Genomic DNA, 144,179 nt, shown 5'->3' with positions numbered 1-144,179 from the left:
GCATTCCATATGGGTGCTGGTTCGAGTTCTGGCAGCTCCAATTCCAATCCAGCTCTGTGCTAATGTGCCTGGGAAAGTAGTGGAAGATGGCCCAAATCCTTGGGCTCTTGTATCCACATTAGAGACTGGCAAGAAGCTTCTGGCTTTTGGCATCAGACTAGCGCCATTTCAGCAGCTGTGGCTATTCGGGGAGCGAACCAGCAGATGGAATCTCTCTATATCTCTTCTTTCTCTGTAAATCCAGCTTTCAAATGAAAATAAATAAATATTTCTTAAATGTCTGGACTGGCTGCTTCATTATTAGGAGGAAAGCAGCAAGGAATAAGACAAGGTATGGGGTGCTGGTGACGGTGCCAGTTTTGCTGAATGCGGAAAGGCCATTTTTTTGTCCTCTGGGCATGCGTCCTAGAGCAGGCAGGTGCCAGAGTGTCCATCACTGAATCCCCACTTCAGGTCGACTTCACCGGCACCAATAGATGTTCAACTCTAGTCAACATGAATAATGAAAATGCTTCAGGCAGCTTAAGCGCAGAGTACCTACTTGGCATTGTCAATCATATTACTTTTGTTTTTACTTCTTTTCCCCCTTCCCTTGGAAGTTCAAAGGGACTTTGGCTTAAAAGTATATAATTACGAGATTTCGCGTGTGAGAGCTTTTGTCCATGGTGTAATCATTTGGGATCTATTCAGGGGTTAAGTAGAGGAGCTGCCTTTTCTTTTTTTTTTTAAGAGTTATTTATTTATTTATTTAAAGAGTTATTTATTTTTATTGCAAAGTCAGATATACAGAGAGGAGGAGACACAGAGAGGAAGATCTGCTGTCTGATGATTCACTCCCCAGGTGACCACAATGGCCGGTGCTGTGCTAATCTGAAGCCAGGAGCCAGGAACTTCTTTCCGGGTCTCCCACGCGGGTGCAGGGTCCCAAGGCTTTGAGCCATCCTCGACTGCTTTCCCAGGCCACAAGCAGGGAGCTGGATGGGGAGTGGAGCTGCTGGGATTAGAACCGGCGTCCATATGGGATCCTGGTGCATTCAAGGAGAGGACCTTAGTCACTCGGCTGTCGTGCTGGGCCCCAGGACCTGGCTGTTCTTACCATCTGCTTAGCCCTGCCTCCTTCTTAAGGTGGAGCCTACTAGGTATGAATAAGGTATTGCATCAGTGAATAAATGTTACTGTGCATAGTAGATATAGATTTTGATTCATGTATTCATTCACTCTTGTTCCTGTTGAACAGCCTATGAAACAGCCATGACAAAGTAGACAGATAATTACAGGAAAGACTCAGGTGTTATACTAGAAGGCATGCCCACAGTGCTGCAGGAGAGCAGAGAGGGTAACTGTAAAACTGCATTTCAGACAGAAGGGACAGTATGACCTTGTGACCATGGCACACCACCTATTGTCAGGAAGGAAGAGCCAACACTGCATTATTTGCACCCTCGCCTTCCAATGCTATTTCCTGGAACTACTATTGTGGTTGCGTGAAGCAATTTCGTTTTGGACGCATGACCTCTGGTCATGATGTACAAAGAGGACAGATAGGCAATAATGAGCCATAGGCGAGCTGAAAATGCTGACTTAACCCATGGGGCAAAGAGACTATAGATACATGAAAGACGATTGACTGTGACAATCAACCAGTATTAGGACGAAAAGCAAATCAGCTCCCTGAAACAGATAGTGGAGGCCTGTTAATAGGCTCTTCTGTTCAGCAAGGACCTTCTTTCGATCTTCCGTTTTCCTGCCTACCTCTCTAACCTGTTTCCTGCTGTGTACTTTAGGACAAGTTGCCTTTCCCCTCCCCGATCAGGCATCAGCCACTGTTTGGGCCTGAGTAAAGTGTCAGATTAGACACCCAGGACACAGAGGGCCTCGCACTTGGTTCTTGATTTCACAGTTGGAAAAAACCTAAATATTCAAAGGCAGAAGTACAGTTGGAATAATCTTTGGTATGCCTGAAAAAGATATGACTTTGCAATCCTTAAGTTCTCCTTGTATGTGAAGAAAATAATTCAGAAGGAAATGCACAGGGGGAAATCCACCCAATCTGATGATAAACAATAAAAGCACACCAAAATAATCTTAGCGTCTATGAGAATGAAGAAGCCTGAGAACGATTCAGACATTTTGTAAACAGGCAACCTTGAGCTAGTCATTAAGTCGCTCTGAGCCGGTTTCCGATACACAAGAATGGAATAATAATAGTAGCTACTTGCATGGGGTCCCAGGGTTGATTAAATCAGGGAGTTGATATAAAATAACTGGTGCTGTGCTAGCTCCTAGTCAGTGGTCAGCAAATGCCACCTGCTCTTACTGTACCATGCTAACAAAAAGCAAACACATGTCAACTATGGGCATGGAAACTGAATAATGATGTTATAGCTGAGAAATATGACTGCGGCTGATTTTTATTTCTTTCCTTATACTTTTCTATTTCCTCTATAATGTCTACAGTGGCGATGGCTTACCTTTATAATAAGAAAAAAAAACATTTTTAACAATTATAATTTTTAAAAAGTTAAATATTTCCAGGCTGTTTTTAAAAATCAATTATTTCACATTTTAAAATTAGAAGCACTAGAATTTATTCAATTGTAGCATACATTATCATGTCATTTAAACTGCCTGCTCAGAGGCCGGTGTTCAGCTCAGCTGTCGCTCTGCTTCCATCTCGTGGCAGTGTGTCTGGGGTTTGATACCCACCTCCGGCTCCTGGCTCCGGCTTCCTCCCTCTGTGGACCTGGCATCCACGAGGAAGACATTATAACGTGCCAGGATTTTGCCTTTGACCTCACCCCACATGGTTCTTGCAGGTATTTGGGACGTGAATCATCAGGTAAAAGATTTTTTCTCTCTCTCTCAATCTTTCCCCTTCCCTCCTCTTTCTCACCCCCTACCTTACAAAAACCATCGAAACAATTTTTTTTCCCCAAAAACATGTTTTGTATCATGATCTGGTGCACATACTTGTAAGTAATCAGTCTTGAACAGATAACTGCTGTAAGACATCGGGGGCATAGAGTAAATAAAACAGAAACTGCCGCCCTGAGGGCGCTGGCGGGACCCGCCGTGACACAGGTCGTGCCCTTGCACTGCTGCTGAGTGTGTCCTGAGCTGCAGGGTCTTGCCTGCCTCCCACTGCTTGTCAACCCTCTTTCGTCCTCACACTCTAGTGTCTTCATTCAACCCTACCCCGGCCCCCATGGCCTGGCTGTCTTTAAACCGGCCATGTGGCCTCCCCGACTTTGCACTATTCTTTCTGTCTGGCAGGCTCCTGAAGTGCCTATTTCTGGGGATCCCTATGGGGAACCTCCTTGGCTCCCCTTTAGAGACTTCTAACCCCTGATAAGCTATACACCGTTCCTTGCCACCTCCAAGAACAGTCTCTATTGTACAAAGTTATCTTGTTTATTATGTGTCTTTCTCCAGACATCTCACTCCCTAAGAAACTGCATTTAGTAACTGATATTGCAAACCGAAATAAAGGTTTCACAAAAGAACACTTATCTTACTATGATGTAATTGCTCTGACAGTTTCTTACAAATACTGGTCTTACGCCTCTAGACGGATCTCATGATCCACTCATGGATAGTGACCCGCACTCTAAGTTATATTGCTTTGATGTGCACTGACTGTGTATCTTGTCCTTTTTGCTTCATAGTATGTTGCATGTGTGGATGGGCCTATCTGTTGAGCTGGATGGGAAGCGGGGCCGCCGGGACTAGAACCGGTGCCCATATGGGATCCCAGCGCATTCAAGGAGAGAACTTTAGCCACTAGGTCACCGCGCCGGGCCCTCTGTTTACTCTGTTCCATTCTGAGCGTCCCACCAGGCAAAGAGGAGTCAGGGCTGTCTTACTGCTGCTTCTTGCACCTGCCACATGACTATAGCAAATCCACGTCACGTGCAAGCAGAAGTGAACGGGAGTGGGAACTGTAAGCAGGAGTTAACCACCAGATAACAAGCAGAAATGCAGACGGAAGCAGACTGACCCGTGGGAGCAAAAACTGAATTCCAGTTCTAACTACAGACATTCCATTACACACTTACTTTTGTGGTAAGCCTTTGTATTTTGAGACTAACGCTAACTAAATAGCACATGATCAATCAGAGTAAACCATTCAAATACTTCAGTAAGTAAACCTTACAAAGGTGCTCCTGGAGAAGCGGAGGAATGAACTTTGTAGTCCAGAGTTAAGGGAGCGAGGACGGCTGTTTGCTTTTGTCAAGCCTCAGGTCCCTCGGCCACTCTGCCAACTTCTGCTCTGTGCAAATGTGACTTAGTCACACGTGAAGCGCTCTTCCCTCTTGACTAACAGGAGGAAGGACAGTCTGGGGGATATCAGGAAGATGCTTTCAAGGGCAAGTTGAACTCGCCGAGTCATCGTTCTCTCTTTGCTGTCCCCACTTGGAGGAGGTTTAGGTGCAACAGGCCCGGTCCCTGCGCACACCCAGTCTTGCTGTTTCCCCTGCTAGTGCATGTCATTGCTCCAGGACTCCTTTTGTGTTAAAAAAAAAAAAAAATGCCCTCTGAGTTTCAAGTTTGAGCAGTTTGCTGGGCCAGTTTAACCAGACTCGACATTGCAGATGGGGATGAAAACCAACTCCACTGGGAAATAGAGTGTGTGTTGTGGTGTCTTCGCTTCTCACATCTGTGAAAATATTCAAACACCCAGATAGCACAGATAACTGTGATTTAGCCTGGGAAAGTAGGAGACTGTTCTTCAGGAAAGTTTGGGTCGAGGTGGTTGTTATGGTATAGCAGACCAAGCTACTGCTTGGATCATCACATCCAAGTCAAATACTTTTGTATACGGTGCTTGAATTGTTGATTTTTTAAAAAATACAGGGTAGCATATACAGCCTAGTATGTACAGCCATCCACGTGGCTCTCCTCTCTGTGTAATTCTGACTTTCAAATAAATACATAAATCTTAAAAAGCTTATTCTGCAAGTAAGTTTAATTCTACTGAACCAAAGTGAAGCAAGCAATGCATTTAATTAATTTAGTGTATAGAGGCTTGTTATACCCTGTGCATGTTTAGGCTAAATTAGGGAAACATGTTTTAATCTAACCCAATATTGAATATTTCTTTCAGTTAATTTTATTTAACCTAATTACCAGAAATATTACAGAAGCAATAAAGCTTTTAATGAGATGTTTCATAAGAAGGGGAATTGTGCCTTTTAATCCTTCAAATAGCCAGTTTATTTCGTTATTTCATTTATAATGAAAGTAAACTATCTCTGAAATTTTATAAAGCTCTATGTTAAAGTAAGGTTCTCTATCCTTGTCATTTTATAACGTCTTTTTGGGGGGCACTCAAGAATTTCACAACTATCTTATGGTATGTGTTTATAATGACATCTCCTAAATAGACAAGCAGATGAGCCAAAAGATTCAAACTAGATTCTCCATGACTCGGACAGTCCTCAAATAATTTTCAGGAAAATTATTTAAACATAAACTTCTGAGGGTGGGCATTGGTGGAGCTGCAGGTTGTGCCCCAATTTAGGATGCCAACATTCCACTTTGGAGTGGCACTTGTAGCCCCAGCTCCCTGCTAGTTCAAGCACGAGGACGTTGGTAGCCTGTGTGTGCACACCCTCACGTGCACTTTCTCCCTATCTAACCTATCAAACAAATAGAAAAGCAAGTTTTAGACACACAAAGTTTGGGGGCAGGCACTGTACAGCGGGTTAAGTCACCATGTGGGCACCCTCTTTCCATCTCAGAGTGTCCAGTGTAAGTCCCGGTTACTCCATTTCCAATCCAACCCCTGCCAATGTGCCTGAGAAGCAGCAGGTGACGACTCGAATGCATGAGTTCCTGCTGCCCGGGGAGACCAGGATGGAGTTCTCGGCTCACGGCTTTGGTCTGGCGCAGTGCTGGCTATTGCAAACATGTGGAGGGTGACCCAGCAAATGGAAGCTCTCCTTTTCTCCACCTCCCTCACTTTTTCTTTTTCTATAACTTTACCTGTCAAATATACAAGTACGTTTTATTTTATTTATTTGAAAGTTACAATTACAGAGAGGGAGAGACTGAGAGGGAGGTCTTCCATCTGCTGATGCACTTTCCAAACAGCTGCAACAGCTGGAGCTAGACGACTTCGAAGACGGGAGTTGTGAGTTTTTCCTAGGCTCCTAGGTAGGTGCAGGAGCCTGAGCACTTGGGTCATCTCTCAGTGCTTCTCCAGGTGCATTATTAGGGAGCTTGATAGGAAGTGGAGCCACCAGAACTCTAAACGGTATCCACCTGGAATACCAGTGCCATAGGAGACTTCATCCACTATGCTACGGCGCTGGCCCCTAAAATAAGTCTTTGAAATAAAACAACACAAAAATTTTAAACTCTAAGAGCATCATACAGAAATGAAATCACATGGCTATTTTTCCAAGAGTTCTCAACAGTAGGTTCTTTGAGATAAAATTTTGGGCATTCAGATACAAAAAAAACATGCCTACCATACAAAACGCACTCCTTGCCTTTAACCCAGTGCTATTATCGCTTGCATTTCTGATCATCTTGGAGACAAGGAGTAGTCATCCAAGTCACATTGGAAGTCCTACACCGAGACTCTGGTTTCCTTCCCAGACAGAACATAAACAAGCCAGCAGCTTTCTGGTAATTCTGCCATTACCACCTCAGTCTCCTTTCTTAGAAGATGTGCCTGTAAAAACAATCTAACCAGAAGTGCTGTGACAAAAGGCAGAAGTACAACATTAGTAAATGCCATATACCAAGGATATCTGACCACAGAGTTTGCAATGTCCCTTCATTTACTGATGAAGTGTATTGTGAGAACACAGGCCAGAAACACAGAATCAGTATTTTGTATACAATTCAGAATTTTTATACAACTTGGCGCTTCTGTATATCCCCAAATAGCTTGGTCCCAGATAAGGTTGTTTTCTATTTCATGGTTTGCTCTCAGGTTTGTGTTAGTAAAAGACTACATTTCAGGTAGCCCACTACTTTTATTATTTTTCCCCTCAGTAACTCCTTCAAAGTAGTGTGTTCTGAAAGATAGGCCAACCACATTTATCTAATCATTACATATCTTATAAATAAATACATTATAGATATATATACACATATGTGTGTCACACTGCAACCTGTGAATGAAATCACTATGTGTTAATTATTAAAAGACATATATATAAATAAATAAGTATGATTTTCAGATTTTTAACATTATTTTTTCAACGGCAGAGAAACAGACCTTGGATCTGCAGGGTCACTCCCCAGATGCCTGAAATGGGGCAGGGCAGGATAAAGCTAAAAACCAGAACGGCAACCCAGGCATCTGTCCAGAGTTCTTAGCACTGTTTTCCAGGGTCTGCAAGAACAGGAAGCTGGAGCCAGGAGCCACAGCCAAACACAGAACCCAGGCACCCTGCTGTGGGGCTTGACAACCTTCACAGGTGGTTCAGCCATTAGCTTAATCACCTTCCTTGAGTGTGATATTGCAAATGAGTCATAAGCAGAAAGAAAAAAAAAAAAACCTTTTATTGAAGTGTACTGGAAAAAATATGTGAACACAGGTGATCTGTTACTCTGGCAGTGTTCTCGCACACCTTAAGGGCAATGGGAATTGTGTGTCAAGCAAACAGCAGATATTCATCAAATTCCTGGTTGTCTGGTTACACTTCTTAATAATGAAAAATAGAAATACTGGTTCTTTTAGGTAGTGTGTGTTCTGCTCATATAAATTTATATTGAGGTTACTAACGACATTCTGGGACATCGCCAGAAGAATGTTTGCAGTTTAGGGTAAAGCAAGATCTTGAGGAATCCAGAAAACTGGGATTAGCTGCAGGAAACACCCAGCAGCCCTCTTTAGCAAGGCATCTTACTGCGTGCTCACGGCACATTCCCTGAGAATACCTGCGCTATCTCCATCTTTATCATCACGCCTTTCACAGGCTCCAATAAAGAACTTGCTAGGGACCCTTCTTGATCACCTCATAAGGTTTTCTTGCAGTGGCACGTGAGACAGACCTGCAGCAACAAGGAAAGTGTAATTTGCTAAGCACCTATTTAAGTTTCTGCTTAATGAATCAGTTCCCAAATCCAAGCAAATGATTCCGTTAATTTGAAGGCAGCTGATATGGTTCAACAAATTGTTCTGGATTAAAAGTGCCGCACGTATCTTTTTCTCCCCACGGACACCATTCTACCCTGCAAGGCAATTCAAGAATCTTTTCTAATGCAACTATAATTCTATTCTGGGCCTTTGATGGATTACAGAACAGAGGGCTGACTGATCAGTGAAACAAGCATGGACGACCTACAGGGCGACCTAAGATGCATACAACGCAAGTGCTGGCAGCAGACGAGAGCTAACTGAGAGAAGCCCTTATTTTGAAAAGAGCGTGTGACTATGTTGAGATTAAAAGAGGAATACTGTGGGATTGGACTTGCAGCCGAATTTGACATTCTCCCACATGACAAGGTTAAAAACAACAAAGAATTTCCAGATGCATCATCCTACTCACTGACAAACATAACCCAGGAGAACACGTTAGTATCTTTTCAAAGTTGATATCTGGTCCTTATAGCATCTGATCTCCTTTTACAATCAATTCAATTAAGCCAAGAAGTTTGTTAGCATTCTATCAAGCTTGTCCAAATTGAAGTTTAATTATATCAAATTTGTCCCTATTGTAAATCAAATTATAGCCAATAGCCCAAGGGGAAAAATGAATGTGACATTTGGGGACTAAGCCAATGTCTACTTGGATTAAATAAGATGTGTCACAAATCAGCGTGAGAATATATGGAAGAAGGTCTATTCCAGGAACTGTATAAGATTAGAATGATTCTCCTTCTAATAGACCCTTTTGGATTTTAAAATATATACGACTATGCTGTCTATTCCAAAAGGGAAATGGACTTTTTGTGTGTGTGCGTGAAGCAGAGTGTCAGAACACTCCCTTCCTTCAGTCAATGCCCACGTGCCCTCAACAGCGGCAGCTTGGTCCAGGCTGGGAACTGGGAGCCGGGAACTCTGCTCAGGTCTCTCCCATGGTAGCAAGAACCCAGTTCTCTGAGGCACCTAACACCTCCTGCCTCTCAGGTCTGCACTGGTGAGGAGTCTGAGTCCGGAGCAGAGGCTGCTGTTGAACCCAGGTTCTCTGATGGTGGACATGGGCATTGGAACGAGTAGCTTAGTCATCAGGCAGTCTACTTCTGTCCCAGGGGGTGACATTATTAAAAATTAAAATTAACGTGTACAATGAAATATTATAGTCAGGTAACAACATGATCTATTGATGAAGTCCTATTCTTAAAACAGTAAAACAGTATTTTTAAAACACTAATGCCATCCTAGCCCTCAGGCTTGTGAGCTGAGCAACCAGAAATAACTCATCTAATCAAGTATTTATTGGAGACAAATACACACCAAAAAAGCCAAATCAAAAATTACATTTCATTGTGTGCCATCACACACTATTTAATACAGTCATTAGTGGTTCCGAAATTCAAAAAGGGCAAATTGGAGTACAGAGGAAACTAACACTAAATTCCTTTTTGCTTTTGAGTCTGGAGGCTTTTACTGATCCTAGGACCAGCTTACATACAGCAGCCGTATGAATTATTCAGTGCAACCTATTTTAGACCCAACATTTAGAAATATCTTCAACTGAATGTATTATTACTATGGGTGGGATTAAAATGATCGACTCAACTCTGACGGCAAAGGGACAGATGGCTTTGACTTATGATGGGACTATGTCCCTGTCACACTCACTGTAAGTGGAAACCATGGTAAGTCAAAGATGGAATCACTACCCCTACTCTATGGAACTCTTAGCTTAGCAACACAATGTGGGTAGGGCATACTCAGTTTATGGTCATAACTGAATGGCTGTGTTTATTTTTATTATTTTTATTTTGCTGCTGCTCAGCACTGAAGAGAGGATCATACCTCAGATCCCTATTATGGGAAAATATCAGACGTCAAATGTCTAAGTAAGGTTGTTCTGATCTGGGTTGCTGGTGTTGCAAGCGGCAGCTTAACCCACCACACTATGCTGTCAGCATATTTTATATGGAATGTATATTGTTTTCTCATCATCATCAAACTGAAAACTCTAAATCAAAGCATCAAAAGCCAGATAACTCTTGCAGAATTATTTCTGATTAAAGGTAGCATCATCAAGAGGTCTGATACACACATGAAACCACAGACAGGGGAGATGCAGGTGTAAATAAGCGGTGGAAGAACACAGTGACAATGGTGCTTCCCTAGTCCACAGCTGAGACCCTGGCTCCAGCTCCGTACTAATGCTGAGACCCTGGCTCCAGCTCCGTACTAATGCTGAGACCCTGGCTCCAGCTCCGTACTAATGCTGAGACCCTGGCTCCAGCTCCGTACTAATGCTGAGACCCTGGCTCCAGCTCCACACTAATGCTGAGACCCTGGCTCCAGCTCCACACTAATGCTGAGACCCTGGCTCCAGCTCCGTACAAATGCTGAGACCCTGGCTCCAGCTCCATACTAATGCTGAGACCCTGGCTCCAGCTCCGTACAAATGCTGAGACCCTGGCTCCAGCTCCACACTAATGCTGAGACCCTGGCTCCAGCTCCATACTAATGCTGAGACCCTGGCTCCAGCTCCGTACTAATGCTGAGACCCTGGCTCCAGCTCCATACTAATGCAGCTCCCTGCCCGCCCTGCCCTCCCTTTCTTCTGTGCATCTTCCTTTCAATAAGGGGTTACCTCAGGCAACGGGATCCCTCGGAGCAGTCTTCTGGACAAACACAAAATCAACAAAAAGCACCTGACTAATAAAGCGTCAATGCCATAAACAGAATGCTGGACACACAAGACAACGATTGCATTTTGATCTGGTCCCATTCCACTGACCTGAATCCCAGGTTGCTGTGGCAACATGCCTGGCCCACCTCAAATAGACAGTACGGATGAAGGGATGTAGTAAGAGAAAGAGCACTCAATAAACGCTCCATCATAAGTATACTCATGGGTAAATGCAGGCTTGCCTGCCCTTGGGAATTAATGGCAATTTGGGGGAGAGGGGATAAAAGCATTTGTTAATTTGTTAAGATAATTTTTGATCATTTATCTCTTTAAATGGATAGATGGTGATCCTTTAAAATTTGTAGAGAGATTGTAACACACAACTTCTCTTTTGCTTTTTCATGCCTTCCAGGAAGAGCAGTTGCAAAAGTGTGCTCTCCTCACTACACTTTATTTGAGCTAATATTAAAGTTAATTTTCATCTACTTAGGATAATCAGCTCTCAGCACAATAAACTGGAAAAAGTAAGACAAATCAGATAAATTGGGTAGCTAAAATTTGACTAGACGAACCCCATAGAGAAGATAACCAAATTTCAACCTACATGCAAGGCATTTAGCTCCAGGAAGACATGTCCTGTTCTTTTCCTGCTAGTCTTAGAAATGTTTCCACAAGTCCTCTGCGTTTCCCCAGCATCTAACCTAATGCTATCCAAATCTGCTCATAACCAAATCGTATCCAGAAGGGCATACAGGCTCTTGTGTTGGTACAAACAGCCCCTCTCAGGACAATTGACCTGAGCTGGCAAGTTGAAGCAGAGCAGAGCCGTGGAGCAGCTGTGTTCATGGAGCAACGGTGGCCTGCAGAGGCACAGGGGTGGCAGTGCTCAGAGAAGAACAGTGGAGCAGCTGTGTGTTGATGGAGGGACATGGGCTCCCAGAGCCACTGGGGTGGCAGTGTCCAGACAAGAATTTTGTTTCGATTATTTTTTAAAATAATGATTACATGGTTGATCAGGGTAGGAAGAATTGAAGTTTAGGAAAAATTGAGTGAATTCATTGCTTCCAAGTTTGCTATTTCTTCTTGTTGTTCCTGGGGGAAGGGGAGAGACAAAGGGGAAAATAACTCATGACTTTCCACACGTTCCAGCACCCAGGGATGAGCAACCACCACCTCACATCAGAGTCTCAGTGTGTACACATTCTGAGGGTTCTGGCCAAGTGGCCTGGATAGTTCTGAAATGCTGCCGACTTTACTGCCCTGAGCATAATGTCACCCTCTCACTGTCCACTGGCTCTGTTCACCAAGATTTTTTGATGTCATTGTTTGCCCAGGGTAGTTGTCCAGTTATTTCTGTTCTTCTTCTGCTACAGCACCAAATGTGCCGCCACACTCCGCTTTTACAACAGGGCCTGTGTCCATTGCTTCACCTTCTTCACTAAGTAGGGCATGTTCTTGCAGGTGAGGCCAAGCACCCGGGACAGGTGTCCCAGCATCACCTAATCCCCAACCCCTGGGGCTCAAAAACCCAGCACCCACCTCGCAGGTGGGCTCCAGGACCCAGGTCAGGCAACCTGAGCCCCGCCAGATCCCCTACCCCTGAGGCTCAAGAACCTGGTAACCACCTAGTAGGAGGGCCTTGGGACCTGGGCCAGGAGACTCAAGCCCCGCCAGAATTCCCAACCACCAGGATTCACAAAACCAACACCCACCTAAAAGGTGGGCCCCAGGATCTGGGCCAAGTAACCCACACCCCACCGGTTCCCCAGTCCCGGGGCTCAGGAACCCACCCCTCACCACAAAGTTGGGTCCCATGACCCTAGCCAAGTTCCCCGAGCTTTTCTTGTTGTTTCTACCAAAACTCTGATGGTTAAAATCGTCCTCATGAATTCCAGGGCTGACAGTCTGGTTCCAGGGCCTGCCCACTGTCCTGGAATCCCTTTGCCTGATAGAGGCTAATGAGCCCATCATGACGATGAATCAGTCCTGTGTCCTGCTCAGTGTGAGTCACAGCAAAGTGCCTGAGCACAGCCAGGAATCCATCAGTGTTACGCCACCGCCTCCGCTCCTTTGTTGCTCTTCCTCTGGGGGAGTTAAATTTTCTGTGCAAACTCGGTAGTGGATCGGATAGGAAGACCTTGCTCTTTCTGTGGCCTAGGGACCTGCACTAGTCACTCCCAGCTCAGCTGTGGGCATGAGGGCTCAAGCTGCTTGTGGGGCAGCCTAAGGATCTCTGTTCAGGGATAGACAAGCACTTTTTCAGGGAAAATAGACTTCCTTCTCTAGTCGTGAAAGAACAGCTGCTGCCCTATCACTCTTCCCCAGCCTGTAACCTAGGCCAGGTTCACCTTGGGGATGACGCCTTAACGCCCGAGTGGAGGGAACATTATAAATACAAAATATTAACTACACTTATTTATCTTCAAGCTCATTAACATTAACTAGAGAGATTTCAGTGAGGTGACCTAAGTTAGCCTTTATTTAATGCTTTAAATTTTATTAGTCTTATTTACAAACATTTGCAATATCATTGCCATTCATTAATTGCAATAATAGAGTCATAGAACGGCAAACTTCCTTGTTTAAAGTCACACAGCAATGATCTTAGGGTTTTAATGATCTGGGATTGATTTAAAATTAGGTAAAAGTGAATAAGTAAACAAAGTGACATGGCAGTAGCATTTTGTACAATCATGAAGATCCCATTTGGGACGCCTGCACTCTGCAACCAAGCATGGCCCCACTCCGGATTCCAGCACCCTGCTCATTTACAGCCTGAGTGGCACAAGTAGTTGGGTCGCTGACATCCATGTAAATGATCCGGTTCCTGGCTTTATCCTAGACTGGCTCCTGCTGCTGTGGGCCTAGGGGGCGGGAACGAGAAGATGCAAGATTGGGTCCTTCTCTCTCTCGTAAATAAAAGAAGCAATTCAGAGTTAAAGTTACACAGCATGCCGGCAGGAAGGATTTCTAGCTCAGGCTTCTCTGACGGTGCCAACGACAGGCTGAAGGGCTGTGAGCCGCAGCTGGACACCAGGCACTGCGCTGGTCACCGAGGTGCATGTTCAGGCCTCACAGCAATCCTGTTGCTAGGTGTTAGCATCATTATTTATGCTTTACAAGTCAGAACTGGTCCTTCACACAAATCCAATCCTTAGCCCAAGATTGCACATTTATCTAAAGCTTCGGGAATTGGAGGACACACGCAGAATAGTCCCCTCCTCCAAAATATAAAGCAGATGGCTTCGGATTGGCTCAGCTCCAGCCATTGCGGTCACCTGGGGAGTGAACCATCGGCCTGAAGATCTTCCTCTCTGTTTCTCCTCATCTCTGTATATCCGTCTTTCCAATAAAATAAATAAATCTTTAAAAAAAATACTATATAATAGTAACTAGAGGGCCTGGTGCAACAGCTCAATTGGTTAATCCTTCCCCTTCAAGTACTGGGATCCCATATGGATACCAAACCGTGTCCGGGTTTCTTCACTTCCTGTCCAGCTCCCTGCTTGCGGCCTGGGAAAGCAGTCGAGGACAGCCCAAAGTCCTGGGACCCTGAACCCATGTGGGAGACCTGGAAGAAGCTCCTAGCTTCTGGTTTCAGATAAGCTCAGTTCTTGGTTTTACAACCATTCAGGGAGTGAACAAGTAGATGGAAGATTTTTCTTTCTGTCCTTCCTTCTCTCTGTAAATCTACCTTTCTAATAAAAATAAATAAATCTTTAAATAAAAACAATAACTGGAACATTTGGATGAAAGTATGAAACACTGTTTTTAGGTTATGAAAAGGTACTACAGGACTCGCATTGTGGTACGCCTGGTTCAGCAGCCACCTCCAATGCTGAATTCCATGTTTGAGTGCCTGTTGCAGTCCTGGCTGCTCCACTTCCAATCTAGTTCCACGCTAATGTGCCTGGGAAGGCAGCTCAAGATAACCAAAGCAGTTGTGTCCCTGCTGCCCATGTGAGAACGCTGGATGGAGTTCTTGGCTGCTGGCTTCTGCCTGGCCCAGACATGGCTGCCACGGTCCTTAGGAACGGCTGGCTCTTCTATTCTGTCTTACTCTCTCACTCTCTCTGCAACTCTGCCTTTCAAACAAATACAAACACATCTTTATAAAAAGTCACCGCAAAAACAAACAATACAACGCCTGTGTGAACAGACACACAAATGTCTATTTATTATTCAAACATAAAGATACTGGCATGCCTGTAAATATTCTATCGGAACATGCCTGTTTTCCAAGAGAATGGCATCTGTCTAATAGTAGATGTACTGGCATGAATGTTTACTTATCCAAAACAAGGTTTTTAGAGATTTGCAACTAGGTAGTGGTGGGAGAAAGCCCACAAACAGAACTGGCTATGTGACATGATTCTTTCCTTATGGTTAGGCCTTAGGGCAGTTAGGAAAGAAGCCAGACAGGCAGAATCCAGGTATGTTTGCCATAGTGAGAGCAGGACCTTCTCCCATAAAGCATTTCATTTAGCATCCAAGAATCGTTATTTTACCAGATCATTCCCTTCTCTAACTCTCCTCACGTACCTCCCACAATGAATGAGCCTTCTCTTCCTTTTCGCTGTCTCTAAGCCACATGAGGTGTGTTCAGATCTTGGCACAGGCCGTTTCACTCTCTTGGTCTGAGCCACTGTCACAGACAAGGCTTGTTTTCATGGAAAGCCCTTCCTCAGCCTCATCTTCTGAAGACTTAACTTCAGTGACACCCTGCACTGCAAAACTATTCCCGACGAAGCTGAGACTTTCTCTGCTTAAGAACGATGCCTGGAAGTAGTGCTGCGGTGCAGTGGTGTAAGCCAGCATTGCAACACTGGCATCCTGTGTCTGAGCATCGGTGCCAGCTGCTCCACTTCCTAGGCAGCTCCCTGCTAAGGCGCCTGGGAAGGCGGTGTGACGGCCCAAGTGCCAGGCCTCTGTCGCTCGCAGAGAGCTCCTGGCTCCTAACTTAAATCTAGCCCAGCTTGGCCAGCTGCGGAGCGTGTCTTCCTCTCTCTGTCACTCTGTCTTTCAAACAAGACGAAGAACTGGCCTTTCACTCCACTGTCTCCCGTTTGTCCTGCCGTTTCTTCACGTTGGGCTGCGTGTGTTCCTTCCGGCCTTCACTTCCTGACGTGACCCTCCCACTCGGCCGGATGGCTGGCTCCATGAATGCAGCCATTCTCCAACACTTGTCTGAAACTTTCCAAATTTGTGCTTTTTCTTAGGCATTGCGAGTGCTGAGGTCTCAGTTGAGTGCCAAAGCATTTCCTTTACCATTTTATGAGCTTTCCTGTTCTATAATAGTTTCCTCCCACGGTTCTGGGTGTCCTCAACTGCCTTCCCAGGTCACAATCAGGGAGCTGGATGGGAAGCAGGCTGCCGGGATTAGAACCAGCAGCCATATGGGATCCCAAGGCAAGGATTTTAGCTGCTAGGCTACCGCGCTGGGCCCTAACTATGCATTCTTAATTGAGCTGCCGGGATTAAGAGTCCTTCCTTGTCTCCAAAGCACTTCAACTTCCTGGACTAGTCCATAAGCTTGTCTGCTGTATCTGCAAGCATCAGGGCTCCTGTCTAGCTAAAAAGCTCTAGCAAGCAGCAAGTTATTCTTCCAATTGTCTTAAAATCTAGGATAGAACTGAGAGGGTTTTTGTTGTTGTTTTAAATTTATTTACAATGCATGCTGTTTGGGAGTGTTCTGATTCCATCTTAAAAATTTGACTTACAAAACAAACAAGATCACATTGTTGTTTTGCAAAAGTATTTTAAAATACACATATGCAAACAACAGGTATTTCACAAGCAGATTAGACAGTTTCTTATTCTCCAGGAAAGGGTAGAAAACTAGCAGAGTTTAAAGCCCTGCAGTAATGAGAAGACTTGTGCTAAGATCTCTCAGTCTTCTGTGTGTCCACTGGTTCACTTCCCCAGTGGCCACAACAGCCAGAGCTGAGCTGATCTGAAACCAGGAGCCAGAAGCCTCTTCCACTCTCCCGGTCGGCCCAAAGCCTTGAGACCCTGCAAACACATGAGAAGAGGTTCCAGGCTCCTGGCTTCAGATCGGCTCAGCTCCGGCCGTTGCAGTCACTTGGGAAATGAATCAATGGACAGAAGATCTTCCTCTCTGTGTGTTTGCCTTTCCAATAAAAATAAACAAACGTTTTTAAAAAATAAAATTCCAGGGTCCGGCGCGGTGGCGCAGTGGTTAAGGTCCTCGCCTTGCATGCCCCAGGATCCTATATGGGCGCCGGTTCTAATCCCGGCAGCCCCACTTCCCTTCCAGCTCCCTGCCTGTGACCCGGGAAAGCAGTCGAGGATGGCCCAAAGCTTTGGGACCCTGCACCCACGTGAGAGACCCAGAAGAGGCTCCTGGCTGCGGATTGGCATAGCATCGGCCATTGCGCTCATTTGGGGAGTGAATCATCGGATGGAAGATCTTCCTTTCTCTGTCTCTCCTCTCTGTATATCCGCCTTTCCAATAAAAAAAATAAAATAAATCTTTAAAAAAATAAAATAAAATAAAATTCCAGTAGTTAGTGTAGTTAAAACTGTTAAAACCGGAATGTAAACAATAGCCTAATCTTGAGTTAGTAAAGATGAGAAAGAAACCAGTGTGGTGTCTTTTCTCTTTGGGAGAAACCAAAAGTGTACAAAAGATATTCTGTGAGTCTGCAAACTTCTGCTGAGGCATCACTTTCACAACAGATGCTGCGGTCACACTCTACATGAAAAGTAGTCTCTTCTGAGAAGGAAGGGAGGAAGGGAGGAAGGGAGGAAGGGAGGAAGGAAGGAAGGAAGGAAGGAAGGAAGGAAGGAAGGAAGGAAGGAAGGAAGGGATTAAGGAAGGAGGTAGGGAGGGAGGGAGGGAAGGAAGGAGGGAAAGGAGAAGGGGAAGGGATTAAGGGAGGAAGGGAGGGAAGGAAGGAGGGAAGGAGTGAGTGAGTTAAGGGAGGAAGGGAGGGAGGGAAGCAAGGAGGGAGGGAGGGAGGCAGGAAGCTAGCTGCCCCCAAGCCCTAGCCTTAGCTAACCCGTCTGACCAGCGTGCCCCTAGGCTCCTGGCCCCCAGGCATCCGTCTAGCTCTGAATTCCATGCAGAGTTAGCTACTGATAAAGTAATTGTTACTCCTGGCAAAGTCCACAAAGTCCAGAGATAAAGCTCCTCACACCTACCCTGAAGTTTTATTTTCAAACACAACCCTTCACATCTCAACTCTCACTCCTCAGTTTCTGAGCTTTACCTGAGTTTAAATGCAATTGGCTCACTCCCGATGTCCCATTAGCCATCATTTTGTGGTTTGTTATACTTCTCCTGGTGACTGGTGCAAGAGCGGTTCACTACCACAGGCATTTCAGTGTCTTCTGCCTTGCATTTCATCCGAAGCCAGCCAGTCACTCCCTCAGCTTTTTTTAAAGCTAAACTTTTGCCAAGTGACCCACTTCTGATCTTTAAGATATGGTAGTTTTCTGGGTGGCTTTCTAGAAAGAATTTTTTCCTCTCTGACAAAGTAAAAGTAGAAACTCATCAGAAAGTCCTTTCTTTCCTACCCTTTCCCTATATTGTTAAGTGAGCCTAAGAGAATGGACCCTGGAGTGGTGTCGGGTGGCTGCCCTCCATCCGGGGTGCTGAGGCCTTTGGGAGGCTGGGTGTGGCTTCTCTCCTTGTCTCTCCCCTTCCCCCAGATTCAGGAAGGGAAGAAAGAGAATGTGGAAATGGTGATCTCACCCACCTTCCGGTAGCCCTTGACCCTAATCACCTTAATCAACTTTGTAAAAATCATCAAAAATTAAAAAAAATGCTAATTTTAAAAAGAATAAACAACACCTGAAAGTTTTTAAACAATAAAAAAATAACCCAGCAAAATTGACTTTTCTGAGGACAATCTGTGTCCACAACAGATGAGCTATTGTTCATCTTGCAACAATCGTTAATGTATAACATGACTACATGTCTTTACTGTTCAAGAGTATTGATGACATAGTGTGTTGTGTACAGCCTGACACTGCAAAAAAAAAGGCAATAATTTAAAGATCTTGATTGGCATGTTTTCATTTCTATTTTCCTGTAACATTTTTTAAAAAGATTTATTTATTTTTATTGCAAAGTCAGATATACAGAGAGGAGAGACAGAGAGGAAGATCTTCCGTCCAATGATTCACTCCCTAAGTGACTGCAACAGCTGGTGCTGTGTCGCGCCCACGTGTCTTATTGTCCCGCAATAAGACGCAGACGCGAGTGAAGCCTTCTGCGGTAAAGTTTATTGCGCGCACAAAGATGAGGAAGAGGAAGGGGGGCGGACCCCGGCAGTCTTTCTGCTCTTATGTGCTGACTGGCCCCGCCTCCGCCGATGATAGGTCAGCGTCATGATCACGCAGGGTCCTGGGCGACCGGATTCGTCAGTCCCCAGTGTTCACGCGCCGGCCACGCCGCAGCTCACTGCGCATGCGCTAGGCTACGTGACACGCACGAAGGTGTGGCTTCTCCGGCCGGCGCCATTTTAGGCACAGCATGTGGCCAGTGCATACAGATGCGGCTTGCAACATCTCTCCCCTTCTTACACAATAGAAAAAATAAGCTGGTATGGGCCTGTCTTAGGTTGTAGACTCAAGGCGCACGATCCGTCATAGGGAGGCTGCGTAGCTTGACGTAGTCCCTGTCTTAGACCGATAATTGTCTGGGTCTATCTTACCCGTCATGGGCTACAACCGCGGTGGTTGTAAAGAGCAATGTCTCGACAAGGCAGTTATAAGAGTGACTACCCTCTCGCGTGCAATGGATAAGTCCTGCGAGGTGCAAGGGCTAGTCGGGTGCATCATGCTCGAACTCAGTGCAATGCCATAATGGCCTGAGGTGCAGGAGCCATGATGTCCATGCTCTTAACTAAACCCGTTGAAGCATGCTCAACCATACCATGGGGGAGTCACCATACTGCATGGCTAGTAGGGCTTGATGTATTGCCACACGATCTCGCTGAGCGCGGTGTCTCAGATGACACAGGCAAAAAAGGCATAAGGCACAGCCTGCACACAAGAGCAGAATCAGCACAACCACTCCCACCCATTCCTTAATATGGGAAGTGATGTTCCAAATCCAAGTGGCCAGGGTTTCAGCAACAACAGGATCCACCCGTGTAGAATTAATCTGGACAATGGCAATTCACAACTCAGACTGTGGAATATCAAATTCTCTCGTCCAATTTCCTAAAAGATAAGAAGAAAGCTGGCAAGAAAGATTAGCAGCCGTTGAAACATTCTGAAAAGGAATGGAAGTAACACATAAACCTTGACACTGAAATTCTCAGGAAATGCTTGAAAACAAAGCGTGTCCTGTAGGGGGAATAAAAAATTACTCACATTCTCCTTAATATCATCATAAGGGAGAAAAGGCAAATCCAAAGAAGAAAAAATCAAGGAAACACTCGGGCTGAGTGGGCGGCCGGTAAGGGTCGTGGAAAAACACTCAAAACTCCTCATCGTGGCTCAGCAATCACGGTCCTCACAAGCGCCATACAGACCATTAGTTGCACCATCAGCCGTGTTTGCACTGGGCGGGGCACCATTGTCCTGTGGGATTGTAGGAGGAGTTTCTGATTGCGGGGTTGCATGAATCTTCCCCAAGTCAGATCCTGGTGTAAGCACTCCAGCGGTTGCAGAAACGTCAGAAGGCGGTGATGGACAGGAACGAGTCAATCGAGCTGGAACCCAAACCGGAACTGGGGCGTCCTGTGGAAACACACAAATGGCTCCTCGAGCCTGCCTAATAACTGGGTCTGGGCCCTTCCATTTGGACTCCAGAACATCCTTCCACTTGACCCAAGATTGCTCTTGCGCCGTGTTAAGGGAATGACGATCTGCAGCACTAAGGCCTTGCTCATCCAGCTGTAAAAAATTGATGGTGAAGAGAGCCAGGGCTAGGGTGGCCCGAGGGCTCTGACTGGCGAGGCCAAGTGATTCCCAGGTGGTTTTTTGTTTTTGTAACAATTCCTTAATAGAGCGATGAGCACGTTCGATTATCCCCTGACCTTGTGGATTATAAGGGATGCCAGTCACTAATTTGACGCCCATCTTCATGCAAAAATCACGAAATTTGGCTGAAGTATAGGCGGGACCATTATCAGTCTTAATACATTCAGGTTTACCCCACTCGGCCCATGCCTCCAAGCAGTGTTGGATTACCTGCGGGGCAGATGGCTTCACAGCAGGAGGAGCCATTAGTGTAATGGCTCCAGAGCCCTGAGGCCATGGGCCAAGCGTGGCCGGCGCAGTAGCACCGCCATTCTCTTTCTTCTCCTTTTCTGATCCTCCTCTGTTTCCTGCGGGTTGTTTGCGTCCTAAGCGCCTATCCCGCTTGTACCCTTCCTCCGCGTCGGACGTCTCCGAACTTGATGAGGAAGATACTGCTTTCAATTTCACCTCTATTTTTTGCTTCAAACCGGTTCTCCTCTCCCGCTCTGTTTCTGAGAGACTATCCTGGGCAGACTGAAGGGCTTTGTCACTCTCTCTGACCGCTCCCTTACGGAGGGCATAAACCCTCTGCAAAAATTTCACCAGAGAGATCCGTGCGCCCATGTCTATAACCAGAAGCGGTGGTTCCTATACCTCCGATTTATGCTCCTAGTCACCCGAAAGTTCTCCCTCTCAGAGCTCCTTACCTGTCTTTTGGCCGCAGTTCTGACTTCCACCCGTTCGAAACGGGAGGCCCCCTCCAGGTCCCGGGTTCCCGGCACCAGTTGTCGCGCCCACGTGTCTTATTGTCCCGCAATAAGACGCAGACGCGAGTGAAGCCTTCTGCGGTAAAGTTTATTGCGCGCACAAAGATGAGGAAGAGGAAGGGGGCGGACCCCGGCAGTCTTTCTGCTCTTATGTGCTGACTGGCCCCGCCTCCGCCGATGATAGGTCAGCGTCATGATCACGCAGGGTCCTGGGCGACCGGATTCGTCAGTCCCCAGTGTTCACGCGCCGGCCACGCCGCAGCTCACTGCGCATGCGCTAGGCTACGTGACACGCACGAAGGTGTGGCTTCTCCGGCCGGCGCCATTTTAGGCACAGCATGTGGCCAGTGCATACAGATGCGGCTTGCAACAGTGCTGTGCCTATCCGAAGTGAGGAGCCAGGACCTCTTCCGGGTCTCCCACATGGGCACAGGGTCCCAAAGCCGTGGGCCGTCCTTGACTGCTTTCCCAGGCCACAAGCAGGGAGCTGGATGGGAAGTGGGGCCACAGGGATTAGAACCAGTGTCCATATGGGATCCTGGCACGTTCAAGGCAAGGACTTTAACTGCTAGGCCACGCTGCCAGGCCCAGAGATTGGTTTTTATGAACAAAGAAGGGTTGAAAAAAAGCAGAACCAAAACAAAAACTCAGATTGACTGTTTTACTCTGTCTATGGCCATACCACCCTGAATGCACCAGATCTTGCCCCCGATCTTGTCTGATCTCAGAAGCTAAGCAGGGTCGGGCCTGGTTAGTACTTGGATGGGAGACTATTTCACTGTTGCTTTCCTTGTAACACGAAGACAGGCAGACAGAGCAGTGGCGACGTAAGTGGTTGACTCAGGCGATTTGAGGTTACCTTTCTCTGTGTAAGAATGTACGTGAAGGGGCATGGCATTACCTTGCTGATTTAAACTGGCAAGTTTGGAAAATATAGCTGCTAGTACTCTTGATTTTTCATGTCAGATAACTGTTTAATCCCATGTAAGCTGAACGCAGGCCTGGGATGACTCCAAATGGAGCCTGTTGGGTCCAGTATAGGAGATGAGTTTAAAAAAAGGGGGTGCTATAATTTTTACTTAGCAACATGAGTCACTTTAGTATTATTTGCATATTGTGAAAGTATATATATATTTTTTTTCAAAAGATTTATTTTTTAATTAGAAAGTCAGATATACAGAGAGGAGGAGAGACAGAGGGGAAGAACTTCTGTCTGATGATTCACTCCCCAAGTGAGCACCATGGCCAGAGCTGAGTCGACCTGAAATGGAGCCAGGAGCTTGATCTGGGTCTCCCTCGCGGGTGCAGGGCCCCAAGACTTTGGGCCATCCTCGACTGCTTTCCCAGGCCACAAGCAGGGAGCTGGATGGGAAGCAGAGCTGCCGGGATTAGAACCAGTGCCCATATGGAATCCTGGAGCATGCAAGTTGAGAACTTTGGCCACCAGGCTACTGCATTGGGCCCTGTAATAGTATATTTATTTTGTTTACATATATTGATTGGTAAATGTCCCTTGTTATCCTTGCAATGACTGGTAGGGAGTTCAGCAGGTTGTGTGGGAAAGTCTGCAGCAATCTCATATTTCAGTAAGAAAGGAAGGGAGGTACATCTGCATCACTGCTAACACTATGCAGACCTTATTAAGGGGAGCCATTAGTAGAGATTGCCACTCCCATGTAAATGTGGCTTTCACACTCCATACTTCCAAAAACTTTATTCAACCTCTTGCATTTACTGCTCTTCAAAAGCCAGTTTTCTTACAACTTGCATACTGTCATATTTCTACTTTGAAAAGGATCGACTTGCGACTTTGCACAAAGGTTGAAGGACACAAAGCTTTTTACTCTACCTCCCTCCTCCCTAGCACTCTTTCATTTCCAAGTCCAACACCTTCGTCTTTCCTAATCCTCCCAGTATTTCCTCCAGGACTCCTGCACTATCCCAACCGGTGTATGAAGCTGGTTCCCAGGCAGGCACTTGCAAAGGAGGGACAGGCAGTAGGGTGTGACACAGTAGGTTAGCTCAGCAACGTGGTTAGACAGTAAGAAGGCTGGGCAGGGCAAGGTTCCTGACGCAGAGCGAGGCAGCAGGACTTGGCATGCTTAAGGGACTGGGCAGGCTTTAAAGTGTTCCTGAAAGGTAGCAATTAAGGCCAGGGAAGCAGGCTAATGAGGCTGTTTGGGACGGTAGTCCACGGCCACCGCTGCAGAGGACTGTCCTCCGGTTGCAGCCTAGGAAGCTATTCAGGCGCCGTCTGTGGTCCTCGGTGTGCTCCAGCCAGCACCTCTCCCTACACAGCATTTTAGATGTGAGGGCAATTATAAAACTTTGTGTTTTTTTTTTTAAATTTTTAAAATGTCTCATTTATTTTTATTACAATGTCAGATATACAGAGAGGAGGAGAGACAGAGAGGAAGAGCTTCCATCCGATCATTTACTTCTAAAGTGGCCACAAAGGCCAGAATTGAGCTGATCCAAAGCCAGGAGCCAGGAGCTTCTTCTGAATCTCCCAAGCCAGTGCAGGGTCCCAAAGCTTTGGGCCGTCCTCAACTGTTTCCCAGGCCACAAGCAGGGAGCTGGATGGGAAGGAGCCCACTGGGATTAGAACTGGTGCCCATGTGGGATCTCAGCACGTTCAAGGCAAGGACTTTAGCTGCTAGGCTACCTCGCCAGGCCCAAAACTTCTTAATTTCTAAAAACCAATCCGACACAAGGTTTTCAATTAAAAATGAGTTGAACCGAATAAAAAGGAAGAGCCTTTATGTTCACTTAAGGTCAAAATTCACTTCAAGGGAAGGCTTGAGGAGTGAGTTCCTTTTTCTTTTTCGGGACCTGACTTGAGAGAATTATTGTTTACAGTTATTTTTGCCAAGCAATCAATGCCTCTTTATAATCTAATCCAATATCAATATCCTACACTTTTCTGAAGTGCATTCCTGAAGGTCAAAGTGACTTCCTCACCAAAACAAAAACAAACAAACAAACAAACAAAAAACAAAAACAAAGAAAGAAAGAGAGAAAGAAAAAGAAAAGGGTGACTTCCCCGGGACGGGCATGATGGCTCTAATGCTAAATCCTCATCTTGAGCCAGGCGCAGTGGGGCAGCGGTTAAGGTCCTCGCCTTGCACGCCCTGGAATCCCATATGGGCGACGGTTCTAATCCCGGCAGTCCCGCTTCCCATCCAGCTCCCTGCCTGTGGCCCAGGAAAGCTGTTGAGGATGGCCCAAGGCTTTGAGACTCGGCACTTGTGTGGGAGATCCGGAAGAGGCTCCTGGCTGCGGATTGGCATAGCATCGGCCGTTGCGCTCACTTGGGGAGTGAGTCATTGGACGGAAGATCTTCCTCTCTGTCTCTCCTCTCTGTATATCCACCTTTCCAATAAAAATAAAATAAATCTTTAAAAAAAAAAAAACAAATCCTCATCTTGCAAGCGCCAGGATCCTATATGAATGTTGGTTCATATCCCAGCAGCTCTACTTCCCATCCAGCTCCCTGCTTGTGGCTGGGGAAGCCTCAGAGGATGGCCCAAGGCCTTGGGACCCTGCACCCGCGTGGGAGACCAGGAGGAAACTCCTGGCTTTGGATTCGTTCAGCTCTGGCCATTTGGCCATTTGAGGGAGGAGTGAACCAGTGGATGGAAAATCTTTCTTTCCGGTCTCTCATTCTCTCCATAAATATGATATGCCTTTCCAATAAAAATCAAACAAATACCTCTTTTTTAAAAATGACTTCCTCAATTTCTGTATCCAATGTTTCCTCTTGATCTTTACTTCTCTTACCCTCCCCATAAGCATATCACCACTTAGCCCACCCCTAGCGTCTAAGCAACTTAAAAGAATTCAGATATCATTTTTAAAAATGCTGATTTATATGTACTTGTTTACTTAAGAGGAAGAGGAAGCGAGAGAGGAGGGCTAGGTCAAGCCAGAGCCCTTAGCCCTCTGCAGATCCTCCCCATGGGTAGCAGTGACTCCTTCACTTGATCTGTCATCTTCTGCACAAAGACGGAAGTTAGACCGGAAGAAGAGTAGCCAGGACTTAAAATGACCCTCCACCTGATATACAATACAGGTGTCCCAAGCAATGGCTTCACAAACTGGGTCCCCAAACTGGTCCCAAAATACATGCCTAAATATCTCCTATGATTTCTCAATGCCTTTCCCATGCACTGGACCCAAAAGGAGTGGACCCAGACCACAACTCATGACTAAGTGACAGTTCTTAGCTTTCTTCACCTCTCCACTGGAAATCACCTTTTTCCCTAAAATTAAGCTCTTGACCCTTGATAGATACTTCTTTGTTTTGGTTTTGTAACACTACGTGGGTGAACAAAGTAGTCAGAAAGAGTCAGGGAACTAAGGGTTCTTACCACTCAGCCCACTTGCACCTCCCAGATCCCATCAGCTCCACGCCAGTTCAAGCAGGCTGAAGCCAGGAGCCCTGAACTCCATGCAGGCCTCTCACGTCCCTGCAAAGGTCTCAGCGCTCGGAACGCCTCCCGCTCCCCATCCAAGTTCAGCAGCAGGAAGCTGCGTCAAGCCAGCACTTCAATATGGGCTGTCAGTTTGGCACAGCTGTGGCTCCACTGCCTGCTGCACCATCCCACTGGCTCCTCATGAGTGGTGCGCCTCCACTTCTACTTTTTTGAAACAGACAGTTCAGACTTTTCTTCTTTTTCAGGAGGAAAATTTTTTGAAAAAATTTCTATTGAGATTTTGAAAAATTATACTGAAGATCCAGGGAGAATCCTAAGCAAAGACATGGGTCATGCCCACTTGGAACTGCATTATAACTCACAGAAAATTACAAACACTCAAAAGTACCCTTTTAGATATTTTTCAACATTTAATTTTGGAAAAATATAAGCTCTGTGATTGAGACATTTCCATATAACAAAACGGCATTTCTTTCATCGCCCACAAGCTCCTAAGATTCAGAAAGCAAAAGACCTCAATTATTGAAAGTGTGTTATTATTTCAGATGTGCTTTAATGAAAGCAGAATTTATAAACTGTAGCTCTTTCTTTAAGGGCACTTTTGATCTAAGACCTATAATCAAAGGCTTTTCCGGGGTCCCGAGTGGACCCAGGGACAGGTTTTGTGATCTGTTGAATTTCTAGCAATTTCAGTTACAGAATTAAGAATGTTCAGAAGGCCACCTACAAAAACTTCCTTTTTGAGTCTTTTGCGATAGCGTAGTGGTTAGGGTCCTCACCTTGCACATGCCAGGATCCCATATGGACCCCGGTTCTAATTGCAGCAACCCCACTTCCCATCCAGCTCCCTGCTTGTGGCCTGGGAAAGCAGTAAAGAGAGGATGGCCCAAAGCCTTGGGAGACTGCACCTGTGTGGAAGACCCCGAAGAGCTCCTGGCTCCTGGCTCAGCTCCAGCTGCTGTGGTCACTTGGGGAGTGAATCATCGGACTGAAGATCTTGCTCTCTGTCTCTCCTCCTCTCTGTATATCTGCCTTTCCAATAAAAATGAGTAAATCTTTTTTTTAAAAAAAAACTTCCTTCTTAAAAAACCATTTTTTTCTTCCTTTACTGAATAGAAAATGAAAAGTCAGCAGGTGAAAAAGTAACTCATCCTTCGTCACTGCTGCTGTCGAGTTCCTCACAGCTGTGTTGGATGTTTTTCTCTGGAAACAGTTTTCACTTTCTGTCTGTACTTTTACTTTTAAAAAGCCTGCAGCAGCAGCAGAGCCCAGTTATGTCAAGGTAAATATGAAGCATTTTTCAGAAGCAGTGTTCTTCCTTTTCCAATCTCGAATGATCTCTCTGTTTACCCACACATTCATATTTTCCAAAGCAGCAGGAAATGTGGCGCTCTTGTGCTTACTGGAGTCTTAGTTGCCACATACTAACCTTGTGACCTAAACAGAACTCACACCAATTTAGGAAAAAAGAGGTAGGTGGGATGGATTTGAGACTCACAAAATTGGATCAGGAGGGACATTTAATTGCACTTGATCAAGGATTTCAGTGAGATTGTCCACGGAAACAAGAGCTCAATTCCTACTTCTTTTTCTTTCCTTCTTTCCTAAAACTTTCAAGTCTTGTCAATGTGCAGGGACAATGGTTCATTCTTTCCCTGCTACCTGCAGCTGAAACCCTCGGGTTCCTGCCCGAGTCAGTTACAGCAGCCAGCAAGCCTGCTGGAAGGTCCCGGCCCGACCTCACACGTGTGTGCTCTGTGCTCACACTTCACAAAATGACACACACCGTTCTCCAAACTATGTTTCCTGTCCTTCTAGCTGGGAATTGCATTGCAAAAATCACTTCTTTGTGAAAATGTGCATAAAATATTGCATAAGCCTTACCTAATATTTTTATTAATAGTTGTATGTCTGGTCCTTCTGGTTTGGATGGGAGACACGTGCTGGAATGAGAAAGAAAATGGTGTGGGATTGGAGGATGGTGTACGGAGCAGTGTGCAACCAACACGGGTTAACTGCTAGCTGCCTTTCTGAAAGGCAACTTGAAAGCATTTATCAAGTGATTAAAACTAAAAACATCGAAAGGCACATACACATCAGTTCTTTATAGAGCATATGGCACGCACATGTGTTGGAAACCACAGTCACTTAAAATGAGGCCAAAGAACTTTCTTCACTATAGGCAAGAGTGTTCTCAACTTGTTGCTTAAAAACAGGCTATAAAAAGTTATACTACTGGGTCCACTGCAATGGCCTAGTGGAAAGATCCTTTGCCTTGCAAGCACCGGGATCCCATATTGGCATTGATTCATGTCCTGGCTGCTGCACTTCCCATCCTGCTCCCTGCTTGTGTCCCGGGAAGGTTGGCCCAAATCCTTGGGACCTGGCACCCACATCGGATCAGCTCAGCTCTGGGAAGGAGGAGCTTTCTCTCTCTCTCCTTCTCTCTGTAAATCTGCCTTTCCAATGAAAAGAAATAAATATTTTAAAAAGTTATCTAACTTTTCTAAAGACAATCTGTAATACATGTAGAATGACTTACCAATAGTAATTAACTCTGTGTACATACTTTAAGTTTTTTATGTGTGTTTGTCTCCCATATTCTGCCTTTTTAAAATTTACTTATTTTTATTGGAAAGTCAGATATACAGAGAGAGGAGAGACAGAGAGGAAGATCTTATGTCTGACAGTTTACTCCCCAAGCGGCTGCAAAGGCTGGAGCTAGCCAATCTGAAGCCTGGAGCATCTTCCGGGTCTCCCACACGGGTACAGGCTCCCAAGGCTTTGGGCCATCCTCAACTGCTTTCCCAGGCCTCAAGCAGGGAGCTGGATGGGAAGAGGGGCTCCTGGGGTTAGAAACAGTGCCTATATGGGTTCCTAGCATGTACAAGGCAAGGACGTTAGTCACTAGGCCATCATGCCTGGGCCCCATATTCTGACTTTTGAGCTATTAAAATAATATACTGCTAACAAATCATTTTCTTCAAGAATTACTCTCCTACCTTGTACTTGTAAAACAGGTGATAATTTTGTTACATGATTCAAGGACTCACGTATTTTTCATGGTTTTCCTCTCTACTTCAACCTTTTGTTTTCATGGTCTTTAGTTTTGTTATCTTCAGTTTCATGGTCAAGTATTTTTCTTTGACATCACAAATTTGTCAGCTATGCTTGATCTATTTCTTATTGTATTAATGCTCTAAAATAATATTTTTGATTTGCTTCTTTTGCTCTGAGACCTTTTTCATCTTTTTATCTCATTTTCTGAGTTCTCATGTGTTGAATCTATGTTATTACAATACTATGCAAAGCTTTCACTTAATATCTTTCAGTTAGGTTCCTTTATTTGTAAAGCAGAGATGACGTACTTAAAGGACTATTGAGACTCAAATGAGCAAAGGCCTGTTACAGTGAAGGAGAGGAGTATTTAACAGTAACTTCTAGAAATAACTGTCCACTAGGTGCCTGTGGGTGGCTAACCCTCAGGATGAGCATGTGACTCCATCCAAGTATACAGAGTGCCACTCTCCCAAGCTTCAGCCGTGTTGCAATTATTTTTTTCTTAAAAGCATTATTAGAAATTATGGCTAGGGTCCCAACTCATTGGTCTTATATCTATATTTTTTTAAGGGTTTGCTTATTTTATTTTGGAAGTCAAAGTTACAGAGAGGAGAGAGAGAAGGAGCACGGGATGTTCCGTTCCATTCACTGCCTTTCACCACATATGGCCACAGCCACTCTGGGCCAGCCTAGAGTCAGGATATAAGATATTTTTCCATATCTCCCATGTTGGTAGGAACAGCGCAAACACTTGAGCCATCTTCTGCAGCTTTTCCAAAGCCATCAGCAGGGAGCTGGATTAGAAGAGGAGCAGCTTGAACAGCAACTTGTGTCCAGGCCACCACACTGGCGCCCTCAGGTGTCTATCCAAACTACCACCTTTCTGATGAATTTTGCTACAGGTGAGGTTGTTGGCAGAACACGGAGGTTTTACAGCAATATCTTTGCTGCACAGAGATCATTACAACATTCAAAGTCAACAATGAGTTCAGAATGCTAATGTGACATGGCAGCAACGCAGCCCACAGCCAGCCTAAATCACGGTGCTGCAGGCGCCCCTTACTCCTATATTCTCTCATCTATCGGACGTTTGTAATGGAGACTGAATTTCCTACTGGTGGCTACCACAGCTGAGCCATCTGGTGGAGAGGAAGTCAGGCTTGTGAGCTGCCAAAGGGGAGGAGGTAAAAATTAAAAATATATTTCAGGAAATCAGAGACCAGTTGCATAACTTATACACTTTTTGTTTCTGAGACTCTAAAGAGTCTGTTTGTTTTTAAAATTAATGAATTTGGCAGAGGGAGAGTACAAGCTTTCATCTTCTGGTTCTATTTACCAGTGCTACGAGCGGCTGGCCTCCTTCCTAACCCAAACCCCTCTCAGTTCACTTGGACTGAAGCAGAAAGCCAAGAGCTCCAGGAGCTCCAGGGAGGGCTGGATGTGGGGGCCAGGGACCCAGGGACCCAGCTCCTCGAGAAGCGCTGCGGCTTCCCAGGCTGCACACCAGCAGGAAGCTAGAACCATGGAGCTGGGCTGGGATTCATGCTTTGACACTCCAACTTGGGATACAGGCCTCTTGATCAGCTGCTTAATCCCCACACCAAACACCTGGCCACATCTGTTTTTATTTATACTGTTATTACCCCACAACTTTTATGAAACTCAACCTTGGGAGCTGGTGGTGCGGCTGTGTGTAGTGCGTTAAGCTGTTGCCTGCAGGGCTGACATCCAGATGGGCATGGGTTCAAGTTCTGACTGCTCTGCTTCTGATCCAGCTCCCTGCTAATGCTGCTGGAAAATCAGTGGTACATAACATATGTGCTTGGGCCACCTGCACAGAGGTGAGGCCTTGATGAAGCCCCTGGCTTTCCAGCCATGGCCACTGCTGCCATTTGGGGACTGAACCAGAGGATGGAAGCTCTGTCTCTGCCTTTATGATAAATAAGAAAATATTAAAAACCCAAGTTAAACAAAATAAAACAAAAAACCTCCTCCTCTTGAAGACTAGCATCAAAGATAGTCTAACTTCTCTTTGGTCTACAAGTCTCTAAAAGCACTTACCACTTAGACTTTTTAAGAGATTTTTCTGCTAGTGATAATGGGAAAGACACATAATTTCATTTTTGAAGAAAAGACTATCTTTTAAAAACATGCACATTTTCCTCTTTAGCAAATAAGAAATGAAAGCACTTGGCTTTGAGACCCCAAAACACTGAAGGACGCAATGCAATTTGAATTCAGGGATTGACTCTGTTCAGTCATTCCTGGCTTCCTGTGCCAGCAGGGACCTTTGGACAGAAGGGCGATGGACAGTGAGGGGCACTGCCAAGGCGTGCTAGACCCACCCTCAGGGCCCCCGATACGGGAGAAGCAGGCAAGGCACACTGCGACCTCTCCCCTCCACTGGTTTAGCTCATTAATCTCTCAAGGTCAGCTCCAAAAAGGCTGCACACTTGGATCAAGAAGCTTTGTGATGCCCAGGGGACATTCTACAAAGAGCAGCAGCTTGGAGGTGTTAAATAAAAGTTACAACCTTGTGTTTGCAAACTAAGCTCTTGCACCGCCTGGGCCTCAAAGGAGAGCAGAGGCTCTCACACTACAGTTGCAACCATCAAGGAGAGACTGTTTCTCTAACCTTCTGGGAGAGAAAACAGACATGTTTCCTGATAGGTCAGTTTCTGTTGGCAATATGTGAGGTGTCTGCTGGTTTCTTCTCTGCACAAAAATAACCTGAAATTTAACTGACTCATCAGTTGGGTCTTGCTGTATATGGAAAGCCACTTTGAATGACCAATCTGGCTTTTTTTTTTTCTTTTCAGTCAGTTTTTCCCTATAAAACTAACCTCTCCTGCTCACTCAATAGGAACACTTATTCTCTTTCAGGGTGCAAAGTGTTGCCGGATTCTAAAATTGAGAAGAAAATCAATGAAAGTCTGCAAGCCAACTGCTGTGCTTCAATTATTCAACAAGAGCAAAGGGGTTACCTAAGACCCCAGCCCTGGGACAGCTCTTTGGGGAAATTTTTTTTGTGTGTGTGTACATGACTTTCACTTGATTTTATCCTTGAATTCATGTCTCAACTGCATACTACAATAAAGGTTGTCCATGCTCTCAGGTTGCAGTTCCTTACCGAGGCACACGGAGTATGGAGGCAGCCTCAAGCCGAATTTGGCTACTCGAAGTGCTGTGGCCTTGGGTCCAGGATAGACGGACACAGACATCTGCGGTGGTCTCAAGCACTGCGTGGAAGTTGATTTGGACCCGATGGAGTAAATTTATGTCAAAAGCTTGGCTAACGATTAGCGAATGCTCTCTATGTGCCAACTGTTCTCTTACTTCTCAATGATAACTGAGGGAATCCATTATCCTCATTTTATAGAAAAAAGTATTGCACAAGCAGACGGAGTTACCTGTCCAAACGAGTGGTCAGGGCAGGGTTCAAACTCCAAGTCTGACCGCAAGAACTGAAATAAGGGAAGATGCACGGAGTTATAGCAATGGCAATTCCAGGCAAAGCGTTGTTGGGAAGTTACATTTCACTTTGCATGGTCAGGTGACTAGTTAATCTGAGAATCAGGAATGGATCTCAAGGCTGATGTTGTGGCGCAGCCTGATAAACTGTCTGCCATCCTGCATCTGGGTGTAAGTTCCAGGCTGGCTACTCCACTTCCAGTCTCGCTTACTGTCTGGGACCGCAGCTGAAGAAGGCCTAGATGCCAGGGTCCCTGCCTGCGACCCGCAGAGGGGACCCGCATGGATGTTGGGCTCTGCTGCAGTCATTTGGGGAGGCAAACCAGCAGATGCAGGATACGTTTGTATCCTATAAATGCTTTTCAAAGGCACTTTAAAGACAGGAATAGATCTGGTATCTTCCAATTGTTAGGTCACTTAGTTTCGTTTATTGGGCTACACCATACACTCTTCAAATCCAAAATTGAGCTGTAAGCTTTCAGCTCTGGGGTGAAGGTGCTGCTTAACATGCCAGCCTGTCAGAATTCGCGGGGTTCGGTCCCCAGTTCAGGCTTCTGAGCCATCCTGGCTTTGGTCCCCACGCAGCCCTGCTCTGCGTGACACCTGGGGTGAACCAGATCAACCTCTCTCAAAATGGACAGTTTAAAATCCACAAACGTGGTAACTTGGGGGCCAGCCACAGAATTTATGTGGGACTAACACCACGACGTAAACAATACTGATTTAGGGTCTAAAATAGAAAATTAACCTTAGGTTTTCACTTCAACATTCCAAGAGAAATGAAACGAACGGCAGTTTTAACATACAAAAACTTGAAGCACTGTTGGACCCCAGCGCTAACTCTATTTTATCTTTGCTAAATATATAAAGACAAACCCTTTCGTTCCTACTCTTTAGGAAGAGGCTAAAATACATACTGGAAATTCATTATCTGCCAGGTTCACAAATGGGAGATGGCTGTTATTCCCCTCCGCCTCCCCAAGGTAAGTTTTACTTCGAGATAAATATGTTCTACAAAAAAAGGGAAGATGACCAGCATTCCTCTCACCTAATCTTTAGTCTGCGGTCTCTGCTACCAAACAAGAATTAAGCCATTTAAAACACTATCTTTCACAGGCGGGTCCTTGTTCGCACTCCCTCAGTTGAGGCACCGCGGGCGTGTCGGAGAAGGCAGCTCCCAGCGTCGCCCACGGCGCCCGGCCGCGGGGCATGTTGGAACTTGTAGTCCGACCCGGCCTGCCAGATCTGTGGCTTTTCATTTAACGCGTCCCTCCGCTTAAACCTTTCTGGTCCCACAGCCAGAGGAAGCCGTAACTTCCAGCTTCCTTGGATAAGTCGTAGTTTACTCCCGGTTCCAGAGTCTTCCTGGGTGCTCTTCCAAACTCCTACGCCCTGTGGACTCCTTCATAAGCCTGCCAGGGATTGGGCGGCGCTCAGCGTGGGGCGGAGCCCTGCGTGGATTAGCGCTGCTGATTGGCTACCTTCGGATGAAAGAGGCGTTTCTCGGTCGGCTCGCTGAGACGCGCACTGAGGTTCAAAAGGGAGGCCTTCACCGCAGCCAGCCTTCTCGCAAGGGAAATCTCGCGATATCCGGCCGCCGGGACCCAGCGGCGGCGGAGCGTGGGGGTGGCAGGCGCTGTGGCCGGGCAGGGACGGCTGAGGCGGCCCGGCGCGCGTCCCCTGCGCTCGGTCACAGCCGGCTGACCCGGGCCCGGAGGGGCGGCGTGTGCGGAGCCTGGCCCTGCCGGCCGGTGGCCCCCGGCGCCGCACCTGGACCCCGCGCGGGCTGCGACAGGTGCGCGGATCCCCGCCCGCCCGCCGGCCCGCCCCCTCCGGACCTCGCCGGCCGGGGCTCGGGATGAGCCGCCCGCTGCGGCGGTAGAGCGGCCGCCGCCCCTGCGGTCGATCGGGCTGGAGCGAGGGAAGCCCCCGCGGCCGCCCCCCACACCCCCTGAGCCCGGGCGGGCAGGAGCTGGACGCGGCGTCCGTTGCGGATCTGAAGCGCCGTCATGAACCTGCACCAGGTGCTGACCGGGGCGGTGAACCCCGGCGACCACTGCTTCTCGGTGGGCAGCGTGGGCGACCAGCGCTTCACGGTGAGAGAGGCGGGCTCCGGCGAAGGGCAAGGGGGACAGCGGGCCTCGGCCCACGGAGGAGGCGGGAGGTGCTGCGTGGAGCGGCCGGGCGCACGGAGAGGGCTCGGAGCGCCCCAGCCGGCAGTGTCGGCGCAGGATGCCCGCCGCCCCAGAGGCCTGTCCGGGCTGCAGCGTGGAGATCGCTTGCGCGCTGCTTTCACATTTTCTTGCAAGGGGAAAGTCAAAAGTAGCCTTGTGAGTCAGGGACCGGTGGCTCCTTGAAAACTGTTACCAGCTGGTGAAAGCAGCTGAGCGCCAGGTAGCAAGGAAGGGGGTGAAAAACACCGCGCCCGTGTGTGTTTGTTTTTTCTACGCATTCACTGAGGAATAGCCAGAGCAGTATTTTATTTCTTTCTTTATTTGTAATCAGTAACTCCGACCTTGCTTTCCATGCCACACGTGACAGCTCAGCAGCAGTTCTTGAAAACTGTTTAGTGTTTTACATGGTTCGGCTTCCTGGGGTCACGGTGTCCGGCTGTGTGTCAGCGTCGCGGTGGCCATGCCCAGGTGAAGGGCTCCTGGCAGCGGCCCGGCTGCTGGGAGGAACTCTGAAACGTGTGGCCACTGATCCGATGGCCGCAGGACCGTTTTATCAGTGCTTCTAACCCTGACCCTGCCAGCCCTCAAGCATGGGTGCTGGGCAGTTTAGCTACAGGCTTGGTACTGTATCTTCAGTGAAACTCAGGTTTAAGTTGGAAGAAAGGAAACCTCTTGGATTTCCACTGTAAAAGACAATGGTCTTTTCTGCTTTTGACCCCTTTTTTTGGGCGGTGGAGAGAAGGCGCCCTTGTTGGCCTGGGCTGTGCTACTCAGCATTTCACATGGGTTAGGCATTTAAAGCCGGAATTGTAGAATTGTGCCAACCAAGCACTTTGCTGTCAAGCACAGCCGGCCCTCCCCTGCGGAGTGACTCACAGGCTCCGAGTTTGCGCTCCACACTCGGAAAGTGTCTGGAGCGGGGGGGGCACCGCAGCTGGCTGCTGGGCTCTGCTGGCCGTGTGGAGGGATAGAGACAATATTTACAGGTTTGATCGTGTTAGATTCTCTGTCATCTCTGCCAGTTCAGAGAACTCTTCCCAAGAGACCGTCTGTGTGAGCAGGGGTGGAGCTTCCAAGCACATGCAATTTGATGGTTTGGGAAGTGCCTGGACACGTTCCTCTTGAAAACTTTGGAAAATGTGTGTGTTATTTTTCAGGGGAGGTCGGCTAATGTGCCATCCTACACCCGCCTGGAGCTTTTGCCCAGTTCCACCGTGTTGAAGGCCTTCCCATAGAGCAGGCTTGAAGCTTCTCCCACCTACTGCCCTGCAGGTTTCCTGTGCCCTCTGAAAGCGTTCCTGTAGAGAAGCAGAAAAAACCCCACAGACTTGTTTTGGTTTAGCGTAATGAGATTCCAGCTCTTTGCTTTGGTGGTTAAGGGATTAGCAGTCACGTTTTTCTGAGGCAGATAATCCATCCTGACTCTTGAATGTTAACGTGATTGGTCTGTTAGGAACCGAGTTTCTTGCTCTCAGTTTTCTGGACACTTGCATACACTCTCTTGAAGTTGTCCCATTTTCTTCTTTGATGTTATAAAACAGATCTATTGTTTATGTATTGACCTTTGGCTTTTCAGATTTTGATTTCTCTACTTGGATGGGATGGCAGGAAATGATGGGGACAGCCAAGCTGTAGTGACTTCAGAATCCCTCCTTGAGATGGGGCTTGAGTCTTCCCCTTGCATTCCCCCTGGAGGGATACTTTCACCCTTTGGCGCATTTCTGCCCTCCCTAATCCAGCCTTTTGTTTGTATACCCTCCCTTGCTTGTTTGCAGGTGGCTGTTTCTTGCTTGGAAAATATATTAGGGCAGATCCGTGCCGCTGCTGTCTGATTTTAAATGGGAAGGAAATTGAATGCCAGTTCTCATTGTTCTAGATCTGAAAATGTGCAATTGCTAATACAAGCTGGTATATATATTTACTACATAAACTGGCCTCAGACTGACTTTGCCCTCAGTAAGGAGGCTTGTAGCAGGTGTCTAGACTGCCAGGCACTGTTTCAGTACAGTTCATGTATCATTAACCGGATGTGCGTCCTCTGTGGCTTCATCCCCAGCAGGGACTGTCGCTACCTGGAGCTGATTTCCAGCCTCTTCGGATTAGTTGTTTATCCATGGCTACATTCTTCTCTACTCTTTGGATTCCTCTTTTTCTCATCTCTGAGGTAAAATTGCCATAGAGCCCACTTACAGGGTTGTTTCATGATGAGGTGAAAAGTTTCAAGTTCATGGCTTAGTAGTAAGTGTGCAACTCTTCAAAGGCCGTTCCGTGACACTAAGGTTGTTCATCCTGATGCCTGATCTTGGAAAGTGCTGAGAACAGTGGTGCTGCAGGCTAATCCTCTGACCTGCGGTGCCGCCATCCAATATGGGTATGGTTCATGGGCTGCACTTCCTGTCCAGATCTCTGCTTAGGCCTGGGATGGCAGTGGGGCCCTGCACCCAGGAGGGAGACCTGAAGAAGTTCCTGGCTCCTGGCTTTAGGTCAACTCAGCTCTGGCCTTGGTGGCCATTTGGGGAGTGAACCAGCATATGGAAGACCTTGTCTCTTTGTGTAAAAATAAATAAGTCTTTTTAAAAATGCTGGTTTAAATGGGTTGTTGAAAATGATTAAAGAAGCCTAACTACAATGTATTTAACACAGGCTGGGTTTTTTAACAGCTTGAATAATTTATATTTGAATCTAAAAAATGTTAACACTTATTCAAGCATTTCATCAGTATTAGGTGAATAGCCAGGGAAACTTCAGGTATGTTTAAACCAAAATTCATTTTCCCCCCATTTGTTGGAATGCTTCTTTTTTTTTTTTTTTAAGATTTATTGGAAAGTCAGATATACAGAGATACAGAGAGGTGGAGAGACAGAGGGCAGAGGGATTCACTGTCCAATGAGTCACTCCTAAGTGGATTTATCTGCCAAAGCTGCACCAATCTGAAGCCAGGCACCCGGAGCCCAGAGCCTCTTCCAGGTCTCCCATGCAGTGCAGGGTCCCAAGGCTTTGGGCCATCCTTGACTGCTTTCACAGGCCACAAGCAGGGAGCTGGGTGGGAAGTGGAGCTGCCGGGATTAGAACCAGCACCCATATGGGATCCTGGTGTGTGCAAACAAGGACTTTAGCTGCTAGACTGCCGTGCCGGCCCTGTCCGAGTGCTGCTTTCACTGCTTTATCTTACCTTTCAATTTTAGAGTGAAAGTATTTGAACAATCTGAATTTGGTCTGTTGACAGCTTTTGTAATAATAATAAACTGTTTATAATGAATGGGTTAAAAAGAGGCACAGTTAATTAGAACCTAAATTTCTAATATTTTTGTAATGACAATATATGGTATATTTTTTTCTTTTTTTTTTTTTTGTACATTATCCCTCTCGTTTTGAAGTTGTTTTGAATGAAATGGAAATGAAGTGACTTCCCAGAGGCAGTAGGATAGGGCTTGTGCCCGGGACTCTGTTTAGTATTTTAAGCAGTTGAGCTATGGGAGGGAGAGCAAGTCAGCTACAGCTGCAGTTAGAGCTGTGCAGTGTTAGACAGCTTGGGGTGGCCAGGCGAGGGGGCCGCAGCTGGATAGGATTCAAAGCCTGCAGCTGTGAGGAAGCCGTGAGGAAGGGGGCTGAGCAGCGTCCCCCTCAGCTTTGGGTGGTACACACTTGTCAATCACGTGTGTTTCTGTAGGTGGGTCTTTTTTGGGGGCAGTGTGATTGTTATATTGGGAGGGTGGAAAACTTATGTTTCTTTGGAGTGACGAGTATGAGCTTTGTGAATGAAAGAATATAGAAGGGGAGATTTTGCTACTGTTCAAAGATGTTTATGGAGCTTATGAAGCCATTGAAAGTACTAAATTGGACTTGACAAGTTTTTGCCTATTTATAAAATATAGTGCTTTGCAGTTTTAATATACTGTTGAAATCATTTAAATAATACCAGCTCTCAGTATTGCATTTTTTTAAAAGATTTATTTTTATTATGTTTTTATTGGAAAGGCAGATATACAGAGAGGAGAGACAGAGAGGAAGATCTTCCATCCGATGATTCACTCCCCAAGTGAGCGCAATGGCCGATGCTATGCCGATCCGAAGCCAGGAGCTTCTTCAGGGTCTTCCACGCGGGTGCAGGGTCCCAAAGCTTTGGGCCGTCCTCGACTGCTTTCCCGGGCCACAGGCAGGGAGCTGGAAGGGAAGCGGGGCTGCTGGGATAGAACTGGTGCCCATATGGGATCCCGGGTGTGCAAGGCGAGGACTTAACCACTTGCGCTACCACGCCAGGCCCAGTATTGCATTTTTAAAAAAGATTTATGTGTATTTGAAAGACAGTTCCTGGGAGAAGGAGAGAGGTTTCCTTTCTGTTAATTCACTCCACAAATGACTACAATGGCTGGTACCGAGCTCATTCGAAGCTAGGAGCTTCTTCTGGGTCTCCCACGTGGGAGCAGGGTCTCAAGGCTTTGGGCCATCCTCTCTACTGCTTTCCAGGCCATAAGCAAGGAGCTGGATGGGAAGTGGAGCTGCCGGGATTAGAACCGGCGCCCATATGGGATCCTGGTGCATTTAAGGCAAGGACTTTAGCTGCTAGGCCATGGCACCGGGCCTGACCAGCAAATCTTTAGGTGGTGTCTCTGTGGGGTCATGGCTGTCCTCTGCATTCAGAGTTATTACTGGGTTTTGCTGCTTTTCTCCTGCTGCTTGCTTAATGTGCTTGCTCGCCCATCACTGCTTGGAGGATGATGTGCGTCAGCAGGTCTATTCAGTCTTGCTTTTATTCAACATTTGTCTTACTGATCATCTTCTCTTCCCGTGGCTTAGTTATACCATATGCTACTTTTTTTTTCTTTCTTTTGTTGCTTCGGTAGTTACCCACTGTCAGTGTTCTTTGCATAATTTCTTTCTTCTCTGTCTCCTTAAAAAAATGTATTTATTTGAAATGCAGAGTGAAATATCTTTCATCTGTAGGTTTATTTTTCAAATGCCTGCTGCAGACAGAGCTGGGCCAGGCCGGGAACTGGGTCTCCCGTGTGGATGATAGGAGCCTGGTTTGTGTTGGCCCCCATCTGCTGTCTTTCTGGGCATGTTAATAAGAAGCTAGACCAGAAGTGGAGAAGTGAGGGCTCAAACCTGCTCCCTTATGAAGGATGTCGGTGTCCCAAGTGGTGCCATTTTTGGCACAATGCCTGCCCCTCTTGTTCGTCCCTTAAATGTTGCTGAGCATTAGTTAGCCTTAAGTCTTCCTGCTTCATTCTACCGGCGCTTCCGAGCCTTCCGTGTGTGCCTTGGGAAGCGGCACAGAGCACGTGGTCTGCACTGCGATTAGTCGATTTTCCTTCTGAGAATGATGTCATTCAGCCAATTTTCTAAACCTCCCTTGGAGGCGCACTTTATATTTATTCTTAAACATATTATGCTTTTTTTCCTTATTAAGTTTTTTTAAATTTATTTTTTATTTTAAAACATTTCTTTGAAAGGGAGAGTTACATAGAGACGGGAGAGACGGGGATTGTCAGTCTATGGGTTTACTCCGAAGATAGTCAGTGGTGGAAGCTGGGATGATCTGGAACCAGGAACATCTTAGGAGTCTCCTCTGTGGGTGTAGGGACCCAAGGACTTGGACTGTCCTCCACTGGTTTCTCAGGACCACAGTGCTGGATGGGAAGTGGGGCAGCCAGGACTCAGCCTGGAGCCCTCATGGGATGCCAGTGCTTTGCCTTGGGCAGAGGTGGTGCTGCACCACAGCACAGGCCCCAAATGCTTACTTACTTATTCTCTTCCTTGCCTTCTTTCTCTCTCTCTCTTTCTTCCAGATTCATTTACATTTGCTTGAAAAGCAAATTTTGAGATAGAGAGAAGAGAGACAGAGAGAGGGGTCTAGATCTTGAATCCATTGTTCACTGTCTTAAGGACTGCAGCGGCTGGAGCCGGGCGTGTCTGAAGGCAAAGCCTGCAGCTTCTGGCTCTCCCCGTGGGAGCAGGGCCCAGTGACCTGAGCCTGTGCTGTACTAGTCCATCAGCAGGGAGCTGGATTGGAAGCAGGGTCCATATGGGGATGCTGGCAGCACTCCTGAGGCCTAACCTCTGTGCCACGGTGCTGGCCTTGACCCTTGTTCCTAGACTTGTAATCTGCTTTCTGCTGCATTGAGTCAAGTTCTAATGCTTCTACATCATGACTTTTAGACATCTTATGTTTGTCTTGATGTCATTCTGTTGAAGAGTCTTTTAATCCTTGTGCCCTTATTTAATATTGCTTTTCTCTGCTTAACTGTTGCTGCAGAGAGATCATTGTCAAAGGCACATTAAGATAACAGAGCTCTTCCGATGCGCTCTGTCTTTCTAGTCTCTTCTCGGTTTTTCCCTGTGCAGTGCTGCTTCCCTAAACTTTAGCTGTTATCCAGCTTTCCATTTGTATGATAGCAAATGCTTTTTTCTTTTCTTTTCTTCTTCTTTTTTTTTTACTTCTACCATGTATATATGCTCTTATAGTAACTTTTCAACTCTCCCACTCTCTCCTTTGTAAAAAAGCACTGTGTTTTTCTATGATTTTGGCTCTGCTGTATACAGTATGGGAGAAACAAACTGTGAGTAAGCAGGACTCTTGCTTTTCAGGAGCTTATGGGTGACCAGTTGCCTGTATTGATTACTGTCTTGGAATTTCATTTTATGTTTTTAGAACTGCTTTACTGTGTATAAGTAACAGATCATAAAGTTCACTCTTTTAAAGCTCATATTTTCAAAGATTTTAGTTTACTCAGAATTTTGCTTTCTTGCTACAGTTTAACTGCAGTGGACTTTTTCATTCTAGAAAGGAAGCCCCGTATCTATTAACAGTCTCTATTCACTTCTGCTCTCAGCCACTGGTAAGCACTATGCTACAGTCACTTTGCTTCATTTTCTTCCATATTTGTCACCACTGTTCTACTGTTCATATCATTCAGTCTTTTGTATTTGACTTCCTTTGCTTAGCATATATATATATGTATATATTTTTTAAAGGGATTTTAGTTGTTTGAAAAGCAAAGACACACACAGACAAAGGGTCATCTGTCTGTTGGTGCTTTTCTCATATGGCTGCAGCAGCCAGGGCTGATCCAGGCTGAAGCCAGGAGCCTGGAGCCTTGTCCAGGTTTCCCACGTGGATGCAGAGGTTCAAGGACTCGGTCTGCCCTCCACTGTTCTTCCAGGCATGTCAGCAGGGATGCTGAATCACAAATGGAGCAGCTGGGAATCAAACCAGCATCCGCATGGGATGCCCATGCTATAGACAGAAGTGTAGTAAGCAGCACCATGGCGCCTGTCTCTGTTTTTTTTTTTTTTTTTTTTTTTTTTGCATTTGTTTGTAAGGATGCACTATCATTGATATCCTCATATATTGCTGGTGGAATATACCAGCGTATCAATTATGGATGGAAATTGAAAGTAAACTTGCAATACCTCAAAATGTTAAGCATATGGGCCAGTACTGTGCTGTAGCAGGTTAAGCCACAAGCTGTAGTTCCAGGATCCCATATAGGTGCTGATTTAAGACCTGGCTGCTCCACTACCAGTCCAGCTCCCTGCTAATGTGCCTGGGAACTCAGCAGCAAATGCCCAAATTCTTGGACCCATGCTCCACGAGAGAGACCCCCAGAGGAAGCTCCTGGCTTCTGGTTTCTGTCTGGCCCAGCTCCAGCCGTGCGGCCACTTGGGGAGTGGAGTGAACCAGCACCTGGTACAAGCGTGCCTGCCTTCCTTCCTTTCTTTCAATTTGTTCATTTTTATTGGAAAGTCAGATTTACAGAGGGAATGAGAAAGATCTCCCATCCACTGGTTCACTCCTCAAGTGGCTACAGTGGCTGGAGCTGAGCTGATCCAAAGCCAGGAGCCTCTTCCTGTCTCCCATGTGGGTGCAGGGTCCCAAGGCTTTGGGCTGTCCTCTGCTACTTCCCCAGGTGACAGGCAGGGAGCTGGAGAGGAAGTGGGGCTGCTGGGACATGAACTGGGCACCCATATGACATCCCGGAGCGTGCAAGATGAGGGCTTCAACCATTAGGCTACCTTGCCAGGCCCGACCTGTCTCTTTCACATGCTCTCTCTCTTTACCTTTGTGTAAATCTGTCATTCAAATAAGTAAAAAGCTTAGTTTTGGTGGAAAGACAGACTTACAGAGAAGGAGAGACAGAAAGATGTAAAATCTGCTGGTTCACTCCCCAAATGGCTGCAGCATCTGGAGCTGAACTGATTCAAAGTCAGGAGCTTCCTCTGTGTTCCCAACACGGGTGCAGGGTGCTAAGGCTTTGCACTATCTTCTGCTTTCACAGGCCATAAGCAGGGAGCTGGATAGGGAATGGTACATAAACCAGTGCTTGCAAGGGGAGGATTAGCGAGTTGTGCCATTGTACTGGGCTCATAAAATAAAAAAATTCTTAATTAATCCTAGCGTTACCATAGGAATACATATACCCACACAAAACATGTTCATGAATGCTTGTATCAGCAGTATTCACACTAGTGACAAAGGAGTGGGAGCTCAGATGTCCAATCCAACTGAAAGTAGAGGCAGACTGCAGTAGCAAGATTGGAGGAAATCCTGCAGGCCTCCCCCTTGGCCTGGCCGACTGTGTGTGTGCTTCGTGTGCCTCCGCCTCTCGCCCTGCCCCACGCTGCAGCTGGATCTGACTCCAGTCTCTGTGTGTGCATGCAGAATAGCCAGGGAACTTTCACCTGTTTCACTTAGGTTTTCATTTTTTCTAATTCCAACCAGCAGCTAAATATATTTGGAAATTGGTAAACATTACCGGAGTGGGCTTCGTATTTCCTCCAGTAAAAGTGTGCAACCCTGAATAAAGCTCTTTTTCATTTAAAAGAAAATAAACAAACAAAAAGCTATCCAGTAGCCTTTCCTTATGTTTAATGAACAAGATGAGTTCTGGTTTTAGAACTTTGATACTCAGTGGTAATTATTATTTTTATAATTTAAGATCCCAACTTTTACAACTTTTTCTACTCCATGAAGTCTGTTAAGTTTTTTTTAGAAAAAATTATTTAAACTTAAGAAAAATTTTATTTTAAAATCTTTAAAATATTTTTTTAAATTTGTTTTATTTTTATTGCAAAGTCAGATATATAGAGAGGAGGAGAGACAGATAGGAAGATCTTCTGTCTGATGATTCACTTCCCAAGTGACCACAATGGCTAGTGCTGAGTCGATCCAAAGCCAGGAGCCAGGAGCTTCCTCCAGGTCTCCCATAGGGGTGCAGGGTCCCAAGGCTTTGAGCTGTGCTTGACTGCTTTCCCAGGCCATAAGCAGGGAGCTGGATGGGAAGTGGAGCTGCCGGGATTAGAACCTATGCCCATATGGGATTCCAGTGTGTGCAAGGCGAGGACTATAGCTGCTAGGCCACTGTGCTGGGCTTTTCTTTTTTTTTAACAACCACTTCTGGTCATTAGAATGCCACTGCTGGTGTTCTGGGGCAACAGTGATTATAGCAAGGCTAGTTGCTTTTAAAATCTTACTTCTACCTGTTGCACTGACTTCTCAGCCTCTTAAATACTGGTAACATGCTAGAGACAGAGACCGGGACAGATGGCAGAGCAGCCAAGGCGAGCTCGGCCTTGTGTGCGGGTGCATTGAAGCATCTCTGTGTACAGCAGTCCTTTCATTTCACATTTCAGTAAGATGCTGATGCAGTGCAGCCTATATGCAAAACATCTTTTACACAGTCACACAATTAGATGCAGAAGATGTCTAATTTGTTTTAAGTTCTGAGATTCAAATGATTAAAAAAATCCAGATTGAGCAAGTTTCAAAGTGCATAATATTCTGTGCCTGAGTCCTTTTTCCTTAGATGCTGAAAGAATAAAGTGGTACAAAAACAAGAAAAAGCCTTCTGCCTTCTGAGCTTCTCCATTTTGCTGGTCAGTCTTCATTCTGGGGAGTAAGGATGAAGGGGATCCCCTGTGGGGCCACATCCCAGTGGGTGAGCTGCTCCAGTGGCAAGTTGAGGCCCACGCTGCCTGATGTGAAGGGAAGGGTGTAGCTTTGCTTTTTCGTGGCTGTAAGTGCTGTCAGTGAAGAGAGGGATTGTTGACAACAATTCCTGTCTTTTCTTGTGGCTCCATATATATTCATGCAAGTTTTCAATCCGGCCCCCACCCCCCAGCCTGCCCCGCATCTCCTTTGCAAATAAATAGATGCTGAGGTGTATGGATTCTTGATGGGTAGCAAGGATTGTGTGTGTTACTGTGTTTTGCTGTGAGGTGGTCTCAGGGTTGTGGGGAGCTGCGGTGCTGAGCCACGTGCAGCTTGCATGTTTAGTTACACAGCACAGCACATGCTCATTTTTCTGTATCAGTTTTGTATCAGGCAAATTGCTGATGGAGTTTACAGTGTTTATGTTACATCTTTTACCCTAGAGTCTGTTAGTAGAGAGGCATGCTAAAGAGAAGCTTAATCATGTGGTTTCATTAGACTTGTGAAAGTTTATAGTAAGTTTTGGGTAGATTGGTTCCCTTTTCCTTTCTAAGTTTACTTGGATGAACTGCATTTTAAAAAACTGGAACTGTACTTCACAGTTATTTGTGAAGCAGAGTGTATTTAACTCACCAAAAGTCATAAGAATGTATCTTGGTGCATTTTTGTGATGCAGTCGGCCAAACAGAACTGCTTTGGTAAGCTCACCCCTGTGCACCCCAGGCTCACCCCTTTATGTGGCTCCCCAAACACTAGCCCTCAGGCGCGACTCTTCCCCTGATTTTGTATTGCCTTAGATTAGTTTTGGAAGTACAGTTATGTTTCGGTTTGTGTCTTGCTGTTGCTAGTTCAACATTGCTTGCCTCTGTGTTCTGAGCCGTTGTCATGGCCATGTGACGGTGCTTCTGAAGAGGGGCATGAGGATGAGAACTTTGTGGGAGAAATGAGTGATCAAATGTATTCTCATAATAATTTTAAGATTAGTTTTCTTGGTTTTAAAATTCTGTTTCTCAGTTGTGCAGTTTCACAAAGACTTCATCAAGAGGCTAATGGAATATGTACTTGGGTTTTCAAAGACTTATTTATTTGAAAGGTAGAGTTAGAGAGAGGGAGAGAAAGGTCTTCCATCTCCAGGTTGTCCCCAAATGGCTGCAGTGACTGGAGCTGGGATGTCCGAAACTGGGATCTGCTTCTAGGCCTCCCACGTGGGGAGCAGGGTTGGAGGTAGAACATTTAGAACTCAAGCCAGCATCCATTTGGGATGCTGGCATTGCGGGTTTTAACCACTGTGCCACACAAAAAAAGACAGAGCTTCCACCTGCTGATTCACTTCCACATGGCTGCAGTGGCCAGCAACAGCAGAGCCTGAGGGCAGAGATTTAATTTCTATCTGCACTGAGGGTGGCCTGAACCCAGTTCCCTGAGCCACTCCTGTGCTGGGCAACATCTGCATTGGAGGAAGCTGCAGCTGGAACCTGAACCAGGCTCTGAGTTTGAACCATGGATTCTGTGATGTTGAAATTCAGGAAGATTGACTTAAATTTTTTTTTTCTATGAAATAAAGGATTCCTGAGACCAGGAGGTTTGTGAACCCTTGCTTTATAAGTACCCCGTCATATGAAGTTACTGTAGTTTATTCATCCTCTTCACTATAATATCTGAGTTGGCTTTTAGATGTTTTTTCATTGATGGTGTGCTGAGTGTCCTTGTGTCCAGCGTTCACGTGAACACTTTTGGATATACATTTGTGGGTAGAGTCGCTGAGTCATAGGGTATGGTACGTTTTTAACTGTTTGTAGTTTTGTAGTCAGCAGTTGTAAGAGCGTTGGTTATTTTATATCCAAATAAGACACTTTTAATTATGGAAAAATGTTAAGGAAGGCTGTTATATTTTGACACACATGCTTTAGGCCTTGGGTGGCAGCACTTTCTTTGGTGTAGGTTATAACTTAGTTCCAGCCCACCTTTGAGGTGTTGAGCCCACTACTTGGCTGCAAATTTGCATTGCTTTATTTGTAAATGAGGTGATTATTATGTATTTTTTCTGTAAGCTTAGGTACTCTGTTTAGTCCATAGATCTGTATATAGCATTAGCTGTATTGCACAGCCTCCTGTTACAACAGAGAACATGATAAACTATCTCTCCTTAGAATTTAAGTTATGTTAATGGACATGGACCATATTTAAGGCTTTTTACTAATAATGATATATATGCTGTGAAAAAAATATATCATAATGTGATGGCAAGAAATGAGAGAATGATTGGGAAATGGAACCCGAATGTTCGGAAGAAGACGGCTAGTTGAAAGGTAGGCAGATAAACGTGATTGAGATGGAAAGAGGAGCAGACAGAAGGGCATTGTAGGGACAGAAGCCAGCTGAGCAAAGGAAAGGAGAAAGGACTGACTGGGCTGGGGTAATCGGTTAGCACACTGACCAGGCTAAGGTGTTGGGATTGTTCTCTAGGTGCAATGTCGAAAACTGTTTAAGTAATTTAAGTATGGAAAATTACTTGGTGCAGTGACATTTTTGGAAGATTGCTGTTTGTCTGGAATTGAAACAGAGGCAAAAACAGAAACAATTGCACTTAATATTTAATATTTTTGTAGCAGTGCAGTAGAGGCTTGGATCCTTGAAGGCAGTGAGGATATAGGAAGTATGCAGAGTTGGTAATCCTGTTACATTTACAGCTAGGAATTGTGAGTTGGCTGTATGTGAGAAGTAAACGAAAAAACTTTGAATGTAGAGTTTTATTTTTAAAGAAATGAACATTTTAAAAGAATCTGAGATAATATTTAATGCTGATATTCTACTGACATAGAATATATATTTAATGCTGATATTCTAATGATGTTTTTCTTGATGCTTTTCTCATTTTTATTTAATTTGTGTTTTAGGCTTATGCATCTGGATGTGACGTTGTAATCCTGGGAAGTGATTTTGAAAGACTACAAATAATTCCAGGAGCTAAGCATGGGAATATTCAAGTAGGGTGTGTAGACTGTTCAATGCAGCAAGGCAAGGTTTGTAATCACATTGTACTATGCAAGCTTGTTTTTACTATGATTCTTGTGAAAATAGTGTTTTAATTATTTTTTATTTGAAGTAGAGACTTGCTTTGTTTCAAGGACGGAGGGTCTACACGTGGCTTTTTTCAGATTTCTGAGATGTGTTTGAGAGTGCCAGGGTAATGTTCCTGGTATACTTTGGAAATAAAATGTCTATGAGTTGAGAATCCAGTAGTATCTGTAACGCTTGCTTATTTAAAGGTTGAGGGAAAGGAATGACAGTAAATCTTCATTTTGTTTTTAAATCAACTCAGAAAGAAGTAATTTGGTGCAGTGGCTCTCTGTAAAAAAGTAGTTATCTTGTAACTTCTGGGTAAACTTTGTACTGAAAGTAAGATTAGCAGATTGCACATGGAGAGATAGAGACGTCTTCCATCCACTGGTTTACTGCTTGAGTGGCTGCCTTGGACAGAGCTGTGCCAGTCCAAAGCCAGGTGTTTCCAAATCTCCACGTGTGTCAGCGGCCTCAGCACGTGGACCATCTCCTGCTGCTTTTCCAGATGCTCTAGCAGGGCATTGGATCGGAAAGTGGAGCAGTAGGGACTGCGTGAGCCCATCTGAAATGCCAGTGCTGGCTCCAGTTCTGTACTTTCACAATCATCATTGTCATAGACATCCAAATTCAGATGAGGTGAGATTAGAAATCTAAATAAGTAATTTTCAGTGAGAGCTGTCTCTTCCCAGGTTAGGATGAAGAACGTATTTGGGTTTTGATCATTATTTTAGAGGGCATATTTCCTTTTTGTTTGCTGGCAATAGTTTTTAGAAAGGGCTATTTAAAGTGTCGAAGATTTGCAGGTTCTGTTACTTGAGACCTCTGCTTTTAAGACATAAAGGTTCTTGTCCACAGTGGTACTTTAGGGCACCTTTTATTTTTCTTTGTATTATCAAATTATTGTGTTTTTTTTTTTTTTGTAATTCTTTATCTTGTCCTTGGCATGACAGTTTGTAAACTGGCTTCACCTTGACTTTTAGTCTACTGTCGGTTGTTTTGCTTTAAGGAATCCCTCTTTCTTCTAGCTGGGCAGGAGGTCAGTCACTCCCAAACATGCAGAGCCACTTTTAGTCTTTGTGTCTGTGTTTACACTATGTCCTAAAGTTGCAGACTCACTGCATTTTGCGATCCCAGTCACACCAGAAGACCCAAACGAAACATTCTCCCCAAGTCTGTCTACTGCAGGCAATGCCTGCAGCTTATGCAGTTAGAATGCTTCGAAGGGCCCTTGGAGGTTGTTTCCCATATGTATATGTTATGGTCACCCCGACCTCTTTTGTCAGTAAATCATATGGAGTTTTTCCTGTCTGTAACTATTTTATTTTTCCTCCCTGTCCTTATCACTCTATAACTTTCTGGATTTGTTTTTTCATAGAGATTTTAATCAAGCTATGTAAGTAGCTGCTATATAAACCATTGAAGGTTTATAATCCGTTGATCAAAAGAATAAATGTAAAAGAAATGAAAATAGAATATTTAAAGAATGTACCTGGGGAATTCACAAAGGAATAGATTTGACTTTTATTTTTAAAAAGTTATAGCTATACACTGGCAGAGTTTGAGCTTTGAAGGCAGATAGTTCAAAACTGCCTGTAAAAGTGTGTGGGATTTCACGCCTCGTAAGGAATGCGTTGATATATTTTTTGCTGTGAAGAAGATATTTGCTCTCTATATGTAATTTATTGTATGATGTTTTACCAATGTTGTTTCAATTCCTAAAGTAATATTATCAAGCTGGTTTCTGTATGTTTTAAATACAGACAAGGAAACTAAGATTTAAGGGAGAGTAATTTGCCGGCTACAAAGTGACTAACCTGTGTTAGGATTCTAACCCAAGTGTGATAGTCTTTGTCACTGATGTCTTCCAGTATGATTGGCTGAAATTGTGTGTTTGGATATATTGTAAATTAAACTATTTCTTTAGATTCATAAGTGAGCTAACACAGCATAGTAACTTTTCTTTTTTCTTTTTCAAAGATTGCAGCCTCCTACGGAAATATCATCTCTGTTTTTGAACCAGTTAACATACCAAAACAAAAGAAAAATTTGGTCAGTAACAATGTTTTTTAGTAATTGAAATGTCTTACATGCTAAAAGAAAGCTTGAAATCATCATGGTCGTGTACTACTTAAAATTATATGTTAAGTCTCAGTTCCATATTAGAAAATGTATTTAGTTCTTTTATTTGAGTAGAGTTAACGTAAGTCATGCCAGTCCGTTGTCTTGAAATGCCTTGCCTTCTGTATGTCTGACACTTGTAATTGATAACAAACACTGAGAACTTATTAAGTGAGATTTAGCAGTTAATGCATCGCCAGTAGCAACATCGTTGCTCTACCATACAGGCACTTTCTCATGTGTGTCCCTAAATTTGTATGTTATATTGGCAGAGTCTCAGCATATTTTGTAAACTGTCTTGTATTTATCGTGCTATATAATATGATTGTTCTTCTTTATAAAGGAAATATACTTCTAAATAGTTCTGAAAGTCAGTTTGTCAATATATTTATAATCTATTGACATGGATTTGGATTTTTGGATTTGGATTTGGACATTGTCTTGGATTTTATGGTAGATTTCATAGTTGCTTTTCCTGAGTCAGGCTTCTGAGGTTCTTTGCTTTACCCTGAAACTGATTAATATCTTATTATTATTTTTTTTTAACAATTTTATTAATCAGGGGAGAGAGCCTGATGGACTGCTCCCTTTGCGAGACAGCCTGGGACTACTTCCATGAAACCCATGCTAGGAAAATGGCCCATGGAATATCTATTTTTTTTAAAATATTTATTTTTAATTTGAAAAGTAGGTTTATAGAGAGAAGGAGAGACAAAGACTTTCCACTTGCTGGTTCACCCACCAAAGGCTGCAGTGGGTAGAGCTGAGCCAGGAGCTTCTTCAGGGTCTCCCATGCCAGTAGGTCCCAAGGCTTTGAACCATCCTCCTCAGTTTTTCAAGGCTATGAGAAGTTTAACAGCTGGGACACAAACTGGGACCTGTATGGGCTGCTAGCACTTGTAGGTGGAAAATGAGCCAATTTAGCCATTGTGCCAGACCCAATATCTATTAAAAATGTATTTATTTGAAAGTCAAAGTGACAGAGCAAGAGAGAAAAAGACAGTTTAGTTGTTGGTTCACTCCCCAAATGCTCACAGTGACTGGGATGGTCCAGAGCAAAACCAGGAACCCAGACCTCCGTCTGGGTCTCTCACATGGGTGATAGGGGCTCAAGTGTCTGGGCCATCTGCAACTGACTTTCCAGATGTTTTAGCAGGGCGTTGGATTGAAGTGGAGCAGTTGATACTTGTGCCAGCATTTTTTTTTCCATTTTTAAATTATATTTTTGACAATCTTTACATAGTTAATTAGGGTAAAAAGGTTCAAGGGCTACAGGAAAGTGGGTAAGACTATTAGTTCCATATTGTTTCCTTCATATATCTGAGGTAAAGGGGGATTTTAAGGGAGAAGCCCCACCCAGTCTCCCACCCGCCACAGGTCCCGGATGTGGGGCATGCTTTGAGGGTCTTGCTCAAATGGTCCTGGTAGTTCAACAATCATGAAATGCTGCCAGTCTTATCACTCCAAGCACGATGAGGTTGCTGAAGAGTCCATTGATTAACATAGTCCATCACAGAGTCTCCATTTACCCAGTTTTTCACTGCCAACATATAGCTGAGGTGGTTGATTGACTGTTCTGTCCTCTGTCTTTTCGTGGTTAGGGCTCTGAGTTTGGCAGTTTGATTGGGGGGATCTCCCCAAGAAACTTTGTCTGAGGTGTTCCCAGACCAGATTCTTGTGTGTTCTAGCAAGTACAGGGCCCATGTGCCAGCATTCTAATGTGCAGGTGCTACAAGGATGACATTGTGTGAGTGACTGTGTAGAGGTGTATTACTAAAGAATTAACCAGCTTTTCCCAAAAATTTATTTATTTATTTGTAAGGCAGAGATACAGACAGGATAGACAGAACAGTCTTCCATCCACTGTTTTGCTCCCCAAATGGCTGAACCCTGGGGTGGCTAGGCCAAAGCGGGAAACTTGAGCTGAGTCCCATGTGGATTCACAGGCTCGAGGACTTGTAGTCCACTGTCGTCCGGGTGCTTTCGCAGGAGCAGGACTGAATCAGCAGCCACTGGGGAAACTGGTGTTGCAGGAGGCAGCTTCACCCAGTGGAAATATGATTATCTTTTGAGAATTTTTATTTCACTCATCTCATTTTTATGGCACAGACTGGGTGCTGAGAGCATCTGTTATTTCTTTTTTTATGAATGAAGTTCCTGAAGACCCAAAGAAAGTAAGTGGCTCGACTAGTGAAATAGCTATTAAGGTCCAGGATGAGAGTGAAATTGAGTATTAATCCCTGCACACCAGTGTTTGTTCCCTACCCTGTGCTAATGGGAACATTTCTCAAGGTACTTGATACACATCTTTGAATCTTATGAGGGGGATGTGCATGGTTCTCCCTAATTCCTGTTTATGTCTATAGATTACCTAGTGAATCCGGGATTAGAGACTTGGATAGCTTCATGAATTGGTAATTGACAGCATTAAAACAATTTTAAAGGATATCACCCTACTTGGAGCACTATCTTCCAGTGAAGTGGCCAGCTTTTAAAAATAAATATTTTTATTTATTGCAATTAATGAAATCTGTAGTTTCAGAGAGTATCCTCAGACTCTAGGTCTTCATTAAAAACAGATATTTCCGAGGTTGGCAGTGTGGTACAGTGAGTTAAACTACCATCTGTGACACAGGCATTCAATATTGGATTTCTGGTTTAACTCCTGGCTATTCTACTTCTGATTGCAATTCCTGTACTTGAAAAGGCAACAGAACGTGGTCCCTAATACACAGACCTGCCTGTTGAGGCTACCTGGGGAGTGAGCCAGAAGATGGATGTTCTGTCGTACACACACAACACATAGATATTCCCTTGTATTTGTTCATTCTGGAATATCGTTTTAAACTGATGGTTACTCAAAAAAGATTCACTTCAAAATTCTGTGTCCCTTATACTGCCCTGTCAGAATGTATCACAAGTCATGTAGGTAAAGCTAGGTTCTTCTGTTTGTGTATGGATGTTCTGAACTGCAGTGTGGCATTTATTTCTTAGTGATTTTCAATCAAGTGAAAGGCCTTACAGTATATAATAAGAAAACATTACATCTCTTATTTTAACTTCCCACATTTTGGGGGGTGAGGAGGGGATGAAACATAAAAGAGAAGTTTGAGATAGAGCCAAGGAAGACACATTTGAAAGACTGCTGTCTGTAGCTATAACTAGTAATACTATCGACAGCAGCAGTGGTCTGTGATTGTAACAAGGTTATAAAGGCTTATACACTGCTGCAGTAAAGGTAGATTTTTGGACCGCCAGAGATGGATGCCTTACCCTCTCCGTCATGTCCTCTCTCTCTCTCTCTGACTGTAGTGAACCTTATGTTCTTAGAAGTGACTAATTGTGTTATAAGAATGATGAATGTGACCATATACATTTGACCAAAAAATGCTAATCATAGTTTCCTAATTGACCTTTTTTCCATTTTAGGAATTATGTAGTCAGTGGCAGAAGAGTGGCCAATTTTTTCTGGAGTCAATAGCACACAATATAACTTGGGATCCCACAGGTGAGAACATGGAAAAATTAACTGATGTGAAATGTCATTTACTTAGGCTAGGCTATTGCTTTCATTATTGTCGTATAGATCACCAGCTCTGTTCATGTGAAATTGTAGGAGAAACATAAGTAAGTATGATAGCTGGGTACCTTTTAGAATTGATACCAAAATGAAGAAAGATATACACTGCAATAAATCACAGAGTATGGTAAATGCTCTAGTGAGAAAATTGGTTTTTGGAATGAGATATTAAATCTCCTGGGTTAATTGAAGGGGTAGCCTTTTGAACTTTTGAATAGCTATATGTTAACAGTGAGGATGGGTATGTGAGTAGATAAAAGAAGTGAATTCTCAGAAGAGTAATGAGTGTATACTTAAACATCTACATGTGAGATCCCAAATCCAGTGGTGACTATTAGGATTCTGTCAATCGGGAATTACCACAGGGCTTCTTGTTTCTTGTTCTGTGCCTGTTTGGCTGAAGCAGCTGATCTGTGGATGTAAGATCCAAGAGAAGCTTTGTTCTTGTATCTGGGCTTGCTACTTGCTATCTCCCAAAATACTGCTCTGTTCTCCACATGGCCTCTTTCTCCCTGAAACCTCTGTCAGAGGAGCCTGGATGTACATGGTAGCTGGGTTCTGAGAATGAAGGTAAAAGCTTTAAGGATTCCTGTAGCTGGACAACATTGGCTTGCAGTCAAGGGATGGGAGAAATAGACTGCATCTCTTGATGACAGTTGCAACAAAGTCATGTTACAGAGGGTATGGAAACAGGGAAATGTGGTCTTGTTGGGAATTGTTTTTACCATTCTCCTGTAATGAGTAAAGACACAGAAGGAAAGCCCAAGATACATTCTAATAGGAACGAATACTCTATTGGGGTTAGGATGAGTCCCAGTGAATGGTGGTGAGGAGATACAGGAGCCATGTATTGGAGAACTCCTTTAAGGTTGTGCTAAGGAATTGGAATGTGATTTGTTTAAGGGTTATTTATTTATTTGAAAGATTTATGGGTAGAGAGGGATAGACAAAGAGAGGGAGAAAAATCTTCCATCTGGTCATTTACTTCCCAGATGGGCTCAGTGGCCTAGATTGAGCCAGAGTGAAGCTGGGAGCTAGGCACTTCATCCAGATATCCCATCTGGATATCCCATCTGGATGAAGTGGTCTGAGTGCTTGGGCCCACCCCACTGCTTTCCCAGGAATGTTAGCATGAAGCTTGGTTCAAGATGGAGCAGCCAGGATATGAACCCACACCCAGATGGGATGCAGCATTGCAGACAGGGGATTTACTTGCTATGCCACAGTGCTGTTGTTCATGCCAATGAGAGCTGGAATAGGCATTGGCCAGTTGGGCAAGGCTGCATACCTGTTGTGAATGCTGAGGCGAGGTGGGCCATGCCAGACTGGGCCACAGCACCCACTGACAAGCACAAGACCTGACGCTTGGGGCAGGCCTGCTAGGGAACTTCAGGGACACCCCTGGTAGGCCACTGCTCCCTTTGGCGAGTGTGAGACCTGGGCTGAGGGCAGACCAGGCTGAGTAGGGCTGCAACACAAGTTGGCCTGCAGGTGAACAGGATTTTGGGTGGAGGGCTGGCTTACGCTGGAGCACTGTATCCATTAGCACATGCCAGAGCCAGAATAAGTGTGGACCAGCCTGGCTTTGCCAGAGCATCCATCCATTGGCACATGTCAGGACTGCGTGTAAGTCTTTTCAGGCTAGACCACAGTACCCTCTGGCAAGCATAAGATTTGGGGCTGGGAGTGGGCCTAGTAGGGCAACTGTGGGCATTTCCTCGCTGGGCTGCTGTTTCCACTGGTGAACATGAGAGCCAAGGCTGGAGCAGGCTGGACTGGACAAGGGGACAGTACCCATTGGCATATGTGTATGCTGCGGGTGGGTGGAGGTGAGCTAAGTGTGGGTGTGTATGAGAGATGGGATGAGATAGACTAAACTGCTGCACGTGCTGGCGTGCACAGAAACTGGGACTGAGGATGGGCTTGGTGGAGGTTACTGGGGACGCCCTGACAAGGCTGCAGTTCCTTCTGGTGTATGTAAGAGCTGGTTTGGGCTAGGCTGCAGCACCCGTCAGCTTGTGTGAAAGATGGGGCTGATCAGTCAGCTGCATTCACTGGTATGCAAGTAGGCTGATGTGGGTGATGGACTGAACTATACCCCACTCTAGCTGGTGCATACAAGTTAGATCTGGGATCACTGCAGGTTGGGTTTCTTGGGGGACTCTCCAACTAGACCACCGTCCTCAAACCTTGGCCACAGGGAAACCACAGGATATGTGGTCAACCTTGGATTGCATATATGGGGACTGGGCCCCCTTAGTTGCTGATGTCTATGCAGTGGACAGTATGCCCAGATGCACATGGAGGTCAACAGTCAGCTTATTTAAGCCAGCAGACAATGGTGAGTGGCTCATTAGAGAATGGAAAGCACAATGGGTTGCAGCAAGTGGCTGGGTCTGTGGACACACTGAGGTGAACTGTTTTAATCCATAGACCCTGGAAAAATTTTCTCAACCCTGGAGCAAGGAAATGAACAATGTCTCAGAAAGAACTAGCAAAACCAGTCAAGGAACATTCTTGGAACACTCTTCCCGTGTTGGGGTCTCTAAAGTATAATCAAATGGCCATACGTCATCCCCAGGTGTTGATACAGTTTGCCAGCAGGAGGCTGCCTCTTCCCTGGCAGAAACAGGAGAAAAAGAGAAAAAATTGGAGGGCCCGACATGGCGGCCTAGCAGCTAAAGTCCTTGTCCTGAAAGCACCAGGATCCCATTGTTTTCTACTTTTGCCTATACTTATCATGGCATGATACATTTAAATCTCAGAGAAACTTACAAGTTGTACTGAAGTACTGTTGTGGAAGGAGGGGATCAAGGGAGGGAGAGTGATGATTCCCTAAATGTATGAAAGTATATTATGGAAAACAATGAAAGAAATTGTAAGCTATGAACTTTCTAAGCATGACTTTGGATTTCGTATTTTTCAGTTTGGTGTTTTACCTGGATTTCAGTTATAATTAGTACTTACTTACTACTAATGCCAGATACTCGGATATCAAAATTTTTTCTTATAATTTTATTGAAATTGGAGTATTGAAGTGCTTTTATCCCTGGGTTCACTATTATATGTTCTCCAAATCATGAGATTTTCTGTTTCAAACTTCTCTACTTCTGCCACCTATTTTATCTTCCAACTTATTACATCATGCCTGCTTTTGATCCATTCCGTACTGTGGGTTGTTTTGTAGTGAGTGTATGTTAAATTCTTAATCCGTAATGGCATATCTTAATTTCATCTTTCGTAAACTTCACAATAGAATAATTATATAAATGAAATGTCTCATTGTAGTTTCATGACTTTGAAACTTTCTCCCTGGTATTTTTGATCAGTTGTATGCCTGACATGTGCTGGAGATTTTGTACATATTATAGCTAGTCCTTACACCAACTTCTGTTTTTTTTTTTTTTTTATTATTTATTCATCCATTTGTAGGACAGAGTTACAGAGTGAGAGAGACATAAAAATATCCTTCATCTGCTAGTGTGAAGGATGCCCAAATGGCCACAATGGCCAGAACTGAGCTGATCCAAAGCCAAGAGCGAGGAGCTTCTTTCTGGTTTCACACATGGTACAGGGGCTGAAGGACTTGGGCCATCTTGTCCTGCTTCCCAGGCCATAAACAGGGAGCTGGACTGGAAGAGGAGCAGCGGGGATTGGAGCGGATACTCGTCTAGGACTCCAGTATTGCAGAGAGTGGCTTCATGTGCTATACCACAACACTGGCCCCACAAACCTCTAATTTTATAGATGAGAAAGTTGGGATCTACTGGTTGCTGGGTTAGATCAATTCACATAACCAGCTACTTGGCTTACTTAGGATTCAGACAGGGATTTCTGATCTAAAACTATGCATTTACTATAGACCTACTTTTTGAAATAATAAAGTGATAAACCCCTATAGACACAAATTTGATGTTCTTAATAAGATAAATGTCTCATTTTCTCTCCCAAATTGCATAGGTTCCATTTTTTTCTTGGTATTGATCATAGCACATCTTATCCAATTGTCAAGTTACAAAATTACAATCTGTCCTTGAAACCACTTTTTTTTTTTTTTTTTTAGTTTAGTTGATATCAAGCCTTTATAATTCTATTTTCTATCCTTTCTACTGCAATTCCTTGGTTCAGGTTCTTAGGATTTACTAGCTGAATACTATAGTTAATTAACTAGGCTTCTTTGGCTCTTGTTTTTCCTAACCTTATCTGTCTCAATTTATTTTCTAAAAAGTGCATTATCCTGGGGTCATTGCGAGGCACAGAATGCTAATATTCACCCAAAGGCACCAGCATCTCATGTGGGCACTGGATGAGGTCCTGGATGCTGCACTTAAATCTGGCTCTGCACCTGGCCTGGGAAAGCATCAAAGCATGACCCAAACCTTGCAACCCTCCGCACACTGGAGACCTGGAGGAAGCTTGAAGCTCCTGGCTCCCAGCTTTGGATCAGCTCAGCTCTGGCCATTGTGGCCATTTGGGGAATGAACCAGTGGGTGGAAGGCCTTCTCTCTTTATCTTTCCTCTCTCTGTAAAATGTGCCTTTCTTTTAAAAAATGGATTATCTGTTTAGAAAAATTCACTTTATCACGTGCAGAACTTTGTATGTGATCTCAAAGGCCTCTTCAAGTGCATCTGTTGACTGGCCTTTAGTCAAGATGGTTGGTCTGAAATACAGATCTGATTATATAACCTTTACTTTGCCACTTAAAATTCCTTTTAGGGTTGGGTATATTCGATTAGCTGGGTTCAGTTTTTTGGCACTGGCTCCCAGTGCTGACTTCCAGCCAGTTACAGACTATGGGAGGCAGAGGTGATGTTGGCATGGTGGGTTGAGTCCCTGGCAGCCACGTGGAAGGCTTTCATTGAGTTCTTCTCTCCCTGCCCTGACTAAGGCCGTGGGCATTTAGTGAATGAGCCTGCAGATGGGAGATCTCTCTCTGTAAAATAGAAAGGAAGAGAGGGAGTGATGAAATGAGGAAGGGGAAGTGGAACAGGGAAAGGAAGAGGAGATGTATTATTCTCAACTACTACTTTTTCCTTACATCATATTTCTTAATTACATTCTGGACACTTTGCAGGCCTTCCTGCCTTTATTTGTGTTAAATCTCCTCTGTGAAATGTCTGTCTCTTCTCGTGGTTACTCACGCACAACGGACCGTGTTGTGTTTAGTTACTTACTTGGACATTTTCACCACAGGTACACATAGCTTCTTTGCCTGTGGACCTTCATTACACTTTGCATGCATCTCTGTAATGTGCTTAAAACGTTTTGGTTGGATTGTAAGATTTTCGTGTCTTCCTACTGGGATGTGCACCTGTGGGAGAAGATGTGTTAACTTAGGAAGAAGTCTGTGTTTGCTTTGTTTCCGATTCTTGTGTCCTTAGTTCCTAGAACAGTGCCTCCTTGTCCAGGCTGTTTGAACAAAAATATAGCTTTTTTCTCTCTACCCCCAAATACTTTTTTATTTGACTTCATTAGAAATTGTATTCTTTGTATAGTATTATGTGATACTCGTTGAATGTAATTTAATTTGCTATTAACTACCTAGTAAATGGTGACTAATACTTTTTCAGGCAGTCGTCTTCTGACTGGTTCCAGCTGTTTGCAACTCTGGGCCAACACTAACTTGGAGAAGCCAACTGAAGAAGAAAGTCAGGACAGGACAGACCTTGACTTTGGGGGTTGGAGATGCGTTTGGCATTGCAAGTAAGCACTTAGAAGATAAAAGTGCTAATAGGCTCTGTGTGGTTTTAATTATGTTACAAATTAAAATACAGCATTTTAGTATGTAAAACTATATTATCATTAAAAAGACTTAATTACAAATATTTTCATGCCTTTTCCCATATTTTACTGATTCTTTTTTTTTAACTGTCAAAATAGCTAAAAAGAAACATAAGAAATGTAGAAGGCCTATATGAAAACCATTAAATAAAAACTTGGTGAATTATACAAAAGAAGCCAAGGGTTGCTTTTCAAGCTTTTGAATGGAAAAGTGTTCTATTCAAAGAAGCCTTATTTTCCCAAATTATAAGTTGATCATATTTTTGTTAAAGTCCCACTGGAATTTCTAATTCTGATTATAGTTCTAGATCGAGATCCCACTTGAAAGAACAGCTTGAGGAAAACCAGGGAGATTCTTAAAGAATAAAGGATTAAATATAGAATAGTAATGCTGTAATGCTATAGCTAATGAGGTATGTTCTTGTAGATAAAGTAAGAGAAAAGTTAGGGTCCAGGATTAGACTCAATGATGTGTAGAGACTTAGTATGTAGTTCTGTGTCAGGGAAAGTAAAGTTAGTCTGCCTTATGCCTGGCTCCAAAACAAATGTCTAAAGAAAATACAGTTCATGTTGTACAGTGTACAGTAAGCACCCACTGGCCACATGTTGCTATTGAGACTGCAAGTGTACCAAGTCCAAATTGAGATGAACTGTGAAATATGTAGTGGAATTCAGAAACTTAGCATGAATGAAGAATGTAAGGTATCTGTAGCAATGATTAATTGATTATGTGTTGAAATGGTAACTTTTTATACTAGGTTAAATAATTAATTTTCTTACTGCTTTAAATGTGGCTAGTAGAAATTTAAGATTATGTGATTATGTATTTGTTTACCATTTGTCATACATACTAAATCACGATTGGATGAAAAGTATTGTTTTAGAGTAAGAGAAAGGGGGGATTGTAACAAAACTTAAACAGCAGTGAATATTGAATTTAAAATCATCATAGACTTGTAAATGTAATGGACTTCTAAAAACTAATTAATAAAGATGGAGATCTACATACTTTTACAGATGAGTACAACTCCCATTACTTCTTTCTGAAAGCTTTCCTGCAGAAAGTAAGGGAAGAAGAATGGAAACTGAAGGGCTGAATATTGAAATTCAGTGGGATGGAATGTGATGGCATTGGAGAAACTGTTGATACTTTTACTCTCTTCCTTTTGTTTAGCTATGTTAGTTTTTCCCATTCAAAAAATTTTAATGGGAAATTTAAAAAAATGTTTTGTGATTAAACTGAAATTTGACAAAATTACTCTTTGTGTACAAGCAAGTTTAGTATGAGTCAATCTTCGCATGAATTTGGACATCAAAAAAGAAAAGATAGTAATGAAGGTCTTGAGAAAACTGTATGAGTAGCCAAGGGGGAGGAAGAGGGAGGGAAATGAGGCGACTGTTGCAGCAAAGGCGGGGAGTTAGCTGTGCCACCTGTAAGTGAAGCTGAGTGGCAGGATCGTGTTTGCCGCAAATCCTCTCCTAACCCGTGCCTAATCTTCATGTAATAAAGTAAATACTTCTCTAGGTCAAAGCTCTTGTAAAATGTTGAGTTGTTGTTCATGAAATGTATATTGAAATACAGGAATCTGTGAATCAGGAATGTAGATTTTCAGATTAAAAATGAGACCATTCTCACTAACATTCTATGGGAAGGAGTGCTTGAACCTTCTTGCCTTATACTGTTCCTGACAAGTCATTCCTTTTTTGATTCTTAGTGTAGATTTTTTTGTTTGTTTAAAAATTTATTTATGTATGATTTGGGACTGGTGCAGTGGCTTAACTGGCTAATCTGTTGCCTGCAAGCACCAGCATCTCATATGGGCACCAGTTCGTAACTCAGCTAGCTGCTCCACTTCTGATGCAGCGCCCTCCTGCTGCTGGGAAATCAGAGGAGGATGCCCAAAAGTCTGGGGACCCTACATCCGCACTTGTTTCTTTCCCTTTGTAGCACTTGTAGCCTGTTTCATGGCATTAGCAGTGAGTGAGCTGGTTCAGAAGAGGAGCAGCTGAGGCATGAACTGGCCCCATATGCGTTGCTGGTATTGCAGATGGCAGCTTTCTACAACACAGCATCGGCCCCTCACTCAGTATTTTTACATTTAGAGTTTGTTCTAATAACTTGTTCACTTTTTGGTTGCACTTAGACTTGACTGTGAAACTGTGTTAGAATAACATTTTCTGTTTGAAGCAATTGCTAAAGTATGATTTTGAGAATTGTGTGTTTTTCATTTTTCATTTCCCTTGCAAATTATTCCTTATCTATTTAATTTGCAGAACTGCTTCCCAAGTTCATTTAATGAAATTTTCACCAGATGGAGAATTTTTTGCCACTGCTGGGAAGGTAAATTGTGAGACTACTATAGCTATATAGTGTACTTACACTTAACTTTAAAAAACTTGAAGGACATTAACAAGCTTCATTCTTTATCTGATTTGAAGATATTTCTAGCTGATGTGTATGTTAGGCTGTATTTAAAATGTGAGGCTTAATTGGTTCCTGGGAGGTCTTTTTGTAGTGAATTCTTGAGTCTCTATGCTTTGTTACTATGTGTTGATTTCAGTACAATGTCTTCTCTCCCCGGAGTGGAACACCAGCAGTCTGCAGTGACTCCTTAGGACTCGGTGCTCTGTGAGTGCTCTGGACCACAGTGGGGCTTTGTGGCAGGGCTGGAGCTCTTCCTGTGGATTCAGGGCAAGGGTAGCTGAACAGTGGAAGGGAAACAGGGCTGCCTTCTGACCTTTCCTGCTCTTTTTTTTTTTTTTTTTGCTTTCCAAATTAGGAAGTACAAGCTTGTGCAAGCAACATTTAAACAATTATGAGCTAGTTATTTTCATTATTAATATTTTCTTCTGAAAGTCATATGATAATTTATGTAAAGGGTCCCCTTTTTAGAAATTAATAGCCTTTGTCAGTGTGCCAGTGGTGGTTTTTTTTTTTCTTTTTTAAGATTTATTTAGTATTTGTTTAAAAGAGAAGATTGCAGAAGGAGATAAGGAGGGCGTTAGAGAGAGAGACACACACAAAACAAACTTACACCCATTGGTTTATTTCCCATATGGTTGCAAAAGGGCCAATCTGAAGCCGAGAGCTTCATTGAGGAATCCCACCTGGTGCAGGGGCCCAAGCAATGGAGCTATCTTTCACTGCTTTCCAAGGCACATTAACAAGGGACTGGATAGGAAGTGGAGCAGCTGGGGCTTGAACCGGTGCCCATATGGGATGCAGATGTTGGCAGCTTCTTGTGCTGTGCTACAAACTAGCCGCAAGGAATGTTTGTTTCTTTGATATTTGACCTCAGGTAAAGGAGGCTTTAATTTCTCCCTTCATTCTTCTCCCAACAACTCCATTTCTTATAGTATATGATAGTTCACAAGCATTTTTCCTAAACTGAGAAGATTCGAGTATAACCTCAAGAAGCCTTGACAAAGGGGATTAAAAGATAAGCTTGCTTTGACGGAAAAAAATTTTTGAAATCCATACATAGGTTGTTTTTTCACATATAAATTTTTTTTGAGATTTGTTTATTTTTATTGGAAAGTCAGATGTACAGAGAGGAGGAGAGACAGAGAGGAAGATCTTTCATTCGATGATTCATTCCCCAAGTGACCACAACAGCTGGAGCTGAGCTGATCTGAAGCCAGAAGTCAGGAGCTTCTTCCGGGTCTCCCACATGGGTGCAGGGTCCCAAGGCTTTGGGCTGTCCTTGACTGCTTTCCCAGGCCACAAGCAGGGAGCTGGATGGGAAGCGGGGCTGCTGGGAATAGAACTGGCGCCCACATGGACTCCCGGTGTGTGCAAGGCGAGGACTTTAGCCGCCGTACTACCAAGCTGGTCCCTGTTGTTTCTTTTTTCTTTCTTTTTTTTGATAATATACATTTTCCATAAAATTTTTGAAGATAGTTTATATGCAAGAATTTCAAAACTTTTTGTCCCCCAAATAAACTTACTTTTTAATTACATCTTCTACAGACTTCTAAAATTCCTTTGCACACATTCATGCTCTTCGTTCTCAGCTACTAATATGAATAAAGGTGTATTGTAGTTTTTTTCTTAGTTCCTCTGTGCTTGGCCCTTCTTCCTAGCTCTAGGGGGTGACAGGTACCCATCTCTTGGAGTCATACCCCACGACCTGCCGGGTACATCACCCAGAAACCTGAACAGGAAGGAGAGGCGCCACGATCCCAGGCATCCACGCGCCATTTTCACCTCTGTAGGAAACAGTCACCACACTCTTAATTCTGACATGGATGTTTTTCTTTTTCTTTTTCCCCATAGGATGATTGTCTTTTAAAGGTTTGGTATAATGTGGAAACTTGGCGACCAGCTGTTACCTCTCCAGATACAAGTGCAGAGAAACAATCCCAAGGAGAAATTGACTTTTCTTTTGTTTATCTGGCCCATCCTCGAGCTGTAAATGGATTTTCCTGGCGTAAAACGAGTAAATATATGCCTAGGTCAGTGAATTGTTCATTTTACCCATGTGTTTTTTCTTAAAGGGAACTTACACTGGGGGCTAAAAGAGAGTGACAGAGACAGCATATCTTGTCTGCTGGTTCATTGCCCAAATGTCTACATTGGCTGAGACTGGCTAGGCTGAAGCTTGCAACGCTAAGCAGATCTCCTGTGTCGATGGCAGGAAGCTGGATTTGGGGGCCAGAGCTAGGAATCAAATCCAGACACTCAAGTATGGGACGTGAGATCTCACTCAGACTCTTAAGCTGCTAGGTCAGAAATTCACCCCACCCATGTGTTAAGAGAAAGTCGTCATTCAGACTTGGATTGCCTTAGTCACTGTGAGAGTCTGTAGCGACAGGACTTCTGAGCCCACGAAGATGAGAGTAATATGAGATAGCCCCTAGTCTTCACACTTCTGGCCAAAGATCAACTATGATTGACATCGATGAAAGTCATGTGAAAGTGTAGTAAGTGCCTTTTAGCCATGGAATTGTGTGAATTTTCTAATTCTTTTATCTCTTATCAGTCTCCCGATTGCTAGTTCTATGAATTATTTCACATCTTCTTCCTCATGTTGTACCTTCTGAATGTGTGTCTTCTCTGTTTCCTTTACTAAAAAAGTTTTCATTGGGAAGGTATAGTGTGAGTTCGTAAGCGATCTGTCTGTACTCGGCATGTTTGAGGAAAAGAGAACAGATTAATTTCTGTTAGCTGGCCCTCATGCACTCTCTTTAGTCTCCCGGCTCCCTCCTTTCTTCTCACCCTTCTCTGTTGCCCTTCTGTTCTCTTTCTCTCTCTCTCTCTCTCACACACACACACAGCTTTGCACTCAACCTCCCAAGCCAGCTTCCTTTCCATCTCTCCCACCCTCTCTCTTTCTCCTTTCCTCCCTCGGATCTTTGCTTCCCCCCTCTCCACCATCCTCAGATCAGCCCAATTCTGACCATTTTGGCTTTTGGGGAGTGAACCAGCGGATAGAATATCTCTCTAACACTGCTTTTTTAATTAGAAAAATAATCATTTAAAAAGTGATATTTATTTATCTGAAAGTCATCTCACATGTGGATAGTCTAAGATCGTGGGCCGGAATTTGTTGCCTCCTAGGCACGCTAGCAGGGAGCTGGAGCCCACATGAGCCTGCACATCAGTCAGTCTCTCCAGTGTGGGATGTGGCCATCCCAAGCAGTGGGGTAACATGCTGCACTGCAGCACCTGCCCATTGTGCTGTCAGCTGAAGGGTCATGACTTGATCATTGTCTTCATGTAAGCACAGTCTTTGATTACTGAAGTAGTAATTCTAAGTTCTGGGCGGGAAAGACACAGATTGACAAGCGTTGCTGAAATGTGGTCTGTGTAGATGAACATGCTTTTCAGTGAGACCTTAGTGTGTGCATTTGAATAATTAGACCAATATTGTAGAACGTTTGTGATACTGTATGAAATTGATGTCTTATCTATAAACTTCATTTGTAGGGCTTCAGTCTGTAATGTACTGTTGACCTGCTGCAAAGACAATGTGTGTCGTCTCTGGGTAGAGACGTTTCTACCCAATGATTGTGTGCTGTATGGAAGTGACTGCAGTCAATGGACTGAGCCAGTTAATTTAACAAACAACTGCAAGAGGACTACTTCCAGTAAAGAGCGGGTTCAGAATGCTTTAGAAGTGAGTATTGTTTAAGATATAATTTTCTCTAAGTTGTTTGGGTAAGATTTATTTTTATTTGAAAAGCAAATTTACAGAGAGAAGAAGAAACAGAGGAAGAGGTTTTCATCCACTGGTTCATTCCCCAAATGGCTGCAAAGGCCAGACTAGAACTCATTTGGGGCTGAAAACCAGGTGTTTCTCCGAGGTCTCCCACGTGGGTGTGGGATCCTAAGGCCTTGGACCGTACTCTGCTGCTTTCCCGGGCCATAAGCAGTCTGGACACTAACCAGCTCATGCGTGGGATCCTGACGCTGCAGCCAGAGGAATTGCTTGCTGTGCAACTGCACTGGCCTCTGGAATTGCCTCTACATTGCCATTTTTTTGGTAACATAGAAATAATACCATGAAAAAATCCTTTAGGATTACAGTTCTCAGAAATTGTTCCGTTTGATCAAGTTCAAACACGTATAAGAGCACAAAACTGCCTGTAGTTTTGAAGGTGATCTCTGCTTAACTGAGAATGAAGAGATGATTACATCTGAGTTAACTGAAGTAAACTAAAACCTCAGGATGCGAAGACTGTAACATTGATTTGTAAATTTTTTTTAAATGGTAGAGTGACAGAAAGAGAGGTAGGGTTAATAATCTATTGGTTCAGTCTCTGTTAACTGAAAAACTGGGGCTGGGCTAGGCTCAAACATGGTGTCTGACATGGAATGCTAGTCTTCCAAGTTGCAGCTTAATGCTGTGTATCCCTGAGTCAGTTTTCGTTGTTGGGACTAACTCAAAATGAAATAGTGATATAGATTTTTCTTATTCTCCTAGTGTTGAAAACTTACTTTTTGTGCTTTATAAGATTATGGAGAAAGTTTTAAAAAATTGGGTAATGTTATATATTGAAATACATAAATGTATTGCATGTCCACTAAACAATTAATAGAATGATTATTTGTTAAAAAAAAATAAACCAGTAAAAGAAATCCTTGACAATAAACCTGAACCCTCATTTAACTTTTAGCTCTGTTTCTTATTAGCTAGGTGACCTTGAATCTATATAATCTTAATAGATGAGAATAACAGTATTTATGCCTTCTGCTTCTTGAAGTCCAGTGACATGTCAGCATTAGTGTTTTTGTAAATTATGGGGTAGCCTAATATTATTCAGTGTTTGTGGTTACTGGGACATCTTTGTTCACAGAAATATTAAAGAAAAAACCTTTTGTAGTTTTTAAGAAAACAAAATGGCAAAGTATTATGTTAAACTTGAGGATAGTAAGTTCTGAACTTATTCTTTTTGATTCAAATGTCTGAATGAAAAATACTGAGAGGTATTTTTACATTAAAATTATATGAAATAAGATATATATAACTTTAGCAGTTATTATGTAGCCTACAGTCATGGAAATTTAACCACAGAAGTGTTAGTTTTTCTTTGTTTTTATTCACTCAGGTGAATCTGAGACATTTTCGTAGAGGTCGTAGCAGATCACTGGCGTTGGTCGCCAACACGGGGTACCTGCCACATCAACAGGATCCACACCACGTCCACAGGAACACTCCCCTGCATGCCAATGCACTTTGCCACTTTCATATTGCAGCAAGCATCAACCCGGCCACAGGTAACAAAGCATGTATTCAAAGCTTGTCTTTTAAATGGAGTAGTTTGATTTTGTAACAAATTTGTTGTATTGTGAGTTAGTCAAGTAGTCAGTCCCAGTCCCTGGCAGGTGAGTGGTACTGATGAGTCTTCATATATCACGGAGCATTCACAAGCATGAAGTAAACGCAGCGTGTTTCTGTGGAGCATACTGGCTTTGCAGCAATGCTTTCGGCACAGAATAGTCCATGAACTACTTGACTATAATTTTATTCATCAAAGTGTGGTGATACATTAAAGTGTAGAAACACTTGTAGTGGTTGTTGACTCATAGGGCTGTAGCTTACCTTCATTTACATTTTCATTTGAGTAACCCAATCTTAAATCTAAAAGAATCTGTAAAGTAAAATGAAAATGGATTTTAGGATAACTTTTATTTTAAGATTATATGGCTTTGAAACTTGTTCTAAGAGTGGTTATAATATCCAGCGTCAATTTTAAGGTCAGTGGAATAATTTATATTGTGAGAATAAAAAAAGTTTATAGTTTCACTGTAACATAAAAGACTAAAGAGTTATTGAAAAATGAACCCTAGGTTTCAGGGTGCTTTCTCCTTTACTTATTTGCGTTAAGGAGGATTTCAAAACTGAAACCTACCTTAAATGGTAGGTCTCAAAGAAACATGTAGAGCCAATGAGGATAAAGTAATATTAATAGCAGTTCAACTTTGTGGAGAATTCCTTTCCTTTAAATCTAGTCTGTTGGGATGACCTTTCTGGAAGCTCTATTTCTTAGTCAAAGCACATCTCTCAGGTTTAGCTTCAGTTCTTTGCCCACCACTAGAAACAGCCAAAGTGTAGAGCTTGTAAAAGTTTGGTCTTCCAGGCTTAACTTTTGTGTCACTTTCATGAAGATTTTTCATAAAAGTAACCGTAATAAAATTCTGTGAGATTGAGACAGAAGAGATGCAGCTTGCTTTGGCTGTGTCTCCTGAGACTCAGCATCATTGCCTTTTCCTTTGGAATGTAACAAACTCCTTTGGTTTCCCAAAGCATTCTGATCTCATTCTGAGTTCATTGAAGCTGGATATCCAGAGGTCCAACCTGTGGTTCTTGAGAGCGTTCTTCAATCCCTGGGAGTCTGGTATCCACCTGGTAACAGCGGGACTGGCAGTTCAGCCTAGTCTGTCCAGGGTGGGAACAAGAGCTAGCAGTATGATCTGCAGATACAGTGGTGATTGAAGCAGGTCTGCTCCTTCTGCCTATGAGGTATATAGTAAAGAAGGATATGTGATATAATCATGATTGGCATAATTGTGTTATTATGAGTATTTGTTTAAGGAACATGTAGTTGCGAGCAAAAGCTCTGGAATTGGATTTTTCTATCGGCTCTTAGAGCATGCCTCCGAAAGAAGGGCCAAGAAGCTTTCTGCTCTCCTCGCCATTCATGCTTGCAGTATTTTTATATCAGAATCTAGTAAGACACAAACTGTAGGAGCAGATAATCAGTTCACATTTGTTTTCTTTCTTTAAATAACTATGTTTTTTTGGGGGGGAGAATTGCTTATATATCTGGAATCCATTCCAGCTTTATTTAGTTGAACAGATACCAGCATGATCCAGATTTGATTTAATATGATTAAGTTAATACTTTTCTTTACTTCCATTATTGGGGATTGTAATTTGCCACAGATGACTGGATTTGCACTCCTGTATACTTACTCAGCACTTATATAAAAAATAATACATAGGAACATGTTTTCGTTTTTATTTTTTTGGCTGGCATTGTCGGTCTTGAATGCTTTTCTTGAGCATCAGTAGGGAACTTCAGTCTTGACACTAGTATATAAGCAATATTCGTCTTTAAATTAGGTGGGTAGGTCATTTTAAATGAGTTAGGATGCATATGCCACTCTGTTAGGTAAAAAATTGGTGCTATAAAGATACAAGTATCATTAATTCCTTTAACATGATGATGGCATTTGTTTATGTAGATAAGGTTAAAATAACAGAAACAAACTTGAATGGTAAATTAAGTAATGCTTTATGGCCTGGAATGTATATTTTTATCTCCATTAAAATAGACAAGTTAAGTCAGATTTTTAAATATGCTAACATTCATAATCACAGTGACAGGGCAAGAGCTTGGCCTTGGAGCTAAGTTGCTGGTTGAAATGCCTGTGTCCTACATGCGAATGCGTGGATTTGGCACTTGGCTCCAGCCCCTGTCTTCAGCTTCCTGCTAATCCAGTGCAATGCAGTGGAGCAGCGATGATGGCTCAGTGACGAGGTTCCTGTACCCAGGCAGGAACTCTGTCCTGAGCTTGCCAGGGGCCACTGTCTGCAGTGGGCAGTGACGAGGTTCCTGTACCCAGGCAGGAACTCTGTCCTGAGCTTGCCCAGGGCCACTGTCTCTAGTGGCAGTGAACCAGTGGAGAGAGGCTTGCTTTCTCAGAGTACCTCCTTTTTTCCGCCTCTGAAGTAAATTTTTTAAAATGAAAACTAGTGGCAAGCATTATTTTGGAAAGATTATTTATTGTTTAAAAATTTAAAGATAAATGTAATTTCATTATAAAAATATGTAGAGCAGTGGAATCTTTAGCACCAGGAATGAACCATAAAGGAAACACTGGACTCCGGGCGATAGTGCTGCGTCCGCTGTAGGCTCCTGGGGGTCACAGGTGCACAGCTTTGGCAGCACATGTTGATAATAGAGGAGGCTGCTTGTAGGGGTGGACACACAGAATTGCCTCTCTGCTGTCTTCTCAATTATTCTGTTTACGTCGAACTGCTCTAAAAATACTCTTAAATAGTGAAAGACTTTCTCAGCCAAACAAAAAATAAATAGAAGAGTCAATAATCAAAATGTGAGAAAAGATGGTTTTAATTCTAGGTGGTAAACCTTTTAATTTTGTGATTTTTTTTTTCTTTATAGACATTCCACTTCTTCCGTCTATTTCGTCTCTGAGTTTAAGTGAACATGAAGACAAGAATGGCCCTTTCGTGGTGCACTGGCTGAACAACAAAGAGCTGCATTTTACCTTGTCTATGGAAGTGTTTCTGCAGCAACTTAGAAAAAGTTTTGAACAACCATCTTCTGAGGCCAGTGCAGAAGACTGTAATCAGGCAGATGTAAAGTCTGATGAGGGTAATGATTTAACAAGAATTTCACATTTTATCCAAAATTGTGAAAGGTTTTGTGTCAGGGTAAATCTATCATTGTCAGTAACTTCAAAATATAGTGGGCGTATACAGATATGGATTAGCTCTTTAAAAATATCTGTGAAGGTGGCCAGTTACAGGTGGCTTTTTTCCACATGTTGATACTTGGATGTGGGGCTCTCCCTTCTCCAGATGTGGACACCTGCAGGACCTTGAAAGGTCTGCGTGCCAGCGGCATTGGCGGTACCTAAGAGCTTGTTAAGGTCTGCGTGCCAGCGGCATTGGTGGTACCTAGGAGCTTGCTAAGGTCTGTGTGCCAGCAGCATTGGCGGTACCTAAGAGCTTGCTAAGGTCTGTGTGCCAGCGGCAATGGCGGTACCTAAGAGCTTGTTAGAAAGGCGTCACCTGAGGCTCCAACAGACTACTGAATGAGGATGGGCAGATGAGCAGCTTTGCACTATATCATCTGCTTTCATCCTTCTGTTCCCGTGGAGAGAGGAGGGAGAAGAGAATGGGCAGAATCAGGACATGTCCCCTTCACCTTCATTCCATCCGCAAAGCCCCTGTCACTCTAAACTGGATAGCCACGTGCTCTGAAAATGCAACACGCAGTGCCCAGCTCTGCCGTGTTCTATAGTTCACAAATTCTGTGTTTTTAAAATTTTTCTTTAATTTTAGATTTTTACATAATCATTAGAAAAAAGATCGATACTGGATAGTACAGATAAATGCAAAAATTTCTATGCAGTTGGGTTTGATGAGTGTCTTTCTAGATTGCTTGTTATGTATGCACACGCAAGGGTGTTCAGAAAGCCCATGGGAAGTGTGTGTCTCAAAGGCTGCCGGGGCGGGGAGGGGGTCTCATCTTTCATAGTGAAGTAAATGTGCTCCATTTCTTTAGAGAATTGTTGCAGGTACCCATGAATACAGTCATGCTATGGATGTTCACTTTTACACAGGTGTTTTGTAGCTTGCTTTAAACATTTTATTTTTTTTAACTTTTATTTGTTAATTTATTCAAAAAGCAGAGAATGAGGCCTGGCGCTGTGGCCCAGTGGCTAAATCCTTGCCTCGTACACATATTCAGGTCTTCCATGTGGGTAGCAGGCCATCATCCCTGCCTCCAGGCACATGCGCAGGAAGCAGGGTTGGAACTGGAGGTAGAACTTGGTTCAAGACCGTGTGATAGGGAATGCATGCATCGTAAGCAGTGGCATGACCTGCTGGGCCACAGTGCCCACCCCTGCAACTTGTTTTCATTCAGAAATGGGCATTTTTAGTATTTCAAATTTAAGATGAAACGTTTAGAAATCCTCTTTTGATAGACCTTTAAATTTATTTAAATTTCCTTGCAATAATCATGAGATGACAATTTTTTTCTGTGAATTTTTTAATGAAATAGATCCTAGATGTAGAAATACAAAGTTTAAATATCAGTGCTTCCTACAAATTATCCTTCAGAAATGTTCCCCTAGTTCATACCCTTACATCCTTGCCAACACTGAATATTTTCATACTTGTGTTACTTTTTGGCCCATTAATAAGAGAAAAATGTTATCTGTTTGATACCATATTTTCTTGAGACGTATTGAACAGAGTGATTATCTTTTATTTTGGCCATTCTGTAGCTTGCCTTTTCATGCCCTTTGCTTAATTTTTTGTTTTCTTATTTATATGTCTTATCTTTTAATCTGATAACTATTCAGAGATATTCTTTCAAGAAAATCTATATTCCTCATTAGAAATTGGGGACGAAAGTGAGGACTGGTCTTCATACATACATTTGTATTAATAAATTGGTATGTAAGTTAACTTTTATTACTATGTAAAGGAAATTTGGAAATTAAGCACTAGGAATGTATTCCTTTATAATGGTTTCTTTAAGATATTAAATCAATTTTAAGTGCATTTACTTGTGTATAATTGGTATTGCATAATCACATTTGGATTAAATTTGGTATTGGGAAGAAAGTTAAAATTACATTGAAATGGTTTTTAAAATGCTGAGAGTGATAGGCCCTGTGCAAATCTCTCATTTTATTTTGAGTGAAACTGCAAACCTAAGAAGTAGTTTGTCTTACTGATGGCTGATGGAGTAGTTAACTGTAGGCTCTCTGGGTTTAGAAATCAGTTTGCTTGCTTGTTTTTTTTTTTTCTTTAAGATTTATTTATTTTTATTGCAAAGTTAGAAATACAGAGAGGAGGAGGAGAGACAGAGAAGAAGATTTTCCATCCGTTGATTCATTCCCCAAGTGACCGCGTTGGCTAGAGCTACACTGATCCTAAGCCAGGAGCCAGGAGTCAGGAGCTTCTTCCGGGTCTCCAATGCGGGTGCAGGGTCCCAAGGCTTTGTGCCGTCCTTAACTGCTTTCCCAGGCCACAAGCAGGGAGCTGTATGGGAAGTGGGGCTGCGGGGATTAGAACCTGCACCCACATGGGATCCCAGCGCATTCAAGGCGTTGACTTTAACCAGTAGGCCACAGTGCCATGCCCATGCCGTGCCATGCTTGTTTCTATTGGAATGTCAGTCTTTCTATCAATAATCCGTTGCTTCAGTCCTATAGCCCTTTTGCTGAATTAACTCCAGTGCTCTTATATTCCTGGAAAAATGTTATTTTGAAGGATACCTATTTTGATGTTTTTCAGCTTGAATGCATTTGTAAAAGTAATTCTTAATTTTAAGGAACAGTGTTGTTATAAAAGTGTGTTTAATTTGTGTATGAATTCTATTGCTCATAGAGATGGATGATGATGTTGATGAACTGAAAATAAATCATGAAAAGAAGGACTCGGGCAGTGACAAAATGGGAGCCGGCTTCAGTTTGTCCCCGTTGCCGTCCGCTGCCATCGAACATCAGATTGAAGTGCTGCTGTCAGAGTGGAGTAAAAATGCTGACATGCTTTTCAGTATTCACCCCATGGATGGGTCCTTGCTAGTCTGGCATGTGGATTGGCTGGATGAATACCAGCCTGGTATGTTTCGTCAAGTTCAGGTACTGTGCAAATCTTTGAACAGAGACTTCTTCATTTTGTAGTTACGGGTTACTGATGTCTCCTTGCGTAATTACGTATTCTAACGATTGCTTTCTTAATTGTAGGTGTCCTTTGTTTCCAGAATACCTGTAGCTTTCCCCACGGGTGACGCCAACTCGCTCTGTAAGAGCATAGTGATGTATGCGTGTACCAAGAATGTTGACCTGGCTATTCAGCAAGGGAAGCAGAAGCCTTCGGGCCTGACTCGCTCCACGTCAATGCTTATCTCTTCTGGTCACAGCAAATTATCAAATAGTTTGAAATTAAGTATCTTTACCCCTAACGTTATGATGATTTCAAAGCATGATGATGGCTCTCTGAATCAGTGGCTGGTTAGTTTTGCTGAGGAATCTGCCTTTTCTACAGTTCTCAGTATTTCCCACAAATCCAGATACTGTGGCCATCGCTTTCATCTGAACGACTTAGCTTGCCACTCAGTGTTGCCGCTGTTACTGACGACTTCACATCATAACGCATTGCGGACACCAGATGTTGACAAACAGAAGCAGCCTTCTGATGCTGTAAATATTGACGAATGTCCTTTACCACAACAAAATAAAGGCTCCGTTGATGTGGCGTTTCAGGATCCCAATGCAGTTTATAGTGAACTGATTCTTTGGAGGGTTGATCCGGTTGGGCCGTTGTCTTTTTCTGGAGGAGTTTCCGAACTTGCCCGGATTAATTCACTTCATGTTTCTGCCTTTTCCAATGTGGCGTGGCTACCTACGCTTATACCTAGTTACTGTCTGGGTAAGTATGCTTAGTTTTATGTTAAGTCACTTACATTTCCTGGCTCTGTCTTTCACTGACATTCTAGACCTTAAATGCTTACGAATATTTCCTAGGTGCATACTGCAACTCTCCCAGTGCATGCTTTGTAGCGAGTGATGGACAGTATCTAAGATTATATGAAGCGGTTATTGATGCTAAGAAACTTCTATGTGAACTTTCCAATCCTGAAATTTCTGTAAGTAATGGCTCATGTGTATAGTTTCCAATATGCCTTGGTAATACATTTTCAGTACTTTATTGATATGTTCTAGAATTCTGACACATAATTTGTATTCATGTGTGTGTCTGTTAGCTTATTTAGTTCACATTTATATTGTGGCCATAAATGATTCTAAGGTGTTTGTGAAAGAAATCATTTTTTGCCTTTACTCATAGAGTAGAGCCTCCTGCACTGCTTCTTCGCTGTCAGAAAACTGGGGATTACTGCAGTAGCATGAGGCAACACCTGTGTTGAGTCACCTGCAGCTTTGGCCTAGGCGCCTTTGTATTGTTGGTTATTACTATTGTTTTTTTGTGGTACTAAGCGTGCTAACAAAATTTAATGAAGAGAACAAATGGAGTGAATTCACCTCCTGTGCAACCACCCTAGCATCTCAGTAAAGACCTTAGAGTGCAGTCTACTCTCAGACCATAGGGTCTGTGCCTGTTGGACCTGGGCCCTCTTGCTCCTTTCTTGCCATCCTTTCCAGCACATCTCTGGGTGGAAGGATTTCTGGGTGGAGGATCCCTCCCAGAACTTCACACTTATCCCTTTTGGAGGGCAGATAAGGGTCCCCAGCTGCCCCCAGGTAGAGTGCTGCGACCCACCAACCAGGTTATTGAACTCTGCCAAGGCTTTTGGTCTGTAAATGCTGGTTTGCTTCCAAGGCTTGCCTCCTTAGAAATTCCCATTTTTCTTTGGCCCCTCACGCACACAATAGGCTCACGTTTACCTAGTTAGCTTAACATTGCTCCCTCAGGATAAGTAACCCATAATCTCACAGGGAAACATGAATACACATTCATCTTGTTTATTTTTTTCAGAACTGACATGGGCATAGAATTGGTTGTGAATATTCTCTTTCTGTGTGTTGCGCAGTGTTGTGAGGTGGCCTGGGAAATGCTTGTTTTGTATGGACTAGAGGACTGACCTGATCAGCCAAGGGAAAGGCTGAGCTGTGTCTTACAACCATCTGGAGCTGTACAGCTTGTACTCTGTTAACAGAGACAGAATGTACGAGGGCACTTAAGAGACATGGCTCAAAGAGGAGCAGAAAAGATGGAAGCTAACCGGGCCAAGAAGGGACAGTTGTCAGTGTTGCCATGACTAGATGTTAGACCAAAAATGCCAGCCTTGTTCAGCCTGCTCCTTGAGTTGTTTGGCCTTACCCAAGAAATGGTTACCATGGTTTGTATCTGCCAAGTTTGGTGTCCAGGCAGGAGTCCTTGCAATGCCAGGCAGTTTTTGTTCTATTGCAGCCCACTTTTGTTTATGATCTGACTAGTGGTAACCCGCTGTGTTGTCACAGCACCTCCAGGAAGCAAGCATTTTTGCTTAGTGTTTTGATTTATTTTTAATATTCCTAGAAGCAGCTTTCAGCTGTACTGAATGGCATATGTAGAAGTTTCAGGTTATCTCCCCAGCTATCAATTAATGTTTTTATTAATGCTCTGGTTATAAAATTGCATCAATTATCAGTGGTCTGCTTCAGTCTTACTTTTTCTCATAATGCATAATTTTACAGAACACAGGTTCCCCCTTACAAAGAGGAAAAGACAAATATTCCATCTGCTGGTTCACTCCCAAAATGGCCACAGTGGTTTGATTTGTTCCAGACGGAAGTCAGGAGCAAGGAAGTTTGTCAGGGCATCTTGTGTGGGCGGCAAGGGTCCAAGTACCTAAGCTACCTTCCACTGCCTTCCTAGGTGCATTGCAGGATGCTGGATCAGAAGGGGAGCTGGCATTGAGGATGCTGGCTTAACGTGCTGCACCACGACGCTGGTCCCCAGAACATAAGAAGTTTCAAAACACACAGTGCTGTGGTACAAGCACGTACATTTACTGAGATTCTGCTTATCAGGCATGACTTAAAATGGCTGCTCCACTTCTGTTCTAACTCCCCGCTCATCGCCTGGGAAAGCCATTTAGGATGGCCCACAGTGGTGGGAGAGTGTACCTGTGTGGGGGAGACCAGGAGGAAGCCTCCCTACTTGGCTCAGTTCCAGCTGTTGTGACCACCTGGGGAATGAACCATCAGATGGAAGACCACTTTCTATGTCTCTCCTTCTGTTTCCATAAAATCTGTATTTCAAATAAGAATAAATGTTTTTTAAAAGAATTGCCTTCAGAGAAGAATGTGGAAATAGCAGGTGCCGCGGGATGGAGGGAGTCAGCAGTCTGGATTTGGACGTGTGGATTTTGTGATAGCTTTTTGATGTCTAAGAGGTCTGGTAGGATAGTCTTTGGAGTGTAGAGGAAAGTGTGGCCTGAGATGAAAGACAGGTAATTGTCAGCATCTAAATTTAAAGTGATATGGGATGGGGTGCAGGAGGTTACGGCGCTGTTTGGGATGGCCACATTTGATATCAGCCGTGCTTGTGATTGAGTCCCACATTTGCTTCTGATCCAGAGACCTGCTAATGCCTGGGCTCTTGTCCCCGAAGGAGGAGCCCAGGCTGCAGTTCCTGGCTCCAGTTATCCCTGGCCTGTTGTGGGCATTTGTGGGAGTAAAGCAATAGACGGGAAAGATCTGTACCTCTGTCTCTTCCTTTCTATATGTCACTTTGTTCCAAAAAATAACCCTTAAAAAAGGAGAAGGTTAGGTGGTGCAGAATCCATGCATTACTAGCATAGTGTCTTCTGGGGTTTAATGTCAGCCTTTTGTGTTTATGAATTTAGAATGCTCTTTATTCCTGGTAAATACAAATAAAAGGGACTCTGTTTAACCACAGTGAACTTAATTATTATTTACCTGTTATATCTGAAATTTCATGTTGCTTGCTGTACATTACTTTTGAGTTGTCCAATAAATGAAACATCTTTATCTTTAAAACAGAAATATGTTGGTGAAGTATTTAATATTGTTAGCCAACAGTCAACAGCCAGACCAGGATGTATCATTGCGTTAGATCCCATAACCAAACTTGTAAGTATTATTTTTCTGGCTACTTACTATTAGATGTGTATATCATTCATGTCAACTGATGTTGGTGTTTATTTACATTCAGCATGGCAGAAAGACTCAACTGCTTCATGTTTTTCAAGAAGACTTCATTTTCAATAACCTTGAGAAGAAAAGTCTGGGAAAAGATAGCACTTTGTCTGATGCAGGTAAATTACATTAATGAGTAATCTATAAAATATTAGATTGTTAATAAAGATGACCTGACACAATGTTGCACATTGTTTGTTTGAAGTTAAAATTTTCTGTGTACTTTGATATTAGCTATCATTGGAATAATACTATCTTTTTTATTCTGAACTACTAGATAAACTAAAAAAAATTAAGAAGTTTCTCATTTTTTAAAGCACACAATAAAAATGTTTTATTATTCTTATTTGACTGCTTTTTATATTCATAGTTTTACTGTGGCAGTTTGGATAATATGAGTATTAAGGCTTTTATTAACTTAAATTTAAAGATTAAGTGCTGTACTGAGCACTCTGTAATGAAATTGTTTTTGAATTTTATGAAACATCTTCAGCAATCATTGGCTGCAATTGTGCATGAAAGAAAACTGAGTAAAAAACAGATTACTTTAGTCTTGTTACAGAGCCAAGCCAAACTCAGATATAGCGTTCCTCCAGGCCAAAATATTACATGCGAAGAAATAGTAGCAGCTGTTGCTTGAAGCCAATGATCTAGTCATAGATAGCAGTGCTAGACTCTAGTTTCTGTAGATTTGTAAAGCTTCTCTTACTGGCTTTTATTCTAGCTCTCCCTCTTTCCTCCTTTGGGGTGTATTTCTTAGTTTCTCATTTGGCTGCTTCTGGTTAGCCTTTTATTGTTTTCCTATAGAATTCTTGGGGTGTGTAAATACAGTTGACACTTCTGTGACTGTGGGCCGGATGGATACATGGTAAAAATGGAGAACAGAAATTGGTGGTCCAGGATAAGGAATTGTTTGTGTAAACAAGTGTCTTTGTATTTCTATTTTAATTATCAATTGATATATCAGTAAATTAATCTTTTATATTGTTATATTAATATTATTACTCCATTCTAAGATAATTTCTTTTTAAAGAAATTTCTGTCTGAAAGAAATTTGTTTTTAAAATAATTTCTAAGATAGTAATTTCTTTTTAAAGAAATTTCTTGTCTTGTGTTGACAGTTAAGTTTTGCTGTATGCTCCATGTATCAGTATTTTGTAGGGTTCTTAGTATTTTTGACTTGCTATGTCCTTTTAAAGCCTAAGTACTTTTTATTTTCCTCCATTAGAATACTCAGAGAATTGTTACTAACTTTTACTAGAAAATGGTTATCATTAGTTTCATAGAAACTACTCAAGCAGTTGAAGCGGCATCTCCTTTGCTGACCAAGAAAGTATGCTGGCCATTAGTGGGACTGGGCATTCTCTATTGTCAGTGAAATTATCAGAGAGGATTTTGTTCTTTAGTGAAATTATCAGAGAGGATTTTGTTCTTTCTTGTTTCGTTATATTAATTTCTTCCTCTTATGACAATTGGAATGCCTCACTCTGAACATTATCAAAATTATGTTTTAATTTAATCCCTTAACATGGTTTCTAGATTTCTTTTTTGGTTTTGTTTAAAGATTTACTTCTTTGGAACACAGAATGACACCCAAAGAGGGCAAGGCTGAGGTCTTTCATTCACTGTTTTGCTCCGCAAAATGCTGTGAGGGCAGGACTATGGGAATGGCATCTGCACCTCTCACACGCATCTCACCCGGGTCCTCCTCAGCCAGGACCATCCTGTTCTCTTCACCACATTGTTGGGAACGTGAATCAAGAACAGCTGGAACTCAAACCAGCACTCGGATGTGGAATCCCAGGGACAGTGGAACCTGCTGCACAGCAGTGCTACTTCCCAAGATATTTCTGATCATATTTTTCTTCTAGCAGTACTTTGAGAACTGATTGGAGCTGGTGTGGTGGCTGAAAAGGCTAATCCTCCACCTGCAAACACCAGCACCCCATATGGATGCCAGTTCATGTCCCTGTTGCTCTACTTCTGATCCAGCTCCCTGATTGTGGCCTGGAAAGCAACAGAGGACAGCTCATGTCCTCGGGCTCCTGCACCCAGAATGTATCAGTAACTTAAATCAACAGAAAGCCAATACTTTTCCCATTCTGTTGAATGTTCCTTCACTCTTGATCATTGCCTTGCTTTGTAGCTTTGTGAGACAGCCTGTTTATTCAATTTTGATTTGGTCCCTGTGAGTCATCCTCTGCTGCGCGTTACTGTGTTTCCCAAACATTTTCTTCCAACAACTTCATAGCTTAGGTCTCAAGTTTAAGTCTTTGATCTGAAGTTTAGGTCTTTGATTTATCTAGATTCGATTTTTGTATTTCTAAGAGGTATGGATCTAATTTCCTTCTGCTACATATATATATCCAGTTTTGCCAGAACCATTTGTTAAAAAAGATTATCCTTACTCCTTTGCATAATCTGAGCACTTTTGGCAAAAAGCAGCTGACTATATGTATGTGCATTAATTTCTGGGCTGTTTATTCTGTTGCAATGATCTGTGTATCAGTTTTTATGCCAGTAACAGGCTGTTTTAATGACTATAGCTTTTTAGTATGCTTTGAAGTTGAGTATTGTGGTGCCTACAACTTGATTTTCTTTCTCTCTCTTTTTTTTTTCTTTAGTCAAGATCATTGGCTCCTCTGGATCTTCTGTTAGTGATTAAATTTCCTCAGGTTTTTCCTCCTTTGGGTCACCTACCCCCTCTCCCCCACTTCCTGTCATTATAGGAAATAAATCTTGTTTTGCACACAAACACACACAAAAAAGTTCAAGTTTTTTTCTAATCCTGTGAAGAATGTCATTGGTATTTTGTTATTATTTAATTGAATTTGTAGATCACTTTGCAGTCTGGACATTTTAATGATAGTGTTTTGTACTTTTATTGTAAATATTTTTCACTTCAACTTAATCCTGAATATTTGGTTATTTTTGTAGCTATTATAATGGGATTTATTTCTCAGTTTCTCTTTTAGCAGATTCAGTATTCACATTTTTAAAAGGCTGGATTTTTGCATGCTTATTGTATAAGCTGAAGCTTTCCTGAATTGGTTTGTTCTAATAGCTTCTCAGTAGAGTGCTTAGGTTCTTTATGTACAGCATAATGTTATGTGTAAACATGAATATTTGGATTTCATCTTTTTTAATTTTGATGAAGCAACCAACAGAATGGGAGAAAATTTTTGCACACCACAAAAGTGTATTCGAATTTTTCTTGCTAATTCTTCCAGTGGTATATTGAGTGATGAAAGTGGGCCTTCTTGTGTGATTACAGACCTGAGGGGAAGTGCTTTTAGGTTTTCCTCATTCAATATGATATTGACTGTTGGGATTTGTTCCATGTAGGCTTTATAATTTTGGCAGAACTAAATACCTGAGTTGTGGAGGATTTTTATCAGGAAGTTGTGTTGGATCATTTCAGATCTTTGGCCACATGTAGTGAGATGACTGTGGTTTTTGTTCTTCATCCTATGATGTGATTCATGACAGTTATTTTGAATGTTGCGCCACCCTTCGTGTCTGCAGTACCTTCCTCCTGGTTGTGATGTGGGATCTCTTTGATGTGGTTTTGGATTTGGCTTGCTAGTATTTTGGGAGTCTTTTCATCTATATTCATTAAGGACATATGGGCAGTAGGTGGTTTTTTTTAATATAGTGTCTTTGTTCAGTTTTAGTATCAGAATGATACTGGTCTCATAAAAAAATTTCCAACTTCGGCTTTTTATCAAATAAATGATCTAATGATGCATTTTGAAGACTTCGAAAATCAAAAACAAACCAAATCCCCAATCAGGAGGTGAGAATAATAAGGATCAGAGCAGAAATAAAATTGAAACAAAAATTTTTTGAAAGATCAGCTCTAAAAGGTGCTATTTTTTGAGAAGAGAAACAAAATAGACAACCAAACTTAACTAGACAGACTAAAGGGAAAAAAGAGAAAAATCTCAATTAGCAGTGAATGGAGACATTCAACTGACGGCACTGAGCTGCAAATGATCCTATGGGGGTAGGCGTTGTGGCTTGGTAGAAGAACCCCAGTATCCTACCCTGGCTTGCTCCACTCCTGATCTGGTTCCCTATTAAATGGACATGGGAAAGGCAGTAGAAGATGGTCCACATGCTTGGGCCCATGCACCCATAAGGGAGGCCTGGGAGAAGATCATGGCTCTTAACTTCAGTCAGACCCAGCTATTGCTGCCATTTGGGGAGAAAGATCCCATTGTGTCTCTCCCTCTCTCTGTACTTCTGCCCTTCAAATAAGTAAAAATCAAGAGAAAAAAAAAAAAAGAAAAAGCTATTGTGAAAAATTATATGCTAATAAACTAGAAAATCTGTAAGAAATGGATAAATTCTTAGAAGCATACAGTCTGCTAGGGTCAAATCAAGAACATATAAGCAATCCAGACAGAACCATAAGCAGCAGTGAGATTGAAACAGTAATTAAAAGTCTTCCTTCAAAGAAAGTCTGACAGCTTTACCACTGAATTCTACAAAACATTTAAACATGAACTATTCAGTTTTTTTATGTTGTTGAAAATTGTACTTACATATTTATTTTGTACAACTTGCAACTATTTATATAGAATTATAGAATGTTTAGGTTTTGATCATTACATAAACATCCTGAGTAGGCTGTTCCATCATTGAACTATCTTGGACAAATGTTTGACCATACAGTGCTTAGCCTATATTTACTTAATGTACGTATCACATAGTTCTCATCTGTTGAGAAATTTCCCACCTAACATGATCTAATATAAGTGCACAACTTCATAGTGATGACTGTAGTATGATTTTTATACCTATCAATTTGAAAAATTGAATTTAAGCCTCACGTAAATATAATTGCTAAGACTTGCTGAGAACGCTGCCGCCTGTGTGCCGGCATCCCCGTAGGTGCCGCTTTGTCCTGACTGCTCTGCTTCCAGTGTAGCTCCCTGCTGCATTCTGTAATGCCACTGGATCTGGAATCTTAGGTGAACATTTTCATGTTACTTTTTCAGATTCAGATATTGTAGCTTGGTGTACTTTAGTGATTTATTTTCCCTTTATTCATGTTAATGATTTAAAAAAAAATCTGTTACTAATTCCTGCAGGCAGCTCTCCTAAAGGATTTTCTGAAAAATTCTACCTAGTTGTAATAGAATGCACTCAAGAGAACCGTTCTCTGCTACAAATGTGGAATTTACATTTAAAGTCAGTTCCTGTCTCTTTGGGTAAGTTTTTTTTTTTTTAATTTAAGTAGGCTTAAATTAACAAAATATACATTATTGGATACTTGAGGTTTGTTTCTTAAAAACCATTTTTAGTGGTAACAGTGGTTAATAAGCTAGTCACAATAGCAAAACTTTTGTTGTAAAGGATCATATTAATATGTATGCTATTTTATATTTCATGATGCTGTTTAGGATTATAAAATTTAGCAGTCACAAAGTTGATAGGGCCCTCTTGTCCCTGCTAGTTTTTGATTCTTATGTTTTATAGATGAAAAAGCAGATATAAAAATATCTGAAGCAGTTTGGCAGCCAGAAGATCATTATTCTCCCTCTCCAGAGAAGATCCTGTCTCCTTTTTCACAGAAGTACCAAGCTTGCAGAGCCAATCTCCAGAGTACCAGCAAGTTGATGCTGTCCTCAGAGATGGTTTATAGCCAGGAATTGGATTTGCCAGAAGGAGTTGAGATAATAAGTGTGAAGCCATCAGCAGGTTTGTAAGTTTTATGAAGAGACTAACTGTGTAACTCATGAGTGTGAACCAGGTGTGTGAAAGCAGGTTCTAGTAGAGTTAGAAATAATGTAAGTATATTCAAGTATTCCAAATTGAACTGTTTTCAGATTCTTGTGTCATTTATCAGACAATTCCAACCTTAAATCTCTATGCCCCCCTTTTTAAAAAAGCGTTTTCTTATTTCAAAGAGTTACAGAAGCAGGGAGAGACGGAGAAAGAGAGATGTCATTAGCTGGTTTTATCCTCCAGTTGGCCACGAATGGCGGGGGGTGAACCAGGCCAAAGCCGGGAGGTAGGAACTTCTTCCAAGGCTCCCGTGGAGGTGGTGCGGGCCCAGTCAATTGGGCCATCTTCGACTGCTTTTTCCAGGCCATTAGTTTGGCTCTGGATAGGAAGTGGGACAGCTGGGATATAAATTGGTGACCATGTGGAAAGTTGGTGTAGTAGGTGGCAACCTTACCAACTAAGATACACACCAGCTCCAAAGTTTCATTTCTAAGAGAAACTTTATGGGCTTTTGAGATGCCAAAGTGAGATCCTGGAACAGATTTTAACTAAATTTATCTTACTTGCTAAGTGTTTTTTAAAAGGCACTCCTACTTTTTTTTTTTTAAAGAAGATTTCTTTATTTGCATTTGAAAGGCATATTTTACAAAGGGAGAAAGAGAAACAGAGAGAGAGGTCTTGTACCCAATAATTCACTACTCTGGCCACAAAGGCTGGAGCTGAGCCAGTCTGACGCTGGGAGCCATCACTGGGCTGATACTACCTCGAATAATTTTTAGTTTCACATGTTTTCAATGATCTAATCTCTTCTACAGGAGATATTAACAATGTTATTACTATAACACTTGCTTTCTTCTTGGAGTTTTCTAATAAAAAAGAAATCAGTGCAGCAAAAGTTAAAATTTGAATAGGAATGACTTACATTGCTAAAACTTAACCTTTTTACACTAGCCAGGATATTAGGACCCTCATTACTAAACTCAGGCTTAACAAGTACAGCAAGTACGGAGAAAAGGAAGGTACTTCTTAAGACAACTCTCTTGGAAAAGGGCTTTAAAAGAAGAGGGGACTATTGTTATTATTCTCTTTGGTTTGGCAAAAAAAAGTTGCATATGGTGAAAGCTTTTTGTAGACCTAGGAGTTTTCAAACAGAAAGCGTTGGAAAGTAAAATGCCTTTCTTTTCTGTTTGACTCAAAGAAACCAATGGATAACACTAATTGTATCTTTTTGTACTATTTAAGGACTTTTTTACTGTAGTTATGGTGAAATATACTTCCACAATATCATCCATATTGTACATACATGTACTACATAAATAAAATTGTACATAGTTTATTTAAACTCTCTTGACTTTCTGCATGTAAGAGAGCCATATTTATTTTTTGCTACCTGTAGATGTTTCTCTCCAACGGTGGCAGAGTTGAATCCTGCACAGTGATTCACCTAGCCGACAGTGCTCAATCTGACACTGTACAAAACTGTTGCCAGACCCCTATTTTAGAAAGACAATAATACGCAATTCCTAAAGTTGAAGTACGGGTTACATTCCCTTTAGGAAATGACTCGGCCTCCATACTGTCAAACACACTTTGATCAGGAGGGGCCCTGTGACATGACTGTTTAGTAGTTAAGTAACCATGAGCCATTCACATTTGTATTGAGGAAAATGAAAGAAAAGGAGCCAATGAATGCTGAATAATCCTGAAAAATGTACTGATACCTTTACAATGAAAGTTAAAACGATGGATAAGCATGGCACGTTATAAGGTGAATGCTACATTGAGAATCAGCACTAGAATTAAGGCTTTTATTTTTTTTTTAAGATTTATTATTATTTTTTTTTGTTACAAAGTCAGATATACAGAGAAGAGGAGAGACAGAGAGGAAGATCTTCCGTTCTGATGATTCACTCCCCAAGTGACCACAATGGCTGGTGCTGTGCTGATCCTAAGCCAGGAGCCAGGAACTTCCTCCCGGTCTCCCACATGGGTGCAGGGTCCCAAGGCTTTGGGCCGTCCTCCACTGCTTTCTCAGGCCACAAGCAGGGAGCTGGATGGGAAGTGGAGCTGCCGGAATACGAATCTATGCCCATATGGGATCCTGGGGCGTTCAAGGCAAGGACTTGGCAAGGACTTGGCAAGGACAGGCAAGCTGCTAGGCCATGTTGAATTAAGACTTTTTAATTGTGCCATAATCTAGGGTTTTGTTGTTGTTGTTGTTGTTGTTGTTGGCATAAGATAGGTTTTGATCAAGGTCCTTACCTAAAAACGTCAGGAATTGAAATACATTTTCTAGATTCTGATGTTATTTTCTACTCTATATATTTAATTATATATAACTGACTTTACTGAAGTTTCATCAGCTGTTATGTCTTAGCAGTAGTAAATACAAAAGAATCAAAAACTGTGCAAAGCTAGAATGTTAACCAAATTGGAATTTTGTTAATGGATTGTTTTCATTTTAGGACATCTGAGTTCTTCTTCCATATATCCTGCATGCAGTGCTCCCTACTTACTGGCAACTTCATGCTCAGATGAGAAAGTACGATTCTGGAGGTGTAGAGTAACACGTGGAGAATCTGCCACATCGAGGAATGGAGAAGCAGACGTTGTGTACATTTGGGAAGAGTGGCCGTTGCTCATTGAAGATGGACTTGAGAACAACAGTAGTATAACCGTGCCTGGTAGGCCTGTAGAAGTCAGCTGTGCACACACAAATCGCTTAGCCGTAGCTTACAAACAGCATGCATCTGGTAGTAGGTCCTCTGAGGAGTTTGTGATGCATGTAAGCATTTTTGAATGTGAGTCTACAGGAGGCTCATGTTGGGTCCTCGAACAGACAATTCATTTAGATGAATTAAGCACAGTGTTGGATTCTGGCATTAGTGTTGATAGTAATTTAGTGGCCTATAATAAACAAGAGGCATATTTTTTCAGTAAAGAAAGTATCACGTTAAACACAAAGCATTTAGTTCACTTAGATTGGATGTCTAGAGAAGATGGCTCTCATATCCTGACGGTAGGAATTGGATCCAAGCTTTTTATGTATGGACCCTTGTCTGGCAAGGTCCAGGAACAGACTGGAAAGGAAAGCCTGGCATTTCCTCTCTGGGAGAGTACTAAAGTTGTACTTCCATCTAAATTTGTACTGTTACGCAGTGTGGACTTGGTTTCCTCTGTAGAGGGCTCCCCTCCGTTTCCTGTTTCTTTATCCTGGGTGCGGGATGGCATCCTTGTGGTAGGAATGGATTGTGAGATGCACGTGTATTCCCAGTGGCAACCATCTTCTAAACAAGAACCTGTTGTGGCAGATTCGTTCAGTGGGAGCACTCCTTCTATAACAAGTTTAATAAAACAGAGTAACTCGTCCAGTTCTGGGTTACAGCCTCCAAAGAGAATTCTGACTCGATCCATGACCAGTCTGGCACAGAAGATCTGTGGGAAGAGAACTGCGTCAGATCCTTCAGTGGACATGGAAGATTCAGGTCTTTTTGAAGCAGCTCATGTTCTTTCCCCAACTCTACCTCAGTATCATCCTCTGCAGCTTTTGGAACTCATGGACCTTGGCAAAGTTCGGAGAGCAAAGGCCATTTTGTCGCACCTTGTCAAGTGTATTGCTGGGGAGGTTGTGGCTCTGAATGACGTGGAGTCCAGTCACGAGCGTCGCCTGAGGTCGCTCACCATCAGTGCCAGCGGAAGCACCAGCAGAGACCCCCAAGCATTCAACAAGGCTGAGAACACGGACTACACCGAGATCGAGTCCGTCCCTCCGCTTCCTCTGTATGCCTTACTTGCGGCAGATGACGATAGCTGCCACTCATCTTGGGATAAGGCCAGTGATGAGAACACCTTAAATAAGGCAAAGCAGTTGTCAACAGAAAGTTATGATGAGCTTTTTCAGACTTCGAGTCTGATGACAGATGCTCATGTTTTAGAGACTGACGAAGAAAATAGTAAGCCCAAAGTTATTGACCTTTCACAGTACAGTCCAAATTACTTTGGTCCTGAGCATGCTCAAGTCCTTTCCAGTCACTTACTTCATTCCAGTTTACCAGGACTTAGTCGGATGGAGCAGATGTCCTTGATGGCTTTAGCAGATACCATCGCCACCACCAGTACTGATATTGGAGAGAGCAGAGACAGAAGCCAAGGTAAAACTAACTTCCATACAACAGCACAAGAGAAAATAATCCTAAACAGTGTTAAATATAAATGTTGCCCAGAATGATTGTTTTGATATATTGTCACTGCCTGCACAGCAGTGCCAACTTGATCATGTACAGTTTGTCCCATAAATCATAGTACCATTAGGAAGGGCATGGAGTCTGATTATGCCAGTTTTCTAAGTAATCTAAATAGAATCATTTTGTGTTTAGCAAAAGTTAGAAGATTCTTACAAAATGGTTGCTTGTAGAAACCTGAAAATAGGTGGTTTTGTTCTTCCCTCGCATGATGTAATACATTAATAATAATTATGGTTTGGCTTTTAAAATAATAGGAATTTAAAAAAATAGCTAGCATCATTTTATACTCTTACCTAGAATAACAAATACAAGTATACTGCAGTTAGGTCTTATTCTTACCCAGACAGCATTAAAAACAGCTAAAACAAAACAAAAACCTCTCAGGAGAGAACAGATTTGTATGGACAGTTCCGGTCAAATCTTATGGCCAAAATTAGCAAGTTGACCAGATATTGGTCAGTAGTACATAGCCGTTTAATTAAGTTTAAGAAGAAACTGTCGAATAAATTTCAGATAGTAAGAAAAATTTAAATTTTAGGGAAAAATTGGTCCTGACTCTTGACACTTTTACTTTAATGAGTGCTACTAGTAAATGTTATTTTTTGCTGTAAATATGCTAAAGGCATTTCATATTTTTAGTCATTTAAAGTGAAAATAAGAGGCCAGTTCCATGATACAGCAGGTTAAGCCTGTGATGCTGGCATTTCGGATGGGCATAAATCTAAGCTCTGGCTGATCCACTTCTGATCCCAGCTCCCTGCTGGTGTTCTGGTAAAGCAGTGGAAGATGGCCCTGGCCCTTGGGTCCCTGCCATTACCTTGGAGATCCAGAAGAAACTCCAGGCTCCTGGCTTTGAACTGGCCCAACTCCTGCCGTTGCAGCCATTTGGGGAACGAAGCAGTGGATCAAAGATCTGTCTCTTTAAGGCAGAGAGAGGAAATTCTCTGGTTCACTTTCCCACACGGCTACGACAGCCAGAGGTGAGCCCATTGAAGCCAGGAGCTTCGGCCAGTCTCCCGCATAGACGCAAGGTCCCAGGACAACGTGCTATCCTCCACTGCTTTCCCAGAGCACAAGCAAGGAGCTGGATAGGAATTGGAATAGCTGGAACTCGAACCAGTGCCCTTACTGGAGACTGGTGCTTGGAGGTGGAGGATTAACCAGTTGAGCCCACCAAAATAAATAAATCCTTGTAAAAATTAAATGAAAATCCGTTTCCTCCCTGTATAACTATTTCCTCCATTGTAGTAACAGATTAGTGGAAAGGATAGATGATTAGAATTGTTATGGAAAATATAACTGAAATATATATCATTGGCAAATTGTAAGTTAAACTTCAGTCAGTTTTTAATTTAAGTGAGAGTCGCAACGGAGAATCTCAGATTGTAAAGAATATTATGGATCCTGAGTCAGTTTGCTCTCTCTATACCACATTTTTAAAAATAGAAAATTGTATAGAAAAGAGAAATATTAGAAAACATTTTCAGCTGATAACCTTTTTATTTTCCTATATTCAGTGCTGTGACAGAAGCAGATGTTTGAATTTTTAGTGTTAGGTTTACTTATTAAATCTTTTTTTTTAAACATGGAAATAAGCACATGTTTCATTTTTTCTGGCGGCAGGTGGGGAAACTCTTGATGAATGTGGGTTAAAGTTTCTTCTGGCTGTTCGACTTCATACATTTCTTATGACTTCCCTCCCGGCGTATCGAGCCCAGCTTGTTCATCAAGGTAACTTCCACATGTATCTGTTAAGGAAAGGAAGGAAACAGAAAGAGAGACTTGTATAAGAGACTTGTAAAATTGTTTTTGCCTGTGAGAAGTAATGGTGGCATATTTGACACATTTTATTTATTTTGAAAATGTTTTTTTTCTTTTTATCTTTGCTTAAGACATTGGAATTTTGAATAGTAAATGAAAATAATTCATTAAGAAATCGAAATTGGGCAGTTAAGCATTATGTATTGTACTTTTAAGAAACATGGATTTATTTATTTGTTCATTCATTCATTCACTCAAAAGATAGGGCAAGAGAGAGAGGGAGGACCAAGATGTTGTGTCTGCTGGTTCACCCCCAGATCCCACATCAGCTGAGGCCTGGCCAAATCATAGACAGGAAGCAGGAGCTCCATCCTCCTATGGCAGTGACAGGGACCCAAGTATTTAGGTGGTTATTTAGTTCTTTCCCTATTGTGTGTTCTTGGAACTTTTGTTGAAAACCAGTTGGGTGTGAATGTACAGACTTATTTCTTTATTGTATTCTGTTGTCGTACATATCTGCCTTTGTGTTAGTATTGTATTGTTTTAATTAATGTAGGTTTGTCGTGTATATTGATACAATTCTATAGACTCTGAGATTTTCCTTATTCCTTCCCCAAATTCCCCCCTCTTCAGCTCACACTGATTTCCTGTATATGATAGTCTTTATTTATTATGCATTCTCTTAAATGAAATGCCGTAAAACAAAATCAACAACAGGAAGAAAATTTAAAAATTTACAGTGCCATGAAGTTAAATAATATGCTACTGAACAACCAGTGTGTCTGAAGAAATGAAAGAGGAAAAAGGAAATAAAAAAAATCTTGGAGAAAATAATGCTACTATATGACCTATGAGTCAGTGAAGAGTTTAGTAAGAGAAAAAAAACTATTTTGAAGAAATGAAAATAAATTCAAAAAATATCAGAACCCGTGAAATGCAGTGAAAACAGTATTGAAAGGCCTCTTTTCTCGTGTTTTGCGTGAAGATTGCCTTATATCAGAGAAAGCATATGAGACTTGTCCTTTTGGGATTGACTTCCTCATTGAGCTGCTGCCTGAATGCATTACATCCCATGTCAGTGCTGGTCTGAAGCTCCAGTCCTCTGCCTCTGATGCAGCTTTGCTGGTCAGGCACGCAGGGAGGTGATGTGTGATGGCTTGAGAGCTTGTGTTGTCAGCCACACTTCAGTTCTGGACTCTCAGCTTCAGCTTGGCCAATCCCTGCCTTCTGCCCATTCGGGCAATGAACAGGCAGGTGGGCTTCTCGCTCACACTATCTAGGCCTGCAAAAAAACCATTTTTTTAAAGTATATAAATCTTATGCTGGACTCTTTCTTTCTTTCCATTTTTTTGATTGTCCATTCAGCCATTCTGTTATTTTATTGGAAAATTTAAGCCGTGAGGGTACTTTATTTAAGTATGAAGATACTTTAAAGTATTCTTGGAAAATGGAAAAAAAGTGAAATCTGTTCATATGAAATGTCCTCAAAAGTTTATGAAAAATGTGTATTACCCAAAAACTATTCATGGCCTCAAAATATTTCAAAATAAAATAATTTCTGCTTTTGGATTATGCTCATAATTACTGATGAGCAGTGTTTTGTGGTGTTGTATTTATCTTGTGAGCATATACTACAGATTACATTTCTTGTCACCAGGAACCTTCCATAAAACATCTTATAGTTGTAATAAATTGTGTGTTTGTTGGAGTGATGGAGTTCTTTGGAGAAGCAAAACAATACAATAGCCCATGCTTCCAGCAGTCTTAGACATGCCTGTGACTCTGATATGATGCTTGCATATTTTGGATGCACATAGAAACAGATTTCTGATCTTCTTTGTATAATTATGCTTTTAATTCTTTTAAAAATGTTTCGACATTTCCCAGGCCTGTCCACTAGTCACTTTGCTTGGGCGTTTCACTCAGTAGCGGGAGAAGAACTATTGAATATGTTGCCTGCGATGCAGAGAGATGATCCCGCCTGGTCCGAGCTGAGAGCTATGGGTGTGGGCTGGTGGGTCCGGGATACCCGCGTCTTACGGAGATGCATAGAAAAAGTAAGTGTTTTTATTTGGTGTAAAAAAACCTAATGTGTTTTGGTATGTTTCTTTAAATGGTATCCCATATCTCCTCGGTTATTACTTCCTTTTGTTGCTGAAGCAGCAAAAGACTTTGGAAATAGTGTGTATTTTAAAATATGTTCACATGGTCCTTTAAAGTGTTTATTTTAATTCCTAAGTTTCTAGTCAAAACATGTCTGCTTAGTAGGGCATTCACTTTTACAGAAGAGCACATTTGTACTTCGAGAAGTGAAAAAGTGCTGATGAGTTTATAATGAAAGCAGTAGTGGTCCTGTGACCTCGTTGAAGATCCCTGTGGAAAATGCTTTTGTCACTTGGTGTGTGTTCATATACATCGCACAAAGGAAGATTTGAATGTTGAATTTCAGCTTGTATATGAAAGAAGATGTTCACTTACAAACTTGCTGAAATTTTAACCCATTGTTTTTGAATTTCAGGTAGCCAAAGCAGCCTTTTTTAGGAAGAATGATCCTTTAGATGCTGCAATTTTTTATCTTGCAATGAAGAAGAAAGCTGTGATTTGGGGATTATACAGGTAGGTAAGAAAAGGGTGCTTCAAAGCAGAAAGTTTTCCTTGAGAAGTGAATGTGTGCAGTCAGGTTTGCTCTTGTCAATGTTGGTTCGGGTAAATTTATACTTTGGCCTCTAAGGATTTATTTTGCAGGAAAAAAAGTCCAGGTGTATTCAATAGTGGGAGAAAACTAAGGAAATCAGTGCACAGAAACATGTTCTTTATGATTTCAGCTACTTCCCATGCCGCTTTGGTAGAGCAGAGGTGACTGCAGAAGCGTGTGCTTGGCTTGGGAAGTGGTCAGTTCTGGAGAGCTCATGGTCCAGAGCCAGGCTGGCCCTGCCGGCTCCTCCCTCCTTGGCTTCAGACCTCGTGCCTGGGGAGGATGCACTCACAGTGTCTTTCTCTCATTCCGCCTCACCACGATAGATGAGGACAGCTCATGGAAATAGTTATCATTTGCTTTGGGTTCAGTTCTAGGTGGTCTGAGTGAACAGCAATCTTGAAACGAAAATTCTTCCCAAATAATTGTCTTGAGACTAGATGTTTCAGGACAGATTTCTTAGATTTCCATCAGCAAAGTTGTCATCAGATGAGTGCGGAGTGAAGGGTATTGATGCAGTATAGATGCTTCTAGAACATGGAAGTTGATTATGTATTTTTCATTATTTTAAAAGTATTATGCAGTATTTCATTGCAGTATTCTTTGCACTTTGAAGAAACATTGTTAGTGATTTCTGAGGCTGAAAAGTAAATCTTAGTCCTCTTGTGTGTTAGGGAAAATAAGCAGATGTACAGGCTTTTATAAATTAGTGTATCTGTTGACTTGCTTTTTCAAGTCTTAGCTTCACAGCACTGCTGTGGAAGCATTGTATTCACACGTGTTCATGCTTTCCTTTACAGGTCCCAGAAGGACGCCAAAATGACACAGTTTTTTGGACACAATTTTGAGGACGAGAGGTGGCGTAAAGCAGCTTTAAAGAATGCTTTTTCTTTGCTAGGCAAACAGCGATTTGAACATTCTGCGGCATTTTTTCTTTTAGCAGGTTGCCTCAAAGATGCAATTGAGGTAAGGACTGAAACTTTAAAAAATTAGCATCCATTTACATTCTGTACAGAACCTCAATTTTCACTTTTAAATTTTAGCTCTTGGAGAAATAGTAGAAGGCTAAATACTATCTGAAGTGATGATGTTTTAGAGTTTGCCAATTGACTTGAATGATATTTTTCCAGACATAGGATTTACAAGGCTGTACCGATGGGGGGAGAGGTAGCTGATCTAACTATATGGACTGTCCATCAAGGCTGGCTGTGTGATGCAGTGGGTAAAACTGGTACCTGTGGTGCTGACATCCCCAATCAGAGTTTTGGTTGGAGTACCAGCTTCTCTGATTCTCATCCAGCTCCATGCTGATGTGCCTGGTCCAGCAGCAGCACATGGTCCATGTGCTCGTCGCCTGCCACTTGTGTGGGAGATCTGAATAGAATGCTGTCCTGCTGGTTCTGGCCTGGCCCAGCCCTGGCCATTGTGGAAGATCTGTCTCCCATCTTTCCTACTCTGTCTGTCAATTCTGCCTTTTAAATAAGTAAGTAAATAAATAAATATTAGGAAGAAAATCTTGATGAACATGTAAAAAATTAAGATGTTTCTTTTAATTTTATATTTCATCAGTCAGATGACTAACTTCAAAACACTGACTGATTGTTTCTCAGTAAGACCTTAAAAATTCTAAACATTTTGGATCACAATGTATTGCTTACCATAAATTTCCCTTTTGTTTGTAGTTTCATAGATCTCTTTGTTTTTAAAGATTTATTCGAAAGTTGGGATTATTGGTAGATTTAAAAAAAAAAAGTTGGAGAGAGAGAGAGACGTTCATGTGCTGTTTCTATCCCCATGTGACCACAGCAGTCAGATCCAGCCCAGGTCGGAACCAAGAGCTAGGACGTCTGTGCAGGCCTTGCGTGGGTGCCAGGAGCCCAAACACTTGGGCTGTTTTCCACAGGTTTTCTCAGGCCATTGTCAGGGAGCAGGATCGGAAGTAGATCAGCCAGTGACTGGCACTGCGGCATAATAGGTAAAGCCATTGCCTGTGGCATCAGCATGGGTGCTGTGAGTCCTGGCTTCTCCAACTTCCAGTCTAGCTCTCTGCTTGTTTCCCTGGGAAAGCGACAGAAATGGCCCAAATACTCGGGCCCCTTGACCTACAGGGATGAGCCAGAAGTTCCTAGCTCCTTCTTTGGACTGGTACAGCTCTGGCCTTGTGACTGTTTGGAGAATGAATCAGCAGTTGGAAGATCTCAGGATCTCTCTCTGTCTCTTTCCCTTCCTCCTTCTGTTTCTCTCTCAGTAATTCTACCTTTCAAATGAATAAATAAATTAAAAAGAGTAAAGAAAAGAAAAAGAAGCAGAGCAGCCAGGACACAAACTGGTGCCTGTATGGGATGCCGTGGTCAGAGGCTGCAGCAACTTTACCCACTGCACCACAGGCAGCCCCCATTCAAGCATTTTAAATCATGTGTTTTGGAACTGAGAAACACTACATTGTGCCAGGTGGCTGAAGAGTACAGGTTTATGATTAACATAATATGAAGAGTTTTCCGAAAGCTTGTGGATTGTTAAGTATTTACAAAAATCACAAGGTTACAAATTTTTGACCCCAAATTTAACCAAAATCTTAATCCATTTTCTATAAACTTTTAGGAGTACCCTCATATGGAACTTGTATTATCTGATATTTTCTTATTAAATAGTATTTTTTTTGCAAATATATTTAGTGTTGACATAAAATGTTGTCTACCTTTTTTAGGTATGTCTTGAGAAACTGAATGACATTCAGTTGGCTCTTGTGATAGCAAGACTCTATGAGTCTGAGTTTGATACATCTTCAACATACAAAACTATTTTACGTAAAAAGGTTTTAGGAATTGGTTCCTCTGCCAGCGAACTCAGTTCAATAAACATGAATATACATTGTGATCCTTTTCTTCGAAGTATGGCTTGTTGGATTTTGGAAGATTATAGTGGTGCTCTTGAAACATTAATAAAGCAACCTATCAGAGAGGATGATGGTAAGCTGCACTTATAAAACTCTGTGATTAAGCAGTTTTTACAGTTCTGTTGGTGATTATGGAAAGTGTTGAATTCATTGACTTACTGACTCCATGACTCAGTTGGGGGCCATAAGAGTATGTATAGGTTTTTCTTTCTTGTTTTGGGGAAGATACACTTTTTTTTTTTTTTTTTTTTTTTTTTTTAGATTTATTTTATTATTTTTTCATTGGAAAGGCGGATATACAGAGAGGAGAGACAGAGAGGAAGATCTTCCGTCCGATGATTCACTCCCCAAGTGAGCGCAACGGGCCGATACTATGCCGATCCGAAGCCAGGAGCCTCTTCCGGGTCTCCCACGCGGGTGCAGGTTCCCAAAGCTTTGGGCCGTCCTCTGCTGCTTTCCCAGGCCACAGGCAGGGAGCTGGAAGGGAAGCGGGGCTGCCGGGATTAGAACCGGCGCCCATATGGGATCCCGGGCGTGCAAGGCGAGGACCTTTAACCACTTGCGCCACCGCGCCGGGCCCCGGAAGATACACTTTTAAAAAATTAGATTTTTTTTTTTTTTTACTTGAGAGCTAGAGTTGCAGAGAGAGAGAGAGAAAGAGATTTTCGTTTGCTGGTACCCAACCCAAATGGCAACAAAGGCCGGTTGGACTAAGTCAGGAGCTAGGAGCTTCTTCTGGCCTCCCACCTAGGTTGAACCCAAGGCCTTTGCCCATCTCCTGCTGCTTTCTTGGGCCATAAGCAGGGAGCAGCCAGGGCTACAACTGGCCCAGAGGGTATGGTGCAGGCAGAGGATTAGCTGGCTGCATCAGCAAACCAGCCCCAAAAGAGAAATTCTTTGAAAACCAAGAACCTGGATCTTCTATTTTTATGGTTTACCGAACATAAGGTATCAACATTTGAACTGAATCTTTTGAAGAATTTTTCAAAGGAAGCCAGGGTTTTCATCTTAGAAATCATTTCAATTTAGTATACTTATAAATTGGTTTTATAATTCTTCTAGTAAAAATGTATTCATTGTAAAGAAAATGGCCTTCATGAATATTATTGGAAAATCTTAAGCCAAACTTTTGAATGATTTGTTCATTGGTAGATTTTAAAAATGTATATAAAGTGAACATATTTCACATTTTCATCATACAGATTTAGGAGCATATCAGTACTTGCCACCCTTTCTGTGAATTTTTATGAAATGATGGAATTTGATTTTTAAATATTTTTTTCCAAAAATTGAGTAGAATTATAGCAGGTAGCTAGTAGAGTAGATCTCATCATGATGCTAATAAGAAAATCTCGGAGACCATTCCTGTGTGACATCATGTAATCAGGAAACACCTTGCACCTTACCTTCTAAATTTATGAAGTAGCCGTGTGAACTCGCATGTTCAAACTGGCCTCTGCAAGGAAAGGTACAAAATAAAGCCCCTTTTCTGCCCTTTTCTTGTACAATACATAGTCTTGTTAAAAAATTTTCGGTCCTGTTAAGTTGTCACATAGTTTTGGAACCAGTTAAACCTGTTTGCTTGTAGAAGAAAAACATGTAAAAGCGTAGTGGCTTAGACTAGGGTGATGAGTGTGGAGGCAGAGGAAGTGACTGGAGTTGAAATCTGGCTTTAAAGTTGGCTAGACCAAGCTGAGTGGTTATGGTTTGTGAGGAAATCAAGAGTCAAGGATAACTCCTTGTTTTTAGCTTGAACAGCAGGTGAATGATTGGGAAAGTGTCATGATACAGTGAATAAAGCTATTTCCTGCAATTCTGGATTCTAGTCCCTGATGTTCCACTTCAGGTCATTACCTTCCAGCTCATAGCTAATGGTCTAAGAAAAGTAGTGAAAAATGGCCCAAGTGCTAGGACATGGAAGATTGGATTAAGCTCCTGGCTACTGTGTAGGTTAGCACTGGCCATTGTGGCCATCTGGAGAGTAAACCAATGAAAGATCCCTCTTTGTCTCTTTCTCTCCTTCCCCTCCTCCATCTCTCTCTTCTCTGTTACTTGGTAATTAATAAATTAATTTTGAGAAAAGGAAGGTTTCTGATGAGGTGACCTTGGAGCAAGAACTGATTTAAGTGGGTAAGTTTGGATACCTGTCCAGAAAGAGTGGTTTTGGCCAAGGGCATGCTAGCAAAAAAGACCTTGAGGCAATAAGTAAATGTTAAGTCGAAACACACTGAATGTGATATAGGTATTTAAATGTTCATGGTGAAACTGGAGTTGGAGATGCAGTTAATATTAGCTTACACATACAACTTAGCGCCACGCGATAGTGTCAGTTCAATGTGCAGTAATTAAAGCGCTGTATTGTAGCACACCTATTGCATCTGAGGGCAGGGCAGATAAGGGCTGGCAGCCTAACCCTTGTTTTCCTATTGGTACAACACTTTCTTTACAAATGTGTTCTTTTCAGTTCAGTAAATTTTAAGGATATGTGTAAAAAATTAGGAGGATTAATGTACAGTGTCCTAGTAGAAAATGCCTACAATACAAATAGGAATCTCTGAAATTATTTTTTGGCTGATAAAATGAACTCTCTTTTAGATCAAGTCGTGACCTCGGCCTGTAATCCTGCAGTTTTTAATTTCTACAATTTCCTGAGAACACATCCTCTTTTGCTGAGACGTCATTTTGGGTCATCGGATACATTTTCCACACACATGAGTTTAACGGGGAAAAGTGGACTGGCAGGAACAATTAATTTGAGTGAAAGAAGATTGTTTTTTACTACTGCCAGTGCTCATTTAAAGGCTGGCTGTCCCATGTTGGCTTTGGAAGTATTATCAAAGATGCCCAAAGTCATCAAGAAGGCAAAGCCATTTTGCAGAGCACCTAGTTTTCTGGATACTAGTAAAGAATCTTCTCCCTTAAAGTTATTTGCAAGAGAAGAGAAATCTTCAGCTGTTGATTGGTCAGAGTCATTGACAAATGGGTTTGGATCCTCTTCAGAGTGTTCCTCGGAGAAGCAGTCAAACTCAACTCTTTCGTTTGACTGGAGCCAACCAAGTGTCGTGTTTCAGGAGGACTCTTTAGAGTTAAAATGGGACAGTGATAACGATGAAGAAAATGAGGATCTCCCCATTTCTATGAAAGAAATAAAACCTTTACAGAGAAAGGTAGATAAAAAATTAGAGGAAACGAGTTACACAGACTCTTTCAGCACAGTAGATGAAAATGATATCTTGAATCCATCAGAAGATATAATTGCCGTTCAGTTAAAATTCAGAGCATGTTTAAAGATACTCACCGTAGAACTTCGAACCTTATCTACTGGTTATGAAATAGATGGTGGGAAACTGCGTTACCAGCTGTACCATTGGCTGGAAAAAGAAGTGATAGCCCTCCAGAGGACGTGTGACTTCTGCCCGGATGCTGAAGAGCCACAGTCTGTGGTTAGCAAACCCCGAGGGGAATTTGGAGTAAATGAGGATACTGAAGACTTGCCTCACCCAACAAAAGTGAAACAACTAAGAGAGAATTGTCAGGAAAAAAGACAGTGGCTCTTGAAGTACCAGTCTCTCTTGCGGATGTTTCTCAGTTACTGTGTGCTTCATGGATCCCATGGCGGGGGCCTTGCCTCCGTAAGAATGGAATTGATTCTTCTTTTACAAGAATCTCAGCAGGTGTGTAAGTGACATGCTAATCAATTGAGTTCTATAGCTTCCTTTCTTCATTACACTCGCTTAGGAAATGTGCACTTTGCTCGATGTTTCTTGTTAGGAGTTTGTACATTTACCTGTGTGCTGCTGTGTGAAGACAGTTCAGAATCAGATCTTACGCTCTGTGTGATGTTCTCCAGTCTTACAGGGAAGCTCTGTGAGGTGACAGGCTTCCCACAGAGGCTACAGACTGTCATCTTAAAAGATAACTGTTGTAATGTAGGCTTCTTTGGCTTATTTCTAAGTTTTTACAGTGCATTTGCATTTTGGTTGTAATTTTTTTTGGAGTTTTTCTGAAAGAATTCTCTAAATTAAAGTATTAGTTTGACATTGTGAATAGCTCATTAACTTTATTTCCCTCTTTGTTTTCAAGGAAACTTTAGAGCCACTGTTTGCTAGCCCCTTGTCTGAGCAAACCTCAGTGCCTCTCCTCTTTGCTTGTACAGCCAGTGCCAAAACAGTAGTTGCCAATCCATTGTTACACCTCAGTAATCTAACACATGATATCCTACATGCCATAATAAGCTTTGAGTCACCACCCCATCCTGATCTCCAAAGCAACAAAGTAAGTATGCCTCGTTCCAAGCTTTTAATTCACCTGTACACTGTGATAAAACTAAAAGAAAACTTAAGACTTTAAAAGTGGAACTAGACATGGTGATTGCATTGCCTTGTTTCTGCTGATTCTGGTTACAAACAAGGCTTCTCTTCCTTGTTTTAATACCCGGGATACTTGAAGTTTGAAATCTTAGCTTGCTAGGTGTTTAGTCTTATATAACCACTTTAGTAGAATAAGAGTTACAAGCAACTCAGAAGACAAAGGAGTGATTGCTTTAATAGTCCATTAGCTAGAATGCTGCTTGTTTAAGATGGAAGCTTAGAGTTTGAGTATGGAAGTACAAACAAATCAGTAGTTTGCCTTGGTTCATGTTTAGGCAGTGCAGAGTTTACAGGCTGTGTGAGACACTTTGTCCCTGTCCTTTCTTCCAGATCATGTAATAGTATATTATAAATCAGTTTCATCAGACTTCCTTGTAGTGTTTGTTAAACATTTGGATTCACTTGAAACTTAGTGAATTAGTCTGTAAGCCTGAATCACAGGATTATGTATTTTCTTTTTGTTTGAAGATGTATTCACTTGGTAGAGCTTGCAAATGGCTGAAATGGCGCCATCTGGGTTAGGCACAAGCCAGGAGCTGGGAGCTTCATCTTGGTCTTCCATGCGGGTGGCAGGGGTCTGGGTGCTTGGCAGGGGGTGGATTGGAAGTGGAGCAGTTCAAACCAGCACCTGTGCTGGTGCTGCAGGCAGTGGCTTTACTGGCTGTGCCACAGTGTGAGCCACTGGTGCTTCAAAAGTGCTGATTATATTTTGTTTTGAAACAGTTTACACTTAAAATCTGTTCAAGTGCATTTGCCTGCCTTTTCCAGGTGTATGTGATGCACACGTTAGCAGCTTCACTTTCTGCTTGTATTTACCAGTGCCTTTGTGGAAGTCATAACTACAGGTAAATGTTTTTCTGAAACTTAAGAATGCTTGCAGTTTCTATTAAGGTTTCATATTTTATTGTTTTTTTCTTTAGAATGATACATAGTAATCTACTTTCAACAATGCAAAAAAGACAATGAATGAAGTCTTGAGTACTTTTTTTTTTCATCTTTGAAATTTCAGTTTATACCATAATGGAAAATGAATCCCAAGTAAACCCTTGCCCACTTAATTTAACAACCCATTACTCATTACTGCCCTAGGCAGACATTTTGGTGGTACTGAGATTTTTAGCATTAATAAGATAAATTGTCTGCTTTAAACAATGAACATAAGAGCTCATAAGTTATAGATTACATTTGTCGACAACACAAGAGAAGACTCAAATGATGACGTCTGTGACGTGCTAGACACCAAAGGGCCTAGGGCCACAGAGGGGAAGGAGCCTTGGGATGGAGAGAACTCTGAAGAGTTGGTGTTTGTGATTTTCTATCTGTGACGTACTTCTAGACTGTTTTTTAAGTATTTAAAATAATCTGACATAATTTCCAAATATTGTTTCATCTGTCTTCTATTTCCTTTTCTGTTAACACAGATATTGAACGTTAGAATTCATCATTTTATTCATTTATTGTTTGTTTGTTAGTACTTTTGTCTTTCTGTTTCATTTCCAGAGAAATCTTAGTTACATTTTTGAGACATTGACTCATATTCAGCATTGCCTTGTCTCCTGTTTAGCCAGATTCTATTTTTTCAATTTTAAGAGCACTTATTTATTTTTAAACTCTTTTTAAAAATTATTTATTTATTTTTATTTCTATCTTTATTGCAAAGTCAGAAATACAGAGAGGAGGAGAGACAAGAGAGGAAGATCTTCTATCCAACGATTCAGTCCCCAAGCAGTCATAAACCAGAGCTGAAGCAGTTCGAAGCCAGGAGTCTAGACCCTATTCCAAGTGTTCCATGCAGGTGCAGGGTCCCAAGGCTGTGAGCCATCCTTGACTGCGTTCCCAGCCCACAAGCAGGGAGCTGGATGGGAAGGGTGTCTTCCAGAATTAGAACCAGTGCCCATATGGGATCCTGGCACATGGAAGGCAAGGACTTTAGCCACTAGGATACTGTGCCAGGCCCTATAACCTACTTTTATTTTTCTTTCTGTTCTGGCAATTCTGCTTCCTTTGGTGAAATCTTAAATGGCACCAGCCTTTCTTGGTGTTGATTTTTGATTTTCAGTTCATTTCTACTTTGGAATTCTCCATAAGTAGTGTCACTTGTCACTCTGATTATGTGTACATTCCAAAAGTAACTTGAGCTTAATTTTCTTATTATATTTTTGACAATCTTTACATAATTAGGGTAAAAAGATTCAAGGGCTACAAGAAAGTGGGTAAAACTATTATTTGAGCTTAATTTTTTGACCTTACTCTTTTGACAGTTCACATTCTTGCTTTTGAGTGAGACTGTTTCTAGATTGTGTTTGTTTCCTATCATTCTGTAGGTTTATGACACAAGAGGGAAACTTTGTGTTGCTGCTTTCCTGTCTTGTTCTGGAAAGTAAAGCAAGAAAAACAGCTCACGAATGCATGAAAATATTAGTGACCAATGAGGTTAGCCAGTTAGAGCAGATTTAAACCAATACATTTCTACATAGTACATTATCTTCATTTGCTTAATGTATCATATAGGAATGTCTTAAGAATTTCACAAAATATTTATACCATCTTGTCATAATTATTTTGTAGTTTATATTTCACTACAAGTTAGTTGATTATGTGTTTACTTAATCTTAGCTTGAAGTATCATTTACTAGGGAAAGCTCATACTGAGTTTTAAATTTTATTGAAATACTCTTTTTATTTTGCCTTCATAGTACATTTATAGCTTCATTTTTAAGAACAATATGCTATAAATTTCATGAGGACAGTTTTTCATTATATACCTAGTTATGTGCTTGATGTAGAGTATGCTGACCATTGAAATAAAATTGAGGCACCAGTGGGATAGCTTAGTGGTTACAGTCCTCACTTCACAAGTGCCAGGGTTCCATGGGCACAGGTTCATATCCTGGCTGCTCCACTTCCCATCCAGCTCCCTGCTTGTGGCCTGGGAAAGCAGTGGAGGACGGCCCAAAGCCTTGGGACCCTGCACCTGCTTCGGAGACCTGGAAGAAGCTCCTGGCTCCTGGCTTTGGATCAGCTCAGCTGTGGCCTTTGTGGTCAATTGGGGAGTAAACCAATAGCCAGATGATCTTTCTGTATCTCTTTCACTCTGTGTATCTGCCTTTCCAGTAAATAATAATAATGATAGTGTAAATCTTTTCATTCGAATGGTAGGCATTCAAGGAGCGTGCACTGATTGAGATGCCCTTGTCCCATTTCAGAGTCCATGTGTTCAGTGCCTACCTCTGCTTTCTGGCTTCTGCTGCTTGCTGGTGTAGAGCAGCAGCGTTGCTGGCTCCACTGTCTAGGATCTGTCTCTATTTCTCTCTCTCTGCATCTCAAATAAATAATAAAAATGTGAATAAAGTAAAATGGATTCTAAATGTGTTTGAGTCAAGCAGTTTTGTTACAAAGCCTAGTATGTAAGCCTGCTAGGTTTTTTTGCCCAGTGATTCAGAGTTCTCATTTGTGCTTATTCTTGGTCCTTTAGTAAATTAGTATTAAAACCTTTATGTGGTTTGGTTTAGAATATGTGTTTGCTTTAGTGCTGCAGTCGACTCTATAGTATGCTACATTAAATGTAATGACAGTAATCAGGAAAACTTGTATTTAGCTTGGGAATATTAATAAATGAAATTCATCATAGGTTTAAGTAGTGTTGTTATTTTTTCTCCTTTAGTTCATTCCAAACAAATCAGTTTACTGGGATGGTATACCAGGGAATACTGCTTCCTCATCGACATTCTTTGAAAACTGGAAGCTTAGATGAAGCCATAACTCCCAATACATCACCAGCTCAATGGCCAGGTATAAATAATTTTTTGGTATTACTGAAAATCATAGATGAGTGAAAATCGCATTCGATTTGGTTTTGCTATGTGATAATCATTGTTCAATGTAACTGGAATTGATTCCAGTTCATCACCATTTGATTACAAATTATGCAGTCATTTATAACATTAGTACCCCCCAGATAATTACGCTACAGTAACCCAGACCTTTTGTGCCATTTAATAAAGAATTTTGCTAGACATAAGTAGAAAAGTATTGGTGTCATTCCGGTTTTATCTGTGAAATCTTGCCATATTGTGTATTGTCAGTATTTCTTTAAAATTGCTGAAAAATCATGCATTAATTGTAATAGTCCAATCATCTACAGACTTAGGGAGAAAGTGTTTAATCCTGATGCAGTGTAGTTTTCTCCAAAATCAGAATAACTTTAAAACTTAGAAAGCAAGTAGTTAACTTTCAGGAACTGATGTCAGTGCAGCTGTGTTGCCTCTTGGTTCCAGGAATAACTTGTCTAGTTCGGCTTTTGAATTCTTCGGGTGAGGAAGCCCAGTCGGGGCTTACGGTGTTACTCTGTGAGATTCTCACTGCCGTGTACCTGAGTCTCTTCCTCCACGGCCTGGCCACTCACGCCAGTAATGAACTGTTCCGCATCGTGGCCCATCCTCTAAATGAGAAAATGTGGTCCGCTGTGTTTGGTGGTGGTGCACACGTTCCTGACAAAGAGCGGACAGACTCACAAGCTTTACCTGGTGAGTTTCTCATTTTTTCCTTGATTTTATTAAGGTTTCAGGTATATTATTTGCCAGACTGCCAAATGTAATTACATTTCAGTTTAGTCACAGTAGTAAGTTCTTGTTGCAGATCATTTTTTAAAGGCAAGGTCAAATAATTCTTTGGTAAAAATGGAGATTGTGTTCCGTTTTCAGTTTATAAGGCATTCCTTGTCTAGTGACTAGAATTAGCTAATGTAATTCTGTTAAATCTTACATTGATTTTTTTTTTGATAGAAGTACACTGTAATACTGGTTTTTCTCTGTCCCAAACACAGACTCTCTCTTCTTTCTTTGGCAGGAAGGCACTTTGCTATGCCTAGTCCTCACCAGGTAGTGGTATTCTCCATGGAACGTGTGGGCTTTTCCAAAGCTCTTTCAGCCATCAGTTCTCATAGCCCTACCAGTCTTGCAGGCAAGATCCTAGCTTTAGAAATAGGCTTTTACCATTCAGCTTGCATTGTGTGGTTTTGGAGGGGTTGGGGTCAAGTGGGCCGGTTTTATTTTGTTTGCTGTTTGAATAGAATTGACAATTTCCCTTTAGTCAAGCTGATTTTATTTAATTTAAAACTGATTAGCACTTTTAAAAAGCCATTATATTTTGCTGCTTTTAAATTCTTTGTTTCTAAGCATCTCCTATACATTGCATTTTAATATTTTTAAGCATAAAGAACTAAAACAGTACCAGTGCTGCTTATAGTAAGTCATCTGGTATGGAAAAACATACCAGATGGGGCTGCTGTATGATGTGCATCCTGGCACCTTTGGATTTCTAAGTGTTCGTAAATCTAGAAAAGTAAATATTTTAAGTAACTTTAGCTCTTCTCTGGTTTGAGCACAGTAGTGATTTTATGTACCAATTAAAACAGCAAACTTTCTTGACCTGAAAATAATTTTCATGGCACCATCCCTTTTGTGTTTTCATGATTAGCCCAAGCATGATTATCTGGTTTTCCAATTCTGCATATTACTGAAGTAGATGTTGGAAGTCACGTGTAGTGCCTGAAAACCTGTTTGTCTATACTTATTTTGAAACAGAAATGGTTTTCAAAAAACAAACATTCTGCTCATGAGAAGGACTCTAGCGTGATTGTTTATCTCTTTATGAATCCTCCCATCTGTATTTCACATGGACGTGATTTTAGGTTTGCATTTCTCTGTGTTTAAAGGCAAGGCAAGTGGGAGAGGGTGGATGAGCATATGAAAGGAAAAGGAAAAACTGAATTTGGCTTCATTATTTTGGGAAGAAATTATTACCAAGATTTACATTTTGAATGATAAATAGTATTTTTTAAATGAAGATATATTATTAAGAAAGCTTAAGAAGTTACCTTGTTCAAACATTGAAATTATTAACAGTAGTGTTATACTTCCCCAAAGTAGCTTCCACGAAGCCATAACCATGGAAGATTATACAACAAAAATCCAGTGCCCTGCATACCATTTCTTCCTTTTGTTACCCAAGACTTACTTTCTAATTCAAGTCACTTTTCTCTTCCTGTGGTCCCTGCCCTGCTACCTGATGGGCGTGGCCTAAAGCTTACCTCCCTCTGGCCTGAGGCACACCTACCAGGCCTGTACAAGGAGTGTGACCTCCAACTTGGCTGGAAGGTTAGGGGGAATACAGGTGGCACGTGACCTCTGACATGGTGGGGGTTCTGCTGGAAGATGCCCTCCTGTCTTCCCCTTGCTGAACCTTTTTAACTCTGGGATCTGTACTGAGTAAACGGACATTCTCAGCAGCTTGTCTCTGGTGGTTCTTATGGCCAGAGATCATCGTCTCCCCCTCCGTGATCTCAGGGCTAGATGTCAGGGCCTTAACCCCGAGATCTTCCAACAGGAAATCAACTGGCACACAACTCAGTCCTTTAATGTTTCAGAGATGCAGTAAGGGAAAGCTTGATCTTTCTCTGTAAAGGCTTTATATATGATTTAGGCCTTCCAGACCCTAGTGTCTTACAACTTCAGTTCTTCCCTTGTAGCACAACAGCAGCCATAGGCAATGTGTAAACAAATTTGTGTGCCTAGGCGCTCATGAAATGTTATTTACAAAAATAGTTGATAATTTACTCGCTGCCGAAGTGGAAGCAGTGTGTCACTGGTCCTTTTTGGATAGAATATTTGCCTTCCCTGTAAAAGAAATTCTGGTTTGAAGAAGACTACAGTCACTCTTTTTGAACCTAGATATCAAATTGAATCTTCCTCTAGTATGTGTCCTGACAACACAGCAGTACTTGTGGAATAAAGGGAGTTGGAAGTGGTGGGGCACAGCATGGCGGCATAGAAGGATCTGTGGCCCGTTGGTGTCTGGCTGTTTCACTTCTGCTCCAGGTCCCAGCCAATGACCCAACTCCTTGGATCCCTGCACCTTCGACAGAGACTCAGAAGAAGTTCCTGCTCCCAGATTCCCCCTACCCAGCTCTGGCTGTGGTGCTCTTTGGGGAGTGTACCAGAGATGGAAAATCAGTCTTTCTCATCTCCAAGTAAAAATAAATTTTGAAAAATCAATTACTTTTGAAATAAAATAACATGAATTAACATAACAGTATAAAATAACAAATGGCACCAGAAGGATAGTTTAAAATCTTCCTCACTATGACCCTTAACTCTTTGAGCTGCTATAAATTATTAAATATGCAAGTAACTGTTAGAGCCTTTTCTGAAACAGCATGCTATCTTGCCTGACACCCATCTTCCTGTCACCCTTTGCTCACTGACCCTGCTCACTGGTTTTTCTCTGTGGTTTCTGACCATCATTTTAAATTTATTTCTTTTTGTCTTTTCCTCCTCACTAGCTTTCAGTTTGAAATTCAGATTTATTATATACCAAGTGCATCTTTATTAAAATAGTATTTTAACTCTCGTGAAATTCTTTTCTTTTTAACTGTGCTTTTCTTTGTTTTATTTTTCCTTAAATTTAGAAAGAGATTTAATTTCCTGTGAAATTTTCAGTGGATTACACACTTTTGATATCTGAATTCAGGCAAAAACATTCAAAATATAAGGAAAATACGGATCATAAATCATCATTATGTATTAAGTAAATACTTGGTAAATGAATTTTGGCTCCGTTTGTTATGTGTTCTAAAAATCATTTGATAAACCTTAATGTTATTAATGTGAGATGTGCGGAATGAATGAATTTTATCTGAGGACTATCCAGACATCTTTTTTTTTAAGATTTATTTAATTTTTATTGGAAGATCATATATACAGAGAGGAAGATCTTTCGTCCAATGACTCACTCCCCAAGTGGCTGCAGTTGCCAGAGCTGAGCTGAGCTGAGCTGAAACCAGGAGCCAGGAGCCTCTTCTAGGACTCCCATATGGGTGTAGGGTCTCAAGGCTTTGGGCCTTCTTCTAGTGCTTTCCCAGGCCACAGTCAGGGAGCTGAATGGGAAGTGGGGCCGCCAGGACCAGCACCTGCATCCAAATGGGATCCCAGCATATGCAAGGCAAGGGCTCTAGCCACCATGCTACCATGCCGGGCACTTATCCAAACCTCTTTTAAAAATGATAAAATACTTACTAATTGTTCATAAATTCCCAGTTAGAACTCTTTCTGATGAGCACAGATGTGTAAAATCTGCATTCATCCTTGCTTACCCATTCAGATTTTAAAATGTTGTATATAGAAAAAACCCATCATATAAACCATTTTGCAAGTACCATCATAAACTATCCTACCATTTGGTGAGACCCAAATAAACACAAGTAAATGACTTAAAGTGATCTCCAGCTATGGCTCCAACCTCTTGAATTAGGGCACGGTAGCCAAATAAGAACAGTTGCAACAGCAACAGAAACCGTGAACATGTTATTTGTCAGTTGGCAATACAGGAGGAATATAGTCATTACATACAGTCATTAAATAATGAAGGAATACATTAAATAATGTATTAATATGTGTATTAATAGGTAATTATGACACAAATTAAGACATTACGATGCATTAATGTGTATTAATAATAATGAAGGGATTCATTAAATAATGAATTGAATAATGAGGAATACAGTCATTAAATAATGAAGCCAAGCACGTGCTGGCTGCACAGCTAATCTAGTTAAAAAGAAACTGGGAGAGTTGGACATTAGTAGTGAGGGCAGTGGGGAGGATCAGAAAGGACGGTGAAGCAGGTCTGCTGAAACAGAAAGAGGGCAAGGATCGGCAGTGGCGACCTTCCCTTTCAGGAAAGTTCTGAGATCTCAGTGTGAGGCAGTGTTGGGTTGTTGGGAAGCACACCGCCTGCAAGGGCGCAGAGGAGCCGCAGGTGTGGGTGAGCAGCCCTGCCAGGGTGGCTCCCTGCAGGAGGCACACTGCCTGCAAGGGCACAGGAGGACCCGCAGGTGTGGGTGAGCAGCCCTGCCAGGGTGGCTCCCTGCAGGAGGCACACCGCCTGCAAGGGCGCAGGAGGAGCCGCAGGTGTGGGTGAGCAGCCCTGCCAGGGTGGCTCCCTGCAGGAAGTTCTCAGGTCCCTTAAACTGCTAGTCAGGATGTGTTGCTGACTGGGTAAACTAATTGTGGCAGATCTTTATTCTAGTTGAGCTAGATCCAATCAAAATTGCCATGTAAAACATTTTTAGCTTTGAAATTAAGATGCTCTCAACACCTCTATTCTGAAAGATACTTAGAGTTGTTTGGGACTCTGAGAATTTACTAGCTGTGATTTATTATTCTGTATAAAAGTTAACTTTAGTTTTCTTTACACAAATAGTCTTGTGAACTGAATTATATTTTTCTCCGCATTTGTTATCTATCTAATCTATCATTTATCTTAGTGACATATTACTTAAATATATTTAACCTTGGTAATTGGAGACAATGAGGTGATTTTTATTAGACAGTGTGGAAGATCAGAATACTTAACAAATTTTTAAATCTTAATCTACCTAACATTAGTGTATCTAAGTAATTAATTTTTTTATCTTATTTAGTTTTGTGAGTCCTATAATATGTAAATGAAGATTTTGATTTTCTGATTAAGCAAAACTATAGTGCAGGAGTATGTGCATGAATTTTCTTACGATTAATTTTAATGGAGAATCAGTTAAGTAATTGCAGTTTCTAAAAGATTATTCTTCTGCTGACATTTAGAAATCCATGCTTTTGCTTTTAACTACGTATTTTAAGACAAAATAAAGTACTTTTAAGAATTTTTATTGTGATAATATTTTCAATCATAAGAATTTTGCAGTTTCTGTATTAATTTACAGTAATGATTTTTTATGTCTTCTAATTGAGGTATGAAATATAAAATGAATCTTTGTGATAAGCATGCCATTTCTTTATTATGATGCTGTTAGTAATACTCTGGATATATTAAAGTACATGTTGGGCATTTTATTATTATTGTTAAGTATAGATTAGGAAATTAGATATTTTGTGTTTCCTGTAAACTTGCATAAAAATAAGTTTCTTTTTAGCTGTGTGGTGATTATCACATCATTGCTATTGTTTCTTTAGCAAAATAGCAAAAATTCTTTACCAGGAAAGGTAAGAGTTGAACCTTTTTAAAATGGATAACAGAGCCAATGATTTAGAATGAGTGAATACGCCAAAGATTTGTAATAGGTGATGAGTTATAGAACTTTTCCCTAGAAAGAAATGCTTTGTTGTCACATAATACACATTTTAAAGTTTAAAATTTTTTTTTTGGTAAATAAGTGTGGATGAGAAATGCTCATATACTAGAGTAGGGAAAACTTAGAAACATGTTTTTAAAGCCTTCCAAGAAATGCACATGTGTAAATCTTTACATATCATTTCCTTTTCATCTCACTGCTGCAGTGTGATGACAGGAAGAAAGCTTTGCAAGGAATGAAGCTTCTCTGTGACCTGGACTGCCAGGCTGTGTTAGCCTAGCTGAGGCTTGGCGTGCGTCTGTCTCTGGCGCTGTCTCCAATGCAGCAGAAAGGCGCGAGTTTATTCCACCCATTCCAACAGTTTTTATTATGGCCAAAAAATGTTAACAGTTATAGTGTTAACTGTTTCTACATGTGCAGTTCAATAGTGTTAATTAAATTTACATTGTTGTGTAACATATCTCCAGAACTTCTTTATCTTGGAAAACTGAAATGCATTGTTTCATGGGACAGTCTTCCTGCATTCCATGACAGCTGCCGTCCTACTTCCCCGCCCCCGAAATGTGCCTACTTAATATACTTCCTATAGGTGGAATTACATGGTGTTTGTCTTGTGACTGTTATTTTACTTAACATAATGTCTCTAAGGTTCATCTTTATCATCTTTATCACAGTAAAATAAAGCCTTTTTAATATTGTTTATATGAACTCCATTCAAGTCTTCAATAAATGGGTTTGAGTTTGAACTGAAATCTAGACGGAGCCCTGTTGTGCCGTTCAGTGGATTCAGCAGTGACTCACACTCTTAGGCAGGGATGCTGATTTTGTAACTCCATTCTCAAAACGTGGTTGTACAAACACGATTTTCTTCCGCTCTCCCTCCCCACTTCATCTCCACCTGCCCTATGGTTGTTCCCTTCTCTTTACATTCCCTGTTCTCCCTGTTCTCAACCCTTTCATATCTTCTCCCCTTTTCTTGCTGATTAGTAAATCAAGTATAAACTAGAATATTCCTTCCTTATTCCAGCAGAATGATCACGGACCGCCTTCCTCTGTAGTTTGATAGCAAATCATTACATCAGTACATTGTTGTGAGTCTTTATGGAGCACGTGCAAGGTCGTGTGTGAGATCATTAATCATCCTGGAAGGATCTGGAGGGTCAAACTGTGTGAAAACAAATAGCATCTTGTCAGATTTCTTTCTTTGTCGTTGCTGCTCTTTTTTCTGGATTAAGAAATACTTTCAATCAATTGCTTCTTTAACCTTTTCCTTTTTGGACAATCTGAATTTTACTTGTAAGTCACATTTCACTTATTACTGTGAGGGTTTGATTCATAGGTAATTGGTGTCCACATGTTTTTGCACTTCTCACCCTTTTTACCAAAAGTACGCTGCAGATAAAGTAAAGTGAATGCATACCTCTTAGGAGACTAAAAGATGAGACTCCTTTAACTTACTGAAAGCAAGAAATAGGTTTAAAACCTTGTGCTGAGTTTACACGAGATTCATCCTCTCCTTACGTATGATTCTTCCAACATTAATAAGCATATTTTCCATCAGTTAATTAATTTAACATTTCCCCTCTTCTCACAATTTTGGGCTAAGCATGAAGGTCTAAGAAGCTAGACCTCAGGAAGTGTGGTGTGCCCCCTGCGCACTGCAGAGTAGCCTGGTGGGCCAGGAAGCTATGTATGAGAGGAGCTCCTTCTGCTAGTTACTGCAAGTTCAGGTTTAAAACAAACAATGTTTCCAACCCATTCACAATATAAATTTCAGTGTCTGAGTTAAATGATAATCTGAAAAGAAGCATAAATGCTTAGTGTGCGCACCATCAGAAAATATCTTACTCTTCTTACGTTTTAATTTTAATCACAGTAACAGGTGTAGATGGTGACAAATCCAGAAGTATGGAAGAATTTCAAAAACTGCTGTTCTGCGTTTGCTGTTTCTTAGATTCACTCTCAGCCATGACTGCTGGGTGGAGTTCTCTGGGGTTACTTTTCCAGTTGTGAGAAGACGCCAGTGTCTGTCTCACTGGGAGTGAGGAGGAGACTCCTCAGGGCAGAAGGAAATATTTACACATTCAGTTTGACATGGGTGCTTTGGGAACGTGCTTCCCATGAGTCAGAGCAGTCAGGAAACTTAATTTTTCAGTTTATATCAGGATTTTATTCTCCTGTTTTTCCACATGTGAATGCCTTGATTTCTCTTTAGTTTTAGATTGTGTTGATATGTACAAATGTATTGGAAACCTGAGTTCTGAATGTTAAGAAGAAAGAAAAGGGATCACATTTAATATGACAGTTTCTTTTAAAATCATTTGAAAAAATAGTCATGAAACTTTTTGGTTATATCTTGGAATACTAATATTTTATCCATCCTTGCTTTTGTCTTCATTATCAAAATTACTTTTAACGCAACTTGATTGTAACTTGATATAACGCATGTGCATGCTGGGTTTGCATGCTGCATTGCCTCATACATAAAACAAAATTGTGTTATAGAGCAAATATTTGTATCCCTTTGAAAGGTAAGCAAAATCTCCTTGGGATCACTGGATGAGAAGGTGTAATTAATGGTAGGATTGTTAGGGTCCTATATTCTTAAGCAAAATAGAACAAGTCAGAAATTTCCTACCATGTTCCCAGCTGAATTTTTGTGTGATTTACAGGTAAATATTATATCTTCTTGTGTTGTAGCTACAACAGGTAAGTCAGTACTCATGAGTGAGTGACAGTTTGCTTAAAAGCCAAGGTTGCAATCAAAGTGATTTTTGACGCCTTTTCCTTATGTGTTTTCTTACTTGCTCTATTGCTTTACAATTATCATCCCCCCGCCAAGTATATATGTTTCTAGTTAACATAGTGTCATATAAAGAAAAGTGAAATAAGTGCAGTGAAAATGTTTGCCAAAGTAACGCTTTACTTTCTTTTTATTAGTTTCTTCACTAGTTGAAGAAGGAGAAAAACAGAACAAACGTTTTAGGCCATCAAAAATGTCTTGCAGAGAATCTGCCCCACTGACCTCTTCCTCGCCTCCAGTGAGCCAGGAGTCACTGCTGGTCAGAGAGAAGTTCATCCCTCCTGAGCTCAGCATCTGGGACTACTTCATTGCCAAGGTGACAGGCAGTGTGGGTGCGGCCGTGTGTGATTGCTGGCTGTTGCTGGGGTCGGGGCAGTGAGCCAGCACATGGCATGTTCATCTCTGAATCAATCTCTCTCTCTCTCTCTCCCCCTCTTTTTCTACTCTCCTCCTCCACCCCTCCCCCATCTTCCAAATAAATGATTTTTAAAAATTAAAACATTTAAAAATTTTATAGTATAGTTATTTTTTCAAAAATATAAATCTTAGTACTTGTTCCCTACCTTAAACTCACTCATGACATTTTCCATGGAGTATTAGAATCATATTGGAACTGTTATCTGCTATTCTCCTGAACTTTTTTTTTTAGCTTTGTCTTAATAAGCTTATGCCAAACCACTATTTTGCATACCAAGTTCTTTCCCGTATTAAAGCCATTTTTATGCCCTTTTTATTGCCTAAAATATTTTCCCCCTTTCTTTTTTTTTTTCTTTCTTTCTTTCTTTTTTTTTTTTTTTTAAGATTTTTTCTTCTTGTTGTTGGAAAGGCAGATAGACAGAGAGGAATATTCCCCGTCTGATGATTCACTCCCCAAGTGGCTGCAACTGCCGGAGCTGAGCTGTTCCGAAGCCAGGAGCCAGGAGCTTCTTCTGGTTCTCCTATATGGGTGCAGGGTCCCAAGGCTTTGGGCCGTCCTCGACTGCCTTCCCAGGCCACAAACAGGGAGCTGGATGGGAAGCAGGGCTGCCCGGGATCAGAACTGGTGCCCAATTGGGTGGGATCCCAGCATGTGCAAGGTGAGGACTGCAGGCACCATCCTGCCGTGATGGGCCCTTCTCTCTTGTTTTGTGACTATTCATCTTTGTCATTTAGTATGTAGCATTTGTGCTCCCTTTTGTTTTTAATCATGTATTATTAAAGATTGCTTCCATACTAATTAAGTTCCCAAATGCCTGCAACGTGCATGGCTGGGCTAGGCTGAAGCTAGGAGCTAGGAACACCATCAGTCCTGTGTGAGTGGCAAGAACCCAGTTACTTGAGGTGCCTTAACTGCCACAGTAGTCTCTGTTAGCTACCCAACCCCGGAGCACCAGGAGGCGCCTCTCCCACCAACCTGGCTCCTCCCGAGTCCTCCCATGAGCAGCTTACTTGGGTTCTGCTTTCTTTCTTTCTTTTTTTTTGTATTATCACGTAATATGATTTTTGTTTAGTTTTCTGTCACCTGCCTGTCTTTACCACTAAAATGTAAGTTCTGTGAGGACAGTGACAGTATCCCTGTTCAAAGTTCTTCTAGTAAGTACACTTCTCAGTGCTTAGTGGACCAGTAATCAGTGTTTTCTTGAACAAATAAATACCAGATTTGTGCAAGGTGGTGTCAACGGCATAGAAATGGGAAATACTTGTTTCCTTCTTTGATGAAGTATCTGTAAATGGAAGGAATCATTATTCCTAGACTAAATGTGCAATAATAAATTCCTTGGCTTTTTTGTTTTAGCCCTTTCTGCCCGCTTCCCAAAGTAGAGCAGAATATGATTCCGAGGACAGTCTGGGAAGTGGTGACGAGGAGGATGACGAGGCTTCCTCTGCGGATTTCCATCTCCAAGAACATTCAAATGCAAACTCGTATAGGTATGCAATATTTTATTCTAGGTTTTTTTTTTTCCAATCATTGTGGCTTATATTGAATTTTCTGAAAATAGTACATCAGAAATTAATAGCTTGGTGAATTATATAAAATATTGTAACTTTGAATTCTTTGATGAAATTGTTAAAATTTGTTTCCTTAAGAATATTATTCACTTAATTAATTGCGATTATCAGTGAATGAAACATACGCAGTCTATGTCATAACTTACAAACCTTGGCTCAGCCTGTACCTTGCCTTTTGATTCCTGTGATATAAAACACCGGTAATGTTAGCCTAGAAAAATCTAATATCTTTTTATTTAGGAATATGAGAACTGTCATATGTGTCTGAGTACTTTTTTACAGAAGGACTTTATAAATTATAAAAATCATAGATCATAAAAAATCATAAATGTTAAAAATGCAGCCTCAGTGCTAAATCGTTCTTATAACAAAATATTTCTATTTTGAATAATTATTATGAGGCTGTTATTTATAAGTATCATGGGGATTTTACCTATTGTATTTATTTTAGTATTTTAATATACAAGAAATTTATATGATTCAAAAGTCAAGATCTATAATTCAGTAGTATAGCACAGATAACTCAGTTTTTTAAAATAGCCAAAAAACCTGAATAGACATTTCTCTAAAGAAGATAAACAAATGGCTAAGAGGCACATGCGAAAATGCTTCACTTGTTAGTAAAACACAGAGCCAGCCCGCAATGGCCTACCCTCACGTTTCCATGAGAGCAATACCAGAGCAGCAGGAATGGGGCCCAGTTGGAAGCTTTGTGTGCTGCTAGTGGGAGTGTGAAATGGTACAGCCACTGTAGAAACCCGAGTAGTGGTTTCTCAAAACACTAAAAACAGGCTCTCTCTGGTCCAGCAGTTCTACTTCTGGTCCTGCGTCCTGTGCACTTGAAAGCAGGGGCTCATGAGATGTGTACATCCACATTCCGAACAGGATTGTTCATATTACCAAGGCATGGATTCCATGTGCCTGGGGACACGTGGAGATATTGTGTGTCCATATAGTGGAGTATTATCCAGCCTTAAAAGTGAGGAGCGTTCTTGTACAAGACACAACATAGATAGATAGACATTATACTAAATGAAGTATACAAAGCATACTTAGTATAGTAACCTGAAGTATCTTTTTAGAAATATCAGGTTGTATATTGTATAAACATACAAAATCAGAAATTTATTTCCATTGCAATATCCTCATTTACAATATCCATATTAAATTTCATGTCTACATCTTCTGCAGATAATCAGTTTGCTCATGTTGTTGCAAAATAGGCAAATGCATAAATAATCTTACATTTTTTCCCTTTTATATCCACATAGTCTCTACAATTTGCTGCAATTGATTTTTTAATATATATTGGAGCTCACTCCATGGCAGCTCTGAAGAAGTCCTTCTTTCTTTTTCATAATATTAGCCTATTTCTCTGTAATTTTAAGCTATTTGTTTAGCTATTACTCTCCTAAAACAAACCTGGTTATTGTACTCTTTTTTTGTTGTTATATACATAATTCTGACCAAAACATGAGTAATGACATGTATATGTTAACTCTGTGTGTGTGTGTGTGTGTGTGTGTGTGTGTGTAGTTGTATCTTTGAAATAGATTCCTGGAAGTCAAATTTTTGCATAAAAGGCAAAGTATTTATTTAAAATCCCAATGCAAGTACTTAACAAATTGATTGTTGCTTTGTTTTTAGTTGGTCTCTGATGCGATTGGCAATGGTACAATTGGTGCTGAACAATTTGAAGACTTTCTATCCCTTTGCAGGTCATGATCTTGCAGGTAATAAATGTCTCAACATAAACTAGTAATACTGGTTTTAAGTAATAGAGTTAAGAAGTTACTTCATATTGTAGTTGTTACTTTTTTTGAATAAACCAGCTACCTATAAACAGGTGGCCAGGATCTAAGAAATCAGGCACTGAGCCCTATCTGATGGACTGTGCTGTGGTTGTGTCATTCCATCTAACTGGTGTGATATTTAATGATGGCAGTAAAATGGGAAACTAAGCAAATACAAAAACTATCAGTTATTACCTCTGTGGAGAAAAGATGATAAAGGTCTAAAAAGCGTGTGGTAGTATATCAAATGGATGAGCAGTACACTGTGTTGTCCTGTGTATATTAAGGTAAACATTAAAATACTAATTTTTGCAAAATTCTCATACTCTTGGGATAATGGAGAGAGAAGTTTATTTTTATCACCTGCAGTGGTAAATTAATAGGTAGGTTCTTATCAATTGGTTTCAGTATAAGCATGATGTTTTAATTATAAGAAGATGCACAGCAGAAATATCTGAGAGGCTCCAGTGGGATCAGGACTCGCACAGGCAGGGAGCTTTGGGAAGTGCACAGTGTACGGGAAGTATCCCACGTGATCTATGTGGTATATTTTCTTTAGTTAAGCAAATCTTGTTTTATGCCATGCAGTCATGATGCAAAGGATTAAAGTGATTGGTTCCCCCACACCTGATTCCGTAGTGCTCACATACATTTTTCATGTAAAATTAAGGTCAGAAGTAGTGATGCTAGAACATACAGCCTTAAGGAATTTTTTTAATTCTCCTTGCTTCATATTTTTCTTGCACATCTGTCTTTCTATATCTCCTCTGCCAAAAAGTGCATTAATGTTAGGACTCTTTAATTTTAAAAAGTCCAGGAGAAATGTATATTATTATTAAAAAAAACTATTCATAAACATCAAACATTTTTTACATCGAAATGAGCTTTTTTTCCCTTCATTATTTCATGAACTCTTTGAAATATCCTCATGTCTTGCCTTTTTTATTTTTTAAGATTTATTTATTTTAAAGGCAGAGTTGCAGGAAGAACAGAGATCTTCATCTGCTGGTTCACTGTCCCACATGGCTACACCAGTTGGCACTGGACTAGACTGAGGCCAGGAGCCAGGAGTTTGTTCCCTGTTCCCCATGTGGGTACAGAGGCCCAAATGGGCCAGCTGTACTGCTTTCGCAGGCACATTAGCAGGGAGTTGAGATGGAAATGAAGTATCTGGGACTTGAATGAGCACCCATATGAGATACCCATTGCGTCACAGTGCTAGCCCCATTACCCTGGGCTTTCTTACAGTGGGATGTAGAATAATTTTCTTCACCGTGTAAGTTAGATTCAATTACATTTTCCTTTTTTAGAACTTCCAGTCAGCTCACCTCTTTGTCATGCGGTTCTTAAAACTCTTCAATGTTGGGAGCAAGTTCTGTTCCGACGCCTGGAAATCCATGGTGGGCCACCTCAAAACTATATTTCAAGTCATACTTCTGAAGACACTTCATCTGCAGGTCCTGCAATTCTCCGCCACAAAGCTTTGCTGGAACCTGCAAACACTCCTTTCAGGTAGGTCTTGATCTGTGTCGTTTTTAAGTTCCTTTGTTTTTGTTTTTGCTAAAGCAGAATGTTGGACAGAATAGTTAGGTGCACAGCCTGCACCGGTGATCGCTCTTTCTCAGCACTGGATGCGTTGACTGGGCGCAGTGGGCACCATGTGTGTTTGATACTCACGAAGCCTGAGATATTTATCATTGCCCTTTAAGAGAAAATTGAACTGCTTCTAATCCATTTATTACAATAAGCATTGCATAGCATGAAGATGTGCAGTTAAGCTCATGAGGGAGCTCTTTTTTGTAGATCCAAACATCACTTGGCACTTTCTGTGAAGAGGCTTTGGCAGTATTTGGTGAAGCAGGAAGAAATTCAGGAAACCTTTATCAGAAATATATTTACCAAGAAACGCTGTCTAAATGAGGTGGGTGTAAGTTTAAAGTTTACTTACTATGTTATTGTTGAAGAGTTTACAATACAAGATGCAAAAGAAGAGAGATGGTCTCCTTCTAAATGAACTGAATTTGTAAATCTGATTCAGGTACACTGGTATGTGATAACTTTTCTTTAGGCTGTTCAGATTCTTCCTCTTGTCTCTTGTGCTTTGAGTTGCCATGAACACCAGCTGAAGAAAACAGGAAATCTGTGATGTCTGTATGATAGCACACCAGAGGCTGTCGCACAAGTTTATTTCAAACTGGGCTTAAACACTGAAAACATTTTTTAACGACGTAGATTTTCTTCCTATGTTATAGATTATAATTAAATGGAATTTTGTAGACCTGTAACTAGCTGTAGTGCTGTATCATTGTCATTTTGCTCAGTCCTACTAAAGATAACAATTCGATGATGTGTGGAATTTGCCTGCAAATTTAATTAACACTGTTTAATTCTTAGGGAATTTTTTGCAGTTAATTTAAGATAAACTAAACTGTGGAAGTGATACATTGATTCGTTCTCTCCTTTGGACCAGTAACAATTCAAAATTGACTGCTGGTCTGCGAATTGTATTTGAGTAGCAGTGAACTTTACTGGGAGGATAAAAACCAAGATATTTCAGTTTCAGAAATAAAAAAACAATGAAGGCTGCATTATAAATAGGTTTTAAGCAGAAACCTTCTTGAATAGAAGAAAATCTTTCATTTGAATAGAAAGACACATATCTGCATCTCACTGTTTCTCAGTTCAGCACTGATTTAAGAGGCAACTGCATATGATATTACTGATAGTTGGCCTGAAGTTATGTTTACGTTGTCCAGCCAGAAAACATACTGGTAGGACATCCCGAAACTGAATTCTTTGGATAAGTAATGACATTGTCGCAAGTACTAATGTACTTCATGTGTTTTTACAGTGTAATATATGACTTTGATATTCATATGAGTTTCCACTAAAACAGTTAGAGATGTCTGTGACTATGATTTAAAGATGAATGTGCTGCAGAAGAGTGCAGGACTAATCAGAATAAGGTTCCCAGTCAGGGTATATTACCAACTTTTTCAAGCACATCAGTAACTAAAACAATCTTTGTGAATTTTAAAATATTCTGATGTAGCAGACTAAATACTGTTGCATCGTTCTACATAAAAAGCTGGTTTACTTTGCCTGTTACTTGCCTCTTAGAATACAAATATGCAGATTTTGATTGTGTAATTGATTCAGACAAAATCATCGGAATAGATCAATTTAAGCAAGCCAAAATATGAAGAATAGCAGATGATGAATGCCATAACACATCCAAAAACTTCCATATAACTTTTTAAAAGTTTTTCAAGTTTCCTGAGATCTTAGGAAAATTTTGAAATGATTTTTTATATTAATCAAAAACATGGACAGAGTATTGGACTAACAATTTTGTAGTTTTCAGCAAACTAAATATTGCTCTGATTTTCATTTTCAGTATCTGCAAAATGAGTGTCATAAATTCTAGCAACATTTTGATTCCTAGATTTAATTTATTTAAACTGTCACTGTTAACAGTAATTAAGTCTGTTAATACTGTTTTGATTTTATTCTAAATGGTGGTATTTTTAATTCATGATATTTCATTGTCCTTCATTAAAAACTTAAATTTAGTGATAAATGTACCACTGAATACTAATTTTGAAATAAATATTGTATTAAAACATTTACAAAATTGACAACTTGGTACTTAATTGGTTAAAGATAGAGATTAGTTGATAAAGGAAAAATGATAAAGGGATAAAGAATTTTATATAGTAAAACATAGGTTAGTTAGAATTATATTTAATTTAACTTCATGATCATGCTTTTGAGTGTAAAGTTGTCTGACTTTATACAATATAGAGAAATAGACCGTCCCATGTTTCAGATGAGAAATGAAAGAAAGGTTTTGTAGACTGCACTGTTTCCTTATTGGTTTATGTGCTTACAAGTGAAATTTGACTATTCCTTCCTCTGACTCTCAAATGCTAGTGTGTCCACAGATCTTTTCTTTCCTTTTATGTTGAGGTTTACTGGTACATAGATTGTAACAGTCAATGTCTTCCCTATTTGTACTTGTTTTGAAATTAAGTCAATGACTGCAGATTGAATTATTCTCAGCCAAAAATGTGATACTTGACCACTGCCACTCTTTCCCCAGCTTTCCCTTTTGTTTTCTGTAAAGAACTGAAGGTCTTAAAACAACTCTTTAATAGAAAATTTCCTGCCATTCCAAACAATTTTTTCATTGTTTCTGGCAAAGTCAGAGAGGGTTGTGTGAAGGTAAAATTGGAAATTGTCTTGCGTCGTTCTGGCAGAACCAGTGAGTGAGTCTTAACAAGTTGAAGCTGTAATTTCCCTGTCAGGGTGTTTTCTTGAGGGGTCAAATGTCATGGAGACAGTAGACTGTGAGAGCACAATCTGACTTTAATTTCGGTGGACTGTGCTAGCACTGTAAGTCACACAATAAAGTGAGTGATCATTTTTTAGAAAAGATTCAAATTTATGGTGGTGATTCTTGAGTACTGTTTCCTAACCATGTATCCTCCGCCTCCTTCTTAAAATATACGAATAAAAGTTCAGTCCAATGTTCTCATCTGCAACATTTGATTAAGAATGAAACTTTGTAAAATCCCTAGTGTTTTGCATGTTATGTATCTCGTCTTTACTCTCTGTCACTTGGCTGTTCTTTCTTGATGAAGTCATTAACGGACAGCACTGAAATCATCAAAAATTCTATGCTGGAGGAGCCAAGCATCAATAAGGTACAAAAAAAGTCATTCAACTGAAATTGGAAATTGCATTCTTTAGTAAGAAGAACAAAGTTGTGTACATTTTAGTTGTAGTCTGGAATTTGCTTCCAAATTATTTTCCCTCTAACATTGTGAATATTTCAGTCATAAAAATTGTTTTGCTCAACAAGAGAATGCAATTTTAAAGGAAGTTGAATGTATCCTGTCTTTGGCTACAGATTTTTCTTAGTATATACAGCTAATGCCTCTGATAAGTATAATTACAATTGTAGCAATTGCATAAGCATGGTACTACTGTTCCCTTCTGTAGTTATCACTTTTGAAGTTACAGACTTGATATTAATTCACATAATAGATTAAGTACTATTAATTAAACTACCTTTCAAATAAGTGTCTTTAAAAAGTTTCATTAGATATATCTGTCCTAAAATCACTATACATGTTTAAAATGTGTAGCTTGATCAGTTTCAACATATGCGTATGCTTATAAAGCCATCCCCACAGTCAAGAGAATGAATATCGCCGCCCTGCGCACATTTAACCCTCCAGGACCCCTTTCCTTCCGCCTTTGCCCTCTACAAGCAACTGTCGATCTGTTTCCCAACACTGCATGGATTCTGGGGTTTTCTGTTAATGAAACCGTATGTCCTTTTTTTTCTTTTTCTTTAACCATTACGCTATCGTGCCAGGCCCAATAGCTCATTTCTTACTATTGCTACTGCATTTTGTGGCTGTGCCATAATTAGGTTATCTTTGACCTGTTGATGAACATTTGAGCCAAACTCAAACTGCTTTTATTTTTGTTTTGTTTCACTTTTTAAGATTGATTTATTATCTTCATTGGAAAGGCAGATTTATAGAGAGAAGGAGAGAAAGACAGAAAGATCCTCCATCTGCTGCTTCTCTCTCCAAAGAACCTCAATGGCCAGAGCTGAGCTGATCTGAAGCCAGGAGCCTCCTCTGGATCTCCCACGTGGGTGCAAGGTCCCAAGGCTTTGCACCATCCACTGCTTTCCAGGCCACGAGCAGGGAACTGGATGCAAATTGGAGCACCTAGGATGCATGGGATGTACCCAAATGGGATCCCGTGCTTGGGGGTGGAGGATTAGCCAATTGAGCCATAATGTCAGGCCCTCAAACTGTTTCTAATATTCTTGCATAGAAGTCTTTTTCTGTATATGCTTTCATTCCTGTTTTTGTAAATGCCTAGCAGTAGAATGGTAAGAACACATGGAGATGGGTAACGTGTTAAGTATCAAGGTATTTTCCATAGTGGTTGCACAGTTCTGTACTTTCATTAGCCGCGTGTGAAGTGTCTGTTACTGGACGTTATCGGTGAACGTGGTGTAGTCAGTTGTCTAGTTTTGCTGTTTTGTGAGGTGTGCGGTGTTAGCTCCTTGCAGTTTTCAGGTGCGCGCAGCATCCTACATGCTTGCTTGCCTTTGCGTATCTTCTTGAGTGAAGTGTCTTTTTTACATCTCTCTGCTTTATGGGTTTCCTGTTTTCTTGGTTGAATTTTCATATTTATGAATCCTGGATAAAAATCCTGCACCAACTAGTGTTGTGCAAATATTTTCACAGTATCTGGCTTGGCTTTTGTTTTGTCATTTGAAGAGTATAAGTTATTACTTTGTATAGGTCTAATACATCAATGTTTTATGTATGCCTAAACTAATAAGTTTTCCCCCATTTTGTTGCAGATGTGTTGTAGTTTTACATTTATGTCTATAATCCATTTTGAGTTAATTTTTAAAAATGTTTTGTTGTTTATGAATCTCACTTTTTTGGTTTTGTTTTGTCATGTGTATCAATTGTTCCACTAGGAGTTGTTGACAATGTTACCTTTCTGGTTGATTTGTTTGTCTCTATGTTAATAACCCAGTGCTTAGATTATGGCAGCTTTGTCATATATTGTGAAGTCAGGTAGTGGTAAGTCCTTAAGGTTTATACTTTTTTTTTTCTTAGTTTGTTTTGTTATTTTTTCTTTATTGCACTAAGTAAAACTTCCAGTCTGGTGTTGAACCTTAAGTGGTAAGGGCAGATGTCTTATCATTTCTGATCTTGAAGAGATTGTATTTGGTGTTTCATTACTAAGTAGACTTGTCATAGACACCCTTTATAATCTTTAGTAGGAAAGTTCTTTTTATTCTGACATCAGATCAACCTTACCTTCCTTAGTGAAACCCTAAGCAATCACAATATGTTACACATGGCTATCAACTGGTGTAAGACAATTCAGCATAGTTCTTTTGGAATGAATTTGAGTAGTTAATGTCTTTCAAGATGCTGATGGCTTCATCTCTGTTGTCACATGTATCAGCTGCTCAGAGCGCTCCTGTGCCCTTTTGCTGTCCTGCTGCCCTTCAGTCCTCTGCTATTATCCTGGAAACCAGATGTTCTCTTCTTCAGTTTTATATTCCCTAATATATTCAGTTTTGATGTTATTTTATATTTGATTGATTTTCACTTTCTTCCAGATGTGTCTTTAATAATATTTAGATTTTTTCTGGGGATTTTATTATGTCACTAGAGTAGTACTGAAGTACCCTAGGTACACATATTTACATTGTAGAAAATGCAAGTAATTGAAAATTAATAATGCCACTGGTCTTAGTACAGCTTCCCCATAGATCTGTGTGACTTTTTGGTCATTCCATTCTTGGGACCTTATTCCTAGCATGTGAGGTTAGCATTCATCATTTTAAATCTGCTGCTTCTCTGGTGGGAATAGAAATGAAATAGAGTTGCCCTGTGTTAGAGGTACTGTGCTCTTATGCTATGAAACCCAAACACTGTTCAAGATCAGTGTCTGCGTAATCTCTTTGTCTTTGTGAGGAAGTATGAAAAAACCTGTATAGTTCGTCATTTAATGTACAGTTCACTAGTATTAAGTACGTTTATGTTGGTAGACAACTCCCACCACCTTTCTATGAAATTTTTCATTCCTTCATCTAAAAACTCATGCCTTACCTACGGCCAGCTGTTAACCAATGAATTGCAGCACATCTATTTGCAACTTGGAAATATTGATTGTTAGCGTCCAGTTTCTCTAAAACCAGTTCCAGGACAATTAGTGTTACCTTAGGCACCTGGTAGATGGGTGGGCAAGCTGGGATTCTGTCCTAGGATTGTGGAGTTTAACTTGGATGTTCTTATTACATGGTAGGTTGTTGGTCATGTGTGTGAGAGATAAAACCTTTCTTAGATGACAAATCACCCAGAATAATCAAACACTGGAATTCTTTTACGCATATAAGCAAATTACATTTTGATTTAAAATATTTTTAGCATCTTTACATCTAGTGACTGTGATTTTGGTTACATAAGGGTTTCAACTCCACAGTTGAAACAATCAGCAGTCTTATTAGTTGCCATTTTAAAAAAATATCACCAACCTCGGTCAGTTCTATAATCAGTGGGCAAGAATTGGTGATATTCTTATTAACTTTTTCGGGAAGTAAATTTGTATATGCTTATTTCTGAATTTCACAGTAAGGTGTAAAATATTTTATTGTAGTCCATTTGAAAAGGTTGTCGATAACCTACAGTCAAATATATTAAGCAATATTTACAATTCAGTAATTGCTGTCCTTTCCGATCTCTGACTGTTTTAGTAAATGTTGACTTTATATAATATTCTCTTCTGAGTTAGAAAGGTGGTTTACATCTCTCCTGAGTCATGCAGAAGATCGAATATACATTCCCCCGTCTAAAGTACATTGAACCACCATTTATTCAGCAAACAAATGAAATGACTACTGACTTAAGCGAGTTATTTTGCCTTTTAGGTTTTCAGGTTTCTTTTCTATATATTGAAAGTTATTTTAGTGCATGATTCAGTGAATTAAACTAAGCTATTCAATTCTTGCTTCAGTATAACCTGTCCACTAGGAGTAGTCTCGTAGGGTTATTTGTAAACAATTGGTGATTATTCTTTGTGGTCTGTGAAACCTAAGGTATTGACCAGCTGACCTTTTCATATTTATGAGATATTATAAGGAAATTATAATATCAAGATATTGGTAAATCTTTAATAATAATTTAATTCATTGTAGCTTCAGAAATGACGAGTGAATGAAATTATATGCTGTATCAGTTATAGTATTATACATGAGAAGGTTTGAAAAGTTTACATTCCTGTTGTCAAGTTTCTTTTATGAATAATTAGTTCATATAAACTTAATGTATGTTTGACATGCAAGCATACATTTTTCAAAAATAATGTGTGCACATGCTAAGTGATTTGCACATATTATTTGTTTTATTACTGAACTCAGTCTCGTTGCACATTTTATTTCCTTCCATTAGATAGAAGCGGATTTGGGATATCCTGGAGGTAAAGCAAGAATTATTCATAAGGAATCTGATATCATTACTGCATTTGCTGTTAATAGAGTAAGTATATGGACAGTTTCCTTTTATTTGATTAAAAAATGCCAAATTTGTGATCACCTTCTCACCAGCATTCTTCCCACACTTTTCTTTTCTGACCTTTTTGTACTTTATTTCTCCTTACCTAAGACTGAGAGATTCTAAGAGGAAGTTGATATTTTATTTGAATAATTAACTGGTGTATCTTTAGATTTCCTTCATTCCTGCCTTTGTCCATTTTCCAGGGCTCTTCTGCAATTTTTACATATTTCTAAATTGAGCAAAGTTTAGAGAGATTGAAACATTCTAGCAGACTAGATAGACAGTGCTGGTAGAAAAGAGGAGAACATAGCATATGTATTACATTTTGTGATTGGGTTTTTTCATATATTTGAATTTCTGAAATCTAATCTTATGAAGCTCTGCCCTGAAATCACTTCAATAGAGTTTATTCCTAAGGTATTAATTTATGGAATTCTGTGTTTTGATTAACACTGTCCAATTACTGTTATGCTTTTTAATTTAAACACTGTCTTTTATCTTGCAGGCAAATAGAAACTGCATAGCAGTTGCTTCCAGTCATGATGTTCAAGAACTGGATGTTTCTGGAATTCTGGCTACACAGATCTATACTTGGGTGGACGATGATATAGATACAGAAGCCAAAGGGTGCGTTACGCTTTTTTTTTTATTATTCACTAATGTTATACAATTTACTGTATTTGCTCAACTCCAGCTTTCAATAAATTGTCGAAAAGCGTTTTCTAAATCCTAACCGGAGTAGAAGCTGACGCATGAAAGAGCAAGCAGGTGGTCTGGCTGTTGACAGAAGGGGATTGAGAGTTAGATACTAAGTGAGAAGGATGCAAGTGGACCATGAGGTCAGTCAGGACAAAAAGCTGAAGAAAATTGATTTCAAAGGGGAACTGTCAAGTTCGCATGAACGCTGTCCAGTGTGGAGAAGTAAAGAACTGATGGGCTGCTCTGTTCTGATTGGCACTTCTTGTAGGTCGGAAGAGTTTTTGGTTATCCATGCCCGTGATGACTTAGCAGCTGTCCAAGGCACCACTCCCTATACGCACAGCAACCCCGGCACGCCCATCAACATGCCGTGGCTTGGCAGCACCCAGACTGGCAGAGGTGCCTCTGTGGTAGGTCTAGTTAAAGTGTTCTAGTTTGTATATGAATGTTTTTTCACTCAGATTGGTAGAAAAATGATCATTGAAAACCTTTTTCAACTTCTAAATTTTTAACAAATCTTACGTGCTAGAAATTTAAGTCTTGATTATGAAGAATGCCAAATCTTATTTTAAAAATGTATATTTTTGATACAAGAGAGTTATATTTTAATTAACAATTATTTATAACATATTGGTCCCAATCAGACTTTGCCAAATTATGGCTCATAGGTCAGTTCCTGTCGCCTGTTTTTGCAATAGTGATTCCATTTTCATTGGTTGGAAACACTTGTGTGATTTATGACGAATGGAAATTACATTAAATTCCGTTTTAGCCTTATCCAGTTTTACAAGAACAGTGTTGGTCGTCTGCTTCGGTCTCGTCGGTGGTAAAACTGAGCACCTGCAATCGAACCATGTACACATAGAGCCTCAGACATGCGCCCTGTTCTTTGCTGGAAATGTTCTCTCACTCGCTCCTAACCGAGATCATGTCCTTTAATGGTTATCAACTAACAACAATTTCCATATTAATGGTTATCAACTAACAACAATTTCCATATTAATGCCAAAGATTTTAAAAGTTTCATTCCAATAACTATATTACTCTTTCAGCAAAAAACCATGTAATTTATTTTTAAATTTAGCAAAATGCAACATGCAAAAATTTTTGGCTTTTTTTTTTTTCATTTCTAGGTCTTATGGAATACTTTCAAGACTCAGTCATTTTTAGTTTGTTATGCTTGAACAGTTTCCTCATAGCTGACAGAACCTACCCTGCATTGTGGTGTCTGTTGTAACAAGGGTCCCGTCCCTTGGCTCAGCAGCTTCAGATGCCAGTGTGTGAAGGATTACACCAAATTTGCAAAGCAATGTAGTAACTTCTCAAATGAGATGATTTGGTTGATGTTAATTTTTTTTTCAGTTGGCAGATGTTAAAATTTATTTGGTGAACTTGCTGATACAGTTTTTTAAAGGGAAACGTAAAGAGATAAAGATATATATAGACTTTTTTTCAACTCCAACTTTAGAGAACATGGCACAGTTCCACCTGTTTCCACGGTGCCACAGTTCCAACTCTTGCACAGTTCCAGCTTTCTTGCTGGTCTCTGGCTTCCTCAGCAGCCAGTCAGTTAGCCTTTCCCAAAACATCATCCAGATTGTCGCTGTACTGCTGAACAATTCCAGATTTCTCAGTAAAACTGAAAAATAAACAAATTGTTCCCAAGGCTGCGTGTCCTGCAAGGTTTACCCCAGTCTGCCGTGCAGCCTCGTCATTCTTCATTCTACACATGATATTTCTTTGTGCCGATTGCCCTGACTCTGCAATTCATCAAGAGTTATTTTTTAATTATTTATTTTTTAAATTATTGATTACATCGTATTATGAGACGCAGTTCCATAGGTACTGGGATAACCCTCCTCCCCTCCCCCCATGGTGGACTCCTCCACCTTGTTGTGAGACCTCAGTTCAAGATCAGTTGAGACACCTTCATTGTAAGCATATACCAAGCATAGAGTCCAGCATCTTATTATCCAGATTTCATCAAGAATTTGTCATGTCAGAGCCATGGCCTTGCCTTCTGTTTGAAATGTTATGTACCTGTTCCACATGTCCAACACAACGCATTCCTAAAAATTTTTCCACTTTCCCTACTATAGGTTTTTAACCCTCTCCACTCTACCTCTTGTCATTTTATGTTGTCTTATTTCATTCTACAAGCTACATAATGCTTAATGGCCATTGAAATCACACAGGCAGTTAGCTTATCTATGTCTTAGGAAATGAAACTTTTTGAGAGCTTGAATTCTGTCTTTCTTGGAAATAGATGACCATTAATTAGAGTGAAATTGAGCATACAGTAGGTTTTGAGAAACAATATGTTTATGTTCCAGAGCTTTATAATATAGAGCTCTACCTTTGACACCCTGCAGAGGCTGAGTTCTTCCTGTCCAGATGTGACAGGGCTGACTTCTTGGTCAGACTAGCTGCAGCTTCTGAATATCTGTGTATGAGGTTACACTTTTCCGTGCTCAAGTAAAAGACATGAACAGAGTAAGGGTATTCCTTTTGCACTGAGCTTTTCAAGTCCTGTGCTGGAGGGCTTGTTTATTTGTTGTTTTGTTTTCTTTTATAGTCTAGTTAAAAAACCAGTAGCAATCTTTACTCTTTTCAATAAGAACAGGGGATTTGAAGGTGAAATTTGTTAAACAAGAGTAATGTATAATAAGTTTCAATGTTGTCCAGAGAATTGTTTTGTCCTGTGTTTCCATTGAATGATGAATACTAGTAACACAAACAGTGCTGCTATGACTAATCTGTGCTCTTCTGACGTAGAGCTGCCTCCAAAAGTCCCCTTCATTTCTGTCCCTCAAGTTCTAGTCCTTTCCCTCCATCCCTCTCATTTCCTGCCCGCCAAATGTTTAAGCTATTTGGATTGTTTAAAATCTAGGTTTGCAATAGTACATCTGCCCGGGATTGCTGGTACAGACCACCTGATGTCTGTTGTAGTTGTGGTACTGTCCAAACAGAAAGTGTTCTGTAAACTAAAAATGTCCTTCTTACTTCAGATGCTTTATTCTTCACAGTCTACTTAGCTCATTCAGTGCATGATTTTAAAATGATTAAATAACCAGTTCCAGACTATCAATTAAAGTTTAATTTCTGTTTACCTCTTTTATTTTCACATGCTTCTGTCTGTCTTTTTAACCTTGTACTATTCAGGATTATTCCAATAAATTTAATGGGATCAGAAAAGAGTTGGCAAGAAAGGAGGTAAGACTAAATTTTTGAGGGGAATTTCTTCTTAAACCCTAGTCAGTGATGCAGAAAATCTGTTTACAGCTGAAATAGCTGCACTATTACATTTCTGTTCTTATGTGTTTGATTTCACGTTCATAATGATAGTTATGAAACCTCAGATAAATACTGTTTGAATTCCTGTCACGGTGTGACTTTTCAATTCTAATTTATCTTTAAAATTCTTCTTTTTGCAGATGATTAAGAAGGCCATTAATAATGTCAGAAGAATGACTTCTCATCCAACTCTGCCTTACTGTAAGTTAACAATCATTAGACAGTTACCTCTTCATGATCATTTTTATTAGAAGGAATTTATTGGGAACTTATAGTTTTAATGAAAAGCAGCATTTCTTTAAATTTTTTTGTAGGTAATGTTTTCTAATACATAAATATATAAATGGGAAAAGAATTTCTCAAATTAACAGGCAAGGCTAACTTTTAAGGTGGTAAATGTTTGCAGTGTGCATACTTTTTCGTTAGCACATTTTATCTTTGAACATATCTGGGTTCACTAGATAGTTCTAATTTGTCATTGAAATTACTCTTTACTTGACATCTTTTATTACACATACAGAACCATGATGTAGCATTTACTGCCTCATCATTATCAGTTTGTATTTTGTTAATTTGTCAGTAAGTTCTTTTATCACACGCATTTATGGCCTGTATAGTAAATGTCTATTTGTAGTTATTGTTTGTTGAGGTGTTTATTTATGTACTTGGGTTGCATCCCAGGGTTTTCTCTCCAGTGCTTTTCTTCTTGCTTCCTCATGATCCATCATGCAACACAGAGGAGGAACACACTGGTGGGTGGGGAGCACCCCTTGGAGTCTGCACAGCAGACCCGGTGCTGTCCACTGTTAGCTTGTCTAACCCCTGTGGGGTTCCCATCCGGCTTCCTGGCCCTGTGAGCATCAGGGATTTCAAATCTGCCAATGTAACCATGTTCATAGTCAGTTAGAAGCTTGACTTAGGATGTTAAGAACCCGAGGTTGCATCTGTAAGTATGTGACCTCATGTGTTCTCAAGCAGGCATTGCAGTCTAAACCTTGCTATTATAAGCAGTGTTTTTTAATTACGTGCTTACTTACAAGAGTGGGTAATTATTGAACTTACAGAAATAACTATTGAAAAAGAAGAATACTATTAGGTTCTAAATCAAGTAAGGAGAAATATAATTGTTTCGTCTTTGTTCACTTACCTAGTTACTCTTTCTGGCTTAAAAGGAAAGGAAAAAAAAAAAAAAGGGAAGGCTTCCCTAATTCTGAAAACCAAAACTGGGACAGGCATTTGGCATAGCGGTTAGTGCATGGCTTGGGCTGCTTGAATCTCTGTTGGAGTGCCTGAGTGTGCGTTTCCACCTTGCTTCTGATCCAGGTTCTTAGTAACATGCATCATGGCATGCTAGCGGGTGGTCATTCAGGTACTTGGCTTCATAATACCCCAGAGTTCTGGGTTCCTCACCCAAGCCTGGCCCAGCCCTGGCTTTTCTGGGTGTCTGGGAATGAACCACTGGATGAAACATATATCTATGTATGTGTGTATGTGCCTTTCATTTAAAAAATGTATTTTAAAGTTTAAAAATAAGAATTCTTTTAAGGTCATTTAGTCCCATGTAATTCTTTTTTTTTTTTTTTTGCCTGATCTTGGATAGCAGCTTGTCAGTCTCTCTCTCTCTCTCTCTCTTTTTTTTTAATAGTTCTAGAAAGTCTAGCCTTCTCTAGTTGTATGATCTTAAGTTATGAAAAACCTGGGTCTCTCACAGCCATTCCTATGAGTCTCCCTGAAAACATATATAATTGATTAGAAAACCTTTCAGGCAAACTTTAGGTTCAGGAGATGATGATAATTCATTATGGCAATCACATACTTGACACAGATACTTGCTTTTTCTGTGCCATAAAACATTTTAACATAACTTCAAAGATAGTGGTGACACTGCCAGGGCATCTTGTATTTCTAGGAATTTCATAACATTTCAGCAAGACCCAAAACCGTAGCATCGTGTCCAGACAAACTCGTTTGCTTAAACTTCTGCTTCACCATTGTTCCAGTGTCCAAGAGAGCCTGCTTAGCACAGAGCACGTGCCTGTTCTTTGGGCGTGTCCTAGAGCCCTGTGAAAACTAACTTTGAATCCAAGAAGAACTGCGCCGGCACTCCGATACCGGGTGTGAGCATGCCTAGTGACTCGACACTGTGATGGGCACTCATCCGCAAATAACATGAGTATCAGGTTTCTCTTCTGTGTTAGATTGAGTATTCCTAACTCCACGTTTTGAGAAGTCCAAAATGCTACAGAAATGAAAAATTTTTGAGGGCCAATATGATGCGATGCCTCAAATAGAAAATTGTTGAAATGTGTTTCATAAATAACACTGGTAAAAGTGTGCTGTACAGTTGTCTGTAGGTGCTGTGTTTAAGATGTTTGTGAAACATCAATAGAGTTTATGTTTAGACTTGGGTCCCCATCTTTAAGGTATTTCATGATATATGTTCACATCTTGTAAGGTCCAAGAAAACGCAGAATTCAAACATTTGTGATTTCAAGTATTTTAGATAAGGGACACTTTATATTTAACCAATATTAAATAATCAGGATTTGCTAAAGATCGTAGGAAAGCTATTTAGGTTTTTTTTTAATAACTCATTTACTTAAAAAAAAAAAAGAGGCTTTTAGTAAAATAAAAGGCTACTGTTACATCCATGCTATACCATATGAAAAAGATGCTACAATTATCAAGACTATCACTGAGGTAAGTTGAAAAGGAAATATATCTGTTGAGATCCAAGTTAAATGTTTCTGCTGTTAGAGGGTGTGTTTTCAAAAGAAAGCACATCATATGACTATCTTATGCTGAGAAGTCAAGTGAAATTTCATACAAGGGTGAATTCGTATGTATTGAACCTAATTCAATTCTTAGGTATTTCTTTCCCCAAAGGTTTCCACATTGGATTAAGAAGTAAATTTTCGCTCTGATTCTTAGAATAAACTTAAAGTTGTTTCCTTCTTGTGATACAGATCTAACAGGAGCTCAAGATGGAAGTGTCAGAATGTTTGAGTGGGGCCATTCTCAACAAATAACCTGCTTTCGGGCTGGCGGCAATTCAAGAGTTACAAGAATGAGATTTAACTATCAGGGAAATAAGGTGATGCACAGAATTGCAAACATTACGAGTTAATTCTTATTAATTTATTAAGATGTAAGATGATTATCACTGGTTTGTTTTTAATCCAAGGATAGAGAATCTTGTAAGCTTTTAGGATGGAGAGGGTGAAAATGCTTACTTTTAATCGTCCATGCCATATATTTCATGTCAGTGTACCCAGAAGCTGAGTCCCAAGAAGACACTGAGGCGGTGTTCACAGAGTGATGGTGGGCAAGGGTGCAGCGGAGTCCTGGTTGATGTGTGCTGTGCATGTCCTCCCCGAGAAAGCTATTCAGGTCGATGGACTCCAGCAAGCAGGATGAACTCAGGAAAGGGGTACACCCAGGAGGAATGCCTGAGACAAGTGTAGAAACAAGGTGTTAACATCCCAGGATTTTTAAAAAACACCAATACTTGATTCAATAGTAGAAAAAGGATCTGAACACTGAATTATTATGTGCATGACCAGTGGCCCTAGTTTATAACTAGGTGTATAATCAGACCTTTTTCCTGTATAAGGTTGGTAAATGGTTTAATTTGTAATCTCCAGTACTGATGTTGACTAATGTGTGACAAAAATGGTATAAAAACCTAGATAACCATATACCAAAAATGGTATAAAAACTTAGATAACCATACAGGATCTAGTGTTATCTCTGACAACTTTAAATGAGGCTCACTACTGAAGAAGTTCCATTTTCAGATCTCTATCCTACATCATTTTGAAAATTTGTATTTATAGAGTGTTCAAAGCAGCACCTTTTTATTAATTTTTTAATGATGATTATGTGGTTGATCAGGATCAAGGGTTAGGGGACAGTGGGTGAGACCATTGTTTCCAAATTTTCCTTTTCTTCCTCCTGTATTTGGGGGAAAAGAAGGGAGAAGGGGAGAAGCTGCCCCCAGCCTCCCAACCAGCTCGGCACCTGGGGCTGGAAGAATGGTCACCTAGGGTCATCCCACAGTCCCTGGCGTGGCGCATGCTCCAAGTTCTTTTTAAGTGGTTTCGATAGTTCTGAAATGCTGTTGATCTTGTCGATCCAAGTATGAGGAAATCCTTTCAAGGTCCATAAAGAAAGAGGAAAACTCTGTAAATTATGATACTATATAGTACAAAGGTTAGCTAAATTGTATGTGTTGATGTAGGCAGGTGATTATAATAAGAAGTCTGATTGAGTCTGTTAACTATGATCCTAATTTTTTAAAATTACAATTTTTTAAAAATAGATGATTTCCTTGAAAGGCAGAGTTAGAAAAACCGAGACAGAGGTCCTCCCCGCTTTGGCTCACCCTCCTGAGGCCGCAGTGGCCAGAGCAGGCTGCTCTGAAGCCAGGCACCGGCTGCTGGCCACCCTGTGCTGCCCAAGGCGCGTTGTCAAAGAGCTGTGTCAGGAGTCACACACTAGGACTCAGGCCAGAGCCACCAGCAGAGGCTTGGCTCGCCTGCCACAGCACCAGCCCCCAAATTGGAAATGGAAAATTGCTGCATGTGGGAATGCTTGCATAGTCCCAACAACTACTCTGAAAGGAAACACCTCAGCTCTGTGGCAGAGGAATGGCAGGAGTCCAAAATAGACACTTGCTTGATTTTATATGCTTTACATGAACATCCATTCAATTTGTAATTAAAAGAAAAATTGGGGGCTGTCGTACTCATTCTTCAGGACCCATCTCACATAAAAATGTGCTACTACATTATTTTTTATATATCTTTGTGATTGAAATTGTTCTGAATTATCATAATGGAGTTATCAGTACTAATTTCATTTTGCTTTCTACTCTCCTTGGAAACATTTCATATACAGCATGTTCCAGAAGTCTTTATTTTGTCTTTCTCTGTTTAAAGAAAGATTGAATTCCTCTGTCATATTTTTGGAATGCAGTAGAGAATGTGTGGACTAGCCTGCAGGTCCATATACTAGTGTGGCTGTGTGGTGTTTGTGTGTTTTTTATGTTTGCACTGGGAGATTTTTAAGCAGTGGCTCTGTTTTCGGAAACTAGATCCATGCTCAAGTGAAAAGTTGAGCAATTTATCAAACAGATGTTTTAATAAGAGTCTAAATATGAGTGCCACACTATGCATAGGTATTTTATGTTAAATATTTTATATTAAATATTCTACATTTATATTAAGTATTTTATGATGTTTTTTCTTTTAGTTTGGAATAGTTGATGCTGATGGATATTTAAGTTTGTACCAGACAAATTGGAAGTGTTGTCCAGTTACTGGAAGTATGCCCAAACCATACCTGGTAAGCCAAGAATTCTTAAGTGAAATCTGGGTTTTTATTTTTTTCATACTTGGTACCATAAATGTTAAAGACAATAAATGCAGTCTGTCTAGTCCTGTGTTCTTAATCACTTCACTGTAGGCAAGCAAGGTTGGGGAGAGGCAGTTAGAGGACCGTGAAAGAATAGACAGGGTGCTTCTTATTTTCATGAAGCCAACAGACAGATGTACAAATATGCATTCCTTAAGGGACTGCCTTTTTTTAAACTTGCAAGTTGATAAAATATCCATCTTGAATTTTGGAGATTAATTGCAAATTATGTTTGGGAAATTTATTATCTAGCCCAGCTTCTTCATCTTCCTGAGGAGAAGGAAGTGACTTGAAAGAAAAATATTTTGCCTGGCAATTTTGGCATATTAAAAATATGTGTGTTTTGTTCAAGAGAAATATCTAAATATAACTTAGAAGTTTTTATGATTGAGTAAATTGTAATTTTTACATTTTAGTGTGATGGAATATTGAGATACTGTTGATTTTATGATTTTGGTGACTTTGGATTTATTTATTTATTTATTTATTTTAGAATTTTATGTTTAGGAGCTACTCATAATTTCATTGTTCCTACAAAATATATTATGCCAATGAATGTACCCAAAACAATTAAGTCTAATATCATTTAAAATTTTTATCTGTTTTCTTCTAAAGCTAAGAATTTTCGTTGTAATTACCAAAGGAAATATTTAGGGCTGATACTCTTCCTGTCTGCTTTTTAATGTTTGGTTAACAAAACAAAGGACTAAGTTCAGGGTGAAAAAGATGTAAGGCACATGGTCACGTGTCGGCTCGCTTACAGTTAGCTGCTCATGAAGCGTTTAGAGATGCAGTAACATTTGTTTTCGCCCGTCCTAGACATGGCAGTGTCACAACAAGACAGCCACTGACTTTGTGTTCCTGAGTTCCTCCTCTCTGATAGCGACTGCAGGTCTCTCAACTGACAACAGGTAAGAGATGGCGTGGAATTGTGCATGTGTGGCTAATTGCTTTTTATTGCTTTATGTCTCGGGGATGTTTTCATAATTAAGCCTTTGTACATTTTTGTTGTTAAAACTGGTTTCTTCCTTAAAGCATTTTAGTGTCCTGATTATAAAGTTAAGGAATTTTGGTGCAAAATGAAGAATTCTCTTATTATTCCCTACATATTTATTGCCTTGTTGTTTAGTTAATTAAATAAATATCACTTTTTTTTTTCTATGAGAAAAACATGAGAAAGTCAGAAATATGGGCTAGTTTCTTATGTGTGTTGGCATCTCCATAGAGTAGAAACATTTATGCTGCTTACAGGAAAATTGGGTGACCCTTGCTATTTGTGTATGTCATATGTCTGTAAAATTAGAGAATCAGTGACTGCAAGATTGTACTTAGCCTTATGATGCTATATTTGTAATTACATATTAATCTAAAGTTACTCAGTTTTATAAGCTAATAGTTTTTAAGTTTTGTATAGAAATTAGTCATGTAAATGCATTGGTTACTTGCATTTGTATTTTTATAAGCGAGTTTCCATGAAAATACGGTTCAAATATTCTGTAATTTTGTGAGTTATACTTCTTTTTCATTTTATGGTTAGCCTTCAGTATAACTTAATAATCTTTTCTTTTTCCCTAGAAACGTATGTTTATGGGATACTCTTGTAGCACCAGCCAATAGCTTAGTCCATGGTAAGTTTTGAAAGCATTTTATAAATTCTGTAAGTTAAAAAATTAATTAAACTTTTAAATGATATTTAGATTTGTTTTCATGACACATTTATTAACCTGTGAGGTTTACCTTGCCCATGATGGCAGCATTTGAAAGCAGATACTGTCACACATAATTAACTTCACCAAACCTTGATGGGGGGCACTGAGGATTTCAAACATCCAAATAAACTTGATGCTGACTTCCACTCAGCCGGTCATCACAGGGCCTCACTGTGAGCAGTGAGCCCGGGTCATTTCCAGCATTGCGTCCGTGCTCACTGCTGCCAGTCAGCATTCTGCTGCCAGTCCTAGGTAACTCCAGAAAGGGGGGCGTACATGCAGACTGGAAGGGAGCAAGTGAATAAAAATGTGTTTATTCACAGATGACGTGTGTGGAAAATCCCAAAGAATCTGTCGAAAGAAATCCTGGAACTTACTATGTGAGAATAGTAGATTAGGACTCTAGGGCCACAGGGACCCGGCGCATGATACACTGCAGTGTCCCGTAATACAGTGCCGGGGGAACCCACTGCTGGGCATCCAGCTCCCTGCTGGTGCACTAGGAAAGTAGTGGGTGACCTCCCACGTGCTTGGGCACCTCTTCCCACATGGACAACAGGAATGGAGTGCCAAGCTTGTGGCTTCAGGCTGGCCCCTGCAGCCATTTGAGGGGGGTGACCCGGGTGGTCTCTCTGTCTCTTTTTCTCTCCCCATACCCCATGCTGCTCTTCAGATAAACACATTTTAGGAAATACTTAAGTATGTGTTTATTTGAAAGACAGAGTTACAGGGTGAGGAGCGACAGACAGGTCTGGCATTTCTGGCTGCAGTGGCTACCGCTGGGCTTGTCTGAGGCCCGGAGCTGCCTCCTAGTCTCTCACAGCAGTGCGGGGGCCATCTCCCACTGCTTTCCCACACGCATTAGCAGGGAGCTGGATCAGATGTGGAGCAGTGGGGACTCAAACCAGTGCTCCTATGAAATGCTGACTGCAAGTGGCAGTATTACCCACTACTCCACAGCACCAGACCCCAAGTTAATAATAATAATAATAAATTGCAGGGTTAGTATTCTAAAGCCAGTTACTTTCCTATATACCAGCAGTGAACAGCAACAATTTGTAATTTATACAATGGCATTTACAGTAGCACCCGAAATAATGAAATAGGCATGGATCAGGCAAAATATGTACAAGGTCTGTATACAGAAAACTATGAAGTATCATGAAAGAAATAAAAAAAAAAAAGGCTTTGACTAAATGAGGAGTGAGGAGTGACTGCATTCACAGATGGGTGATTTGCATGGCTGAGATATGAGTTCCTCCCAGCTTGATCTGTTCAGCCCCTGCCTGGTGCAATTCAGTAAGCTGTTCGTGGATAGCAACGAACCGATTCTCAGGTTTATACAAAGAAGACATGAGCAGCCAATGAAATACTGGCGAAAAATCAAGCTTGAATGACTCACACTGCCTCATTTCAGGACTTACTCTGGGGGCAGGCATGTGGCATGGCAGCTTAAGCCTCTGCCTGTGGTGCCAGCATCCCCAGCTTCGATCCAGCTCCCTGTTGACACACCTGGGGCTCAGATCTTAGGACCTCACACCCAAGTGGAAGGCCCACAACAAGCTCCAGGTCCTGCCTAAGGATGGAGGATCTCTCTTCTCTGTATCTCCTCTTTGTAGATCTACCTTTCAAATAAAAGATAATCCTTTTTTTTTTTTTTTTTTTTTACCATATTTAGAAGTTTCATTATTCTGCCTCCTACATCTTTCTTTTTATGTTTTCCCCTTATTGTTTCCTTCATGTTTAAAGGGGGGTATTAATGGAAAAGGCCCACCCAATTTCCCACCCTCCCTAGGTCCCGGACGTGGGGTATGCACTGAGGTTCTTGCTCAAGTGGAGATAAACCTTTTTTTAAACAAATGTTTAAGGATAGAGGTGTCAACACAATTACCCGCTTCGCATTAGCTGACTGGAAGGTATGGATTTTCTTTCACAAATGAATTTCCTTTCCCTTCTTGGGTTCTGATTTCCTGCTTTTTTTTACATTCATTTCTGCTATTTGCCATAGATGCCAGTCATGGTGAGTTGTACCTCCTTACATGTGATTGCTTTTGTATTGTGTAACACTTCTGGAGCCTTCTGTGGCTTTGGGGAGGCTCTTGTTAAACAGCACCAAAGCAGCCTTGGTCTAGGCTGGTTTTTACCCTTTCACTGAGGCCTCGTGTCTCCCCAGGGTCTCTGGAGTTATAGGGAGCCCCTCTCCAGCTCAGCTTAGGTTCTTCCCTCCTTGTGCCATGGCTGGAAAAAAGTCCCTCCAGGCAACAGGCAGGATTAGTCCTGTGGCTTACCCACTCTGTCTTACCTCTCCCAGGCCAGGCTGCACCTCCTCAAGTCTGACATTGGAAATTATTATTTCTTAAATTTTCATTTGATTTTTTTAAAAATTATTTTTTTAAAGATTTATTTTTATTATTTTTTTATTGGAAAGGCAGATATACAGAGAGGAGAGACAGAGAGGAAGATCCTCCGTCCGATGATTCACTCCCCAAGTGAGCGCAACGGCCGATGCTATGACGGTCCGAAGCCAGGAGCCTCTTCTGGGTCTCCCACGCGGGTGCAGGTTCCCAAAGCTTTGGGCCGTCCTCGACTGCTTTCCCGGGCCACAAGCAGGGAGCTGGAAGGGAAGTGGAGCTGCCGGGATTAGAACCGGCGCCCATATGGGATCCCGGGCGTGCAAGGCGAGGACCTCAACCACTGCGCCACCGCGCCGGGCCCTAAAAATTATTTATTATTTGAAAGGCAGTGTTACAACAGAGAAGGGACATCCTCTGTTGCTTTCCCTGGCCATGAGCAGGGAGGTGAAATGGAAGTGGAGTAGCTGGGACTCAAACCTGTGTCTACATGATGCCAACACTTTAGGCAGCAGCTTAATTTGCTATACCACAATGCCATCTACTTCATTTCATTTTTAAATTGTATTATGCAGGAGAGCAAATCTGTACCCATGTTGGCCAAAAACTAGAAGTATGTTTCTTTCACCTTACTTAATAATGATTTTTTTCATCTCAGCCTTCACCTGCCATGACAGTGGAGCCACAGTGTTAGCGTATGCTCCAAAGCATCAGCTTCTGATATCAGGAGGAAGAAAAGGCTTCACTTGCGTGTTTGACCTCCGCCAGCGACAACAGAGGCAGCTTTTCCAGAGTCATGATTCGCCTGTGAAAGCCATCGCTGTGGACCCGACTGAAGAATACTTCGTTACAGGATCCGCAGAGGGCAACATCAAGGTAGACAGACAGGTCCTGTTGTCCATAGAATGAGAAGAAACCTCCAGAAGCGTGACACAAACTGTTGACAGAACAGTATATTAACTCCTTTGTCATTCGCTCGCTGATGTTTCATAAATATTTTTATGGATCAAATAATATTTAACTTGAAATATGTGCTCAAATCGTGCAAGAGAAGCACATTTTGCAAGTTGACACTTGTCAGTGTTCCGTAGTTCACTGACTGCAGCTTCCATGGGCCATGCTCAGTAACTTGATCTCACACTGTATTGCGTTGTTTCTTCTATGAAATCAGCGTGATTCAAGAACTGGGAATGTATCTGTGGAAGCCTGGCCATCGGCAGTGCTTTCTAGAGTCCATTCCTAAGACCTGAGTGTGTTTGAAATGTTAAGTGGCTGTGTCACTGTGTCACTGCACAGTAGGTAACTTGAAGGCTCAGGGATCAGTGTTTCTAACTCAGAGCTCGTGCTTGGGGAGAGGGTCCCTGGTACTGCTGGAAATGGAGGAGGCAGTGCAAGGAGAGCCTTGTGTTGCTGCAGTGATCCGCTGCCCTAGACTCGAGTGAGTGGTATAAATTCTTTAATTCAACCACTAATGAGCACATTCAGTGCAATAAAATAGACTTATTTGTTAAAGCTGGCAAGTTGCTTTAATAATTCTCAGCCAGAAAAAAAAAAAAACTAGAATTAAAGTGCCTTAAAGAGACTTTGCTAAAGTCAAAACCGTAAATCAACAGAAATTTTTCAATTTAAAGTTGGCTTCCCATTTGCACTGCCTTCGGTCTATCATGTCTTAGCTTTGGAACAGATGCATTTGTTTTGTTCTTACAAGCCTCTTCACTTCTCTGAAGGACCCAAAAGGCTTGTAGGCCATCCCAGAAGGCTTAGAGAAAGCAATTGATTTCCTGATTTTTTTGAGATCTCTTGGCCAGTTTTTATAAACAAATAACAAAACAATAAAAAAAAAACCAACCTTTTTGTTCTATGCTCTTAAAAAATGCATTAATTCATACCACTTTGAATGTGCATTTGTTAAACTGTGATTTCTGAATGCATTGTTTGTTTTAAAATGTTTTCTAATTGCTAAAACAGTAAGTCTCAGAACAAGAATACAAACCAAGGAACTAATGTATAGCTAATTTATTTTCTTACTGGTTGGATTTCTAAGTATTTACGGGTGTACAAACAGCTGGTAAATTGTGGTATTCTACAGGGAATCCAGAGGTTTCCATTGTTTTTTGGAAACTTTTGTGCATGAAGGAAGGCCTTCTGTTGTCGCTGACTTCTTCAGGTAATCGCTCACCACGGTTGTCATTTTTTGTGTCTTTCAGATTTGGAGTCTGACTTCCTTTAGCCTGCTCCACACTTTTATCAACGAACATGCCCGTCAGTCCCTTTTTAGGAACATTGGAGCTGGGGTGACACAGATTGAAACAGGACCAGCAAATCATATTTTCTCCTGTGGAGCGGATGGAACAATGAAGATGAGAATACTGCCCGATCAGTTTAGCCCCTTAAATGAAGTGCTGAAAAATGATGTGAAATTTATGCTGTAACATTTTCACAATAAGGTGTATAATTTATTGCTTATTTCATGAAAGTGGCCAAGGTGCAATATATAGCAATCATGCTATGTGCCACAAACACGCCAATGCTTTCTTGTTCTTACTGTTAATGATGGAGCTTTGCCCTGGATGCACTGATGCCTTAAAAGTTAGCAAGGTCATTCAGAATTAGATCATACTGCAGAGGTAGAATGTGTAAGGAGACTGTAATAATACATATTGATGGTATGTCAAAGTGTTAGAGGAGCTTTGTTTTCTTATTGATAAACTTTTGCAGATATCTCTGCATGAATATCTTTGACAAGAAAGACGTCCTTTATTTGCACAAAATACTTGCCACATGTCACTTCCTTGATCAGACTTACACATTTCAGATGCTAATGATAGATTGACATTTGGGTCAAATAAACAACATCTTCCTTAGAACTGTCATTGGGACTGCAATGACAAATGAGCCAAATGTCTCATGTCAGTCCTGCCCCGGAGCCCGAGTGTGTGTGTGTGTGTAGATACGTGTGTATATATGTGGCTATGTACATGTATATATATCTTACACATCTTATTGAAGTTAGAGTGTATATAAGTGAAACTATAAGTCTTTTGATGTGTTTTTGTGCCATAACAGTTACTGCCACCAGAATAACAACATTTTTTTTTTTGCAAAGGGTTCTTGGCTTTTTTTTTTAAGTGTTTGGATTTTCATCCTAATTTTCAAATTCGAGGAAGACCACTAGGATTATTATTTTGGAGATTACTTTTGATTCAGTGAGTCTTAGTAGGCAATAAAGACTCTGTGTTGGCATATATAAGATACATAAAAGTAAATATAGGAATTTGATATAGGGTTTTTGAACATCAGATAAACATTTTACTTAAATTTTATTTTTGTTTTTCTGATTTTTTAGGTGCTTTATATCGCAAAATTCTGAAAACCTTATAGCAGTGTTTTTAGAAACAAATGTGAAAATAGTCAAATTAATAGGCAGTATTTACAAATGTAAAATACCCTCTACATCTACCATTAATAGAAAAATAAATGTTATATTTTATTATTTTGCCAAATATATTATTTTATTATAAAATATGACCAAAATACTTAAAATGCACAAAGCTTTTAACTTAAATATGCTAACCCAGTTTATGTCTCTTTTGTGCTAAATGTTTTCTGATTCAAAATAATAGAAAACTTGCTAAATACTTGATTTTAACCAGTGAGTCTAGAGGCGGATGGGACTAAGGTATATAAGGAACAGTTGTGTACTATTTAGCCTAAATATATTTTGTTTAGTAGGAACTATAAAACGAGCATTTTTATGTAATGAAATATGGACAAGTATTATCTTGAAAATTAAAGAGTAAATAAAGTAAAGAATTGAAGGGCTGGTAACATGAATTTTGTAATATCCTCAGGATACTTTTATTATAAAAGTATATTGTTAAAGATTTTGTAAACTGTATTTCATAGTTTAAGTGCGTTGAGCAAGTTGCGGAGAAAACACTGTCATTATAGAAATGTTATGCTCAGAATAACCTATGCTTGTACATTGTGCAATAACAGTATGACTATTTGCCATGGAAAAATCTGTGAGAGCATCGAAAACAATACTATCCTTTGATGTAGTTAAGGTTAAGTTATTTTCCAGTGCTTTCTTCACGAATCAAGATTTAGAAGATTTTAAACACTTTCAATGAGAGAAAATTCGCTATTATGCTGAATAGAACAAGAGGCATTGTGGATGAACAGTTCAGCATTTTAATTGAGGGTTTATATGAATTACTACAAATCATGTAAGTCCATATGTATTTACATCCAGAGTCATAATATTTTAAATAAACAATCATGCAGTGACTTTTTTGGCATGCTATTATTTTAAGTAACATTTGTGCCAATTTAATTGACTTAGAGTATGTGACATTTTTGAATGGAGAATATTTCTCTCTGTGTTGGTTGATGTAGAGAGGACGATCAATAACCTTCCTAGATACCCTGCTCTTTGTTTCCCACAGTCTTTTTAGTAGGTAAGTGTTATTCAAGACAGGTGGTAGTGAAAATTGTTCTAAGTATAAGACAACATGTATGTAAAATGTGATTTTTTCCCCCTTGATGGAGTATACACGTCAAGATAGGTTCTATTAATTCTGCCTTTTCTGTGAGAATGTGGCATTGAAGTAAGAATATACAACTTTGCAAATATCATTTACTGAAGGTGAGATTTTTTTTAAATGATTTTTATTTATTTTATTGGAAAGGCCTATCTACAGAGAGGAGACAGAGAGAAAGATCTTCCATCCGCTGGTTCACTCCCCAAGTGTCCACAGTGGTGGGAACAGAGCTAATCTGAAGCCAGGAACTTCATCCAGGTCTGCCATTCGTGTGCAGGGTCCCAAGGCTTTGGGCTATCCTCCACTGCTTTCTCAGGCCACAGGCAGGGAGCTGGATGGGAAGCGGCTGCTGGAATTAGAACCAGCACCCACATCAGATCCCGGCGTGTTCAAGGAGAGGACTTTAGTTGAAACAGCTTAGTACCATTCTTCACGGAATTGGCCTAACATCAGAGCAGTGACACCATGCATTTTGTTGAAGATGTGAGAAGATGGGCTCACTCTGGCCCACTGCTGCCCCACCAGGTACCCTGGCATTTCCTCGGTGTGTATTGAAATCAGACCCTCGTGCCTTTCATTGGGCAGCCTGACTGTTGAGAAACTCCTCAGGCACCACGCCATGTGCGCATGGATGTTCATCGACGCGTGCACTGTGCTGGAGCCAACAACCAGGGAACAGTGGGCAAATATTTTAGCAAACTGTCGTTCGCCTGTGCAACAGCACAGTTCACCACGTAAAAAGAAATCAGATACCTGATTTCCAGATACCAGAACTAAAAGAGGCTTGGTGAGGAAAAAAAAAAAATCACAATGCAAAATAGAAATGGAATATTCCAGACTGTGTGGGGATATTTAGTCCTGTCTGTATGTGTGATCAACGAAACATGGGAAATAACATGGGAGGTAAGAAAGGGGAATTGTTAAGTTCTCCCACTACAAATACAAATGGGCAACAGAAGCAGTTCCTGTGATACGACAGTAGTTCTTTCACAGTGGGACATTGGTCCCAGACATGTGTAAAATAAGCTTTTCAATCCTTTGGAATCAAGTTAGCATCATTTCTGGAATTCCAACAGTTTTAGTGTTTGAAGTCACAGCTCCTTTTCAGTTTATTATGAATATGAGCAGAGGTTATTTTTAAAGTAGCATCTAATTGTGTATTTGGTTTTCCTGCTTTGTCATCTTGAAAATCACTCAAATAACACAAATGTCTGGCCACTCAGATAGGAAAATAACTAAGCAAACTATATATAATATTCTGCTGTATTCTAAGCCTTCTCCTAATGAGAACCTTTATCGTGGCCAAAATACTCCATCTGGAGTTCACGTCAGGCAACCTCTGTGTGTGGTAGGGGGAGTTCTAGACACAAGACCGTACTCCTGAGCCTGCAGGTGCAGCTCAGAACCAGGCCTGGCAGTGGAAGTGAGGGTGAGCACTTCCCTTGGGCTGGCACCTGGTGCACAGCCCGCACAGCCACATGTGTGTCCTCTGCTCATGGCTGCTCCTCTTCCGATCCAGCTCCCTGCTTGTGGTCTGGGAAAGCAGTCAAGGACGGCCCAAAGCCTTGGGACCCTGCACCCACGTTGGAGACCTGAAGAAGCTCCTGGCTTCAGATCAGCTCAGCTCTGGCCATTGCGGTCACTTGGGGGAGTGAATCAGTGGATGGAAGATTTTCCTC

The 144,179-nt window shown here is 41.2% G+C and overlaps 1 protein-coding gene across 6 annotated transcripts; it reads left to right on the top strand.

The window, feature by feature from the left end:
* Positions 1-34,222: 34,222 nt before the first annotated feature.
* On the top strand, positions 34,223-142,246 carry DMXL1 (Dmx like 1). 6 transcript variants are annotated; one of them, XM_040996318.1, is made up of 44 exons: positions 34,223-34,541; positions 47,448-47,573; positions 49,591-49,662; positions 53,161-53,239; positions 58,883-59,015; positions 61,368-61,434; positions 63,370-63,548; positions 65,023-65,212; positions 66,645-66,813; positions 69,726-69,938; positions 72,692-72,945; positions 73,051-73,735; positions 73,831-73,952; positions 76,813-76,902; positions 76,985-77,087; positions 82,065-82,184; positions 82,453-82,674; positions 85,167-86,852; positions 88,569-88,676; positions 90,594-90,763; positions 91,225-91,322; positions 92,202-92,367; positions 94,109-94,370; positions 96,893-97,971; positions 98,381-98,572; positions 99,436-99,512; positions 102,332-102,459; positions 102,945-103,193; positions 111,737-111,915; positions 113,374-113,507; positions 115,236-115,321; positions 116,692-116,893; positions 117,185-117,302; positions 120,025-120,087; positions 124,384-124,470; positions 124,994-125,115; positions 125,456-125,597; positions 128,622-128,682; positions 131,448-131,575; positions 133,735-133,827; positions 134,716-134,807; positions 135,472-135,524; positions 138,615-138,832; positions 140,164-142,246. In XM_040996318.1, the coding sequence occupies exons 1-44, from the start codon at positions 34,455-34,457 to the stop codon at positions 140,386-140,388; spliced, it is 9,129 nt and encodes a 3,042-aa protein (XP_040852252.1). In that variant the 5' UTR covers positions 34,223-34,454; the 3' UTR covers positions 140,389-142,246. The 6 variants fall into 6 exon arrangements, with proteins under 6 accessions (XP_040852252.1, XP_040852399.1, XP_040852333.1 ...); XM_040996465.1 differs by lacking the exon at positions 120,025-120,087 and having other exon boundaries at positions 111,749-111,915; XM_040996399.1 differs by lacking the exon at positions 120,025-120,087.
* Positions 142,247-144,179: the final 1,933 nt, after the last annotated feature.

Source organism: Ochotona curzoniae, unplaced genomic scaffold, assembly GCF_017591425.1.
Source record: "Ochotona curzoniae isolate NIBS_2020 unplaced genomic scaffold, NIBS_Ocur_1.0 contig_1, whole genome shotgun sequence".
Lineage (NCBI taxonomy): Eukaryota > Metazoa > Chordata > Mammalia > Lagomorpha > Ochotonidae > Ochotona > Ochotona curzoniae.
This window is presented reverse-complemented; position numbering and strand designations above follow the sequence as displayed.

Excerpts from the sequence above, each read along its gene's own strand:
- DMXL1 (XM_040996318.1), top strand. The coding sequence starts at position 34,455 with ATGAACCTGCACCAGGTGCTGACCGGGGCGGTGAACCCCGGCGACCAC. Across the intron at positions 72,946-73,050 it reads GTATGTTTCGTCAAGTTCAG|GTGTCCTTTGTTTCCAGAAT; the intron begins GTACTGTGCAAA and ends TCTTAATTGTAG. Across the intron at positions 111,916-113,373 it reads GGGACTACTTCATTGCCAAG|CCCTTTCTGCCCGCTTCCCA; the intron begins GTGACAGGCAGT and ends TTTTTGTTTTAG.